Source organism: Rhinopithecus roxellana, chromosome 10 (genome assembly GCF_007565055.1).
Source record: "Rhinopithecus roxellana isolate Shanxi Qingling chromosome 10, ASM756505v1, whole genome shotgun sequence".
Lineage (NCBI taxonomy): Eukaryota > Metazoa > Chordata > Mammalia > Primates > Cercopithecidae > Rhinopithecus > Rhinopithecus roxellana.
The window spans coordinates 58,051,256-58,191,957 of record NC_044558.1 but is presented as its reverse complement, the minus strand read 5'-3'; the positions used below and the strand labels follow the sequence as shown (position 1 = coordinate 58,191,957).

At 48.7% G+C, this 140,702-nt stretch overlaps 4 protein-coding genes and 1 long non-coding RNA gene across 15 annotated transcripts in view; 3 read left to right on the top strand and 2 right to left on the bottom strand.

The window, feature by feature from the left end:
- KRT18 (keratin 18) overlaps window positions 1–2,098 on the top strand; it is a 3,956-nt gene extending 1,858 nt beyond the window's left edge. Inside the window, 5 exon segments of the mRNA XM_010373953.2 lie at window positions 110–266; window positions 840–1,004; window positions 1,092–1,217; window positions 1,476–1,699; window positions 1,914–2,098. Of these exon segments, the coding sequence (XP_010372255.2) occupies window positions 110–266; window positions 840–1,004; window positions 1,092–1,217; window positions 1,476–1,699; window positions 1,914–2,034 (793 nt within the window). The 3' untranslated portion in view covers window positions 2,035–2,098.
- A 52,041-nt stretch (window positions 2,099–54,139) lies between these two features.
- Window positions 54,140–91,519, top strand: EIF4B (eukaryotic translation initiation factor 4B). 4 transcript variants are annotated; one of them, XM_010373952.2, is made up of 15 exons: window positions 54,140–54,478; window positions 65,213–65,350; window positions 67,560–67,768; window positions 68,711–68,827; window positions 70,628–70,682; window positions 71,642–71,776; window positions 78,200–78,337; window positions 78,437–78,610; window positions 82,896–83,124; window positions 84,037–84,134; window positions 86,866–87,079; window positions 87,670–87,725; window positions 88,600–88,705; window positions 88,996–89,068; window positions 89,454–91,519. In XM_010373952.2, the coding sequence occupies exons 1-15, from the start codon at window positions 54,466–54,468 to the stop codon at window positions 89,532–89,534; spliced, it is 1,836 nt and encodes a 611-aa protein (XP_010372254.2). In that variant the 5' UTR covers window positions 54,140–54,465; the 3' UTR covers window positions 89,535–91,519. The 4 variants fall into 4 exon arrangements, with proteins under 4 accessions (XP_010372254.2, XP_030794473.1, XP_010372253.2 ...); XM_030938613.1 differs by having other exon boundaries at window positions 88,597–88,705; XM_010373951.2 differs by having other exon boundaries at window positions 84,037–84,149.
- On the bottom strand, window positions 62,778–96,717 carry LOC104670612. 2 transcript variants are annotated; one of them, XR_004059528.1, is made up of 4 exons: window positions 96,453–96,717; window positions 95,591–95,691; window positions 95,206–95,272; window positions 62,778–62,969 (listed from the first exon to the last, which is right to left on the bottom strand). It is a non-coding gene; the product is annotated as an uncharacterized LOC104670612 (long non-coding RNA). The 2 variants fall into 2 exon arrangements; XR_749161.2 differs by lacking the exon at window positions 62,778–62,969 and having other exon boundaries at window positions 94,845–95,272.
- Window positions 96,718–96,780: 63 nt separating this feature from the next.
- TNS2 (tensin 2) lies at window positions 96,781–113,679 on the top strand. 7 transcript variants are annotated; one of them, XM_030938610.1, is made up of 30 exons: window positions 96,962–96,976; window positions 99,525–99,745; window positions 101,339–101,447; window positions 101,941–101,978; window positions 102,891–102,929; window positions 103,249–103,287; window positions 103,439–103,488; window positions 103,744–103,915; window positions 104,415–104,465; window positions 104,798–104,920; window positions 105,011–105,075; window positions 106,233–106,316; window positions 106,781–106,893; window positions 106,985–107,045; window positions 107,240–107,315; window positions 107,527–107,656; window positions 107,776–107,841; window positions 107,918–108,031; window positions 108,254–109,465; window positions 109,612–109,762; window positions 109,882–110,471; window positions 110,587–110,676; window positions 111,030–111,155; window positions 111,367–111,459; window positions 111,590–111,667; window positions 111,834–111,911; window positions 112,333–112,501; window positions 112,590–112,658; window positions 112,887–112,916; window positions 113,055–113,679. In XM_030938610.1, the coding sequence occupies exons 2-30, from the start codon at window positions 99,671–99,673 to the stop codon at window positions 113,191–113,193; spliced, it is 4,230 nt and encodes a 1,409-aa protein (XP_030794470.1). In that variant the 5' UTR covers window positions 96,962–96,976; window positions 99,525–99,670; the 3' UTR covers window positions 113,194–113,679. The 7 variants fall into 7 exon arrangements, with proteins under 7 accessions (XP_030794466.1, XP_030794468.1, XP_030794470.1 ...); XM_030938611.1 differs by lacking the exon at window positions 96,962–96,976 and adding an exon at window positions 98,722–98,737; XM_030938606.1 differs by lacking the exon at window positions 99,525–99,745 and having other exon boundaries at window positions 96,781–96,976.
- Window positions 113,625–129,459, bottom strand: SPRYD3 (SPRY domain containing 3). The gene is made up of 11 exons (XM_010373949.2): window positions 129,335–129,459; window positions 127,135–127,281; window positions 125,774–125,849; window positions 125,137–125,261; window positions 124,690–124,825; window positions 123,634–123,819; window positions 117,803–117,952; window positions 117,293–117,350; window positions 115,893–116,012; window positions 115,634–115,806; window positions 113,625–115,286 (listed from the first exon to the last, which is right to left on the bottom strand). Exons 1-11 carry the CDS (start codon window positions 129,355–129,357, stop codon window positions 115,152–115,154), a joined length of 1,329 nt encoding a protein of 442 aa, XP_010372251.1. The 5' UTR covers window positions 129,358–129,459; the 3' UTR covers window positions 113,625–115,151.
- Window positions 129,460–140,702: the final 11,243 nt, after the last annotated feature.

Here is a 140,702-nt window from a genome sequence, read left to right as displayed (position 1 = left end):
TCAAGTTGCTGGTTCGCAATGGGCATAGAACTGCTCTTAGTAGGTGGCACGAGTTGAGAAGGTTCTGGATCAGAGATAGGGGCCCCTCTGATCACCTCCACTCCTACAGGTATGAGACAGAGCTGGCCATGCGCCAGTCTGTGGAGAATGACATCCATGGGCTCCGCAAGGTCATTGATGACACCAATGTCACTCGACTGCAGCTGGAGACAGAGATCGAGGCTCTCAAGGAGGAGCTGCTCTTCATGAAGAAGAACCACGAAGAGGCAAGCAGGGGCCACTGGCCAGGCCAGGGATTGAGGGGCCATGACAAGTCTGGGTGGGAGAATAGACAGGACAAGCCACCTGCAAGTAGCCTTGCTAAGAAGTTTAGAAATAGCAGCCTGGGCTCTTCTTAATGAGACCATTCTGATGAAGAGCATTCTTAGGGGGTCAAGTACACCCTGGCTCACCTGAATTACAGGTCAAAATGATGTGGGTTAGAGAATGAGATGAGAACGGAAGTAGAAGCAGCTAACACTAGGAGCTGGGGGTGATAGAGGAATGAGAGCAAGTGGAGTTGGCAGTGCTTCCTAAAAGATGGTGGAAAGAGCAGGTTTGTGAAGGGAAGGGTGGATGAAGGGACAGGATGAAGTTAGGAGAGAAACCGTCAGTGAGTGGGTGGCATTTCTACCCACTGGAGTAGAAAGGCCAGAACTGGCATTGCCCTGAGTGCAAGCCAAGGGGTTCCTCCTGTCTCTTCTCCAACTGTAGGCCTCCTAGAAGAGGCAATCACAGACAAAGGGCCTTGTTGAAGCTCTGACCCTGAACCCTCCTCACTTTTGCCCCGTCACCTTTAGGAAGTAAAAGGCCTACAAGCCCAGATTGCCAGCTCTGGGTTGACCGTGGAGGTAGATGCCCCCAAATCTCAGGACCTCGCCAAGATCATGGCAGACATCCGGGCCCAATATGACGAGCTGGCTCGGAAGAACCGAGAGGAGTTAGACAAGTACTGGTCTCAGCAGGTACGTGAGGGGAAGGGATGGCTGCCAAGGTGTGGGAGGGAGGCAGACAGGGAATGAGGGGCCTGATGGACTGTCCCCACCCTGCAGATTGAGGAGAGCACCACAGTGGTCACCACACAGTCCGCCGAGGTTGGAGCTGCTGAGACGACGCTCACAGAGCTGAGACGTACAGTCCAGTCCTTGGAGATCGACCTGGACTCCATGAGAAATCTGGTGAGTGCCTTCACATCACCCGCTCAGCTCCTCCTTCACTTGGCCTCAGGCTCAACCCTGTCTCAACCCAAATCCTATCCCTCCCATCATGAGTTCCTTTAGCTCAGAGTCAGTTTTCTCTTTGCATTTCCCACCACTTCTATCCCTTGCCCCAGTACTTGGCACATAGCACATGCCCAAAAAAGTTTCCAAAAGTGAAGGGATGAGCAGTCCTGGGACTCTGAGCGCACCCTGCCCCTCCTCCTTGTGCCCCTGCAGAAGGCCAGCTTGGAGAACAGCCTGAAGGAGGTGGAGGCCCGCTACGCCCTACAGATGGAGCAGCTCAATGGGATCCTGCTGCACCTGGAGTCAGAGCTGGCACAGACCCGGGCAGAGGGACAGCGACAGGCCCAGGAGTATGAGGCCCTGCTGAACATCAAGGTCAAGCTGGAAGCTGAGATTGCCACCTACCGCCGCCTGCTGGAAGATGGCGAGGAATTCAAGTGAGTGGGGCTCTCCTACCCACACATGCTGGGATCAAGAGATCATTTCTCTCAGAGCAAATGAAGTTTGGCCTTGGGTTTCCCTTTTCTGGAGGAAGAGGCTGAGTGGGATTTGGAGATAAAGGTAGAGGTCAGGAGGCTTTTTTCCTCTACCTTTCCTTGTCTCTCTTCTCCACGGGACTGTTTATAACTTGGTCTTGGTCTTCTGTTACAGTCTTGGTGATGCCTTGGACAGCAGCAACTCCATGCAAACCATCCAAAAGACCACCACCCGCCGGATAGTGGATGGCAAAGTGGTGTCTGAGACCAACGACACCAAAGTTCTGAGGCATTAAGCCAGCAAAAGCAGGGTACCCTTTGGGGAGCAGGAGGCCAATAAAAAGTTCAGAGTTCATTGGATGTCACTTTTTCTTCTTTTGGCTGTTTTCATTGTGCACAAATGCCCTAACCCAACAGTCCCATCCCTGATCCAGCAGAAACCACCTCTGACCCCTGAGGGTTTCATATAGATTGGGGTGTAGAAGGAAGAGGGCTCTGTATTCTTGGAAACACTTCTCAGAGACAGAGGAGGGAGCAGTAGATGTGATGGGTCACAGGCACTGGGGATCCCTCCAAGGGGATCTTTGCCTTGAAGCAGTCTGGTGTTCATAAGGTCCCTGAGTGATCATCAGCAGAAGTCTGAACCAAAGGAGGAAATTAGGCCAAAGACAGAGGACAGAGAAGACAGACACATCTGGCCCTACCCTACCCTGCTGCTTTGCATCCTTGGCCCACTGCCCAGGGCTTCCCACCCACAGTTTTTTCCTCCAACCCCAGGCCATACTCATTCTCCAAACCTATGGTGCCCTAAACACTGTTCATTCACTCAATGGAGATACGATTTTTAGGGTGCTAGAGGTCTGGCTACAAGTTGAGTAAATGATCATGGAAGTTCCCATCTAGGAAAGAGGTGCCCCTGAGTAAGCACCCATAGGTAAGGATGGGCATCTTAAAGCTAACCGAGGCTGGGCACGGTGGCTCACACCCATAATCCCAGCAGTGCCACCACACTCAGCTAATTTTTGAATTTTTCATAGAGTTGGGATTTCACTGTGTTGCCCAGGCTAGTCTGGAACTCCTGGCCTCAAGTGATCCTCCCACTTGTACCCTTTGGAGTGACTGGATGTCACCTTGTGTCTTCCTTGGCTGCTTTCATATTTGCGTGCAAATGCCCTAACCCAACATGATTACATGTAGATGTTAATTGTAGCAGTTTTGCCGGGCGCGGTGGCTCAAGCCTGTAATCCCAGCACTTTGGGAGGCCGAGGCGGGTGGATCACGAGGTCAGGAGATCGAGACCCTCATGGCTAACACGGTGAAACCCCGTCTCTACTAAAAATACAAAAAACTAGCCGGGCGAGGTGGCGGGCGCCTGTAGTCCCAGCTACTCGGAGGCTGAGGAGGGAGAATGGCCGGAACCCGGGAGGCGGAGCTTGCAGTGAGCCGAGATCGTGCCACTGCACTCCAGCCTGGGCGACACAGTGAAACTTCGTCTCGAAAAAATTAAAAAAAAAAAAATTGTAGCAGTTTTGCCAAAACAAAACTACTAAAGATCAATGCATCCATCACTCAAAGACCTAGGTTAGGTTAATTTTTTTTTTTTTTTTTTTTGAGGCAGAGTCTTGCTCTGTCACCCAGGCTGGAGTGCAGTAGCGCAATCTGGGCTCACTAGAACTGCCTCCTGGGTTCAAGGGATTCTCCTGCCTCAGCATCCCAAGTAGCTGGAATTTCAGGGGCCCGCCACCATGCCTGGCTACTTTTTGTATTTTTAGTAGAGACGGGGTGTCACCATGTTAGCCAGGCTGGTCTTGAACTCCTGACCTTGTGATCCGCCTGCCTCGGCCTCCCAAAATGCTGGATTACAGTCATGAGTCACCGTGCCCAGCCTAGGTTAATTTTTAAAATGTTGGGTTAAGGCAAAAGGAATTTTTTAAATTTAAAAATTAGCCGGGCATGGTGGCATGCACCTGTAGTCCCACTTACTCAGGAGGCTGAGGTGGAAGGATTGCTTGAGTCCAGAAGGTCAAGGTTGCAGTGAGTTGTGATTGTGCCACTGCATTTCAGCCTAGGTAACAGTGTACCACTCTGTTTCCAAAAACAAAAAAAGCTGGCTGAGTATGGTGGCTCACGCCTGTAATCCCAGCACTTTGGGAGGCCGAGGCGGGCAGATCACGAGGACAGGAAATCGAGATCATCCTGGCTAACACAGTGAAACCCCATCTACTAAAAATACAAAAAAATTTAGCCAGGCATGGCGGCGGGCGCCTGTAGTCCCAGCTGCCCCGGAGGCTGAGGCAGGAGAATGGCGTGAACCCGAGAGGCAGAGCTTGCAGTGAGCCGAGATAGGGCCACTGCACTCCAGCCTGGGCGACAGAGGGAGACTCCGTCTCAAAAAAAAAAAAAGCTAACTGAAATGTCATCGTTCTGTGCTTTTAATTGGAATTGTGTCACGTAGCAGTGAAAACAACTGATGTCTAAAACCGGTCATATGCTTTAATTGGGGGGAATAACATATCTTCTTCTTCTTCTTTTTTTTTTTTTTTTGAGACAGAGTCTCACTCTGTTGCCCAGGCTAGAGTGCAGTGGCCGGATCTCAGCTCGCTGCAAGAGCCGCCCCACCGGTTCACACCATTCTCCTGCCACAGCCTCCCGAGTAGCTGGGACTACAGGCGCCTGCCACCACGCCCGGCTAGTTTTTTGTACTTTTAGTAGAGACGGTGTTTCACCGTGTTAACCAGGATGGTCTGGATCTCCTGACCTCGTGGTCCGTCCACCTCAGCCTCCCAAAGTGCTGGGATAACAGGCGTGAGCCACCGCGACCGGCCAACATATCTTCTTTTACAGAAAAAATGTATATGTATGGGCTGGGTGTGGTGGCTCATGCCTGTAATCCCAGCACTTTGGGAGGCCGAGGTGGGTGGATCACTTGAGGTCAGGAGTTTGAGACCAGCCTGACCAACATGGTGAAACCTTGTCTCTACTAAAAATACAAAATAGGCCGGGCGCGGTGGCTCAAGCCTGTAATCCCAGCACTTTGGGAGGCCGAGACGGGCGGATCACAAGGTCAGGAGATCGAGACCATCCTGGCTAATACGGTGAAACCCCGTCTCCACTAAAGAATACAAAAAATTAGCCGGGCGACGAGGTGGGCGCCTGTAGTCCCAGCTACTTGGGAGGCGGAGGCAGGAGAATGGCGTAAACCTGGGAGGCGGAGCTTGCAGTGAGCTGAGATCCGGCCACTGCACTCCAGCCTGGGTGACAGAGCCAGACTCCGTCTCAAAAAAAAAAAAAAAAAAAAAAATTAGCTGGGTGTTGTGGCACATGCCTAAAATCTCAGCTACTTGGGAAACTGAGGCAGGAGAATCGCTTGAACCCAGGAGGTGGAGGTTGCAATAATCTGAGATCGTACCAATGCACTCCAGCCTGGGCAACAAGAGCGAAACTCTGTCTCAAAAATATATATATATAATGTGTATATATATATATATATATATGTGTGTGTTTATATATGTGTGTGTGTATATGTATATATGTGTGTATATATGTGTGTGTATATATATATATATATATATGAAACAAAATTTAAAATCTTGCTGGGCGCGGTGGCTCACGCCTGTAATCCCAGCACTTTGGGAGGCTGAGGCGGGCAGATCACAATGTCAGGAGATTGAGACCATCCTGGGTAACATGGTGAAACCCTGTCTCTACTAGAAATACAAAAAATTAGCCAGGCAGCTGGGCATGGTGACTCACGCCTGTAATCCCAGCACTTTGGGAGGCCGAGGTGGGCAGGTCATGAGGTCAGGAGTTCGAGACCAGCCTGGCCAACATGGAGAAACCCCATCTCTACTAAAAATACAAAATTAGCCAGGCATGGTGGCACATGATTGTAATCCCATCTACTTGGGAGGCTGAAGCAGGAGAACCGCTTGAACCAGGGAGTCGGAGGTTGTAGTGAGCCGAGATTGTGCCACTGCACTCCAGCCTGGCAACAGAGCAAGACTCTGTCTCAAAAAAAAAAAAAAAAAAATTAGCCAGGCGTGGTGGCGCACACCTGTAGTAGTCCCAGTTACTTGGGAGGCTGAGGCAGGAGATTTGCTTGAACCCAGCAGGCAGAGGTTGTAGTGAGTCAAGATCGCGCCACTGTACTCTAGCCTGGGTGACAGAGCAAGACTCCATCTCAGAATAGAATAGAATAGAATAGAATAGAATAGAATAGAATAGAATAGAATAGAATAGAATAGAATAGAATAGAATAGAATAATCTCCCCTCTCCACTCCCTAGAGGTAACCACTGTTAAATACTTTTAAAACTTAGACATATACAAGCATATTTCATTTTGTTTTATATGTGTAAAATTAACCAGCTCTGCATCTTGATTTCTTTTTTTTTTCTTTCTTTCTTTTTTTTTTATTGAGATGGAGTCTCGCTCTGTCACCCAGGCTGGAGTGCAGTGTCGCGATCACGGCTCACTGCAACCTCTGCTTCCCGGGTTCAAGCAATTCTCCTACCTCAGCCTCCTGAGTAGCTGGGATTACAGGCGCCCACCACCACGGCTAGCTAACTTTTGTATTTTTAGTAGAGATAGGGTTTCACCATGTTGATCAGGCTGGTCTCGAACTCCTGACCTTGTGAGGCACCTGTCATGGCCTCCCAAAGTGCTGGGATTACAGGCGTGAGCCACCATGCTTGGCCTTGATTTCTTAAATTCTACTTTCTTCATTTAACAATACGTCTTGGGGCTGGGCATGGTGGCTCACGCCTGTAATCCCAGCACTTTGGGAGGCTGAGGCGGGTGGATCACGAGGTCAAGAGATCGAGACCATCCTGGCTGACACGATGAAACTCTGTCTCTACCAAAAATGCAAAAAATTAGCCGGGCGTGGTGGCGGGTACCTGTAGTCCCAGCTACGCAGGAGGCTGAGGCAGGAGAATGGCGTGAACTCAGGAGGTGGAGCTTGCAGTGAGCTGAGATCACGCCACTGCACTCCAGCCTGAGCGACAGAGCGAGACTCCGTCTCAAAAAAAAAAAAAAAAATAAACGTTATGTCTTGGACACCTTTCTGAGTCAGTATGCATAGACCTGCCCCATTCATTTGAGTAGCTGCTTAGTACTCTACTGCGTGGAGTACAAATTAATTAACCTAACCTAGGTCTTCAAGTGATGGATGTCTTGATCTTTTTTTTTTTTTTTTCCTTTTTGAGACAGAATCTCGCTCTGTCACCCAGGCTGGTGTACAGTGGCACAATCTTGGCTCACTGCAACCTCTCCGTCCCGGGTTCAAGCAATTCTCCTGGCTCAGCCCCCCGAGCAGCTGGGACTACAGGTGCATGCCACCACGCCCAGCTTATTTTTTGTATTTTAGTAGAGACAGGGTTTCACCGTGTCACCCAGGCTGGCCTCAAACTCCTGAGCTCAGGTAATCCATCAGCCTTGGCCTCCCAAAGTGCTGGGATTACAGGCGTGAGCCACCATGCCCAGCCTAAAAGCTTTTTCTTTTCTTCTTCTTCTTTCTTTTTTTTTTTTTGGCGGAGTCTGCATCTTGCCCTGTCCCTCAGGCTGGAGTGTAATGGCACAATTTTGGCTCACTGCAACCTCCGCCTCCCGGATTCAAGTGATTCTCCTGCCTCAGCCTCCCAAGTATCTGGGATTACAGGCACCCGCCACCATGCCCGGCTAATTTTTTGTATCTTTTAGTAGAGATGGGGGTTGCACATGTTGGTTAGGCTGGTCTTGAGCTCCTGACCTCGTGATCCACCCTCCTCGACCTCCCAAAGTGCTGGGATTATAGGTGTGAGCCACCAACCCCGGCCATCTTGATCTTTGGTAGTTTTGTTTTTGCAAAAAACAGACACCAGCCAACGTTATAGGATGCGCAGCTGACTGAAGGTAAAACAGGAAGTCTCTTGGGAGCCCGAGCAGTACTTGCAGCTGATTCAAGCTGATCAGCGTAATCCAAGACGATGCACCTGATACGATTAGCCCTCCCATTCGACAAAGTCTTACAGTTCCCAGGGCGCTTATGCATTTGATCCTTATTACAATCCTGTGAGGTATGCAAGGCAGTGGGTTTTATTGGCTCTGGCTCTGAGAGTTGGACACTGAGGTCCACAGGCATCATGCGACTTGTCTGAGGTCACAGAGCTGGAAGCTTAAAGCAGGAACCGGATCTTCAGGTTCCCAGTCCGCAGGTCTTTCCTCTGTGTGCTATAACTTAACTGCACAGGCTGCACATTAGACTCCCCGGGAAGCTTTACAAACAATACTGAGGCCCGGGTTCCAGCACCAGAGATTCTGATTCAGGTGTTTGGAGGGCAGGACTCAGGGCAAATGTTTGAAAAGCTCCCTAGGTGACTCCAATAAGCAGGCAAGGTTGGGGACCAGACCCAAGCTGTACCTGGGATTTGCAGCACGCCATTCCTTCCTGATTCAGGTCATGGTTGTGTCTGATTTATTTATTTATTTATTTATTTATTTATTTATTTATTTATTTATTTGACAGAGTCTCATTCTGTCACCCAGGCTGGAGTGTAGTGGCGCAATCTTTGCTCACTGCAACCTCCGCCTCCTGGGTTCCAGCGATTCTCCTGCCTCAGCCTCCCGAGTAGCTGGGATTACAGGCGCACGCCACCATGCCTGGCTAATTTTTGTATTTTCAGTAGAAACAGGGTTTCACCATGTTGGTCAGACTGGTCTCGAACTCCTGACCTCATGATCCGCCCGCCTCGGCCTCCCGAAGTGCTGGGATTACAGTGTGAGCCACTGTGCCAGGCTGGCTGTGCATATTTTAAACAGCGCACTGCTGGAAAATCCCGAGGCCTCTGGAACAATCCTACTCATTCCCCAGCATGGGAAGATGACTGAGGGGCAGTCTATTTTGTCCCCCAAGCACCAAAGGAAAAAATTATCAGTCCCAAGGTTATAATATGAAGTCATCTGTTCTTTATTATATCAGTCCTATCTATTAGATAGATCCATTCCCTATTTAAGTGCAACCCAGACCAGATGATAAAATTAATAAATGGTACTGGAAGACACGGAATAGTATATAGTGCCATTTATGGGAAAAAAAACAACTCATATGTATATACCCTTGTACATGCAAAGATCTCTACAAGAAGACATAGGAAATTGGAATTCGTGATTGCCTCTGGGGAGGGAAATTGGTAGGGGGGAGGCAAGGGGGGAAGGGAGACTTACTTTACATTATCCTTTTATACCTTCTGAATTACTTATTACTAATTACAGAGAAAGCAGGGAAGGATTGTTAACTTTTCAATGGTACAGGAATCTACAGACTTCCAGGGAAGGAAATGTTGCTGCTGTCTTTGTTCCATTCTTTTTTCTTTATCTTTTTTTTTTTTTTTGAGACAAGTCTTGCTCTGTCACCCAGGCTAGAGTACGATGACACGATCTCAGCTCACTGCAACCTCTGCCTGCCGATTCTCATGCCTCAGCCTCCCAAGTAGCTGGGATTACAGGTGCATGCTACGCCTGGCTGATTATTTGTATTTTTAGTAGAGGTGTCATGCCTGGCTCCACCATATTCTTTCAGTCACTCAATAAGTATTTCTTGAGCACCTACTGTGTACTAAGAACTGTTCTAAGTCCAGAGAATATAGTGGTGAATAAAACAGACCAAAAAACTCCCTGTTCTTGTTGAGTTTACATTCTAGCAGATAGAGACATAATAAATGATAATGTAGCAAGTAAATTACAGAGTACGTTAGAAAGAGTGTTATGGGAAAAGATAGAGCAAGGTATGAGGACTCAGCAGTTGGTGGGGTGGGGGTGTATTAGTTGCCTATTACTGCTCTAACAAATTACCATAACCTTAGTGACTTAAAACAATATACAGCTGGGCGCGGTGGCTCACACCTGTAATCTCAGCACTTTGGGAGGCCGAGGCTGGCAGATCATGAGGTCAGGAGATCGAGACCATGCTGGCTAACACGGTGAAACCCCGTCTCTACTAAAAAAAGTACAAAAAATTAGCCGGGCTTGGTGGCAAGCACCTGTAGTCTCAGCTACTTGGGAGGCTGAGGCAGGAGAATGGCATGAACCCGGGACGGGGAGCTTGTAGTGAACCGAGATCACGCCACTGCATTCCAGCCTGGGCAATAGAGCGAGACTCCATCTAAAAAAAAAAAATACATGTTATCGGCCAGGTGTGGTGGCACACGCCTGTAATCCCAGCATTTTGGGAGGCTGAGGTGGGAGGATCACAAGGTCAGGAGTTCAAGACCATCCTAACACGGTAAAACCCCATATCTACTAAAAATAAAAAAAAATTAGCCGGGCGTGGCAGCAGACACCTGTAGTCCCAACTGCTCAGGAGACTGAGGCAGGAGAATGGCATGAACCCGGGAGGTGGAGCTTGCAGTGAGTAGAGATTGCACCACTGCACTCCAGCCTGGGCGACAGAGTGAGACTCCGTCTCAAACAAAAGAAAACAACAACAACAAAAACAAAAACAACATACACGTTATCTTACAGTTTGTTATCTTACAGTTTGGTATATCAGAAGCCCTATCAGGTTGTCTGCAGAGCTATTTTCCTTCTAGAGGTTGTAGGTGGCACTGGTTTCCTTGACTTTTCTAGCTTCTAGAGGTCACCTGCAATCCTTGACTTGGTCCCATCTGCCATCTTTAAAGCCAGCAACTTCAAATCTCTCCTCACTTCCCTTTCTCCCGACTTCTGCTTCCATTATCCTCGCATCTCCTTTCTCTGATCCTTCTGCCTCCCTCTTATAAGGATCCTTTGATGACATTAGATTTACCCAGACAATGAGCATAATCTCCCCAACTTAAGATCCTTGATTTACATGGCAAGGTCCCTGTTACTGTGTAAGGAAATATTCACAGGCAAAGAGAGGGGCGGTTAGGATATGGACATCTTGGGATGGGAGGGGACCATTATTCAGCCTACTATAGGAAGGGGGCAGCAGATTGCAAGGTTTTTTGTTTTTGTTTTTCTTTTGAGATGGAGTTTCATTCTTGTTGCCCAGGCTGGAGTGCAATGGCTCGATCTCAGCTCAGGGCAACCTCCACCTCCCGGGTTCAAGCAATTCTCATGCCTCCCCCTCCCGAGTAGCTGGGATTACAGGCATGCGCATACCCGGCTAATTTTGTTTTTCATTTTTTAATTTTTATTTGTTATTATTATTATTATTTTTTTTTGAGATGGAGTCTCGCTCTGTCGCCCAGGCTGGAGTGCAGTGGCACCATCTCGGCTCACTGCAAGCTCCACCTCCTGGGTTCAGCCATTCCCCTGCCTCAGCCTCTCAAGTAGCTGGGACTACAAGCGCCTGCCACCATGCCCAGCTAATTTTTTGTATTTTTAGTAGAGACGGGGTTTCACCGTGTTAGCCAGCATGGTCTCGATCTCGTGACCTAGTCATCTGCCCACCTCGGCCTCCCAAAGTGCTGGGATTACAGGCGTGAGCCACCGCGCCTGGCCAGCAGATTGCAGTTTTAAGTAGGGCAGCCTGGACAGGAAGTGACATTGGTCCAAGACTAAAGGAGGTGAGGGACCTAGCCTGGCAGCAGTGAGGATGGGTCCTGGGTGTATGAGCAGCATCTCTCAGCCCCCCACCTGCCCATTCAGGTTTGCCCTTGTATGTGCCCTTAGGTCTCCTCGGGGCCCACAGGGCATTGGGGAAAGGGTAGACTGCCAACGTACTTTACCCCAAAGCTCCTCCTCATCCCCCCTTCACACTGCCACTAAAGCCCCCCACAGGCCACCAGTCTGAATCCAGCAGCCTCCTCTGTCTCCTCATCTTTTTCAGCTTCTGCAGCACTTGACCCTGACGCCCTTCTGCTCTTGGCCTGCACACCACTGTGCTCCATAGTCCTCTCATCTCTGCTTGCTGTGCTTCGTCCATTTGCCCTTTAAACACAGACTTTGCAGGCTGTCATCAGCTTTTTCTCTTCCTGGGCCATTTTTGTTGTTGTTGTTTTGAGATGGAGTCTCACTCTGTCACCCAGGCTGGAGTGCAGTGGCACAATCTCAGCTCACTGCAACCTCCACCTTTGGGGTTCAAGCGATTCTTCTACCTCAGCCTCCCAAGCAGCTGGCATTACAGGCGCCCACCACCACACCCAGCTAAATTTTTGTATTTTTAGTAGAGATAGGGATTCACCATATTGGCCAGGCTGGTCTTCGACTCTTGACCTCAAGTGATCCACCCACCTCAGCCTCCCAAAGTGCTGGAATTACAAGTGTGAGCCACTGTGCCTGGCCATGGACAATCTTATTTTTATTCCCCGACTCTATTGCTACCTCTGAGCTGGCATCTCAATGTTTATCTCCAAACCTGGCCTCTCTTGAGCTTCAGAACCGTGCCATATTTTCCGGCCGGGCGCAGTGGCTCAAGCCTGTAATCCCAGCACTTTGGGAGGCCGAGACGGGCGGATCACGAGTTCAGGAGATCGAGACCATCCTGGCTAACACGGTGAAACTCCATCTCTACTAAAAAATACAAAAAAACTAGCCGGGCGAGGTGGTGGGCGCCCGTAGTCCCAGCTACTCGGGAGGCTGAGGCAGGAGAATGGCGGGAACCCGGGAGGCGGAGCTTGCAGTGAGCTGAGATCCGGCCACTGCACTCCAGCCTGGGCGACAGAGCGAGACTCCGTCTCAAAAAAAAAAAAAAAAAAAGAACCGTGCCATATTTTCCAACTGCCTTTGTTTCATTTCATCATGTGGCATACTTATGTGGCATACTTAGCTATTTATGTCATCTTTCCCATGAGACTGGAAATGCCTTGAAGACAGGTATCGTATTATTTTATTTGTTTGGTTTGTGTTATTGTTTTTTGTTTGTTTGTTTGTTTTGTTTTGACACAGAGTTTCACTCTTGTTGCCAAAGCTGGAGTGCAATGGCGTGATCTCAGCTCACTGCAACCTCCACCTACCCGGTTCAAGTGATTCTCCTGCCTCAGTCTCCCAAGTAGCTGGACTACAGGCATGCGCCACCACGCCCAACCATTTTTGTATTTTTAGTAGAGATGGGGGTTTCACCATGTTGGCCAGGCTGGTCTCAAACTCCTGACCTCAGGTGGTCCGTCCACCTCGGCCTCTGAATTGGTTGGGATTCAAGGTGTGAGCCACTGCACCCGGCCTACCCTGTTTTATTCATTCTGGTGTCATCCTGGATTGGTCATACAACAATGGCAATTATCATAATAACCAGTATTTTTTTTTTTTTTTTTTTGAGACAGAGTTTCACTCTTGTCACCCAGGCTGGCGTGCAATGGCACGAACTTGGCTCACTGCAACCTCTGCCTCCCAGGTTCAAGCGATTCTCCTGCTTCAGCCTCCCAAGTAGCTGGGATTACAGGAATGCACCACCATGCCTGGCTAATTTTTGTATTTTTAGTAGAAATGGGTTTTCACCATGTTGGCCAAGCTAGTCTCAAACTCCTGACCTCAGATGATCCACCCACCTTGGCCTCCCAAAGTGCTGGGATTACAGGTGTGAGCCACTGCACCCAGCCAGTAACCAGTATTTACTGAGCACTTTCTATGTGTCAGGCGCTATGCTAAGCACATTACATATATTAATTAACTTAATCCTAACAACAACCCTATGAGACGGATAGTATTACAATTCTCATTTTACAGGTGAAGAAACTGAGGCTCAGAAAGGTAAACTACCTTCCTTAAGGTCTCACAGCTAAATAAATGGCAAAGCCAGAATTCAAACCCTGGTAGTCTGGCTGCAAAATCCAAAGTTAGTAGTTGGAATGGATTGGCATTCAGCTCCATTCCAAATTGGTACCTTTCTGCTTCAGAAACCAAGGAGCTAAAAAGTGCATTTCCCAGATGCCCTTGTAGCTAGGAAGTGAATTATGTTGCACTAATTAGATGCAGATTAATACGATTTGGAAAGTAGAGTGAGGTGAAGACCCTCCTCTGCTGCTTTGATTGTTCCTGCTGGCATGTCTGGTCATGAAGCTGTGGGATTTTTCTGGAGCAGTGTACAGAGTCTAGTCATTTGCTTTGTAGGTATTGAGTACTGGGAGGCGGTTGAACCACGAGGAGCAGTAGTAGTTTCCTGATCCATGGATCACAGCTGCAATTGTGTGTTCATGGGGTCAGTCAGCTCCAGGATCCCCACCAGCTAAAGTAGTTTGTTTCCTGCAACTAGAATTCACGATGATACCTTCAAGGAAGGGATCTGAGAGTGGATATCTGAAGTAATGACAAAATGAATAACTTAATTTACCACCTGGGGTCACCAGGAATGACTGACCTGTTGAAGGTAAGGCTTTGGCAGGCTACACACCGTTGAGATTAAATCATTATGGTGGGGAAAGGAAATCAAAGACTCTGGTGTGGTCTGGCTGCTACAGGCATGCGCCACCACGCCCAACCATTTTTGTATTTTTAGTAGAGATGGGGGTTTCACCATGTTGGCCAGGCTGGTCTCAAACTCTGGTGAGCTTAAAGAAGAAGAAAAAAAAGGGCTGAGCACAGTGGCTCACATCTGTAATCCCAGCACTTTGGGAGGCTGAGGTGACCAGATCACCAGGTCAAGAGTTTGAGACCAGCCTGGCCAACCTGCTGAAGCCCCGTCTCTACTAAAAATACAAAAATTAGCTGGGTATGGTGGCGCGTGCTTGTAGTCCCAGCTACTTGGGAAGCTGAGGCAGGAGGATCACTTGAACCCGGGAGGCAGAGGTTTCAGTGAGCTGAGATCGTGCCACTGCACTCCAGCCTGGGCAACAGAGTGAGACTCTGTCTCGAAAAAAAAGAAAAAAAAAAAAAAAAAAAGCTAGGTGCGGTGGCTCACACCTGTAATACCAGCACTTTGAGAGGTGGAGGCAGGCGGATCATGAGATCAGGATATTGAGACCATCCTGGATGACACGGTGAAACCCCGTCTCTACTAAAAATACAAAAAATTAGCTGGGCGTGGTGGTGGACACCTGTAGTCCCAGCTATTCGGGAGGCTGAGACAGGAGAATGATGTGAACCCGGGAGGCAGAGTTTGCAGTGAGCTGAGATCGCCCCACTGCACTCCAGCCTGGGGGACAGAGCGAGACTCCGTCTCAAAAAAATAAAAAAAAAAAAGAAGAAGAAGGAAAAAAAAAAGGCCAGGTCTGGTGGTTCATACCTGTAATCCCAGCACTTTGGGAGACCATGGTGGGCAGATCACGAGGTCAGGAGTTCAAGATCAGCCTGGCCAACATAGTGAGACCCCCCCCCATCTCTACTAAAAATACAAAAATAAATTAGCCAGGTGTGGTGGCGGGGGCCTGTAGTCCCAGCTACTCAGGAGGTTGAGGAAGTAGAATGGCGTGAACCCGGGAGGTGGAGCTTGCAGTGAGCCGAGATCACGCTATTGCACCCCAGCCTGGGCAACAGAGCGAGACTCCATTTCAAAAAAAAAAAAAAAAATTTCATTGGCACATAATAATTGTATAGTTACTGGAACACTATTGTTCCTTCTACTGGGCTGAAATCTGCCTCCTACTAACCTTCTGAACTCAGCTCTGCCCACTAGAGTTACGAAGAATTCCCTCTGCCATTAGATTTCAGGCATAAGTGATTATTCTTCGCCTAACCTGTATAAAAGCAGCCCCAGTCACGGTGTAAGGATTTAGCTGCACTGCTGGCCTCAACCTCACCTGCCTGAATGAGCTGGAAAATAATTATCTACACAGAAACAGCCCAAGGAATTAGAATGACAGTGATGCTCAGATCCGGGGAGGCTGTGTCCCCCGAAGGCCCTGGTCAGATCCTGATGAAGTGGATGGCGCTGCCACAGGAGGGATGTAGGGTAAACTTCTCAGAGACTCAGGGCACTCCAATGATCTGGGCCCAAAGCACATAGTTCCTCTTCCTCTCCCCACAATCCACGCTGGAGCAGCAGGCTTTAGTGGGCCCCTCCCAGGCTGGCAGAACTTTCCCTATCACCCACTCCTCAGAAGCAAAAAAAGTTTAAACAGCACCAGCCTAAGGCTGGGCGCAGTGGCTGATGCCTGTAATCCCAGCATATTGGGATGCTGAGGCAGGCAGATCACAAGGTCAGGAGTTCAAGATGTGCCTGACCAACATGGTAAAACCCCATCTCCACTAAAAATACAAAAATTAGCCAGGCATGGTGGTGCATGCCTGTAATCCCAGCTACTCGGGAGGCTGAGGTAGGGGAATTGCTTGAACCCAAGAGGCAGAGGTTGCAGTGAGCCAAGATCATGCCATTGCACTCCAGCTTGGGCAACAGAGCAAGATTCCATCTTAAAAAAAAAAAAAAATTATTATGCATTTAAAAATAAGTAAAAGAGTATAACTGGATTGTTTGTAACATAAAGGATAAATGCTTGAGGTGATGGATGCCCTGACGAGATTATTATGCATTGTATGCCTGTATCAAAATATCTCATGTACCCTAAAATAGACACACAAACTATGTACCCACAAAAATTTTTTAAAAAATTTTTGAGACGGAGTTTCACTCTTGTTGCCCAGGCTGGAGTGCACTGGCTCGATCTCGGCTCACTGCAACCTCTGCCTCCCAGGTACAAGTGATTCTGCTGCCTCAGCCTTCTGAGTAGTTGGGATTACAGGCGCCCACCACCACACCCGGTTAATTTTTTTTTTTTTTTTTTTTTTTTTTGTATTTTTAGTAGAGACGGGATTTCACTATGTTGGCCAGGCTGGTCTCAAACTCCTAAGCTCAGGTGATCCACCTGCCTCGGCCTCCCAAAGTGCTGGGATTACAGGGGTGAGGCACCAGGCTCAGCCAAAATTAAAACCTTTTAAAAATAAATTAATGGCCGGGCGCGGTGGCTCAAGCCTGTAATCCCAGCACTTTGGGAGGCCGAGACGGGCGGATCACGAGGTCAGGAGATCGAGACCATCCTGGCTAATACGGTGAAACCCCGTCTCTACTAAAAAATACAAAAAACTAGCCGGGCGACGAGGCGGGCGCCTGTAGTCCCAGCTACTCGGGAGGCTGAGACAGGAGAATGGCGTGAACCCGGGAGGCGGAGCTTGCAGTGAGCTGAGAGCCGGCCACTGCACTCCAGCCTGGGCGGCAGAGCAAGACTCCGTCTCAAAAAAATAAATAAATAAATAAATAAAAATAAAAAAAAAATAAATTAATAACCACAGCAGTAGCTAGTAGCTAATGGCTACCACATTGGACAGGACAGTGCAGCACCAGACTAGAAGCTCCCTTTGGGCAGAGACTAGACTATCTTTTTCACTCTTAGGCCCTGATACATAACACAGTTCCAACACATCAACAGCAGGTTGTTATTTTATTTTCTAAAGACAAAAATTTGAAATTGTAATTTTTATTAAATAAAATAAAATAACATTTTATTTAACATTTTATTTTATTTTATAACCTACAGCATTTGCCAATGTCCAAGGTGTAAATACTGCCGCCATGGTTGATTTAAAATGGTTTAATTCTGGCAAGCAAAATTTTCAAATTTAACAATCTTCTCTTACTAACTTTTGAATGAATAAGCAAATGAATGAACAAATAAATGAGCAGATAACCAACCAAGAGAAGTCTCTGTATGCCTCACCCAAGGAAAAGAGGACAAAGGAAAGTAGAAGAATATTTCAAGATGCCAGCAGTCCTCTCACTCCCTTTGCAGGTCCTCTTTGTTCCAGGAAAGAGAACCTAGTGGGAGAACGATTGAACTTCCTCAGCCTTGCTTCATACACACCCCCAGCTTTAAGAAAGCTCAGGGAGAATTTTTTTTTCTTTTTTTTTTTTTGAGACAGTGTCTCAGTGTCTCGCTCTGTCACCCAGGCTGGAGTGCAGTGGCGTGGTCTCGGCTTCTCAGCTCACTGCAACCTCCACCCCCCAGATTCAAGCAATTCTTCTGCCTCAGTCTCTCCAGTAGCTGGGATTACAGGTGTGCACCACCACATCCAGCTAATTTTCATATTTTTAGTAGAGACAAGGATTTCACCACGTTGACCAGGCTGGTCTCAACTACCTGACCTCAAATGATCCACCCGCCTCGGCCTCCCAAAGTTCTGGGATTACAGACATGAGCTACCTCGCCCGGCCTTTTTTTTCTTTTTAAGGAAAAAAAAAAGAAAAAGAAAATCTCATCTTAATCTGCTCCAATTTTTTTTTTTCTTTTTAAAGAAACTTTCCCAAGTCACTTAAACAGTCTTCATAATGGGAAGGCACTCAAACTGTAAATCTCCCTGTCATTTAGGAATGCTCCGTGCAAATGTTTATAGAAGACCCCAGGCACCTCTTTCAACCTCTCCTTTGAAGAAGGGCTTTGTAATCCTCCTCTGGGGTCACTCCTACATTCCAAAAATGTTCAGGAAAGGAGGGGCAGGTGCCCACTAGTGGGACAGCTTAGACCCAGGTCCTGACCCTCAGGTTCAGCCTTAACTGATTCAAAACACAGAGCATTCAAATAACAATTCAAGCAACAAAACATAAAGATACAAGAAAGGTCACAAGGTTAATTCAGAGCCAAGGAATTTCATGGCAGTAAATGCTGCAGGTGTTCACGGGGAGGATGATGGCCACGATTTGTGGCAGCAGTGAAACCTGAGGGATGCTAAGATTTGTGCAGTGGAAGAGGTGAGAAAATAATGGGAACAAAATCCCCAAGGCTTGGCTGCATGCCTGGCAGCTAGTAGGTATTGCATAAATACAAGTTCATTGGCCTTCCTTGAGTTGTCTGGCTGGGGTCCCAGAGACTCCGAACCTTTGCTCTTGGCTGCAGCAGGGGCAAGATCGCAGGGGTGGGTACATGCCAAGCCCCAGGCAGCACATCACCAGGGAGATAACCTTGAGCTGGCAGGAGCAGCCAGGCATGCAGTGGGGCTGAACTGAGCCAAAGCACAAAACAAAAAGGTCTCATCCCTGTAGCTATGATCAGGGATGCCAACCCTCCAGCTGCCCCAAGACCCCAATCCTAGATAAGGAGGTAGCATCCTGCCTGAAGAGTGTGGCTGTGTCCAGCCAGGGTCTCAAAGGCCTACTGCCTACTTTGGTGCTGCCTTGAGCTCTGTCTAGCACCAGACCCAGCCACAAGGAGCTCCTCAGGACTATGGCATCCTTCTGTTGACCGGATGGTCACAGCCCTGGTCAAATCAAAGCCTTCTTGGGGTTCCCTGGAGCTGTTGCTCATCTGCCACCACTTTCAGGCCTCTGTCACCCCAACCCAGCCCTTCAACACAAGTTCTCTGACTTCTTCAAGTGCCTATCAAGTAATACAAAATCACCCTTAAAAGGCTCTGTAGTATTGTCCAATTCCTTATCTAATAATTTCAAACCCCAAAAAGCTCTGAAAACCAAAATTTCTTCATAACTCACTTACATGCAAAACCTAACATTAAGTTATTTATACTTTTTTTTTTTGAGATGAAGTTTCACTCTTGTTGCCCAGGCTGGAACGCAATGGCACAATCTTGGCTCACCGCAACTTCCTCCTCCCAGGTTCAAGCAATTCTCCTGCCTCAGCCTCCCAAGTAGCTGGGATTACAGGCATGCACCAACATGCCTGGCTAATTTTGTATTTTTAATAGAAATAGGGCTTCTCCATCTTGGTCAGGCTGATCTTGAACTCCCAAACTTAGGTGATCCGCCCACCTGGGCCTCCCAAAGTGCTGGGATTACAGGTGTGAGCCACCGCGCTCAGCCTATTTATACTTTTTATATATTCCATTTAGTGTGAATATTCATACGTTTCACTGCAGCAATATTAATATGACTGAGTCTATGATTACAGTTGCCACAGATTCCCCCTCCCCACTGTGGTTTTCTTTAGTATACATTTTATAGGCCGGGTGCGGTGGCTCAAGCCTGTAATCCCAGCACTTTGGGAGGCCGAGACGGGCGGATCACGAGATCAGGAAATCGAGACCATCCTGGCTAACACGGTGAAACCCCGTCTCTACTAAAAAATACAAAAAATTAGCCAGGCAAGGTGGCGGTCGCCTGTAGTCCCAGCTACTCGGGAGGCTGAGGCAGGAGAATGGCGTGAACCCGGGAGGCGGAGCTTGCAGTGAGCTGAGATCCGGCCACAGCACTCCAGCCTGGGCGGCAGAGTGAGACTCCGTCTCAAAAAAAAAAAAAAAAAAAAAAAAAAAAAAAAAAAATACATTTTATGTACCACATTTCCTTTATAAAATCTGAAAGATTCTGAATCCTGAGAGTCATCTGGTCCTACAGGTTAGGTTAAGTGATTGTGGGCCTGCAGCATAAGCCCAAGTATACAGTGAAAGAATTCCAAGCTGAAATGCCTACTCCCCCAAGAGATGCACAGGCCCCTGCCAGGCAGAACAGACAGGGTCTTAGAGCTGATAGTGGGAGGGCTCCCAGAAGGAGAAGACAAGACAGGGTAGGGCAGTGCCTCTTCACCAGCTGGTGCACAAGTGCAGTGTTTCTAGGCTTTCACAACCACGCAGCAGCCCAGGGTGTGCCTGCTGCTCACCAGGGTGACTCCACCTCTTCCATCAGTGAGAACTTGAGCAACAACTTATCTCCCCACCTGGGTTTCTTCATCATTGCAAGGAACCCACCAGGGAGCCCTGGGTGGGGAAAGGAACTGAGGCATGCAGCACACTTAAGGAACTCAGTGGGAGTCGGCTATTTTGATTGTTCCTTTATTCAGTGTTTCGTGACAACCTTGTACTGTGGTAGACCCCTGTGGGCAAGACAATGTATAAATTACCGTGTGAACTCAAGGACAGACAGAAAGCAAAATTGAATGGAGCAGATTAAAGTGAGATTTCAGAAGAGAGTTTGGCCTGGAGAAAAGAAGCTTGGGAGGAAAGAATGCTGCCTGGGGCGTCGGATGCCCTGGGTTAGGTGAGGCTGACTCATTCCATGACTTTCACAAGGTTCTTCTTCTCTGGGCTGTTTTCCTCATCAGCAAAATATAGATTTAGCCTTAGATCTCCTCTAAGATTCCTTTCATTTTCTTTCTTTCTTTTTTCTTTTTTCTTTTTCTTTTTTTTTTTTTTTGAGACAGAGTTTCACTCTTTTTGCCCAGGCTGGAGTGCAGTGGCGCAATCTAGGCTCACCGAAACCTCTGCCTCCTGGATTCAAGTGATTCTCCTGCCTCAGCCTCCCGAGTAGCTGGGATTACAGGTGCATGCCACCATGCCCAGCTAATTTTTGTATTTTTAGTAGAGATGGGATTTCTCCAAGTTGGTTAGGTTAGTCTCAAACTCCTGGCCTCAGGTGATCCGCCCACCTTGGCCTCCCAAAGTGCTGGGATTACAGGCATGAGCCACTGTGCCTGGCATTTTTTTTTTTTTTTTTTTTTGAGACAGAGTCTTGCTTGATCATGGCTCACTGCAACCTTGACCTCCCAGGTTCAAGCAATCTCCTGCTTCAACTTCCCAAGTAGCTGGGACTACAGACACGCACCACCACACCCAGTTAATTTTTTTTTTGTTTTTAGTAGAGACTAGGTCTTACCATGTTGCCCAGGCTGGTCTCAAACTCCTGAGCTCAAGCGATCCTCCTGCCTTGGCCTCTCAAAGTGCTGGGATTACAGGCGTGAGCCACTGAGCCTGGCCTCCCTTCCATAATGCCAAATATTAGAAGGTCTGTCATTTAGAAGATAAATTATACCTACTCTCTGTGATTCCCAGGGGTACAACCAGACAAAAGTGTGGAAGCCAAAGGTGGCAGGCTTGCTGAGATGAAGGACTTTCTGAGGTGCTCTCCTGCACTCAGGAGGCCGCCTCCTCCTCACCCCAGTGCAGCAGCCTAGGGTTTGTAAATTAGGTAGAGAGTCAGAGTAGGGGGCCACACAGTCCCCTCCCTCCACAAGTCCATAAACTTAACCTCAAGAACATTTGCCAATTTGAGTTTACAGAGCATTTGCCAATTTACCAAGCAAGTCTGATTTCATCCTGGCAGCAGATCTAAAGGACAGCAGGGCAGGAACTCAAGGAGTCCTCAAGGAGACATAGGGGATGAGGACCCTGAGAATGGGCAAGGGAATAGCACCTGGATATGATGTGAGTTACACATGAAGGGAGATGTTGGTTCATGCCTGCAATCCCAGCACTTTGGGAGGCCTAGGTAGGCAGATCACCTAAGGTCAGGAGTTCAGCCTGGCCAACATGGTGAAACCCCATCTCTAGGCTGGGCATTGTGGCTCACACCTGTAATCCCAGCACTTCGGGAGGCTGAGGTAGGCGGATCAAGAGGTCAGGAGTTCAAGACCAGTCTGGCCAATATAGTGAAACAATTAAAAATAAAAAAAGTAGCCGGGTGTGCTGGTGTGAGCCTGTAATCCCAGCTACTCAGGAGGCTGAAGCAGGAGAATTCTGTGAACCCAGGAGGTGGAGGTTGCAGTGAGCTGAGATTGCGCCATTGCACTCCAGCCAAGGCGACATTATGAGACTCCGTCTCAGGAAAAAAAAAAAAAAAAAAAGAAAGAAACTCTGTCTCTACTAAAAATAAAAAAAAATTAGGCAGGCATGTTTGCAGTTGCCTGTAGTCTCAGCTACTCAGGAGGCTGAGGCCAGAACCTGGGAGGCAGAGGTTGCAATGAGCCAAGATTCAGCCACTGCACTCCAGCCTGGGCAACAGAGCAAGACTCCATCTCAAAAAAAAAAAAAATTAAATTTTAAAAATTAAAAAGGGAGGGGAAGGCTGGGCCTGGTGGCTCATGCCTGTACTTTGGGAGGCCAAGGTGGGTGGATAACCTGAGGTCAGGAGTTCCAGACCAGCCTGGCCAACCTGGTGAAACCCCACCTCTACTAAAAATACAAAAAAAAAAAAAAAAGAAAGAAAGAAAGAAAAAAGGTTGTGGTGGCAGGTGACTGTAATCCCAGCTACTCGGGAAGCTGAGAATCACTTGAACCTGGGAGGTAGAGGCTGCAGTGAGCCGAGATAGCACCACTGCACTCCAACCTGGGTGACAGAGGAAGACTCTATCTCAAAAACAAAACTGTGGGGGAGGACTTATAGTCATCTATGCATATAATACACAAACTGCAAATTATATACCAAATAGCAGAATATAATCAGTATGGGGTTAGTGGCAACAAGGGCTGGCAGTGGCTGTGGGAGGAGTTTGTGTTCTCACTCTGCCCTCCCCTCTCCATCTGGGTATTTCTGCCCCTGCCCCTGTTTCTCTCTCGCTCGCTCTCTCTCTCTCTCTCTCTCTCTCTCTCTTTCTCTCCCTCCCTCCCTCCCTCCCTCCCTTTCTCTCCCTGTCTCTGTGTGTGTGTGTGTATGTGTGTGTGTCTTTCTCTGTTTCTCTCTCTTCTTCCTCTTTCTCACTCCTTACACTGGCTCCCACCCTCCTCAACCATGGCCAGATGGCACCAAGGAGGAGACACAGCCCCTGTCCTTGAAAGGTGTAAGGTGCGGCTGGGCAAACACCAGGCCGACCCATCCACAGGAAACCCTGCAGGGCCAAGGCCCAGTAGAGTCCTCTGTGTTTTGGCACCAGAGACAAAGGATTGTTCCAAGGATTACAGAGAAGGAGCCAGGCTGGCTGGCTGGGAGGAGAAGGAACAGGGAGAGGGGCTTCCTGGAGAAGTGGGTGTAACACTGATAGACAAGAATGAGTGGACTGTTCCCGAGCTGCAGAGGGGCCAGATGACTCCCCTCAAGACTGAATGGGTTCAGGTAGCACTCCTGCAGCAAGCTCAGAGATGCGACCAGCATCCTCCACCTTTCCAGTCCTGTCCAGGAGAAATGGGGTGGGCGGGGATCCAGGACATGAAGAAAGGCACGTAGCCTGCCTGCGGACAGAGGGGGTGAAGAAAGCTCCATGGGCTGGGATCCTAACACTCCTGCTGACTTTTATCTCCCCTCCTTTAATAGCCGCTCCAATGGCCCTGTCCCAGCTGTACAGAGATATCCCTGGACAGAAGTCAAACAGCCACTGTGGAATAATCCCAGAGAGGTCACTGCCTCCATCCTTCTGTCTGCGTTCTCTGAGACCCCAGGAAGCAGTGCAGGACTGCATTCTGGTGCTTTTATCTTCCCGGGACATGACTTCTGTGTGGGAGAGGGGCCAAGGCAGTGAGGCCTGGGACTGGGGTCACAGGAGAGAAAGAAGACACTCTGGGGAACCTCTGTGGGTGGACTGAACCTCTGGGATGTTCCCTTGGGCCCATAAGCTTCAGACCAGCCCCCTTGCTCTTGAACTTTGACCCACCCGCTTCTCCATTCCCCACACCCACTGTCCCTGGTTGGGCTGAGGTGACAGCATGGAGAAGCCACATGGCACACAGTGTATGGAATCCTTCCCTGGACGGTGCCAGGCCCCCTGTCTGTTCTGTGCTACCTGGGAGGCAGGGAGGGACTGAGGTCCAAGCCCAACTGTGGACAGAGCCCCTGGCCAAGCATAGACACAGAGCCCCAAGAATCCCAGGAGAGGGAGGGTGTCTCATGGCTCCCCCGTCCCACCCATCCTGCATCTTCATCAAGGTACTTCTGGGCCCCTTGGGACAGTGGCAGCAGCTGAAGGTGAGGAGTCGGAGGATAAGAGAGTGTGAGACCTGCACTCTAGGACCTACAGAGTCTCTACCCTGCACCTCTCTAATTTGCTTCCAAAATTATCTTTAAACCCACATTGTTCCCCTATCACGACTCCCCCTGAAATACTTGTGATGGCCTCTCATTGTTGAAAGCATAAAATCTGATCTTCCCACTGCATTTCATCTCCTATATCAACCTTCCTACTCAAGTGCCCCATCTCCCCTTCGCTAAACCTACTGTTCTACCTGAACTGATCTCAAACAACGTTTCTCAAACTGCCTCCTGCCAGGATTTCTTCCCACCTTTCCATATCCTGCATCCCATGCTTTCCCCAAGGCTCAGTGCAAATCACACCTCCTCCCTGAATCCTTCCCCATAACTCGGCCGCCACCCTCCGGCTGCCTGCCAATGCTGTCTCCTCCTCTGACATCTCTTACGAGCACCACTCATCAAGATGGTCCCTTTAAGTACTTGGGGTGCCTGGACCCACATGTTGGCTGTCATTGTTTATTTGAATGAACATTGCCTTGGTACAATGATGGAGACTGCTCTACCCTCCTAGAAGAGACAGGAGAGAGAAGCCAATAGCAAGGGTCAAAAACTCCCAGCCTGAACCCAGGAGATGTCCATATACTGATGAAATGACAGGTTCCCCTCCGGGTTCCGATGCACAGGCCCCGTACCAGATGAGGAAGCCATAAGGGATGCAGAGAGAGACCCAAAGACAGAGACAAGGGCTGAGGGAGGGGGGATGGAAAGAACTGGGGAGCCAAAGACTGCAGCAGAGAAAGAATGCAGTGTCCATCCTAAAAGAAGGAAAATGGAAGTTTCCTGGGGAGGAGGGTGCCTGATCTTATCTGCTGTTTACATTCCAGAGAGCCCCTGGTTCTGCTTCTCATTGTAATTAGAGAATACCTGAGAAGCCCTGCATCGTGCAGGGAGAAAGGAATGCAGGTCCCTACCACCCCTGGCCTGCCCGCCTCACCCCTGTCCTGCTGGCTATGTGGTGGGACTGATGGGAGCCCGGGTTCTGGATTCATTTTCTGTTTTCTGTTTTTTTGTCTACAGTGGACTGATCCATTAAGCTGGATTCCTTGAGAGATTGTGTGAGAGGGTCTGGGAACTGTCAGGGCTCCAGTTCTGCAGGAAAAAAAACAAACAAACGAAACTTAAAAAGTATTAGAAAGAGCCACTAAGAGGAACAGCTGAGATTCTCTCAGTCAGTCTGCCACCCACCCACCCACACAACCATCGCCCTCACCCCACCACCATAATGTCCAGGCAGGGTACTGACACTTCGCCATTCACCACCCACCCCGGCCCGGGCTGTCCTCCAAATGTGTGTCAGACACAGTGCTGGGGGACTCATACTTCTGTCATAGTCTGTCCTCAGTAGTATATGGTAAGAGCCAGGATCCGCTACTAAACATGCTGTGAGTAGGTAGAAAGAAAGTCTTGTCTTGTAGGGTGAGCAGGCAGTGAGGTCAAGAAGGGCATCACAGGCAGAGGAAAAAGCATGGGCAGAGGTCTGGACCCCAGCCCCTCTTCATATTACCAGCTGACCCTTTCCCCTCCCTGCCACATCAGATTTCTCTCCCTCTTTTCTCTCTTCTCTCCCTCAACAATTCCAGGATTGCCTACCTGAAAACAAGCTCCCTGAACCACCATCCCCTGCAGCTCTCCGTTCTTTCTCTCTCTCTCTTTTTTTTTTTTTTTTTTTTTTTTTGAGACAGAGTCTTGCTCTGTCACCCAGGCTGGAGTGTAATGGCGCGATCTCAGCTCACTCACTGCAACCTCTGCCTCCTGGGTTCAAGTGATTCTTCTACCTCAGCCTCACGAGTAGCTGGATTACAGGTGCCCACCACCACGCTCAGCTAATTTTTGTATTTTTAGTAGAGGTGGGGTTTCACCGTGTTGGCCAGCCTGGTCTCGAACTCCTGACCTCAGGTGATCCACCCGCCTCAGCTTTCCAAAGTGCTAGGATTACAGGCGTGAGCCACTGTGCCCGGCCAGCTCTCTGTTTCTTCTCACAGCTAAGCATCTTACATCATTCTCTCTCGTTTTGTTCTTGTTGTTTTGTCGTTGTTGTTTTCGCTGTTGTTGTTGTTGTTGTTGTTGTTTGAGACAGAGTGTCACTCTTGTTGCCCAGGCTGGAGTGCAGTGGCGTGATCTCAACTCACTGCAACCTCCACCTCCTGGGTTCTAGTGATTATCCTGCCTCAGCTTCCCAAGTAGCTGGGATTATAGGCATGTGCCGCCACGCCTGGCTAATTTTGTGCTTTTAGTAAAGACGGGGTTTTATCAGGTTTGTCAGGCTAGTCTCGAACTCCTGACCTCAGGTGATCCACCTGCCTCGGCTTCCCGAAGTGTTAGGATTACAGATATGAGTGGCTGCTTCCGGCCTTACATTATTCTCAAAAGAGGTCTACTCACAGGCTCTCTCCTTCCTCACCCAGTTCACTCTTCAGCCCCTCCAGGCTGGCTCAGCTCCCATGGCTCTTCAGAAGCTGCACTAGCTGAAGTTCCCAGAGACCTCCATGTTGTTGAAATCGATGGACACTTGACGTTCCTTTTGTTCCTTGACCACTTAGCTTCCAGCAGCTGCATGCTCCCTCCTTATTTTATTTATTTATTTATTTATTTATTTATTTATTTATTTATGACAGAGTTTCACTCTTGTTGCCCAAGCTGGAGTCCAATGGCACCATCTTGGCTCACTGCAACATCCACTTCCCAGGTTCAAGCGATTCTCTTGCCTCAGCCTTCTGAGTAGCTGGGATTACAGGCATGTGCCACCATGCCTGGCTAATTTTTTGTATTTTTAGTAGAGAGGGGGCTTCACCATGTTAGCTAGGCTGGTCTCAAACTCCTGACCTCAGGTGATCTGCCTGCCTTGGCCTCCCAAAGTGCTGGGATTACAGGCTTGAGCCACCGCGCCTGGCCCCTCCCTCCTTCTTGAAACACTCTCCTTCCTAGTCTCCCAGACACCTCGTGCCAGGCTTTTCTCTAGTTATAGCTTCTTGGTCCCTTTTCCCCACTCATCCTCCTTGACATGGTCTGTAACTTGATGTTTCTGATCTACAAATTGACCTGATATAAAGTTGATGTTCCTCAGGGCTGGGTCCTGGACCCTCTTCTCTTATCACTAGCGACTATTTTCCTGAGTCATCTCATACCTTATCCTGGTTTTAATTGCAACTTCTATACACCAAAGACTTCCAGATTGTGATGTCCAACCAGACCCTTCTTATGAGCTCCAGAGCAGCCTATGGAACATTCTACTAATGCCTCCTTTTAGACGACTGTTAGGCATCTCAAATTTAACCTGTTCAAAACTGGATTATTGATCTTAGCTCCTACCAGCTGCTTCATAAATCTTGTTCATCTTAGTAAATGACACACCATCCATCCAATTGCTTGTGCCAGAAACCTGGGAATCATATTTGACACCTCCTTCTCTCTTGGTCTACCCTATGGATCTAATAAATTAATAATCCTGCTTCCACAATATGTCCAAATCTATTCCTTTCTCCCCATCCACACCCCGCATCCAGGCTGTAGGCATCTGTCCTCTGTACTATTGCTGCAACATCTTCCTAACAGAAGGTCTTCTCATGGTCACCAGTAACCACTCAGCCTTCCTCCACACACCAGCCAACATGGTCTTTTTTTTTTTTTTTTTTTTTTTGAGGCGGAGTCTCGCTCTGTTGCCCGAACTGGAGTGCAGTGGCCAGATCTCAGCTCACTGCAAGCTCCGCCTCCCGGGTTTACGCCATTCTCCTGCCTCAGCCTCCAGAGTAGCTGGGACTACAGGCGCCCGCCACGTCGCCCGGCTAGTTTTTTGTATTTTTAGTAGAGACAGGGTTTCACCGTGTTAGCCAGGATGGTCTCGATCTCCTGACCTCGTGATCCGCCCGTCTCGGCCTCCCAAAGTGCTGGGATTACAGGCTTGAGCCACCGCGCCTGGCCAACATGGTCTTCTTTAAAAATAAATCTCAGGCCGGGCGCGGTGGCTCAAGCCTGTAATCCCAGCACTTTGGGAGGCCGAGACGGGTGGATCACGAGGTCAGGAGATCGAGACCATCCTGGCTAACACGGTGAAACCCTGTCTCTACTAAAAATACAAAAAACTAGCCGGGCGACGTGGCGGGCGCCTGTAGTCCCAGCTACTCTGGAGGCTGAGGCAGGAGTATGGCGTAAACCCGGGAGGCGGAGCTTGCAGTGAGCTGAGATCTGGCCACTGCACTCCAGCCTGGGTGGCAGAGCGAAACTCCGTCTCAAAATAAATAAATAAATAAATAAATAAATAAATAAATAAATAAATAAAAATAAATAAATCTCAGCAGGGCTTGGTGGCTTACACCTGTAATCCCAGCACTTTGGGAAGCCAAAGTGGGCAATCACCTGAGGTCAGGAGTTTGAAACCAGCCTGGCCAACATGGCAAAACCCCACCTCTACCAAAAATACAAAAACAAAAAAAAAAAATTAGCTGGGCATGATGGCAGGCACCCATAGCCCCAGCTACTCAGGAGGCTGAGGCAGGAGAATCACTTGAACCCAAGAGGTGGAGGGTGCAGTGAACCGAGATGGTGCCACTACACTCCAGGCTGGGCGACAGAGCAAGACTCTGTCTCAAAAAAATAAATAAATAAAATAAAAATGAAAATAAATCTCTGCCAGGCCCGGTGGTCCCAGCTACTTGGGAGGCTGAGGTGGGAGAATAACTTGAGCCCAGAATACTGGGCAACATAGCAAGCCTGGGCAACATAGCAAGACCATCTCTAAAAAATATATAAATAAATAACAAATAAAGAGATAAAACTAGATCTCATAATATTCTTCATTCACTTAAAACCCTTCAGTGACCTAGGAAGCGTCCAGACTCCATGGCTAGTGCCCTGGCTCCCTCCAGCTCCTCCTTTGGCAGTCTCCCCTGCTGACCAGCCTCCAGCCACAACATCCACTCCACACACACACTCCTCCCTTAGCTCCCTCCCACCTCCTCATCACCGATCTGATCTCTCCCTCACCTTCCGAGGCTCTGGCTAAATGCTCTGGTATACAGAAGGAGCTTGATGAGTATGGGGAAGTTACGGGGACAAAGGAAGGGAGGAAAAGCCATGGTGACAGGGTGACGCTTAAAGCAACAAGTTGTATCGTGAGGGGGGCAGGTTAAGGGATGAGGCTGCAGAGCTCCCTTGAACTATCCCTTTAAGCATTTCATAACGAATCCTATCCCTTTAAGCATTTCATAGCAAGATCTGCACCTGTTTGAGTTACTCTGTTTTATTTCTGGCACTGCATCGTTACAGCCATCGGTTTTATTAAATGACGCTGATGGCTTTTTTTCTCGATCTGTCACCCTAGCTGGAGTGCAATGGCTCAATCTCAGCTCACGGCAACCTCCGCTTCCTGGATTGAAGCTATTCTCCCACCTCAGCCCCCTGAGGTACGCACCACCAAGCCCGACTAATTTCTTGTATTTTTAGTAGAAGCAGGCTTTCACCATGTTGGCCAGGCTGGTCTTGAACTCCTGACCTCAAGCTTTGGCCTCCCAAAGTACTGAGATTACAGATGTGAGCCACCGTGTCCGGCACTGATGGCATTTTTGAATGGTGACTGCAGCTGGCCCTGAGAAAAGCAGTCCTGCGGCTGGGCACGGTGGCTCATGCCTGTAATCCCAGCACTTTGGGAGGCCGAGACAGGTGGATCACGAGGTCAGGAAATCAAGACCATCTTGGCAAACACGGTGAAACCCGGTCTCTATTGAAAATACAAAAAAGTAGCTGGGTGTGGTGGTGGCGGGCGCTTGTAGTCCCAGCTACTCGGGAGGCTGAGGCAGGAGAATGGCGTGAACCCAGGAGGCGGAGCTTGTAGTGAGCCCAGATTGTGCCACTGCACTCCAGCCTGGGCGACAGAGCGAGACTCCATCTCAAAAAAAAAAAAAAAAAAAAAAAAAAAGCAGTCTAGGTTCCCTCTGCCCCCTGGTGGCCTTCTAGGTGCAGAGACCATTGTTCCAGTATAACCCTGGCTACCAGACTATACTTTGATTTTCTGGCTTATAGCACCACCATTTGACCAAATTTGCTAATAGGCGGCTGCTCCATCCACATTCACCTCCAATTTCTTTTCAACCTTCTCATGGGCAGAGTTCATGGAATCAGAGCCTCTTGGAGCTTAAACAACCTCAATAGATGTAAGTGCTCTCCAGAGCCTCAAGCAAGCTTGCAGTTCATTCTGGAGGGCCATGCTAGAGGCATAGACAGAATGGCAGTGATCCATGGTGCAGGAGTTGAGGAACTGGCACTGTGAATGTCAGGCATGTGTCCCCCTGAGTTTCCTCATCCTTCCCTATTTGCCCTCGCCCTGACACACCTCTCATCCTCCTTCATGCTGCTTCCTACACAATGCTTCCCCAGATTGGCTCAGTCCTATTTACACAGTCTTTGATCTCTGCCCTTCTGATTTTCACCACACTTTAAAAAATAAATGTTTTCATTTTTCCTTATTTCAAAAGCAGGTCACATTCTTTTTTTTTTTTTTTTTTTTTTTTTTTGAGACGGAGTCTCGCTCTGTCGCCCAGGCTGGAGTGCAGTGGCGCAATCTCCGCTTGCTGCAAGCTCCACTGCCTCCCGGGTTAACGCCATTCTCCTGCTTCAGCCTCCCTAGAAGCTGGGACTACAGGCGCCCACCACCACGCCTGGCTAATTTTTTTTGTATTTTCAGTAGAGACGGGGTTTCACTGTGTTCGCCAGGATGGTCTCGATCTCCTGACCTCGTGATCCGCCCGCCTCGGCCTCCCAAAGTGCTGGGATTACAGGCATGAGCCACCGCGCCTGGCCAGCACATCACATTCATAGTAAAAAATTAGGAAATGGGCTAGGTTCAGTGACTCACACCTGTAATCCCAACACTTTGGGAGGCTGAGGCAGGTGGATCACCTGAAGTCAGGAGTTCGAGACTAGCCTGACCAATATGGTGAAACCCTGTCTCTACTAAAAATACAAAAATTAACTGGGTGTGGTGGCATGTGCCTGTAGTCCCAGCTACTAGGGAGGCTGAGACAGGAGAATTGCTTGAACCTGGGAGGCAGAGTTTGCAGTTAGCCAAGATCGTGCCACTGCACTCCAGCCTGGGCAACAGAGCAAGACTCTATCTTGAAAAAAAAAAATAGAAAACAAAGATGGGGAAAAATAAGAAAATTTTAAAACCATAGGAATACTACCACCTAGGGGAAACTATTGTTAATATCTTGATATGTATCCTTCAATATCTTTTAACATCCTTTTTTTTTTTTTTTTTTGGTTTCACAAAAGTGAATTGACTTGTGCTCACTGTTTTGCAACCTCCTCTTTACATATAACATATATAATGGGAACATCTTTTCCTGTCACTAAATACTCATTATACGACCAGGCGCAGTGGCTCACGCCTGTAATCCCAGCACTTTGGGAGGCCGAGGTGAGCAGATCACCTGAGGTTGGGAGTTCGAAACTGGCCTGACCAACATGGAGAAACCCTGTCTCTACTAAAAATACAAAATTAGCCGGGCGTGGTGGCACATGTCTGTAATCCAAGCTACTCCGGAGGCTGAGGCAGGAGAATCACTTGAACCCGGGAGGCAGAGGTTGTGGTGAGCCAAGATCACCTCTATTGCGCTGCAGCCTGAGCAACAAGAGTGAAACTCCGTCTCGAAAATAAATAAATAAATAAATAAATACTCATCTTACATAGATCATAATAATATTATTTTCAAGGATTGAATAGTGTCCCCTCAATGAATGGATATGGCATAATTTATTTAACCAGTCCCCTAGTTTGGGATATTTACTTTGTTTTTAGTTTTCCGCTATCATAAACTGAACTTCAACAAACATCCCTCTGGTCATTTGAAAAGTAATTTTGCATTGTGAATATTCCCATAAATGGCATGCTTAGCCCGTTAAACTGTGAGGACCTGCTAGGAACTGCCTGGTGCCCCTCTCCCCTCATGCAGAGACACACTTGCAGACTCCAGTCAGTACAGTACTGCCTCTGTATCAGCACAGTGGATGCTTATCTGAATCTCACCCACTTCGGCTCTCAACTTCGCTGGGGCTCCTAAGGTTCTTACTCTTTTCTCTTTTTTAATTTTATGTTTTACTTTTTGAAGAGACAAGGTCTTGCCAACTTCTTTTCTTTTTTTGCAATTTTTTATAGAGACAGGGTCTAGCTATGTTACCCAGACTAGTCTGGAACTTTTGACCTCAGGCAATTGTCCTGCCTGGGCTCACAAAGTACTGGGATTACAGGCTTGAGCCACAGTGCCCAGCCCTTTACTCTCTTCTTACCTAGCACCTAAGTTAGTATCCATCAATGTATTCGTTTAGAAGTGAATGATATTTTTACCCTGTGTTTATGTCTTTTTTTTTTTTTTTTTTTTTTTTTTTTTTTTTTTTTTTTTGAGACGGAGTCTCGCTCTGTCGCCCAGGCTGGAGTGCAGTGGCACAATCTCGGCTCACTGCAAGCTCCGCCTCCCAGGTTCATGTCATTCTCCTGCCTCAGCCACCCGAGTAGCTGGGACTACAGGCGCTCACCACCATGGCCGGCTAATTTTTTGTATTTTCAGTAGAGACGGGGTTTCACCGTGTTAGCCAGGACTGGTCTCGATCTCCTGACCTCGTGATCCACCCGTCTCGGCCTCCCAAAGTGCTGGGATTACAGGCTTGAGCCACCGCGCCCGGCCAGTCTTCTTTTTTTTATTTTTTAAGACTGTTCTTGAACTCCTGACCTTGTGATCTGCCCGTCTCAGCCTCCCAAAGTGCTGGGATTACAGGTGTGAGCCACTGTGCCCAACCTATGTCTTTGTAATAATACCTAATATTTGTATAATGCTTTGAAGTTTATGAACTATTTTATTTTATTTTTTATTTTTATTTTTTTGAGACAGATCCCCACTCTGTCACCCAGGCTGGAGTGCAGTGGCACGATCTTGGCTCACTGCAACCTCCACCTCCCGGATTCAAGTGATTCTCCTGCCTCAGCCTCCCAAGTATCTGGGACTACAGGCACATTCCACCACGCCTGGCTAACTTTTTGTATTTTTGGTAGAGACGGGGTTTCATCATGTTAACCAGGATGGTCTTGATCTCCTGACCTCGTGATCTGCCTGCCTCAGCCTCCCAAAGTGCTGGGATTACAGGCATGAGCCACCACGCCCGGGCTATGAACTATTTTATACAGAACTACCACTCTTTGAGTGCTTACTGTGTGCCAGGTACTGTGCTAAGAATTTGCAATAAATGATCCCTAAGCTTTCCAAGATAGGTAAGTGTAAGTGGTCCTGTGTTATGAAAAAGGAAACTGCCAGGTGTGGTGGTTCATGCCTGTAATCCAGCGCTTTGGGAGGCTGAGGCAGGCGGATCACCTGAGGTCAGGAGTTGGAGACCAGCCTGGCCAACATGGCGAAACCCTTTCTCTACTAAAAAAATACAAAAATTGGCCGGGCGCGGTGGCTCAAGCCTGTAATCCCAGCACTTTGGGAGGCCGAGACGGGTGGATCACGAGGTCAGGAGATCGAGACCATCCTGGCTAACACGGTGAAACCCCGTCTCTACTAAAAAAAAATACTAAAAAAACTAGCCGGGCGAGGTGGCGGGCGCCTGTAGTCCCAGCTACTCTGGAGGCTGAGGCAGGAGAATGGCGTAAACCCGGGAGGTGGAGCTTGCAGTGAGCTGAGATCCGGCCACTTCACTCCAGCCTGGGCGACAGAGCAAGACTCCGTCTCAAAAAATAAAATAAAATAAAATAAAATACAAAAAATACAAAAATACAAAAATTAGCTGGGCGCGGTGGTGGGTGCCTGTAATCCCAGCTTCTCGGGAGGTTGAGGCAGGACAATTGCTTGAACCCGGGAGGTGGAGACTGCAGTGAGCCGAGATTGCGCCACTGCACTCCAGCTTGGGTGATAGAGTGAGACTCCATCTCAAGGGGGGGAAAAAAAAGAGGCTAGGCACGGTGGCCAAGGCCTGTAATCCCAGCACTTTGGGAGGCCGAGGTGGGTGGATCACGAGGTCAGGGGTTCGAGACCAGCCTGGCCAACTTAGTGACACCCCATCTCTACTAAAAATGCAAAAATTTGCCAGGCATAGTGGAGCATGCTTGTAGTCTCAGCTACCCAGGAGACTGAGGCAGGAGAATCGCTTGAACCCAGGAGGCAGAGGTTGCAGTGAGCCGAGATCACGCCACTGCACTCCAGCCTGGGAAACCGAGTGAGACTCTGTCTCAAAAGAAAGAAAAAGGAAACTGGCGACAAGACCAAATGACATAGTAGAAAAAGCTTTGAAGTCAGACCAGACCCAAGTTTGAATTATTTAATTGTTGTGAGTATCACAAAATGTCAGTTCACTCCACGGATAAAAATTGCATGTGAACACCTCTAGCCAGGGCATGCACTCCTCAATCTTCCACAGTCTGCACCACTTCCAGTGACCTAAACCATTTCGCACACTTGCCTGTCTGAACTCTGACAGTATTTGAATTTGAGACCCTTGAAAATATTCCACTTGATCTTTTTTTTTTTTTTTTTTTTTGTTTTGAGATGGAGTCTTCCTCTGTCGCCCAGGCTAGAGTGCAGTGGCACCATCTCGGCTCACTGCAAGCTCCACCTCCTGAGTTCATGCCATTCTCCTGCCTCAGCCTCCCAACTAGCTGGGACTACAGGCGCCTGCCACCATGCCCGGCTAATTTTTTGTATTTTTCGTAGAGATGGGGTTTCATCATGTTAGCCAGGATGGTCTCGATCTCCTGACCTCATGATCCGCCCACCTCGGTCTCCCAAAGTGCTGGGATTACAGGAGTGAGCCACTGCGCCTGGCTCTGTTTGATCTTTAACAAGGGCTTTATAAGGAAGGCAGTAGCATAACAAAGGTAGGAGGGTAGGAGGATTCCATCCTGAGTCAGGCAAGGACGGATGTTTAGTCCATAATGAATTTTATTTTATATTTTATTTATTTTGTTTTATTTTATTTTATTTTATTTTATTTTTTGAGGCAGAGTCTCCCTTTATCACCTAGGCTGGAGTGCAGTGGCGCAATCTCGGCTCACTGCAACCTCCACCTCCTTGGTTCAAGTGATTCTCCTGCCTCAGCCTCCTGAGTAGCTGGGATTACAGGTGTGTGCCACCGTGCCTGGCTTTTTTTTTTTTTTTTTTTTTTTGAGACGGAGTTTCACTCTTGTTGCCCAGGCTGGAGAGCAATGGCACGATCTCGGCTCACCACAACCTCCGCCTCCCAGGTTCAAGCGATTCTCCTGCCTCAGCCTCCGGAGTAGCTGGGATTACAGGCATGTGCCACCATGCCCGGCTAATTTTGTATTTTTAGTAGAGACAGGGTTTCTACATGTTGGTCAGGCTGGTCTTGAACTCCCAACCTCAGGTGATCCACCTGCCTCGGCTCCCAAAGTGCTAGAAATACAGGCATGAACCATTGCACAGGCAATTTTTGTATTTTAATTAGTATTATTAGTGAATTAATAATATCTGCCCTATGATTATAAACTTGAACAGTATAAAGATATACAATGAAAGGAAAGTCTTTCTTCTACCCAGCACCCAACCCCACAAACCCACTACAGAGGCAACCATTATTTACCGTTTTTTAATGTACAGGTAGATATCATCTTAACCTCATTTTACAAATGAGGAAACTGAGGCTTAGAGAGGTTGAGTGGCTGAGCTGAGATCACGCATCTGATGGAGCTAACAGAGATGATATCAGATCTTGTCCTTGACACTGCATTGCCACCCTGACATCATCCTGCTTCCCACGTACATCCTGGGTATGCATCCTGGACTGAGAGTCCTCAGAGGGCAAAGGTTGCCCATGGAACCTGCTGGGGCAGTAGTCAGCACTGGGCCACTGGGTGCTATAGCAGGAGACCTGGAATCTGTGCCATGATTGAGCTGCTGTGTGATGCTGAGCAAATCTCTTGATATCCTCACTTGCCTTTCTTACTCACTGGGCTATATTGAGACTTGAACAAACCAAGTAGAAAGATGATTGGAAAGTAAAGATGTCATACAGATTCAAGGAAGGGTGAAGACAGATATTTAGTATAGGGTTAACTTTGTACTTTCCTTGGAGCACACGTGTCCATGTTCAGATACTTTACAAATACTTTAACTTGAGCACATGTGTCCTTGTTCAGTTCCTTGAAAAGTGTTGCTTGTTCACTGCCTTTCTTCTTTTTTTTTTTTTTTTTTGAGGCGGAGTCTTGCTCTGTCGCCCAGGCTGGAGTGCAGTGGCCGGATCTCAGCTCACTGCAAGCTCCGCCTGCCGGGTTCCCGCCATTCTCCTGCCTCAGCCTCCCAAGTAGCTGGGACTACAGGCGCCCGCCTCGTCACCCGGCTAGTTTTTTGTATTTTTAGTAGAGACGGGGTTTCACTGTGTTCGCCAGGATGGTCTCGATCTCCTGACCTTGTGATCCGCCCGTCTCGGCCTCCCAAAGTGCTGGGATTACAGGCTTGAGCCACCGCGCCCGGCTCTTCTTTTTTTAGACAGGGTCTCGCTCTGTCACCCTGGCTGGGGTGCAGTGGCACAATCATCACTCACTGCACACTTGACATCCCAGGGCCAAGTGATCCTCCCACCTCAGCCTCCTGAGTAGCTGAGACTACAGGCGTGCATCACCACGCCAAACTAATTTTTTATTTGTTGTAGACATGGGGTCTCACCATATTTCCCAAGCTGATCTCAAACTCCTGGGCTCAAGGGATCCTCCCCCTTGGCCTCCCAAAGCACTGGGACCACAGACACATGCCACCGTGCCTACCTAATTTGTTTTTGTTGGTTGGTTGGTTTCTGTAGCAATTGGGATCTCACTATGGCTGGTCTCAAATTCCTGAGTTCAAACCATACTCCTGCCTTGGCCTCCAAAAGCACTGGGACTACAGGCGTGAACCACTGTGCCCGGCCTTCTGCCTCTCTTCTTTTTTTTGTGTGTGAGACAGGGTTTTGCTCTAGTTGCCCAAGCTGGAGGGCAATGGTGTGATCTCGGCTTACTACAACCTTGCCTCCCAGGTTCAAACGATTCCCTGACTCAGTCTCCCAAGTAGCTGGGATTACAGGCATGCACCACTATGCCTGGCTAATTTTGTATTTTTAGTAGAGACAGAGTTTCACCATGTTGGCCAGGCTAGTCTCAAACTCCTGACCTCAGGTGATCCACCCGCCTCGGCCTCCCAAAGTGCTGGGATTACAGGTGTGAACCACCGTGCCTGGCCTTCTGCCTCTCTTTGGAAGAGGGTTGACTTCCATTTCTCTACAAACTTCAAGCCCAGTAAGATAATAAGTCCATCAAATTGGCTACACAGCCATCTAGAAGGTTTGGGGCCAAGCCACATACGCAAATAGTGACACTTCTTTCAGGGAGCAGCACAGGGCTCCCAACCCAGTTGGGATGCAGGACAACTGAGACAGAAAATTCAATCATGGTAGACAGCGTTATCTCTCCAAAGAAACATTTGTCTTCTGCCTCCAGCTGACATTCTGTGACTGCACAGATAGCACTTTGTCAGTTTAGCTATTACTACGTAACAAACCACCCCAAGACTTAGAGGCTTAAAACAATAATTAGCTCACAACTCTGCAATTTCAGCTGGGCTCAGCTGAGCAGTTCTTCTGTTCATCTCACTTTGAGTTGCTTAAGTGGCTGCGACTGCAGCATATGGACCAGAATGGTCTACAATGGACTCACATAACTGGCAGTTAGCTGGGATTGTCAGCCAAAGCACCTCAGTTCTCCTGCATGTGGCTCTCCAGCAGAATAGCCTGGGTTCCTTGCCCGGTATCAACAGGTCCCAAGAGAGTAAAAGTGGAAGTCACAAGATCTTCCAAAGTCTAGGCTCCAGAAGTCACATATTGTCACTTTTCACACATTTGTTACCCAAAGCAAGTCACAAGGCAATGCCAAATTCAAAAGTAGGAAACAGACTACCTTTTGATGAAGGCACTGCAAAATATTTTGGTCATGTTTTTCAATCTATCACACTCTTTCTAATCCATCATTCAATAATTCTCCAATCAACCAGCCTGTACTTATTGCATACCTAGCATAGCTAATACCTAAATATTGTGCTAGATGGCAAAATACAAAAGAACGCTAAGACCAAGTCTTTGCTGGAAAAAATGTAGAAGATGTTAAAATGAGCTAAAGATTACTGGGGGCCGGGCGCGGTGCCTCAAGCCTGTAATCCCAGCACTTTGGGAGGCCGAGACGGACAGATCACGAGGTCAGGAGATCGAGACCATCCTGGCTAATACGGTGAAACCTCATCTCTACTAAAAACTACAAAAAACTAGCCGGGCGACGAGGCAGGCGCCTGTAGTCCCAGCTACTTGGGAGGCTGAGGCAGGAGAATGGCGTAAACCCAGGAGGCGGGGCTTGCAGTGAGCTGAGATCCGGCCACTGCACTCCAGCCTGGGCGGCAAAGCCAGACTCCGTCTCAAAAAAAAAAAAAAAAAAAAAAAAGATTACTGGGTACCTTTTTGATGGAATGCTGGCCTTTGTATAGAGAACTTTCAGTGTTATTTGATTATGTAGTTGTCTGTGTCTTTGTGTTTATTTCTTTTTAATTTTATAAAAATAGTTTATTTCAAAGACTCAATAGTCCTTCTTTTTTTTTTTTCTTTTTGAGATGGAGTTTTACTCTTGTTGCCCAGGCTGCAGTGCAATGGCGTGGTCTAGGCTCACTGCAACCTCCGCCTCCCAAGTTCAAGCAATTCTGCCTCAGTCTCCCAAGTAGCTGGAATTATAGGTGCCCACCACCACGCCTGGCTAATTTTTGTACTTTTAGTAGAGATGGGGTTTCACCATGTTGGCCAGGCTGGTCTCGAACTCCTGATCTCAGGTGATCTGCTCACCTCGCCTCCCAAAGGGCTATGATTACAGGCATCAGCCACTGCATCCAGCCCCTTCAAATTCTTATTTTTGGATATACTATAATGTAGTAGGACAAGCCACAGACAAAACTCCTCAGACACCGGATTAAAAAAGGAAGAGGTTTTTTATTTGGCCGGGAGCATCAGCAGAGTCACGTCTCAAGAGCCGAGCTCTCCAAAGACAGAGTTCCTGGCCCTTTTAAGGGCTTACAACTCTAAATTGTAATCCCAGCCTGTAATCCCAGCTACCCGGGAGGCTGAAGTAGGAGAGCTGCTTGAACCTGGGAGGCAGAGGTTGCAGTGAGCCGAGATCACGCCCCTACACTCCAACCTGGGTGACAGAGTGAGACTCCATCTCAGGAAAAAAAAAAAAAGAAAAGAAAGAGAAGAAAGAGAGGGAGGGAGGGAGGGAGGGAAAGAAATAGAAATGTTTGTAGGTCGGGGGTGGTGGTTCACGCCTGTAATCCTAACACTTTGGGAGGCCGAGATGGGTGGGTCATCTGAAGTCAGGAGTTCGAGACCAGCCTGGCCAACATGGTGAAACCCTGTCTTTACTAAAAATACAAAAATTAGCTGAGCATGGTGGTACACACCTGTAATCCCAGCTACTTGGGAGACTGAGACAGAAGAATTACTTGAACCCAGAAGGCAGAAGTTGCAGTGAGCTGAGATCACACCATTGCACTCCAGCCTGGGTGACAAGAGTGAATCTCTTGTCTCAAAAAAGAAAAAAAAAGAAAAGAAAAGAAAGAAAGAAAAGAAATGTTCGTTGTTGGCCGGGTGCAGTAGCTCACGCCTGTAATCCCAGCACTTTGGGAGGCCAAGGTGGGTGGATCACCTGAGGTCAGGAGTTCAAGACTAGCCTGGCTAACCCGGTGTAACCCCGTCTAAAAATATAAAAATTAGCCAGGTGTGGTGGTGGGTCCCTGTAGTCCCAGCTACTCCAGAGGGCTGAGGCAGGAGAATTGCCTGAACACAGGAAGCGGAGGTTGCAGTGAGTTGAGATTGTGCCAGCCAATCTATAGAGCGAGATTCCATGCCAAAAACAAGACAGAAATGTTTGTTGTTTAAGCCACCCAATCTATAGTAATTCGTTACAGTAGAACTCAGACAGACACAAGATCAAGGTGGGAAAAAGTGTAAGTTGACCCAGCTCTGTGATGAGATTATCCCTAGCTTCTTCCTCTATTACATTTACCTTTCTCTATTAGAGAATGCTCCACTCGCCGGGCATGGTGGCTCAAGCCTGTAATCCCAGCACTTTGGGAGGCCGAGATGTGCGGATCACAAGGTCAGGAGATCGAGACCATCCTGGCTAATACGGTGAAACCCCGTCTCTACTAAAGAATACAAAAAACTAGCCGGGCGACGAGGCAGGCGCCTGTAGTTGGGAGGCGGAGGCAGGAGAATGGCGTAAACCTGGGAGGCAGAGCTTGCAGTGAGCTGAGATCCGGCCACCGCACTCCACCCTGGACGACAGAGCCAGACTCCGTCTCAAAAAAAAAAGAGAGAATGCTCCACTCTTTATATATTCATCACTCATTTATCCAGATATACAATAAAAACATTAATCAGGTGAATTACTTTCTCACCAATACCTGCCAAGAAAACTGACTATAAATTTGTAATAAATTCACAAGGGGCAGAGGTTGGGTTTATTAGTTGCTTCTCAAACACACCCCGGCATTCAAAAGTCTGAAGAAAGTAAGGAAAAGGAGAACTTTAGCACGCTAGTGTCAAACAAGCCTGTTCTAATAAGCAACCCCAAACTCCTCTCCTGTCTGGGTCCAGAATTGGGTTTGGTTTATGAAATACTGTGTCCGGAATTGGTGGGATCTTGGTCTCAATGACTTCAAGAATGAAGCCACAGACCCTCGCGGTGTTACAGTTCTTTTTTTTTTTTTTTGAGACGGAGTCTCGCTCTGTCGCCCAGGCTGGAGTGCAGTGGCCAGATCTCAGCTCACTGCAAGCTCCGCCTCCCGGGTTCACGCCATTCTCCTGCCTCAGCCTCCCGAGTAGCTGGGACTACAGGCGCCGCCACCTCGCCCGGCTAGTTTTTTTTTTTTTTTTGTATTTTTAGTAGAGACGGGGTTTCACCGTGTTAGCCAGGATGGTCTCGATCTCCTGACCTCGTGATCCGCCCGTCTCGGCCTCCCAAAGTGCTGGGATTACAGGCTTGAGCCACCGCGCCCAGCTACAGTTCTTAAAGATAGTGTGTCCGGAATTTGTTCCTTCTGATGTTTGGACATGTCCAGAGTTTTTTCCTTCTGGTGGGTTCGTGGTCTCGCTGACTTCAGGAGTGAAGCTGCAGACCTTTGTAGCGAGTTTCACAGCTCTTAAAGGTGGCACATCCAGAGTTGTTCGTTTTTGGTCTCACTGGCTTCAGGAGTGAACCTGCAGACCTTCACGGTGAGTGTTACAACTCAAAAAGGTAGTGCGAGCCCAGAGTGAGCAACAACAAGATTTATTGTAAAGAGCAAAAGAACAAACCCTCCACAGCATGAAAGGTGACCCAAGCAGGTTACCGCTGCTGGCACAGGTGGACTGCTTTTAGTCCCTTATTTGGCCCCACCCACATCCTGCTGATTGGTCCATTTACAGAGTGCTGATTGGACCATTTTACAGAGTGCTGATTGGTGCATTTACAAACCTTTAGCTAGACACAGAGCACTGATTGGTGCATTTACAATCCTTTAGCTAGACAGAAAAGTTCTCTAAGTACCCTAACCCATTAGCTAGACACAGAGCACTGATTGTTGTGTTTACAAACGTTTAGCTAGACACAGAGTGCTGTTGATTGGTGCATTTACAATCCTTTAGCTAGACAGAAAAGTTCTCCAAGTCCCCACCCTATTAGGAAGACACAGAGCACTGATTGGTGTGTTTACAAACCTTTAGCTAAACACAGAGCGCTGATTGGTGCATTTACAATCCCTTAGCTAGACAGAAAAGTTACTCAAGTCCCCACCAGACCCAGAAGCCCAGTGGCTTCACCTCTCAATACCACATGGCAAATCTCTAGCCAAAGTCCTCACTAGTTCCTCCTTTGACTAACAATATCCAGCCCAGGAAGTGGGAACCTCTTTGGTAGAGGTGGTTGGATTTACTCAAGAAAAGCCCCACGTGAACTCCCCAAGCACAAATCTTCATTAGAAAAAAAAACAAAAAAACAAAAACGGCCAGGCGTGGTGGCTTATGCCTGTAATCCCAGCACTTTGGGAGGCCGAGGCAGATGGATCATGAGGTCAAGAGATCAAGACCATCCTGGCCAACATGGTGAAACCCCATCTCCACTAAAAATACAAAAATTAGCTGGGCGTAGTGGTACACCCTGTAGTTCCAGCTACTCGGGAGGCTGAGGCAGGAGAATCGCTTGAACCTGGGAGGTGGAGGTTACAGTGAGCTGAGATCGTGCCACTGCACTCCAGCCTGGCGACAGAGCGAGACTTCGTCTCAAAAAAAAAAAAGAAAGAAAGAAGGAAAGAAGGAGCCATTAAGCCCCTAACAGTGTGCACTTATGCTGTCGGGAAACAGGTAGGACTGACAGCTTAAAGAACATTCTGAGGCTGGGCATGGTGGCTCATGCCTGTAATCCCAGCACTTTGGGAGGCCAAGGCAGGCAGATCACCTGAGGTCAGGAGTTTGAGACCAGCCTGGTCAACATGGCAAAACCCTGTCTGTCTCTACTAAAAATACAAAAATTAGCCAGGCCTGGTCGTGGGCACCTGTAATGCCAGCTGCCTGGGGGAGGCTGAAGTATGAGAATCACTTGAACCTGGGAGGTGGAGGCTGCAGTGAGCCGAGATCACACCACTGCACTCCAGCCCGGGAGACAGAGCGAGACTCTGTCTCAAAAAAAAAGAAAAAGAACATGCTAGGGCTACACTCCAGCATTTAAGCTAAAGCTAGAAATACAGGGTTGAAAGGTTGAAGGCATCCACCGAGCTCACTAGGAGCTTAACAGGAGCTTTGACACAAAGATAGGGTCTTTGCCCCCATCTGAACAGGAGTGACAACAGAAGCTTTGGGAATTGATGAGTTACTAAGGAAAACAGTGCAGGGCACAAGTTGCAACTCGTGGCCCATGGGCTAAACTGGCCCCAAGTGTACTTTATTTGGGCTACACAGGGTCGTAATTTTTTGAATTATCCACTTTTAAATGTTCGACTATTTCACCAAAAAATCTGTATATCTAGTTTATCTTGAAAAACTGGAAGATCTGGTAACGCTGGGCCCCATTTCACTTGACAATGAGAGTCAGGGTTGAGTTGTGCCTGTCACCTTTAAAGAAAGTACATAGGGTAGGCTAGGCCACAGTAACAAAATATCAGGCACTTAACATAATGAAGATTTGTTTCTTGTTCAAGCAAACTCCAGGGTGAATCAGGCAACTCTCCAGGGTAGCTTTCTTCCTTGTAATGACTCAGGGATACAGGTTAAACACGTCTTATGAATCTGCTATTCCAACTTACACTCTAGATGATCCCATCAGGGAACCGGAGCTGGAGGGCTGCTTTGTGGCGCTTACATGCTTCCAACACAAAGTGAAATGGTACTTGAACTAACTGTCCATTTGCCGAAACTAGTCCCAGGACCCTCATTAGGGGCCTGAGACATGTGGGGCAGCTCATGGATACTGGGTGAGCAGTAAATGTCTCTGCCACATGGAACATGTGCTATGCAGTTTGCCACATGCCTGCCAGGCTGCTTAAATCATTCACATGATCTACCTGGCTCCTGGAGACACTGGCATTTGCAGCCTTTGGTACAAAAAGAGAGGAGTGCTGAGGAGAGAACCTTGTGGAATGCTACCAGGGAGCAGCCATCACAACAGAACCCTACACTTGCCCAGTGTTTCCTGCCAAGGTTCTGTCTGTAAGTGACAGAACCTACCCCTGGGAGGTGACCTGGCTATATCTTTCCTATCTCCTGGTCACAGTGCTGAGGGGGTGCCTGCTGCTTCTCCACAGACGAAGATTCAAAATGTTCTCGCGTTACAACCTTTGCATATTTCAAATTTCTTATAGTCAAAAAGACTCTTCTGAATTCTACCTACTTTCCTTCCCCCTATATTGCATTTCTTCTCTTTACTCGTGTTCTGCATAGCTGCCTAAAGACTGAACTGGAGCAAAAACCTACACACTAGGCTCTGGATAGTACCAGTTCCCACGTAAAATGTTCAGGAAGACCAATTTATGTGTTTTTTCCTGAAAAGTGTTTGTTTTAAATAATTTTATTTGTCCCAGTTTTATTTTTTCACCTGTCTCTCCTTTTCTGCCTTTGTCTGAATTACACATTGTTTAGAATTCCACACTATTTATTGAATTTTTTGCTATACTTTTTTTTTTTTTTGGATACGGAGTGTCGCTCTGTCACCAGGCTGGAGTGCACTGGCATAAACTCGGCTCACTTCAATCTCCGCTTCCTGGGTTCAAGCGATTCCCCTGTCTCAGCCTCCTGAGTAGCTGGGACTACAGGCATGCACCACCATGCCCGGCTAATTTTTGTATTTTTAGTAGAGATGGGGTTTCATCACGTTGGCCAGGATGGTCTTGAACTCCCGACCTCGTGATCTGCCTGCCTTGGCCTCCCAAAGTGCTGGGATTACAGGCGTGAGCCACCACACCCAGTCAGCTATACCTCTTTACATTACTTTTCAAATTCTTGCTCTAGGGCTTAGAAAATATATCCATAAGTTTTCACAGCCTAGGGTTATATTAATATTGTACTTCTTCATGTGAAGTATGAAAATCTTACAACCATTTTAGGTCCATTTACCACCAACACCCACTATTTCCTTTTTTTCTTTTTTTTTTTTTTTTGAGACGGAGTCTAGCTCTTGTCGCCCAGGCTGGAATGCAATGGCACGATCTTGGCTCACTGCAACTGCTAGCTCCCAGGTTCAAGCGATTCTCCTGCCTGAGCCTCTAGAGTAGCTGGGATTACAAGCACGCACTAGCGTGCCTGGGTAATTTTTGTATTTTTAATAGAGACGGGGTTTCACCATGTTGGCCAGGCTGCTCTGAACTCCTGACCTCAGGTGATCCATCTGCCTCGGCCTCCCAAAGTGCTGGGATTACAGGCGTGAGCCACTGTGCCTGGCCCCACTATTTCTTATTTATTTATTTATTTATTTGAGACAGACTCCCGCTCTGTCGCCCAGGCTGGTGTGCAGTGGTGCGATCTTGGCTCACTGCAACCTCCACCTCCTGGGTTTAAGAGATTCTCCTGCCTCAGCCTCCCGAGTAGCCAGGATTACAGGCGAGCATCACCATGCCTGGCTAATTTTTGTATTTTTTAGCAGAGATGGGGTTTCACCATATTGGCCAGGCTGGGTTCGAACACCTGACCTCATGATCCACCCACCTTCGCCTCCCAAAGTGCTGGGATTACAGGCGTGAGCCACTGCACCCGGCCTTCTTTTTAATTTATTTATATTTTAACTTATTTATTTTTTTTGAGATGGAGTCTTACTCTGTCGCCCAGGCTGGAGTGCAGTGGAGGAATCTCAGCTCACTGCAACCTCCACCCCGAGTTCAAGTGATTCTCCTGCCTCAGCCTCCTGAGTAACTGGGATTACAGGTATCTGCCACCACGCCTGGCTAATTTGTGTATTTTTTCAGTAGAGACGGGGTTTCACCATGTTGGTCAGGCTAGTCTCAAAATCCTAATCTTGTGACCCGCTCACCTTGGCCTCCCAAAGTGCTGGGATTACAGGTGTGAGCCACCGCGCCCAGCCTTCTTTTCATTCGTTTATTTTTGAGATAGGGTCTTGCTGTCATCCAGGTTGGAGTGCAGTGCCAATCACAGCTTACTGCAACCTCGACCTCTCGGGCTCAAGTGACCCACCCACTTCAGCTTCCTGAGTAGCTGGGACTACAGGTACATATCACCATGCCCAGCTTTTTTTTTTTTTTTTTTTTTTTTTTTTTTTGCAGAGATGGGGTTTCACCATGTTACCCATGGCTCATCTCCAACTCCTGTGTTCAAGGGATCACCCTCCCTCGGCCTCCCAAAGTGTTGGGATTACAGGCATGAGCCACCACACCTGCCCCAATTCCCACTATGTTTTAGCTGTAGTTGTATATATTACATTTAAATACATTATAATTCCCCAAGACCATGTTTTAATATTTGCTTTTGGCAGTCAAGTGTATTTTAAATAAATTAAGAGGGGCAGGGCATGGTGGTTCATGCCTCTGTAATCCCAACACTTTGGGAGGCCGAGACAAGAGAGCTGCTTGAGGCCACAAGTTCGAGACCAGCCTGGGCAACACAGTGAGACCCTGGTCTCTACCAAAAACATATAAAAAATAAAAATACGCTGAGTGTGGTGGCACACACCTGTAGTCCCAGCTGCTTGGGAGGCTGAAGTAGGAGGATTGCTTGAGCACAGAGATTGAAGTCCACTGTACTCCAGCCTGGGTGACAGAATGAGACCTTGTCTCTTAACAAAAGACACACAGGGCCAAGCGCAGTGACTCACGCCTCTAATCCCAGCACTTTGGGAGGCCGAGGCTTGATCACTCGAGGTCAGGAGTTCCTGACCAGCCTGGCCAACATGGTGAAACGCTATCTCTACTAAAAATAAGCTGGGTGTCGTGATGTGTGCCTGTGATCCCAGCTACCCTGGAGTCTGTGGCAGAAGAATCACTTCAACCTGGGAAGTGGAGGTTGTGGTAGATTGCACCACCGCACTCCAGCCTGGATGACAGAATGAGATTACAACTCAAAAAAAAAAAAAAACCCACAGAAAAGCAAACGTGTATTTCATATATATATATGTATGTGTGTGTATGTATGTGTATATTATATATATACAAATATATATATTTTTTTTTTCTTTTTTTGAGACAGAGTTTCACTCGTTGCCCAGGCTGGAGTGCAATGGTGCGATCTTGGCTCACCGCAACCTCCGCCTCCCAGGTTCAAAGCGATTCTCCTGCCTCAGCTTCCTGAGAAGCTGGGATTACGGGCACCTGCCACTACACCTGGCTAATTTTGTATTTCTAGTAGAGATGGGGTTTCTCCATGTTGGTCAGGCTGATCTTGAACTTCTGACCTTGGGTGATCCACCCACCATGGCCTCCTAAAGTGCTGAGATTACAGGCGTGAGCCACCGTGCCCAGCCTATAGTAGTTTCAATAAATAAATCATAAATAAAAATAATTTTGAAAAAGAAATTAAGATGAAAACATGCCTTTTACACTTACCTGGTAGCCTACTAAATAAATACTCTTTATTCCTTCCTAAATATATGCATTTCTCTCTGGTATAATTGCCCCTCAGTTTGAAGAACTTCCCTTAGTTTGGCTGTAATACAGTTCTTTCTTTTTTTTTAATTTTTTATTTTTTTGAGACAGAGTCTCATTCTGTTGCCCAGGCTTGAGTGCAGTGGCGTGATCTTAGCTCACTGCAACCTCTGCCTCCCAGGTTCCAGTGATTCTCCTGAGTAGCTGGGACTACAGGTGCGCACCACCACACTCAGATAATTTTTTGTATTTTCAGTAGGGAAGGGGTTGCCTATTGCCCAGGCTGGTCTCAAACTCCTGAGCTCAGGCAGTCTGTCCATCTCAGCCTCCCAAAGTGATAGGATTACAGGCACGAGCCACCTTGCCCAGCTGGCTTTAATACAGTCTATTGGCAATGACTTCTTAGTTTTCTTGTATCTGAATATGTGTTTATTTTGCCTTCTTTTTTTAAAAACAGCTTTGAAATACAGTTAACAAACCAAACAATCCACCCATTTAAAGTATACAATTGGCCAGGCGTGGTGGCTCACGCCTGTAATCCCAGCACTTTGGGAGGCTGAGGCAGGCAGATCACCTGAGATCAAGAGTTCAAGACTAGCCTGGCCAACATGGTGAAACCCAGTCTCTACTGAAAATACAAAAATTAGCCAGGTGTGGTGGCATATGCCTGTAATCCCAGCTGCTCGGGAGGCTGTGGCAGAAGAATCGCTTGAACCTAGGAGGCAGAGGTTGCAGTGAGTCAAGATCGTACCATTGCACTCCAGCCTGGGCAACAAGAGTGAAACTCCATCTCAAAAACAAATAAATAAAAATAAAAATAAAATATATAATTAAGTGGTTTTTAGTATGTTCACAGAGTGATGCAGCTATCATTACAATCAATTTTAGAGTATTTTCATTACCCTGAAAAAGAAAACCCATACCCTTTAGCAGTTACCACTCCCCTGCCCCTACTTCTTCCATCCTCACAACCTTAGACAGCCACTTTCTATGTCTAGGAATTTATCCATTTCTTCTAGATTTCCCAAATAATTGGCATACAGTTGCTCACAGTAGCCACTAATGATCATTTGAATTTCTACAGTACCGGTTGTAATGTCTTTTTCATTTCTGATTTATTTAGGTTTTTACTTTTTCTTTTTTTTTTTTTTTTGAGATGGAGTCTTGCTCTGTCGCCCAGGCTGGAGTAGAGTGGCGCAATCTCTGCTCACTGCAAGCTCCGTCCCCCCGGGTTCATGCCATTCTCCTGCCTCAGCCTCCCGAGTAGCTGGGACTACAGGCGCCCGCCACCATGCCTGGCTAATTTTTTTGTATTTTTTAGTAGAGACAGGGTTTTCCCGTGTTAGCCAGGATGGTCTCGATCTCCTGACCTCGTGATCCGCCCACCTCACTGGGATTACAGGTGTGAGCCACCGCACCCAGCCAGGTTTTCACTATTTTTTTTTCTTAGTCTGGCTAAAAGTTTCTCAATCTCGTTCATCTTTTCAAAAAAATTTTTTGTTTTGTTGACCTTTTGTATTGTTTTCTTCATTTAAATTTAATTTATCTCTACTCTGATATTTATTGTTTCTTTTTTTTTTTTTTTTTTTTGAGACTAAGTCTCACTGTCGCCCAGGCTGGAGTGCAGTGGCGCAATCTACACTCACTGCAACCCCTGACTCCTGGGTTCAAGCGATTCTCCTTCCTCAGCTTCCCAAGTTGCTGGGATTACAGGTGCCCACCACCATGCCCAGCTAATTTTTTGTATTTTTAGTAGAGAGAGGGTTTCACCATGTTGGGTTTCATCACGTTGGCCAGGATGGTCTTGAATCCCCGACCTCGTGATCCACCTGCCTCAGCCTCCCAAAGTGCTGGGATTACAGGTGGGAGCCACCGTGCCCGGCCAGCTATACCTAATTACATTACTTTTTAAATTCTTGCTCTAGGCCTTAGAAAACACATCCATAACTTTTCACAGCCTAGGGATGGGTTAATATTCTACTTTTTCATGTAGAATATGAAAACCTTACAACCATTTTAGGCCCGTTTACCACCAACTTTCACTATTTCCTTTTTTTTTGAGACGGAGTCTTGCTTGTTGCCCAGGCTGGAATGGCATGATCTTGGATCACTGCAACCGCTAGCTCCCAGGTCAAAGTGATTCTCCTGCCTCAGCCTCCTGAATAGCTGGGATTACAGGCATGCACCAGCATGCCTGGCTAATTTTTGTATTTTTAGTAGAGACGGGGTTTCACCATGTTGGCCAGGCTGTTCCGAACTCATGACCTCAGGTGATCCGTCCGCCTCGGCCTCCCAAAGTGCTGGGATTACAGGCATGAATCGCTGCACCCAGCCCCACTATTTCTTTTTATTTATGTATCTATGTATTTATTTATTTGAGATGGAGTCTCGCTCTGTTGCCCAGGCTGGAGTGCAGTGACGCGATCTTAGCTCACTGCATCTTCCACCTCCCGGTTTGATTCTCCTGCCTCAGCCTCCCCAGTAGTTGGGATTACAGGTGCGTGCCACCACACCCAGCTAATTTTTGTATTTTTAGTAGAGACGGGGTTTTGCCATGTTGGCCTGGATGGTCTCGAATTCCTGACCTTGTGATGTGCCCGCCTCAGCCTCCCAAAGTTCTGGGATTACAGGTGTGAGCCACTGCACCCAGCCAACTTTGTAGTTCTTTAAGATGCATCGTTAGGTTATTTGAAGTTTTACTTCCTTTTTTGATGTAGATACTTATAGCTATAAACTTTCCTCTTAGTACTGCTTTCACTGTATCCCATAGGTTTTGGTATTCGTGTTTCCATTATTATTTGTTTCAAGAAATTTTTCAAGACATTCTTCTTAACGTCTTCATTTTGCCACTGGTCATTCAGGAGCACGTTGGGTAATTTCTGTGTGTCTGTATAGTTTCCACAGTTCCTCTTGTTATTGACTTCTAGTTTTATTCCATTGTGATCCGAGAAGATGCTTGATATTATTTCAATTTTTTTGAATGTTTTAAGACTTGGCCGGGCGCGGTGGCTCAAGCCTGTAATCCCAGCACTTTGGGAGGCCGAGACGGGTGGATCACGAGGTCAGGAGATCGAGACCATCCTGGCTAACACGGTGAAACCCCGTCTCTACTAAAAAATACAAAAAACTAGCCGGGCGAGGTGGCGGGCGCCTGTAGTCCCAACTACTTGGGAGGCTGAGGCAGGAGAATGGCGTAAACCCGGGAGGCGGAGCTTGCAGTGAGCTGAGATCCAGCCACTGCACTCCAGCCTGGGCGACAGAGCGAGACTCTGTCTCAAAAAAAAAAAAAAAAAAAAAAAGACTTGTTGGCTGGGCACGGTGGCTCGCGCCTGTAATCCCAGCACTTTGGAAGGCCGAGGCAGGTGGATCACGAGGTCGGGGATTCAAGACCATCCTGGCTAACATGGTGAAACCCCATCTCTACTAAAAATACAAAACAAAATTTGCCAGGCATGGTGGCAGCCACCTGTAGTCCCAGCTACCTGGGTGGCTGAGGCGGGAGAATGGCGTGAATCCAGGAGGTGGAGCTTGCAGTGAGCCGAGATCGTGTCACTGCCCTCCAGCCTGGGTGACAGAGTGAGACTCTGTCTCAAAAAACAAACAAACAAACAAAAGACTTGTTTTGTAACATATGGTCTATCCTTGAGAATGATCCATGTGCTGAAGGAAAGAATGTGTATTCTGCAGCCATTTGATGAAATGTTTTGTAAATACCTATTAGGTCCATTTGGTCTATAACACAGATTAAGTCCGATGTTTCTTTGTTGATTTTTCTGTCTGGAAGACCTGTCCAATGCTAAAAGTGGGGTGTTGAAGTCTCCAGCTATTATTGTATTGGGATCTATCTCTTTCTTTATTATAATATTTGCTTTATATATCTGGGTGCTCTAGTGTTGGGTGTATATATAATTACAATTGTTATATTCTCTTGCTGAATTGACCATTATCATTATATCATGACCTTCTTTGTCTCTTTCAGTTTTTGTCTTGAAACCTATTTCGTTGGCTGGGCATGGTGGCTCACGCCTGTAACCCGAGCACTTTGGGAGGCCAGGGTGGGTGGATCTCTGGAGGTCAGGAGTTTGAGACCAGCCTGGCCAACATGGTAAGACCTCATCTCTAGCAAAAATACAACAATTAGCTGGGCATGGTGGCAGCAACCTGGAATCCCAGATACCTGGGAGGCTGAGGTACAGGAATTGCTTGAACCTGGGAGGCAGAGGTTGCAGTGAGCCGAGATCATGCCATTGCACTCCAGCCTGGGAAACAAGAGTGAAACTCCATCTCAAAAAAAAAAAAAATTGGCCAGGCGTGGTGGCTCACACCCATAATCCCACCAATTTGGGTGGCTGGGGCAGGTGGATCACTTGAGCTCAGGAGTTCAAGACCAGCCTGGGCAACATGGGGAAACCCCATCTCTACAAAAAAAAAATACAAAAATTAGCTGGGCATGATGGCACGTGCCTGTGGTCCAAGCTTCTCAGGAGGCTAAGGTAGGAGGACAGCTTTAGGCTGGGAGGTGGAGGTTGCAGTGAGCCATGATCTCGCCACTACACTCCAGGCTGGGTAACAAAGTGAGACCCTGTCTCAAAAAAAAAAGAAAAGAAAGAGGAATAAAAGAATGGCTACTCCATAGGCAGAGAGCAGCAGAACGGGCTGCTTGACTAAGAATACTTATAATTATTTCTTGATTATATGTGAAACAAGGGGTGGATTATTCATGTCTTCCCTGGAAAGAGGAGGGCGATTCCCATACTGAGGGTTCCTCCCCCTTTTAGACCATATAGAGTAACTTCCTCACATTGCCATAGCATTCCTAGTATCTTTTAGCATGCTAACGCATTATATTTAGCATACAACAAGCAGTGAGGAGAGATCACTTTAGTCGCCATCTTGGTTTTGATGGGATTTGGCCGGCTTCTTTACTGCATGCTGTTTTATCAGCAAGGTCTTTGTGACCTATAACTTGTGTTGACCTCCTATCTCATCCTGTGATTAAGAATGCCTAACCTTCTGGGAATGCAGCCCAGTAGGTCTCATTTTACCCAGCCGTATTCAAGGAGTTGCTCTGGTTCAAATGCCTCTGACAACTGCACTCTCCATTCAGTAGCCTGAGTAATCTCTTTTTTTCTAATTAACGCGTGACTTACATAAAGTACACAAATCTTAAGTATATGAATTCTAGATATACACCCATGTAACCACCACTCACATCAGGATACTAAATCCTTTTTAAAATTTTATTTCAAGTCATGACATTTTTCTGCTTTAAATCATTCCATACTTTCCCAATCCCCTTGAGACAAAATCCAAACACCTCCTAAACCTGGTTACACAGTCTCACATGATCCAGCCCCTATCTCTCAGGATTCATCCTGAACCATCCTTCCCTCCCCTGCCCTCACCATATTGCAGCAATCCCATCTGCGCATCCTGTCTTCTAAACCTCTTCAGAAGACATTCCCAGTGCTGGCAGCTTATAATTTAGATCTCCGTCTGAATGTCACTTCCTCAGAGGTCTCCTCTGACAGGCAATCTAAAGTTGCACCCAATCACTTTTCACTACACCACCTTGTTTTAAGTACTCACAGAATACTTGTTATAATATTTTATTTATTAGTTGCTTATATATCTGTCCTTCCCCCACTAGAATATAACCTCTTTTGGGACAGTTCTAGTCCATGTTGTACCCACAAATGTCTGTGCCTGGCACACGGTGGGCAACAAAAATTTTCATTGAATGAATGAAATGGAACATCAGCTAGGGGAAGCATGAATAGCCCTAGTCTCAGAAATCCTGAAGGCCTAAGTTTGACTAAACCTCGTCAGTAAATTGGAGCATTAAATGAGGTAAAAGCCCATGGGAATTAAGTGTTCAGCATTTGTTACCTTCTTATTCCGTCTGAACATGCCTCATTAAAGCCATTCTTACACAAGACGCTCGATTTGTTTTGCCTTTACAAAAAATAATTTGAAAACAAACTCCGGCCGGGAGCAGTGACTCACGCCTGTAATCCCGGCACTGTGGGAGGCCACGGAGGGAGTAATGTTTGAGCCCAGGAGTTCGAGACCAGTCTGGGCGACATAGGGAGATACAGCGCCCCCTCACCCACCCCCCGCCCACGCCCGCCACTCTATCTCCACACAAAAACTGTTTTATAATTAGCTGGTCCTGGAGGCGCTCGCCTGTGGTCCCAGCTGCTCGGGAGGCTGAAGTGGAAGGACCGCTTGAGCCCCGGAGGTTGAGGCTGCAGTGAACCGAGATCGCGCCACTGCACTCCAGCTTGGGCGACAGGGCGAGACCCCGTCTCAAAAAATAAAAATAAATAAAAATAAACTCAGTAATTTCTGATGCGGCTTTTAAAAACTAGGCCGGTCGCGGTGGCTCACGCCTGTAATCCCAGCATTTTGGGAGGCCGAGGCGGTGGACAGCCTGAGGTGAGGAGTTCAAGACCAGCACGGCCAATATGGTGAAATATCGTTTATACTAAAAATACAAAAAACTAGCAGCGAATAGTGGCGGGCGCCTGTAATCCCAGCTACTCCGGAGGCTGAGGCAGGAGAATCGCTTGAACCTGAGAGGCGGGGGTTGCAGTGAGCCGAGGTCGCGCGCGCCATTGCACTCCAGCCTGGGCAACAAGAGCGAACCTCCGTCTCAAAAAAAAAAGTACGTTAAACTCAGACTCTTCCCTTTCCAGAACATCCATTTCGCCACACCCATCACCGGCTATGTGCAGAGTAAGCGGAACCAGCAGCGAAGCCCCACCCTTCCCGTCACTCTTCCGACAGGAAGTCTATGCATCACGAGGCCGGCCAGGGCTCAACCCCAGCCCCGCGCTCGCGTGTAGCCCTACGTAAAGCGTGAGGGGTTTCGCGACAACCCAGGCCCCACCCCTTTGGCCACATGTCGCGCATTTCTTCCCGTCGAAAGCCGTGCCACCTCGCCGCGCAGCTTTACGAACCTACAGCAGCGCCGCCCCGCCTCCTGTCTCCGTCCTCACCTCCCCGCCCCCTCCCAGCTTCGCGTCTCCTAGCCCTACGCGCCCGCTATAATCACGTGATTGCCTCATCCGGGTCCTTTGCGTTCTCTTTCCCTCTCCCAACATGGCGGCCTCAGGTGAGCGAGCAGCCGAGCGCGGCCAAGGACTGGGCTCGGAAACCCCCCTCCGAGCGTGATCCACTGATTTCCTGAAGTCGGGGAACTGCTGGCACCGGTTCCTTTCTGAATTGAGGGCTGCGGCAGGCTGGCGGCGTAGCCATGTTAGGTTACTACCTCGGGATGTTTGGGGGGGAGGGGAAGGTGTCCTTCCCCTCCCCCTCACACTCTTTTCACCCTTTCTGCGCGAGATTGGAATAGGCAGTAATGGTGGACTCTGGCTTGAATTGGAGAAGGAGGCGCAGAAAGGTGTGCGGGTGGTGCGAGGCCTTTTCGTAGACGTGAAGCACCGTGCCCACGTGAAGGCGTGGAGGAAGGAAGGAGGCGGTTGCTGCGCGGACGAGTGCACATTAGGCTACGTCTCCAAGGCGCGAGGCTGTAGCGGACCGGAGTCGGGGGCAGGGGAATAAGTGTGGGGGGAGCAGTTGGAACGCGAGCGCGAGTCGGTGGAGGGGCGGGGGAAGGCAGTGGTGCGCGTGCGCGGTGGGAGACACGCGGGTAGTGGAGACGGGCGCGCCTTCAATCCTTGCGCTAGAACCCAGATGGGAAGCTTTTAGCGCGCCTGTGTTGCGCGCTTTTTATGTCCTTTTAGGTTGTCTCTTCCCTTTCTAGAGTGTGGCCCTGTGCCTGTATTCTTCCAAGGGTATGTGTGTTAGGCTTGGAGGTTGGTGCTATTGGGGGGTGGGGAAGCCAGTGTGGTGCACCCACGTGTTGGAGAAGCACGGGTGTGCACCTAGATTTCCTTCTAGGCTTTTTTCTCATACTCAGTTGGAGGCATTTTTACTCAGCGCAGCTATATGCAAGGATCAGGTTTCTCTTCTGGCGCTTCCATGTTGGTTGAATTTGGATAGCTCCAATGGTAGATTTCCGCTTTTTTTTTTTTTTTAAGGTAACTACAACTACCAGCAGGTATTTTAAGATAGTGCTTACTAGTGGCTGGAGTTGCTTACTTCTTTAGACAACCTTGGAAGTTGCCTTGCAAGTCTACTTATCTATTGGGCCTGTAAGAGCAGTGATGACCCAACATCTTGTAGCATTGATTTTAGTTTGGGGAATATAGTTTGTTTTCTCTGGCATGTCCTTGCATTCTTCAAAACATTATTTGAACTTCTATCTCTGGGTGCTCATTTCTTACCCAGTAATTCATTATCTCTGTTACAAAGAAGCTAAGGGTTATGGTTGGCTTTGGAAAATGTTGAGAAATTTGAGGTGCATTTGAAGATCTTTCGTTGGTGTAACACTTGACAGTTGACCAAGCACTTTTGTGCATTGTCGTCTCCTTCGATCCTGAGGTACTGCAGAGAGCTGGTGGTATTTCCCAGCTGAGGAATATTATTTAAGGCCACACTGCTCTCAGCTGGCAGAGCAAGCTCATAATCTTTGAGACTCCTCAGCAACTTAAAAGTATCAAGGTGTCATCATCAGTTTAGGACGCTGCCCGAAAGCATCTGAAGTTTACAAAAATGTTCAAATTTTTTTCTCCAGTGGGCTAGTACAAGTCCTAAATATATTTTAAACTAATCATTACTTAAAGTACTTACTTGGTCTGGATTTGTCACCTTCACAGTTTAGTAATAGTGAAGAAAATTTGTGTTTTCTTAACTTTTGTGTGTTTTTTAGAGGCGGAAGACATGACAGCAATTCATGTCCTTTGTTTTACCAAGTTGAGGGAAATCCAGACTGATTAAAGGGATTTACTCAGTGACGTCCCATTTTCTTGTTCTTCCATATTTACTCCATCCCCTTGAAAACCCTCATCTCTTTTAATTCACTTCAGTAAATCTTTTTAGCTGGTACTGGTATCCGAGCACAAGTCACGTCTTTCAGTCTGCCCTTGAGAATCTGGGGTTTATCGGATTGTTTCCCCGCTCCTCTTTTCCAGTCACGTTGGCTTTGTGAAGGAACCAGTATTCCCTGATGAGGGAAATGGATGTTATATATTCTGTGTGAAAATACATAAAACAACTTCCTATGCCTCTTTTACTGTTAAATGAGACCAAAAAATTCTTTGCAGCAATACCAGTTTCCAGTGTGATCCATTATTGACCTTCAAGAACTCAGGTAGGTCTCAGAACTAACTATAGAATGAGGATAGTTTGAATTCCTAGAAACTTGATACATTGAGCCAGTACACTTAATTTCTTGCTTTGCTTCTTAGAAAGAATTCTTCAAGGCCGGGCGCGGTGGCTCACGCCTGTAATCCCAGCACTTTGGGAGGCTGAGGCGGGCGGATCACTAGGTCAGGAGTTGGAGACCAACCTGACCAACATGGTGAAACTCTGTCTCTACTAAAAATACAAAAATTAGCTGGGTGTGGTGGCGCGTACCTGTAATCCCAGCTACTCAGGTAGCTGAGGCAGGAGAATCACTTCAACCTGGGAGGTGGAGGTTGCAGTGAATCGAGATTGTGCCACTGCACTCCAGCCTGGGCAAAAGAGCAAGACTCCATCTCAAAAAAAAAAAAAAAATCTTAAAAATATGCAGTTTTTCATTTCTCTTAAATTTTCATTGTGACTACTTTAGTAGACTTGTTACAAGCCAGTTACCTCTTGAATCTCAGTTTCTTTATCTGGAAAGTGGTCATTATTTGTCTGCTCTCCCCTTACCTAGAGGGAATCAAATGTGTTTGATACAGTTTAACATTTAAAATGCTTTCAAATTGGGCAGGGTGCAGTAGCTCATGCCTGTGATCCCAGCACTTTGTGAAGCCGAGGTGGGCAAAATACTTGAGAACCGGAGTTCGAGACCAGCCTGGCCAACATGGTGAAACCCAGTCTCCACTAAAAATACAAAAAAACTAGCCGGGCGAGGTGGCGGGCGCCTGTAGTCCCAGCTACTCGGGAGGCTGAGGCAGGAGAATGGCATGAACCCGGGAGGCGGAGCTTGCAGTGAGCTGAGATCTGGCCACTGCACTCCAGCCTGGGCGACAGAGCGAGACTCCGTCTCAAAAAAAAAAAAAAAAAAAAAAAAAAAAAAAATTAGCGGGGTGTTGGGCTGGGCACGGTGGCTCACGCCTATAATCCAGGAGGCAGAGATTGCAGTAAATTGAGATTGCACTACTGCCCTCCAGCCTGGGTGACAGAGCAAGACTCCGTCTCAAAAAAAAAAAAAAAACTTTAAAATTGGAAATAACATACATAAGCTCATGCACAGGCCTTTCATTTCCATAATGCTTCAAAATGCCATCCTGTGTGACATCTCATTTGATTATTTTTATAGGGAGATGATGCTCTGCAGTGGTTGTTTTCATACACTGCTGACTCTCACGGTGAAATGGTTTTAAGGGTTGCCATTATATATTGCTTACAGATTACCTAGTTTCAAATTCCATCCTCTATCACGTATATGTTTTTCTGGGAGTAAGATAACCAGAAGGCTAAAACTAAAACTCTTTGAAAGTTTAAATACCAATACAGAATACTGAATACTGTCAATTAAGATAAAGCAGTATTTCTAAGTAATGTCATTGAAAAAAGAGGTATGTTTCATCTCAAAACATTCTGGAATTCTCTTTTCATAATGGTAGAGGAAATAACTGATGAATACAGTATTTTAAGTGCATATTTGTAATTAGATTTGCCTTATGTACATTTATGAGCCAGTTTCTTAAATTTGTGATAGATACTGCTATGGTCCCAATGGTAGGAAAGTACTCAAATCAGGAAGTTTAATTTGAATTTGTGTAGCTCCTGTCTCCCATTTTGTGTAATGGTTAGTATGGCATGCATTGGGCACTTACTTTGATTATGTAAATGATCAAATTGAGTATCCCTGGAGGGATAAGGAAAAGGTAGTATGGCATCTTTCTTCTTGTGTCAAAATGAAGTAATTGGGCACAGAGAGGTCATGAAACAACCTGTACGGGAGTCAAGATGGTGGAGCTTATGAATTCTGACTTAGTCTTTATCTCTACTATGCTAAACTTACCCAATCCCCAACTAAATCAAAGGGTGGTTTGCATTGGGATCTTTTCGACTTTACAGTGGGTTTATCTGGATAGTAAATGCTTTTTTTACTTGAGATGGGTTTATCCTGATAGTCTTATCATAAGTCGGGGAGCATCTATATAGTGCAGTAAAGGTGAAGGTGAAATATGATATTGCATTGCATGAAATGTCTTTTCATGGCTGGGCTCTAAACACCAATGTAATTAATTAGTCTAATTCTAAGCACTCTATTTGGATAGATTGATTGTGTTTATACAGTGCTGTTGATTTAGGGAAACATTTGTTAATCATTAATTCATTATTTAAAGTAGCTTTTTTGTTGTTTTGTTTTTGTTTTTGTTTTTGTTTTGAGACAGAGTCTCACTCTATGGCTCAGGCTGGAGTGCAGTGGCATGGTCTCGGCTCACTGCAATCTGCACCTCCTGGGCTCAAGCAGTTCTTGTAGAGATGGAGTTTCACTGTGTTAGCCAGGCTGGTCTCGAGCTCCTGACCTCAGGTGATCCTCCCACCTTGGCCTCCCAAAGTGCTGGGATTACAGGCGTGAGCCACCACGCATGGCCTAAAGTAGCCTTTAATTATGGAGAATTTGGCAGAACTCACTTTTAATAACAGCTTTATTCAATGTAATTTGTATACCATAAAATTTACCCTTTTAAAGTATACAGTTTGGACCGTGTGCAGTAGCTCACACCTGTAATCCCAGCACTTTGGGGTGCCAAGGCAGGAGGATCACTTAGGCCCAGGAATTCAAGACCAGCCTAAGTAACATGGTGAGAACACATCTCTACAAAAATTTTTTTTTTAAATTAGCCAGGGGTGGTGGCATGTACCTGTGGTCCTAGCTACTTGGGAGGCTATGGTGGGAGGATTGCTTAAGCCCTGGAGGTCAAGGCTGTAGTGAGCCATGATCTCACTACTGTACTCCAGCCTGGGTGACACAGCAAGGCCCTATACAATTTGGTGGGGTTTAGTATATTTAAAGATGTACAACCATCATTATTAATTAATTTCAGAACCTTTTTATCACCCCCAAAGAAAAGTCCTTTGTATAGGACTAACATTTCCTTTTCATTTATCTTTTTATTCATTGAAGTGAAACATCACTTAGAACATGGTTCTCAACTAAGGGACAGTCTTTTCATCCCAAACCCCCATCCCACCATAGAGCATTTGGCAGTGTCCAGCGATGCTTTTGGTTGTCACAGTGGAATGGGGTTCAGGGGTTGCTATTGGCATCTAATGAGCAGAGTCAGAGATACTGCTAAAGATCCCCCCATGACAAGAAATTACCTAAGCTAAAATATCAGTAGTGCCGAAATAGAGAAACTCTGAGTTAAGAAGTAGGTTGTATTTATTTTAGTGTCTATTTTAACAAATTCTGTTTATTAAGAAAACCATGAATGTGTTGTCTCTTGTTTAAGGGCTTCTGGACTTAGCAATATTTCCGTTTTTAAGGTCTTTTATTAAACCTGTATGGATATATAAAGAGCTGGTGGTGTCCTTTCCCCACTGTAGACCATGTATAAATAATTGGGACACGTTTTGCGAGCTGATTGATTTGTTACCTTTTTAACCAGTTCACATAAGATTTAGAGAAAATTAAAGAATTGGACCAGTTCATTGTCGAATTGCAAAGGATTGATAAACCTGGAGCATTAAACAGTGCTTTACTTATAAAGCAGAGGGAACACTGTTGAAATCTAAACATGTAATGGGCCTAGGTATTGGGGAAGCAAAGGGCATGGAGGATTTAGATAACATCTTTTCTCAGTTATTGGAATGAAATGGAGTGGAACAAACACGGGCACCTACTTTAGGCTTATTGATTTTGCTTTTCAAGGGCTACTTCCTTTAAACCTGCTGCTTATGTTGTGACTGAGTCAGTGCTGCTCCTGCAGTTAAATAAGTTAAAGATCTTGTACAGAATTTTAGCCTGTTTTTTTTTTTTTTTTGAGACTCATCTAATAGCTGGGGCGCAGTGGCTCACACCTGTAATCCCAGCACTTTGGGAGATGGAGGCGGGCGGATCACCTGGGGTCAGGAGTTGGAGACCAGCCTGACCAACATGGAGAAACCCCGTCTCTATTAAAAATACAAAATTAGGTGTGGTGGCGCATGCCTGTAATCCCAGCTACTCGGGAGGCTGAGGCAGGAGAATCACTTGACCCTGGGAGGTGGAGGTTTTGGTGAGCCAAGATTGCACCATTGCACTCCAGCCTAGGCAACAAGAGCAAAATTCTGTCTCAAAAAAACAAAAAAAGACGCGTCCAACAGTAATTTCTTAAACAGAGGGCCTGGGAGTGGGTGGCAATCAGAGGAGGGGGAGATTTGTGATTTGAAAAGACATTCTAAGATTTAAAAGTGCTTTTAATATTTTTTAGTCATGATATTTAATTTGTTTGGAAATTTCAATTAACATTAAAGAAGAAACTTGTTTCTCAAAGGAGTCAAGGGGTAAGAGTTGAGAAATTGATCTACAAAGTTGATTTAAGCCAAATCGGACTAAAGGGCAGATTAATTCCACATTCTGCTGTTTTGGTAGAAGATACGTATATAGAACAAAGAGGAAAGGGATACCTTATTCAGATTGTTATGTTCTTATGTTGAACTTGACCTCATTGTACTGACCACCAGTTCTATTTGTATCCTCCCAGTGGAAGGATAGGTTAATAATTGGATATTAGCTGATGATACTGGATTAAGCCCCATGAGGGTAAGGATATCTAGCTAGCATCATGTTAATCCCAGACTCTATTTTTGAATTAAATGATATGAAAAAGTCTAAAATAAGCCCACGCACTATAAGTGGTTTGCCTCATGTCTTATTCGTGTTAGCTTATTAAAATCTCCCATAGATCTTTGCATATGAGGCTGGGCGCACAGTGGCTCATTCCTGTAATCCCAGCATTTTGGGAGGTCGAGGTGGGTGGATCCTTTGAGGTCAGGAGTTCGAGACCAGCCTGGCTAACATGGTGAAACCCTGTCTCTGCTAAAAATAACAAAAATTAGCCAGGCTTGGTGGCACGTGCCTGTAATCCCAGCTACTCAGGAGACTAAGGCAGGAGAATCACTTGAACCTGGGAGACAGAGCTTGCAGTGAGTCAAGATGGTGCCACTGCACTCCAACCTGGGCAACAGAGGGAGACTCCGTCTCAAAAAAATAAAAAAACCTTTGCATATGAGCTACAGCAATAAAAGTGCTATGAGACCCAACATCTGCATAACTATTCTTTGAAAGCTATGGAATAAGGCCAAGTGCAGTGACTCACATCTAATCCCAGCACTTGGGAAGGCTGAGACGGGTGGACCACTTGAGGCCAGGAGTTGAAGACCAATCTGGGCAGCGTAGCAAGACCCCCGCCTCTACAAAAAATTTTAAAATTAACTGGGCGTGGTGGTGCATGCCTATAGTCCCAGCTACTCAAGAGGCTACAGTGGGAGGACTGCTTGAGCCCAAAAGGTCAAAGCCGCAGTGAGCCATGATTGCACCACTGCAAAAAAAAAAAAAGAGAGAGCAGACCGGGCATGTTGGCTCACATCTGTAATCCCAGCACTTTGGGAGGCCGATCACAACAAGGTCAGGAGATCGAGACCATCATGGCTAATACTGTGAAACCCTGTTTCTACTGAAACAAAAAAAAAAAATTAGCCTGGCGTGGTGGCACGCGCCTGTAGTCCCAGCTACTTGGGAGGCTGAGGCAGGAGAAATCACTTGAACACGGGAGGTGGAGGTTGCAGTGAGCTGAGATCACGCCACTGTACTCCAGCCTGTATGACAAAGCGAGACTCCATCTCAAAAAAAAAAAAAACGTAGGGTGGATTCAAAATGTGATCTGGTTGATGATAAACGATACTTTCGGAGCTGGATTAATGTTAAGTCACTTGAGAGATATGGAAAATACCATGTTCGTGGTCAACTTTGATTATTTTAGCCAGGTTCATCTGGTTTACATGTTGAGACCATAATACTTCAGGTTCTGATTGTGTCCAGAAGGCTGTGTGTTAACATTCATAGCAAACTGGTTATCTTTATTTCCTGAAAGTTGAATTTTGAAAGAAAGGCAGATACCAACTGAGAAAGCAACCTTCAGTTAAACAAAGGGATACATCAAGTTTGGTATTCTTGGATTAAAAATCAGGTGACGCCGGGCGCGGTGGCTCAAGCCTGTAATCCCAGCACTTTGGGAGGCTGAGACGGGCGGATCACGAGGTCAGGAGATCGAGACCATCCTGGCTAACATGGTGAAACCCCGTCTCTACTAAAAAATACAAAAAACTAGCCGGGCGAGGTGGCGGGTGCCTGTAGTCCCAGCTACTCGGGAGGCTAAGGCAGGAGAATGGCGTAAAGCCGGGAGGCGGAGCTTGCAGTGAGCTGAGATCTGGCCAAAGCTGCTTGCTTTTTTCTTAATCATGTAGTGTCTGCTATCAGGCCAGTTCTGGAACTTTACTGAGTCCCTTCTGCTCTTCTGAATTAGTTCTTGATTGGTGGTGACTTCTCAGAAGTTCTGAGGACCAAAAAGAAAGAGCAGTGTCAGTTCACTAAGCTGAACCATTTGGAGATTACTAAGTATTCCTTAATGGTGGGAAACACTTAAATGTGTTGGTTATTATGGTTTTCTTGTGTTTTCCTTTTAGCATTACATCCTCATATGCAGTATTGTTATAGTAGAGAAGGACATTTTTTTCTAGAGGGCAGAGAGATCTAGGGAATATGACTTTTACCATTTGAACACTACAAATAGCAGTACGTTTTACCATGGTTTTGATAATCTGACATAGAATAAGCTGCTGAGAGGCAAGGATACCTTGGTGTATAGAAAGAACCTTGGACTTCGTATGAAAAAACTTGGGTTTTATCTTCAGCCTAGCCATCTAATGTCTCTGTAACTTTACAGACATCTAGTGTTTCACTTAACCTCTCTGAGACTTAGTATCCTTTTCTGTAAATTGATAGTTGTGGCCAGGCACCATGACTCATACCTGTAATCCCAGCATTTTGGGAGGCTGAGGCAGGAGGATCACTTGAGCCTAGGATCCTCCAGGATACTTGAGACCAGCCTTGGCAACATAGGGAATAAAAAAAAAAAATTAAAAATCAGCTGGACATGGTGGTGTACCTCTGTGGTCCCAGCTTTTGAGGAAGCTGAGGTGGGAGGATCGCATGAGCCTGGGAGGGTTGAGGCTGCAGATAGTCGTGGCCACACCACTGCACTACAGCCTGGACAACAGAGCAAGACCCTGTCTCAAAAAAGAAAAAAAAAATGGGGCCGGGTGTGGTGGTTCACACCTGTAATCCCAGCACTTTGGGAGGCTGAGGCAGGTAGATCACCTGAGGTTAGGAGTTTGAGACCAGCCTGGCCAACGTGGTGAAACCCCGTCTCTACTAAAAACACAAAAAAGTTAGCTGGGCATGGTGGCGGACGCCTGTAATCCCAGCTACTCAGGAGGCTGAGGCAGGAGAATTGCTTCAACCCAGGAGGCAGAGGTTGCAGTGAACCGAGATGGCACCATTGCACTCCAGCCTGGGCTACAAGATAAAGACTGTGTCTCAAAAAAAAGAAAAAGGATAGTTGTGATTCCTTCCTCATATGGTTTGTTTACAAGTGTCAAACAATCTTCAAAAGTGCCATACAGAATATGTTATGTGAGATACGATTATTTTTTTTTTTTTTTTTTTTTTTTTTTTTTTTTTTGAGACGGAGTCTCGCTCTGTCGCCCAGGCTGGAGTGCAGTGGCCAGATCTCAGCTCACTGCAAGCTCCGCCTCCCGGGTTTACGCCATTCTCCTGCCTCAGCCTCCCGAGTAGCTGGGACTACAAGCGCCTGCCACCTCGCCCGGCTAGTTTTTTGTTTTTGTTTTTGTTTTTGTTTTGTTTTTTTTGGAGACGGAGTCTTGCTCTGTAACCCAGGCTGGAGTACAGTGGCCGGATCTCAGCTCACTGCAAGCTCCGCCTCCCGCGTTTACGCCATTCTCCTGCCTCAGCCTCCGGAGTAGCTGGGACTACAGGCGCCCGCCACCTCGCCCGGCTAGTTTTTTTTTTGTATTTTTTTAGTAGAGACGGGGTTTCACCGTGTTAGCCAGGATGGTCTCGATCTCCTGACCTCGTGATCCGCCCATCTCGGCCTCCCAAAGTGCTGGGATTACAGGCTTGAGCCACCGCGCCCGGCCGTTTTTTTTTTTTTTTTAGTAGAGATGGGGTTTCACCGTGTTAGCCAGGATGGTCTCGATCTCCTGACCTCATGATCCGCCCGTCTCGGCCTCCCAAAGTGCTGGGATTACAGGCTTGAGCCACCGCACCCGGCCAGCGAGATACAAAGTTTTATTCATCTTTTTTATCCAAGGAGCAGTGAAAGTAGTAACTGAATAGAAGTACTTACAAAATTAAAGATCTCAAATGATAAGTGAATATAGTAGAAAATAAAAGGTTGCCCCCACACTCCAAACATACTCTCCAGGGGGTATCTCAAACACCCAGACCCTTTTCCATACGTAAACATGTGTTTACACATAATAGATATTCTGCAACTTTTAAATTTCTTATTGTTTTGTTCTTCTTTTTGTGCCATTGTATTGTGCTTTCTCCTTATTTATGTCTGTATAGTACCCCTTCATGGAAATGCCATAATTTAACCATCTGAGGAGTATCCATGTTACTTTCTTTGAAAATAATGTTTTACAATATTGCATTGTACAGCTCTGTAAATATCTGAGTGTTGATGAATAATCTTTCTCTTGCCTTTTAAAACAGCAAAAAAGAAGAATAAGAAGGGGAAGACTATCTCCCTAACAGACTTTCTGGCTGAGGATGGGGGTACTGGTGGAGGAAGCACCTATGTTTCCAAACCAGTCAGCTGGGCTGATGAAACGGATGACCTGGAAGGAGATGGTAATTTTTCTTTTGTCATCATGTTTGGAATGTTTTATTATTTTCTAGAGAAAACCTATTACGTAATAATTCACATCATTTGTAATCTGAAAAGAACTTACTCATATTTTAGCACCTGAAATCTTACATATTTTATAGAATCTAAGGTTTATTCTGAGGTTTGGGCTATCAGACTTTGCAGTGAAGACTGAAGTGGTCATTTAAGAGAGCTTTGCTAGTTCTTGTTCTTGCATTAACAGACTTCTTAAGTTACTATTCTTTTGGGCCTCATTTTCTTCATTTTAAAAGTAAGCAGTTCTATGGGGTCCTCATAAAGTGATGTTTCAGGCTGCTCGCGATGGCTCACACCTGTAATCCCAGCACTTTGCGAGGCCGAGGTGGACAGATCACGTGAGATCAGAAGTTCAAGACCAACCTGGCCAACATGGTGAAAACCTGTCTCTACTAAAAATACAAAAATTAGCTGGACGTGGTGGCATGTGCCTGTAATTTCAGCTACTCGGGAGGCTGGGGCAGGAGAATTGCTTGAACCCGGAAGGCGGAGGTTGCAATGAGCCGAGATCATGCCACTGTACTTCAGCGTGGGTGACAAAGCGAGACTCCATCTCAAAAAAATTAAAAACAAAAAGTGATGTTTCAGTGTAATCTGTTAGCTATGTTTACTCAGAGCCAAGGAATAATTAGTTCTAGGAGTTAGTAGTATAAAATCAGTGTCCTTGGGTAAACGAAAATGGTCTGAGGAAAAGGAATGAGAACACTAATTATGGTGGGAAAATAAAGAAGAGTCATTGAGTGTCATTTGGACAAGTTCTGTACCTTCAGGGAGTCACCAGAAATAATCAGGAGCCATTTTTTATAATTACCAGGTATGACATAAATCTCATTACCATTGTTTTTTTCCTGAAAATCTTTTATTGCATGCTGAAAGAATAATTTTTCTTGTGACCTGTTCTCATAATTCCTAAAAACGAGAATTTTTTTTTTTTTTTTTTTTTTTTTTTTTTTTCGATACAGAGTCTCACTCTTATCGCCCAGGCTGGAGTGTAGTGGCGTGCTCTCGGCTCAACACAACCTCTGCTCCTGGGGTTCAAGTGATTCTCCTACCTCAGCCACCTGGGTAGCTGGGATTACAGGTGCCTGCCACCGCGCCAGCTAATTTTTGTATTTTTAGTAGAGTTGGGGTTTTACCATTTTGGCCAGGCTGGTCTCGAACTCCTGACCTCATGATCCACCTGCCTCAGCCTCTCAGAGTGCTGGGATTACAGGCATGAGCCACTGCACCCAGCCAAAATAGGAAATTTTATATAGGTCGTACTTCCCATAAGTGTTGGTGTCTGAAGTACAAATTCATGGACAGTGCTGTAGGGAAAGGTTGTTGTTGTTGTATTTTTTGTTTGTTTTCAGATGGAGTCTCTGTCACCCACGCTGTAGTGCAGTGGCGCAGTCTCTTGGCTCACCGCAGCCTCCACCTCCCGGTTCAAGAGATTCTCTTGTCTCAGCCTCCCAAGTAGCTGGGATTACTGGCACGCACCACCACGCCTGGCTAATTTTTGTATTTTTAGTAGAGACAGGGTTTCACCATATTGGTCAGGCTGATCTCGAACTCCTGACGTCAAATCCACCCACCTTGGCCTCCCAAAGTGCTGGGATTACAGGCATGAGCCACCGAGCTGGACCTGTTGTTGTTTTTGAGGGCGGATAGACCATGCAGAAAAATACTCACTTCAGCCTCGCCACTAGGAATACGAGAGTTGTCAGTAGTCGTTAAATACACCTGGAGTAAGAGGGACCCAGGTTTGAATCCTAGCTTTACCATCTGTGACCTTGGGCAAATTACTGTGTGAAATCTGAGTTTGCTTTTCTGTAGAATGGGGGACAACCTCACAGGACTGTTAAAAAGATAAGATGGGATATAATTAATATAAAGTAGCAGGCACACAGTAATATTCCGTGAACAGTTGTATTTATGGAATAATTCCATACATTTATGGAATAGTATTTCTTTGCTACATAAGGATTGAGGTGTTATAATTAATCTCAGAAGCGTCTTCTTTTTGTAAAGTGCCCTTATTACTGAACCTCCACTTTTTTTTTTGTCTGTTTCCTTGTGTAGCATGTTTAATATTTGGCAGTTAACATGGGTCCTCTTGTTCTATGACAGTAGTGAGAGACGTTTCTTCTAATTCTTGTATTCATTCCTCTATCCTAGTTTCAACAACGTGGCACAGTAATGACGACGACGTGTACAGGGCGCCTCCAATTGACCGTTCCATCCTTCCCACTGCTCCACGGGCTGCTCGGGAACCCAATATCGACCGGAGCCGTCTTCCCAAATCGCCACCCTACACTGCTTTTCTAGGGAACCTACCCTATGATGTGACAGAAGAGTCAATTAAGGAATTCTTTAGAGGATTAAATGTAAGTGTAAAAGTTGTAATAATTAACTAGATATTGAGGATAGTGTCTAAAAAAGACTAATTGTGGAATGGGCAGTTGCTCTTAAACAACTAGAAATACAATTTAAGGCTGGGCATGGTGGCTCACACCTGTAATCCCTGCATTTTGGGAGTCAGAGGCAGGTGGATCATTTGAGGTCAGGAGTTCGAGTCCAGCCTGGCTAATGTTGTATTCTTCTACTAAGAATACAGAAATTAGCTGGGCATGGTGGCACACGTCTGTAATCCCAGCTACTCGGGAGGCTGAGGTAGGAGAATTGCTTGAACCTGAGAGGGAGAGGTTGCAGTGAGCTGACATTGCGCCACTGTACTCCAGCCTGGGTGACGAAATGAGACTCTGTCTCAAAAAAAAAAAAAGAAAGAAATATAATTTAGATTTTTTTTTTTTTTTTGGAGATGGAGTTTTGCTTTTGTTGCCCAGGCTGGAGTGCAACGGTGCAATCTCAGCTCACTACAACCTCCGTCTTCCAGGTTCAAGCAATTCTGCCTCAGCCTCCCAAGTAGCTGGGATAACAGGCATGTGCCACCATGCCCAGCTAATTTTTTATATTTAGTAGAGATGTGGTTTCACCATGTTGGTCAGGCTGGTCTTGAACTCCTGACCTCAGATGATCCACCTGCTTCAGCCTCCCACAGTGCTGGGACTACAGGCATAAACCTCTGTACTGGCCTGAATTCATATTTCTTTTAAGGGTTAAATTCATGTAGTTCAAAATTCAGAAGGTATAATAGGGCATTTAGTAAAGTTTCTACTATCCCTCTGCATCAGTTTTCCTCCTGAGACAACCATGTTCTTGTGTATTCATAAAAATTCATGCACATACAGTAATGCTTTCGTACTCCTCTCAAAAAATGGCAAATGAAGAACGTTGGGAAACTTTGTTGTTGTTTCTTATTCCTTCAGATCAGTGCAGTGCGTTTACCCCGTGAACCCAGCAATCCAGAGAGGTTGAAAGGTTTTGGTTATGCTGAATTTGAGGACCTGGATTCCCTGCTCAGTGCCCTGAGTCTCAATGAAGAGGTAAAGAAAATAAGAGTGGGGATATGAGGGGTGTAAGTTCACACATCTCATGTTTATTGATCAAACTGATACTTTTTAGGTTGAGTGAGTGGCTCACTTCAAAGATTCCCATATCTACAAATAAAGGCCTGCATTATTTAACAGTATATCACTTAACATTCAACATTTAGCAAGTCACACTTCAGCAAATTCAGTAGGCCCTAATAATTTAGAGAGGTACTTAGGTGGAAAATAGTGGAAGAAACCCGCCATACACCATGTCTCTAATTAAGTCTCACATTGGTTTACCCATAGTGTTGCCTCAACTCCTATGGCTTTGCTTTTTCAGAGTAATCTGACCTGATAAAGGCAAATAGAAAAATCAAGTTTGTTTAGTATTGAAAGGCATATCTCATTTTCAGGGAAGCGTTGTAATGGTATTTTTTGTTCATTTAAGAGGATTTGAAAACATTTCCTACAAAGGAATATATTATAGGAGACAGACAAATATCCAATCCTTCTGCTTATCAACACTGCCTACAAAATATTTTCCTGTCCCAGAACTTGAGAGGCTTATGTCTCAGAAGAAAAAAGACTTTTTTCCTCCTTTAACTCCAAAAACACCTTATTGTTTATTGATAAGGCAATTTCTAGTGCCATTTGTGCCATAATTCGTGCCATAAGTCCTAATTTGCCATATGACATGATTGAAATCAACACCTCTTAGAAATAGTTTTGCTGCCTCATAATTGATTACCATCATGATAATCTGTCATCAGTGTGAAATAAGAGATAAATATTAATGTACTTAGTTAAATTTAAATGCATGTGAAGGTCTAATGTTGTTCCAGAGTTACTCTTATTGGATTATTTTTAGATTTTATTTAGTGGTCTCTAACCTTACTCAGTCTGGATAAGAAAAAGAATACCATGCAATTGTTAACTATTTGATGCTTACTAGATGAACTATTACTTAATATATTGTTGTGGTGCATATTTAAGAGTTACTTTGTTACTAAAGATTTCATTATAGTGGTGTTTAATATAGTTTTGGGTATTTTTAACTAAAAATCACTGTTATCCTTCTTCAACTGTAGATTCTACTATGAAATGAGGAAAAATCAGCAATAGAATTAATTGGGTTCAAAGTATGTAAATAATGATGTGGGAAAGGGAAGTCAGAGGGTATCTCTGGAAGAACTGATTTATCCAAAGGTAATACTGAGTGAGAGAACCTAAGATTGTAGACAAAGCATGCTTTATGCAATTTTGCTGGTGTATAGTACTAGTAGGGGCTCTATAAACGTGTTGGGTGTTTTTATTTTTAAGAGACAGGGTCTCGCTATATTGCCCAGGCTGGACTTGAACTCCTGGGCTTAAGTGATCCTCCTGCTTCAGCCTCCCAAATAGCTGAAACTGTAGGTACATGCCGCTGCACCTGGCTTCTATAAATTTTGATAAATAATTGCTGTGGCACCAAATATGCCTTTTATTCAGCTAGTTATGTGAGGATTATTTTTAATTTACTACACTTGACAAATTACCTTGGATTGTTAAAAAGTTAATTCTGTTCTGTGAAATTAAGCTTTGTAAAAATAGTGTGATAATTGACCTAATATTCAAACCCAGCTTAAATTTGTTGAATTTTTAAGTCTTTATAAAGGACTCTTTAGCCCACAGATTGGAGTGTTAGCTAGATTACAGTGTTGTCCTTTATCTTCCTTCCCCTAGTGCTTCTGCTATGCCCAGACGTTCAAGGTCACTCAAGGGATTTGTGCATAATGGGGCAAAAGGTTGGTTAATATGGTCCTATGCTCTCAGTCTCTAGGTAACAGGAGAATTCGAGTGGACGTTGCTGATCAAGCACAGGATAAAGGTAAGGAAACTGGTAGAGATTTCTGACTGTTAATGGTCCTAGGATGACAACAAACCATCCTTTCCCAGAAAATTTTAATAGGGGTAGTGGTGGGCCTGCCTGAATCTACAGTAACAGTTTTCAATCAGTTTTGCCCCACAGGGGATTTCTGGCAATGTTTTTTTTTTTTTTTTTTTTTTTTTTTTTTTTTTTTGAGACGGAGTCTCGCTCTGTCGCCCAAGCTGGAGTGCAGTGGCCGGATCTCAGCTCACTGCAAGCTCCGCCTCCCGGGTTCACGCCATTCTCCTGCCTCAGCTTCCCGAGTAGCTGGGACTACAGGCGCCCGCCAACTCGCCCGGCTAGTTTTTTTGTATTTTTAGTAGAGACGGGGTCTCACCGTGTTAGCCAGGATGGTCTCGATCTCCTGACCTCGTGATCCACCCGCCTCGGCCTCCCAAAGTGCTGGGATTACAGGCTTGAGCCACCGCGCCCGGCTCTGGCAATGTTTTAAGACAATGTAGGTTGTCACAATTGGAGGGAGTGCTGCTGACATAAGTAGAATCCAGGGGTTAATTCTGTAGGGGATAGGACAGTCCCCATCAACAAAGAATTATGCAGCCCAAAATGCATGTCAAGATTGAGAAGCCTGATCTAAATGAACATTAAATAGATGATAAATAATCTGCCTAACAGCACATTGGTCACAAAGGGGACCTAATTTGTATATGTTTCAGGGACTCCTGGCCTATGCAGAATTTGAGATAGCTAAGCATTAAATCAATAGGAAAAAAATGGGAGGAAAAGAACCACCCGGGTTGCATTGGAGCATGTACTTACTTATGGGGCCTGAGGTAACTGGGATGATAGTGTGATGTGAAAGTGAAAAATAGGGTAAAGTGGGGTTTTTCTATGTGTGAGAAATATCGGGCAAAGTTTTTTTTGTGAGCTAACTTACGGTTTTTGTTTTAATGTATCTGTAGACAGGGATGATCGTTCTTTTGGCCGTGATAGAAATCGGGATTCTGACAAAACAGATACAGACTGGAGGGCTCGTCCTGCTACAGACAGCTTTGATGACTACCCACCTAGAAGAGGTGATGATAGCTTTGGAGACAGTAAGTGTTTTTATGAAGTTAGTTTCTTCTGTGCTTTGGGAGGCTATTTAGTAATAGGCCAAATGTGTTACAGATAATCACATTAACAGATAGAGGGGGGGAAAGCAGATTAAGAAAAATTTTGGATAATATCTGAAAGAATTGATAGATACAGAAAACAAATTTGACAAATTAATAATTTTTTTTAGAAACTTAACCAAACAAAGAAAGGGACAGACATTTCTCTTTTTTTGGAGACAATTGTTTTTAAAGAAACCCAACCTGGGCATGGTGTCTCACACCTATAATCCCAACACTTTGGGAGGTCAAGGCAGGTGGATTGCTTGAGGCCAGGAGTTTGAGAGCAGCCTGGGTGACAAAACAAAACCCTATCTACCAAAAAAAAAAAAAAAAAAACAGCTGACGTGGTAGTACGCACCTGCAGTCCTAGCTATTCAGCAAGCTGAGGCAAGAGGACTTCTTGAGCCCAGGAGGTCTAGACTGGGTGACAGAGCAAGACCCTGTCTCCAAAAGAAAAAAAGAAAAAAAAAACCTATCACATTCTACAAAGTGAGCTATTTGAAATCAGAAAGAGACAGAGTCTCGCTCTGTCGCCCAGGCTGGAGTGCAGTGGCACAACCTCGGCTCACTACAACCTCCACCTCCTGGGTTCAAGCAATTCTCCTGCCTCAGCCTCCCAAGTAGCTGGAACCACAGGCATGCACCACCACACCCAGCTAATTTTTGTATTTTTAGTAGAGATGGGGGTTTCACGATGTTGACCAGGATGGTCTCGATCTCTTGACCTCATAATCCGCCTGCCTTGGCCTCCCAAAGTGCTGGCATTACAGACGTGAGCCACTGCGCCCAGCCGATCAGTTGCATTACTATATGCTTGTAGCAAACAATTAAAATACATTTTTTTTTTTTTTTTTTTTTTTTGAGACGGAGTCTGGCTCTGTGGCCCGGGCTGGAGTACAGTGGCCGGATCTCAGCTCACTTCAAGCTCTGCCTCCCGGGTTCACGCCATTCTCCTGCCTCAGCCTCCCGAGTAGCTGGGACTACAGGCGCCCGCCACCTCGCCCGGCTAGTTTTTTGTATTTTTAGTAGAGACGAGGTTTCACTGTGTTAGCCAGGATGGTCTCGATCTCCTGACCTCGTGATCCGCCCGTCTCGGCCTCCCAAAGTGCTGGGATTACAGGCTTGAGCCACCGCGCCCGGCCCATTTTTTTTTTTTTTTAACCCGAAACTGAGTTTCGCTCTTGTTGCACAGGCTGGAGTGCAATGGCATGATCTCAGGTCACCACAACCTCCGCCTTCTAGATTCAAGTGATTCTTCTGCCTCAGCCTCTCGAGTAGCTGGGATTACAGGCATGTGCCGCCATGCCTGGCTAAATTTGTATTTTTAGTAAAGATGGGGTTTCTCCATGTTGGTCAGGCTGGTCTTGGACTCCTGACCTCAGGTGATCCTCCTGCCTCAGCCTCCCAAAGTGCTAGGATTACAGGCATGAGCCACCACGCCTGGCCTAAAATGTAAGTTGTTTTTTTTTTTTTTTGAGACGGAGTTTCACTCTGTCGCCCAGACTGGAGTGCAGTGGCCGGATCTCAGCTCACTGCAAGCTCCGCCTCCCGGGTTTACGCCATTCTTCTGCCTCAGCCTCCCGAGTAGCTGGGACTACAGGCGCCCGCCACCTCGCCTGGCTAGTTTTTTGTATTTTTTAGTAGAGACGGGGTTTCACCGTGTTAGCCAGGATGGTCTCGATCTCCTGACCTCGTGATCCGCCCATCTCGGCCTCCCAAAGTGCTGGGATTACAGGCTTGAGCCACCGCGCCCGGCCAAATGTAAGTTTTTAAAATAAAAATAATTGATTCACTTTAAAAATACTCAAGATATAGCAGTGAACAAGGATATAGCAGTGTAATTTTTTTCTAATAAAAATTGATTCACTTAAATGCTCAAGATACAGCAGTGAACAAAAACAAGAAAATCCTGTCTTTATTGGGCATACGTTATTATAGTGGAGGGACGAGAGTGTGTGAATAATTAAATAGTTGGGGTGCGGAAGGATAGGGGAGTGAGAAATATCATGGGGTAGGAGTAGAGATTAATTATATACATCACTAACAAAAACCTTTATCGGGAAAACTATGCAACTTTATTAAAATACACAAAAATAGACAACACTAATTATTTTTAAGAAGCTATTAGCTAGCAAAAATAAATTAGTGTTTTGTCTGTAATCAAATACTTAATAGCATAACAACAGGGATAAAATTCAAAACCTGTTACATTAAGGGGAAAAAAATTGTGTATAAATTTGAAAACAATACCATGTAGTATTAATGCATAAGTTGTAAAAAATATAAAGCTGTGCATGGTAATTTTAACCACCCTTGTGATTGTTGGTGGGGGTAGGGAAAATTCTGTTGTTACATCTGTAACATATTTCTTTTAAACAAAAAACTGAAATAAACATGGCAAAATATGACATTCACTAAACCTAAGTAATAGGTTCATAAGTTTGTTATAATGGCTTCTGTACTTTTCTGTATGTTTGAAATAGTTTAAGTAAAAACAGAACAACTTAAATTTACAAGCTCTTTGTTTTATTTTTTTGAGACAGAGTCTCGCTCTGTTGCCCGGACTGGAGTGCAGTGGCAATCCTGGCTAACTGCAACTTCTGCCTGCCAGGTTCAGGGTGTTCCTTGTGCCTCAGCCTCCTGAGTAGCTGGGATTACAGATGCGCGCCACCACACCTGGCTAATTTTTGTATTTTTAAGTAGAGATGGGGTTTCACCATGTTGACCAGGCTGATCTCTAACTCCTTAGATCAGATGATCTGCCCACCTTGACCTCCCAAAATGCTGGGATTACAGGTGTGAGCTAGCGCTCCCAGCCACAGGCATTTTAATTTTGGAAACTTTAAATGTTTCCAAAACATTTAAAGGTACCAAAACTTTGGTACCTTTTGAGCTTTTTACTAAATATAATTGAGGAAGCAGTAAGGGATATAATTCCTATTAGAGGAGAGTCCTTAACCTTTTAAGATGTAGAAGGAAGAAGAATGGGTCATAGGTCTGAAAGAAGGGTAAATCAGCAAGTTTATATCTGACTTCTTACATGACTTTGACACAACAAAGCCTTGGGGAGAACTACCTGAGGTGATTACTTCAGCATTTATGCAAGAGATTCTATTGTTAACAGGAAGAAATGGCTCTTGAAAGAAAAAGCAGACAGTCAGACCAAGGGTCCTGTTTTGAGTCCAGGGGCATGACTTTTCTCACCTGAAACCTTGAATTTAGAGCAAGCAGGATGGATAACAGTGAGTGTGCTGTTGTTATCCAAAGCTGCCCCAAAGTCAACTTAGTTAACCTGAATTAAAGATTCAGAGACTCCTATCCCAAGCATTAGGCCAAAAACAGAACCCTGAGGGGTGTTGGGGGGTATTACACTAAGTATTCCTATGAAATGTCAGTAATAGCATGTGCTGCTTTTCTCCAATGTGGATCTATGCTTTCTCAATAAATGCAAGCTTATCATAATTTCAATATTATCCAATAAAATCAAGTGTAAATCGCATCTCCAGAAATTAAACCACATTTCAAAATAAACACAGGGCTGATTTTCTTGTGTCCTATTTTAGATCATTTCTATAATCATTTTACTAACATTAACATGTTCTTTAATATATAAAGTTTATAATACTGGGAAATGTTATGTCTGGTCAGTAAAAAGTATGTGGTTTCCAAAATGAAATCATTATTTATATTTAAAAGACAGTAGCCACAAGAAAAAGATCCCTGGCCTGGCATGGTGGCTCACGCCTATAATCCCAGCACTTTGGGAGGCTGAGGCGGGCGGATCATGAGGTCAGGAGATCGGGACCATCTTGGCTAACATGGTGAAACCCCAGTCTCTACTAAAAAATACAAAAAACTAGCCAGGCGAGGTGGCGGGCGCCTGTCTCTACTAAAAATACACACACACAAAAATTAGCCAGGCGTGGTGCCGGGTGTCTGTAACCCCAGCTACTCGGGAGGCTGAGGCAGGAGAATCGCTTGGACCTGGGAGGCAGAGGTTGCAGTGAGCCTGCGATTGTGCTACTGCACTCCAGCCTGGGCAACAGAGGGAGACTCCGTCTCAAAGAAAAGAAAAAAGAAAAACATCCCTGTTTGGCCCCCGTATGTAAATTAATCAGCCTTATAAAATATTTGTAGGTTTTTTTAGTTAGTTAATTTATATTTAGAAATTCAGATTTTTTTTTTTAACATAAAAATCTGGGCTGCCAGCTTCTCTCAGAAAATTGGAAGATCCTAGCAACAGTCAACTGGAACTAAACAGCAGCTATCCTTTTTACAGACAACTTAATGCTACCCAGTTTGCTGTCTGAGTTACTACATTTCTTTATACAGATTTCTAGTATTTAGGTTCCTCTGATACTGAAATGCACATGTGTGTGTAAAATATAGTTTATAACATAAACATTGCAACAAATGTCTTTGTACGTGTATCTTTATCACACATCCAGTTACTTCCTTAGGATGAATTTCAAGAAATTAAATTGTTGGCCAAGAAGGGTATATACATTACTTCAAAGCTTTTCACGCATAGTTCTAATACAACTTTCAGTATTTTTTACTTTTTTTTTTTTTTTTGAGACGGAGTCTCACTCTGTCATCCAGGCTGGAGTGCAGTGGCCAGATCTCAGCTCACTGCAAGCTCCGCCTCCCGGGTTCACGCCATTCTCCTGCCTCAGCCTCCCGAGTAGCTGGGACTACAGGCGCCGCCACCTCGCCCGGCTAGTTTTTTGTATTTTTAGTAGAGACGGGGTTTCACCGTGTTAGCCAGGATGGTCTCGATCTCCTGACCTCGTGATCCGCCCGTCTCGGCCTCCCAAAGTGCTGGGATTATAGGCTTGAGCCACCGCGCCCGGCCAACTTTCAGTATTTATACTAATTTATTGATTTACTTATTTATTTTGAGAAGACGTCTCACTCTGTTGCCCAGGCTGGAGTGCCTTGGCACAATCTTGGATCAATGCAATCTCTGCCTCCCTGGCTCAAGTGATCCTTCCACCTCGTCCTCCCAAGTAGCTGGGACCACAGGCCTGCACCACCATGCCCGGCTACTTTTTTGTATTTTTGATAGAGTTGTGGTTTCGCCATGTTGCCCAGGCTGGTCTCAAACCCCTGAGCTCAGACGATCCACCACCCTCAGCCTCCCAAAGTGTATTTGTACTGTTTAAAATTATGATCAGCAGTGCAGAAATTGATTAAAGCTCCTAGACTTCAATAGAAAATTATGTCCTAGCCGGGCGCAGTGGCTCAAGCCTGTAATCCCAGCACTTTGGGAGGCCGAGACGGGCGGATCACGAGGTCAGGAGATCGAGACCATCCTGGCTAACCCGGTGAAACCCCGTCTCTACTAAAAATACAAAAATTAGCCGGGCAAGATGGCGGGCGCCTATAGTCCCAGCTACTCGGGAGGCTGAGGCAGGAGAATGGTGGGAACCCGGGAGGCAGAGCTTGCAGTGAGCTGAGATCCGGCCACTGCACCCCAGCCTGGGCAACAGAGCGAGACTCTGTCTCAAAAAAAAAAAAAAAAAAAAAATTATGTCCTGTTAATCATATGTTGCATATATTGTTTCTCATTTTGTTTGTCTCTTAAATAAAGTAGTCTTTGTGGCTGGTTGTTATGGCTCAGGCCTGTAATCCCAACACTTTGGGAGGCCAAGGCTGGAGGACTGCTTAAGCCCAGCAGCCCAAGACCAGCCTGGGCAGCATAGAGAGACTCTGAGTGAGACATAGTCTCACTCTGTCGCCAGGCTGGAGTGCAGTGGTGTGATCTCAGCGCAGCCTCCGCCTCCCGTGTTCACACATTCTCCTGTCTCCGCCTCCCAAGTAGCTGGGACTACAGGTGTGCATCATCATGCCCAGCTAATTTTTGTATTTTTAGTAGAGACAGGGTTTCACCATGTTGGCCAGGATAGTCTCAATCTCTTGACCTCGTGATCCGCCCACCTTAGCCTCCCAAAGTGCTGGGATTACAGGCGTGAGCCACCACGCCTGGCTAAAAAAATTTTTTTAATTAAAAAACAGGTGGTCTTTGGGATCACACATGGAAGATTCCAACTGTATTGTTTTAGTGTCTGGTGCTTACTTTGTTTTTTTGTTTGTTTGTTTTGTTTTGTTTTTTGTTTTTGCATATAAACCTTTTCTCCTGGAAATTCATTATGGAATATTTAGGGATTTTTTTTTATTTCCAACCCACCCTTCCCAAATTATTAGCTGAGCAACATTTATTTCACCTGAGAAACTTTTTGAAGAAATCAGATAGAAAATTTAAATAAACACAAATTCTTCCAAACTGGTGTGATAGCTTACTGTGTTTCTATTAATGGTGTCAGAGAAAAGGGGATGGTGTTACTTGTCTCTTTTCTCTAGAGTATCGAGATCGTTATGATTCAGACCGGTATCGGGATGGGTATCGGGATGGGTATCGGGATGGCCCACGCCGGGATATGGATCGATATGGTGGCCGGGAACGCTATGATGACCGAGGCAGCAGAGACTATGATAGAGGTAATTGTAAAACGTTTGTGTTGAATTGTTCTTTCAGTAACTTTTTTGCTTTTTTTTCTCTCTCTGCTGTGATGATTATAATTTGGGATATGTTTACAGGCTATGATTCCCGGATAGGCAGTGGCAGAAGAACATTTGGCAGTGGGTATCGCAGGGATGATGACTACAGAGGAGGCGGGGACCGCTATGAAGACCGATACGACAGACGAGATGATCGGTCGTGGAGCTCCAGAGATGATTACTCTCGGGATGATTATAGGCGCGATGATAGAGGTAATAGTTTTCTTTTTACTTACTTCATGGAACAGAAACTGGGAAAACTACGGAAAATTTGTGATTGTGTTACAAACCACTGAGTTGGGCACAGATACAATGTGCGCATGGTACAGGAAGTAGCAAAGCATAGCAGAAAGAGCATTGGCTGGCCAGGCACAGTGGCTCACGCCTGTAATCCCAGCAGTTTGGGAGGCGGACGCGGGCGCATCACAAGGTCAGGAGATAGAGACCATCCTGGCTAATGGTGAAACCCCGTCTCTACTAAAAATAGAAAAAGTTAGCCGGGCGTGGTGGCGGGCGCCTGTAGTCCCAGCTACTCGGGAGGCTGAGGCAGGAGAATGGTGTGAACCCGGGAGGCGGAGCTTGCAGTGAGCTGAGATCTGGCCACTGCACTCCAGCCCGGGCAACAGAGCGAGACTCCGTCTCAAAAAAAAAAAAAAAACACACACACAGATGACAAAATTATTCAGAACCATATGGCAATTCTATTGCGGTGAAGTCTTTCCTCCTCCCTCAAAAAATGGTGAAGTCTTTACTCCTTCCTCAGTAATAATAATAATAATAATTCAATGTTTGTTTGTTTAAAAAAAAAAAAAAAACTTAGGCCAGGGTTGTGCTTACATTTGTGATTCCAGCACTTTGGGAGGCCAAGGCAGGAGGATCACTTGAGCCCAGGAGTTCAAGACAAGCCCTGGCAATATAGTGAGACCCCATCTCTGCAAAAAATACAAAAGTTAGCTGAGTGTGGTAGCATGTGCCTGTAGTCCCAGTGTCTTAGGAGGCTGAGGTGGGAGGGTTGCTTGAGCCTGGGATGTCAAGGCTGCAGTGAGGCAAGGTCTCATTTCAGCTTGGGCAACATAGTGAGACCCTATGTAATAAATAATAAAAAAAGGTTTTAAAAAACTACTTTTTTTTTTTTTTTTTGAGACGGAGCCTCTCTCTTGCCGAGGCTAGAGTGCAGTGGCGCAATCTCGGCTCACTGCAACCTCTGCCTCCCAGGTTCAAGTGATTCTCATGCCTCAGCTTCCCGAGTAGCTGGGCATGCCACCATGCCCGGCTAATTTTTGTATTTTTAGTAGAGATGGGGTTTCACCGTGTTGGCCAGGATGGTCTCGATCTCTTGACCCCGTGATCCGCCTGCCTTGGCCTCCCCAAAGTGCTGGGATTACAGGTGTGCGCCACCGCGCCTGGCCAGAAAACTGCATTCTTAAAAGCTATTTCCTCAAGCAAGAAGCCTACAAAGAATAACTAACATTTATTAACTGTTTACTCTGTTCCGTCTGTGAGCCGAGTGCTTGTACATGTATTGTTTAATTCTAAGACTTCTATGTGGTATAGGTAAAATTACAAGTTAGAAAAGTGGAGGCTCAGATGTGGGCTTCATGTTCTCCTTGACTTCTGACCTTTTCCTCTCTCACACTGTCCCTTACCTCCCCACCAAAAGCTGCATACCTGATTTTTTTTTTCTCTTACCCCCAATTCCCTCTAAGATCTGCCCTCTTATCTCTAGTCGTTGCTGCCAGCTTTGTTGGAGCCTCATTGCTGCACCCACATAACTGGCCATTGCCTCCTAACAGAGTTCCCTTCCTTGCTCCATTCTTCACATTGGCCCCAGTTGTCAGTTGTCTTTCTGGCATAAGATCTAATTACCTTATTCTCCTCTGTTTAGACCTTTCTAGTTTCCCTGGGACCTGGAAGATAGCCCTTTCTCTATACCTCTGACATACACGGGCCTTCACTGTTTGCCCACCATTTACTTTTTTTTTTCCTTCTTGAGACAGGATCTCACTCTGTTGCCTAGGCTAGAAGTGCAGTAACATAATCATGGCTAACTGTAGCCTCAGCCTTCTGAGCTCAAGTGATCCTCCTACCTCATCCTCCCCAGTAGCTGGGACTATAGGTGCATGCCATATGCCTGGCTAATTTTGATGTTTTTTATAGAGATGGGGTTTCTCCATGTTGCCCAGGCTGGTTTTAAACTTCCAAGTTCAAGTGATCCACTTGCCCTCGGCCTCCCAAAGTGCTGGGGTTACAGGCGTGAGCCACTGTGCCCGGCTGTATTCTTTTATTAATATCTTAAATGTCTGAAGTGAGCTACTTTTTCTGAGCCCCCGTTTTATCTTATAAAAGTGACAGGGCTATAATACAGATTTAAAATATGCCTAGGAACATATATAAACTGTCGACTTGAAGCCCTCATAGAAAATTTAGATCTTGTTAAACAGTACCCTCTATCTACAGGTACTGTGTGCATACGTAGTAAAAGTATAAAGTCAAGTGTGGACATAAAGTCACCATTTGTGGTTATTTAGAGGACACAGTGCAGCTGGTCATGTCATCAGGAGGTTTTACCTCTTTGTTAAGGTTACATTACTTAAGTCAGGTGATTGTATACATAGGCTTTCTTTATATTCTCTGTATCTTTTGTATATCCAAAATATTTAGGACAATGATTTTTAGAAATTTAACTTCCTTGAAACACTTAGGTTTCTCTTGAAAGTATTCTGACAACTTGAATCAAGGAAGAAATCAGGCTGCCTTAAGAGTTTATTTGTTCAGTGTTACATGCTTTGCCCCATGAACCACCTGCCAAATTTATATTATACACAGAGACAAGGGTATAAGATTTAGAGTCTTCCTGGCTGGGCGTGGTGGCTCACACCTGTAACAGCACTTTGGGAAGCCGAGGCAAGCAGGTCACTTGAGGTCAGGAGTTCAAGACCAGCCTGGCTAACTTGGTGAAACCCCATCTCTACTAAACGTACAAAATTTAGCTGGGCATGGTGCCACGTGCCTGTACTCCCAGCTACTCTGGTGGCTGACGCAGGGAAATCAGGGAGGCAGAGGTTGCAGTGAGTTGAGATCACACCTCAGCGCTCCAGCCTGGGTGACAGAGCAAGACTATGTCAAAAAAAAAATAAAAAAAGAACTAGAGTCTTCCGTATCATTGTATTCGTTCTTAACACACAGATTTCGAAGCAAGATACTTTCATCCAGTAGTTTAATGATGGTCAAAAATTTTTTCACATATAAAAGAAATCTTAATAGATTATTAATTTATCACTTTAATGTTTACCATTTTTAGTCTTTCCTATGGTCTTGAACTACATCATGGATGTGGTACAAGAGTAATTGAAGTTGATTGGTTTTTGTTTGTTTGTTTGTTTTGTTTTTTGAGATGGAGTTTGGCTTTTGTCGCCCAGTCTAGAGTGCAGTGGCACCGATCTCGGCTCACTGCAACCTCCGCTTCCTGGGTTCAGGTGATTCTCTTGCCTCAGCTTCCCGAGTAGCTGGGATTCCAGGCATGTGCCACCACTCCCAGCTAATTTTCTATTCTTAGTAGAGACTGGGTTTCTCCATATTGGTCAGGCTGGTTTTGAACTCCCAACCTCAGGTGATCTGCCCGCCTCGGCCTCCCAAAGTGCTGGGTTTACAGGCGTGAGCCATCGCGCCCGGCCAGAACTTGGTTATTTATGTCACCTATTTATTTATTTATTTATTTATTTTAGGAGGAGTTTTGCTTTTGTTGCCCAGCCTGGAGGGCTGGAGTGCAGTGGTGCGATCTCAGTTCACTGCAACCTCTGCCTCCCAGGTTCAAGTGATTCTCCTGCCTCAGCCTCCTGAGTAGCTGGGATTACAGGCACGCGCCACCATGCCAGGCTAATTTTTTATTTTTAGTAGAGATGAGGTTTCTCCATGTTGGTCAGGTTGGTCTCGAACTCCCGACCCCAGGTGATCTGCCCGCCTCGGCCTCCCAAAGTGTTGGGATTACAGGTGTGAGCCACCACACCTGGCCTAAGCTACCTTTTTTTTTTTTTTTTTTTTTTTTTTTTTGAGACAGAGTCTCTCTCTATTGCCCAGGCTGGAGTGCAGTGGCGCAACCTCAGCTCACTGCAAACTCTGCCTCTCGGGTTCACGCCATTCTCCTGCCTCAGCCTCCTGAGTAGCTGGGACTACAGGTGCCCGCCACCGCGCCCGGCTAATTTTTTGTATTTTTAGTAGAGACGGGGTTTCACCTTGTTAGCCAGGATGGTCTTGATCTCCTGACCTCGTGATCCACCCGCCTTGGCCTCCCAAAGTGCTGGGATTACAGCGTGAGCCACCGCGCCCGGCCTAAGCTACCTATTTTCTAATGATGTCCTATTTGCTTTCTGCGGATTGGTTAGGCCACTAACTTGAATCTCATATAGCATTTCATAGGAGTTATATCTGGGAATCTGGCTTTCAGCCATCAGCTCCTGACAATTTGGAAAACTATTACTTAAAGTTTCATTTAACTTAGGTCCCCCTCAAAGACCCAAACTGAATCTAAAGCCTCGGAGTACTCCTAAGGAAGATGATTCCTCTGCTAGTACCTCCCAGTCCAGTCGAGCTGCTTCTATCTTTGGAGGGGCAAAGCCCGTTGACACAGCTGCTAGAGAAAGAGAAGTAGAAGAACGGCTACAGAAGGAACAAGAGAAGTTGCAGCGTCAGCTGGATGAGCCAAAACTAGAACGACGGCCTCGGGAGAGGTAGGTTGTCTCCTTGATAGATATCCCATCTGGGAATCCAGTGGTTATTAATGGGGGCATTACATTCCCAGGGGCATTTGGGAAATTTGTGTTGTTATCATATCACTGGTTGTCACTGATGAGCATTTAGTGGGCTGTGGCTGGGGGTGTTAGTATGCAGTGTTAGGGACAGTTTTACACAATGAAGAGTTGTTTCCTGTCCATCACAAAAGTGTTTACTGTTAAAAGCTGGTATTGCATCTAAAAGGCTAGAGACCTCCTATAATAAGTAATTGCCCTGAAAAACTAGGCTTGGTAGTGAGTGGCTTGTAACTGTGTTAATAGTAAAGAAGGGCAGTATTGCAGATTATGTAGGATAGCGTTCTTTTTTTTTTTTTTTTTTTTTTTTTTGAGGCGGAGTCTCGCTCTGTCGCCCAGACTGGAGTGCAGTGGCCGGATCTCAGCTCACTGCAAGCTCCGCCTCCCGGGTTTACGCCATTCTCCTGCCTCAGCCTCCCGAGTAGCTGGGACTACAGGCGCCCTCCATCTTGCCCGGCTAGTTTTTTTGTATTTTTAGTAGAGACGGGGTTTCACCGTGTTAGCCAGGATGGTCTCGATCTCCTGACCTCGTGATCTGCCCGTCTCGGCCTCCCAAAGTGCTGGGATTACAGGCTTGAGCCACCGCGCCCGGCCGATAGCGTTCTTAACTGTCTTAGTTGATTCTTGCTGAAGTAATTAGGGCCAAAGTGTGTCTTAATGTCTGTAGCTTTCAAATAGTTTGAGGGAAAGATAAATTTATATGCACATACACCTATAGATGAAGCAAGTGTGGTAGAGTATTAATAAATGATGGTTCTTGAGGGGTCAGCATGGGTCTAAGGTGGCCTTCATTGAGCCAGGCATAATGTGTATTTTGTGAAATCTCTCGTACAGACACCCAAGCTGGCGAAGTGAAGAAACTCAGGAACGGGAAAGGTCGAGGACAGGAAGTGAGTCATCACAGACTGGGACCTCCGCCACATCTGGCAGAAGTAAGTCAGACCAGGGTGGGTATTGTGTTATTGCCGTTTTCCATAAACTATCCATAACCAAATTATGCAGAGACTTTGCAGTATTTAAATTCAGTCATGAACTCTTTATATGAGTTGCATGGGCCAATTGGAGTTTCATGTCTTCTGCTTCAAAGAATTTGAGGAATGGGTACCAGAGTAGACCTAGACGATCTGCTTAATAATCTACCACTGAACTGGGTACTTGGCTGTTAGGCTTGTCCCTTCATTTTATGTCTTTTTTTTTTTTTGGTGTATTTTCATTTTATGTCTTGACATCTTAGAATGTTGTTTATTCAGAACAGTCAAAGGCTTGGAGTTTCATATGGGCTGTCCCAAGACCAACCTTTTTTGATGTTATCATCACCAGAGCAGTGTTCTCAAGCAGTGTTATTACTGGTTGATCAAGCACTTTTAGTGTTTTAGAAACCTAAATGGTTGAATTGTAATACCTCCCTTCCCTTACCATGATGTGGTTTTTTTTGTTTTGTTTTGAGATAGGGTCTTACTCTGTCACACAGGCTGGAGTGCAGTGGCATTATGATGGCTCACTGCAGCCTCACCTCCTGGACTCAAGTGATCCTCCCACCTCAGCCTCCCTAGTAGCTGGGACTGTAGGCATGCACCACTACACCAAGCTAAATTTTATTTATTTATTTATTTTTGAGATGGAGTCTCGCTCTGTCTCTCAGGCTGGAGTGCAGTGGCACGATCTCGGCTCACTGCAAGCTCTGCCTCCTGGATTCATGCCATTCTCCTGCCTCAGCCTCCCAAGTAGCTGGGACTACAGGCGCCTGCCACCACGTACAGCTAATTTTTTGTGTTTTTAGTAGAGACGGAGTTTCACCGTGTTAGCCAGGATGGTCTAAATCTCCTGACCTCATGATCTGCCCGCCTCGGCCTCCCAAAGTGCTGGGATTACAGGTGTGAGTCACTGTGCCCGGCCTATACCCAGTTAAATTTTTGTAGAGATGGTTTCCCCATGTTGCCCAGGCTGCTCTCAGCCTTGTAAAGTGCCAGCCACTGTGATGTTTTTTAAGGTCTTTCCTCCCACCTCTAAATTGATTTGTACTTGCATTTCTTTTATTTATTTATTTGTTTGTTTATTGAGACGGAGTTTTGCTCTGTCACCAGGCTGGAGTGCAGTGGCACAATTTTGGCTTACTGCAACCTCCGGCTCCCTGGTTCAAGCAGTTCTGCCTCAGTCTCCTGAGTAGCTAGGATTACAGGTGAGCACTGCCATGCCCAGCTAATTTTTTGTATTTTTAGTAAAGATGGGGTTTCGCCATGTTGGCCAGGATTGTCTCCATTTCTTGGCCTCATGCTCTGCCCTCCCTGGCCTCCTAAAGTGCTGGGATTATGGGCATGAGCCACTGCTCCCGGCCTAGTTTTTTATTTTTATTTTTTATTTTTTTTTATTTTTTTTTTATTTTTGAGACGGAGTCTCGCTCTGTCGCCCGGGCTGGAGTGCAGTGGCCGGATCTCAGCTCACTGCAAGCTCCGCCTCCCGGGTTTACGCCATTCTCCTGCCTCAGCCTCCCGAGTAGCTGGGACTACAGGCGCCCGCCACCTCGCCCGGCTAGATTTTTGTATTTTTTTAGTAGAGACGGGGTTTCACCGTGTTAGCCAGGATGGTCTCGATCTCCTGACCTCGTGATCCGCCCGCCTCGGCCTCCCAAAGTGCTGGGATTACAGGCTTGAGCCACCGCGCCCGGCCCTAGTTTTTTATTTTTAAGACAGGGTCTCATTCTCACCCAGGCTGGAGTGCAGTGGTGCGATCATAGCTCACTGCAGCCTCCAACTCCTGGCCTCAAGCAATCCTCTTGCCCCGATATCCCAAGTAGCTGTTAGGACGGGTGCATGCAACCATATCTGGCTAAATTTAAAAAAATTTTTTTTTAGAGATGGCGTCTCACTACACTCCCCAGGCTGGTCTCAAACTCCTGGCTTCAAGCAATCCTGCCTCAGCCTCCCGAAGGAGGCTCATTGTTTTGAGAAGACACGTATTACCTTTTTAAAAAAACACACATGTGTAGGTTGTTGTTTTGTTTTTTGAGATGGGGTCTCACTGTCAGCCAGGCTGGAGTGCAGCGATACGATCACAGCTCACCTCATCATCCCTAGTAGCTGGGACTACAGGCACATGCCACACTCAGCTAATTTTTCTATTTTTTGTAGAGCTAGGGTTTCACCATGTTGTCCAGGCTGGTCTGAAACTCCTAGGCTGAAACGATTCCCCCCACCCCCACAGCCTCCCAGTGTCCTAAGATTACAGGCGTGAGCCACTGCACCCAGCCAGTAGGCTGTTTTTCATAAATGTGATTGCATCATAGTCCATGTGTGTTGAGTTTGAAGTTGAGCAGTGGTTACTCGAGTTTGGGGTTTCATCATAGGTCCTCTTCACATATGTACATTCTCCAGGTCAAGACACTTTAACATTGAGAATACAGAAAGGCTGTCAAGGATATTCATTCCTAAAAAGGTCAGATGGCTGGGTGTCCCTTAAGTTGTATATATGGTCATTATTTTTCCTGTTTCTCTGTGCATCAGTAAGACATTGTTCTGGAAATACTTGTAAACCACTGGTTTAGGGATAAATCCATCTTTGGGAGCCAAAACTTGGATGTGAACCATTTTTCACACTATTGAGATCCTAGTAGATGCATGAGCATCTGCAGCCTGATAATTTGATCTTTTCACTCTGGCTTCACAGATGCACGAAGGAGAGAGAGTGAGAAGTCTCTAGAAAATGAAACACTCAATAAGGAGGAAGATAGTCACTCTCCAACTTCTAAACCTCCCAAACCTGATCAGCCCCTAAAGGTAATGCCAGCCCCTCCACCAAAGGAGAATGCTTGGGTGAAGCGAAGTTCTAACCCTCCAGCTCGATCTCAGAGCTCAGACACAGAGCAGCAATCCCCTACAAGGTGAGTCAGCTTGGAAACAGTAGTTGGTTAGCTGTGCAGATTCTAAAATACTGTGATGTAATGACAGAAGATGCCCTACAGGATGCCAGCATTGTATAGCGCCTTATAAGTTATGCTGGCTTTAGTCTCTTAGTGTGCTGGAATTGGCTCATAAGACCTAGTTGTTCCATTTTCTGGAGTTTTGATAGACAGTTGACATCACTTTGGTAGCTTGAAATCAGCTATGATGGGAGTACTAGTGCCGCACAAATCTGCAAATATAAGTCAGAGGCTTGAGCCCAGGAGGTGGAGGTTGCAGTGAGCCAAGATGTGCCATTGCACTCCAGCTTGGGCGACAGAGTTAAGACTCCAAAAGAAAAGAAAATAGCAATACTAATCCTGCATGATGTGATAATTAGAAAGCATATGGCATTTAGTGTTCAAATTACTGCTTTCATTGCTTTCTTTCCCATATTTTAATGTTCCATAAAGTTGAGTATGATTTTGTTTTCTGTAAAGCTTACCTACTGCATTTGGAGGATGATTATAAGTTTCTTGGCTGTTTTCTTCCTGAAACAACTGATGAATGTGATTACCTGTTTTCCTTCTAGTGGTGGGGGAAAAGTAGCTCCAGCTCAGCCATCTGAGGAAGGACCAGCAAGGAAAGGTGAGCTCATAGTATGGGAAATAGGTTTTTCACCTAGAAGCCTAAATAAAAAGGTCTCCAAAATTAGATTTTGAAGAGCAGTGTGTCTTGCACCTGATACTGTGTTAAGAGTTCTTGGGTTGGCCAGGCACGGTGGCTCACACCTGTAATCCCAGCACTCTGGGAGGCCGAGGCGAGCAGATCACAGGTCAGGAGTTCGAGACCAGCCTGGCCAACATGGCAAAACCCCGTCTCTACTAAAAATACAAAAAAATTAGCCGGGTGTGGTGGCACATGCCTGTAATCCCAGCTACTGGGGAGAGGCTGAGGCAGGGGAATTGCCTGAACCCGGGAGACGGAGGTTGCAGTGAGCTGAGATGGCCCCACTGCACTCCAGCCTGGGCAACAGAGCAAGACTCCGTCTCAAAAAAAAAAAAAAAAAGAATTATTGGGTTATCTACCTTTTCTTGCCAGTAGAGGGGAGGAATGGGCTCTTTGGAGAAAATATGAAACTCTGCCCTTTCCTGGTAGAACATTTCTTTGACAGGAGGAGAAAAAAATCGGAAGGAAATTAACACTTTCAGTCCAGATTAGAAATGTCACCATCAGCAAGGCCAAGGTCACTACAGAGCGTCATAGTCTTTATTTCCAGCTTGCTTTTCATGATGGCACATCCCTACATGGAACTTTTTAGTGGATTTTGTTTGGTTTTTGTATTTTTGTGTGCTATAGAGGATGTGGAAAGAAGGGCTTCAGGAAGGAAGTCTGGGTTGGGGTGAGGTTAGTTTCCCTCAGTACATGTGGGCACAGTTTTCTTCAGCTTAAGGGAAATCTTAGGAGAGGGACATTGATAATTTTACTTGCCTTTAATTTGTTTACATTACTGCTCAAGCAGATGAAAATAAAGTAGATGGGATGAATGTCCCAAAAGGCCAAACTGGGAACTCTAGCCGTGGACCAGGAGACGGAGGGAACAAAGACCACTGGAAGGAGTCAGATAGGTATGCTTGTTCTCTTTCTCATTATCATCTTTCCTCTGATCCACATGTTTGTGTAATTAAGAAACTAAGTTCTTGGTTCTCAAAGCACTGTCAGATCTCATTGTGAGCAAACTAAAGTCAGCCAACGTAGACAGTTAAGATTCTGAAAATCTAGAAGTAATACATCATCCAGACAATAAGGACTGTTGACTAGAGATGCCTGTTCAGTGCCTTGAAACTGCATGCATGCACCTATTTGTATTAGGCGAGTCCTTTCCTAAAGATGTGGTTTTATGCTTACGTCTCTGCAGGAAAGATGGCAAAAAGGATCAAGACTCCAGATCTGCACCTGAGCCAAAGAAACCTGAGGAAAATCCAGCTTCGGTAAGTGTTGAAGGCTGCTCCCAATTTTTCTTAGAATACTTTTTGCCGTTGGACTCCTTTCCATTTGGAATACAACGAAGTGTTTGGAAATAAGACATTGGTCTTTATCTGAAATAGCACAAGAAGTTTAGCTTTTTCCTGGTTTCTGCCTGCCTTTGTTCTCATCCCTTTTGCAAGGTGTAGAGGTGGTATGGGACTACAGTAAGATCACATGTGCCTCTGACACTCTTCCCTAGTTCCTCTCCAGTGGACAATGCTGATGACCAAGCAAGTGGGTGTCATCTGACTGTCATCCCCCATTGCCAAAGGATCAGTATTCTGTGTCTTGGGTTTTGATGTGATAATTCAAGGCCTTCATTATCCTGTCACTCTCGTTGTGTTACAGAAGTTCAGTTCTGCAAGCAAGTATGCTGCTCTCTCTGTTGATGGTGAAGATGAAAACGAGGGAGAAGATTATGCCGAATAGACCTCTACATCCTGTGCTTTCTCCTAGTTTCTCTCCACCCTGGAACATTCGAGAGCAAATCAAAACCTCTATCCAGACAAGACAAAATAAAACTCACCATCTCCTGAAGACCTTTCTTACCTTTTTTTAAAAACAAAAAATGAAATTATTTTGCATGCTGCTGCAGCCTTTAAAGTATTGAAGTAACTGGAGAATTGCCAATATAGCCAGAGAAAAAGGGACTACAGCTTTTTAGAGGAAGAGTTGTGGTGCGTTATGTCACCACACAGTTGCCAGTGTGATTAGTGCCTAGGGGGCCTCCATTTAGCAGAAATGGTAATGACAGTGATATAACGTCTGGAACCTGGTTGGGCAGTAGGGGAGGGAGGTAGAAGGAAAATTGTGAGATTTCTACCTTTTAGTTTTTATCCTATTGTGGCATATATGAATTCTCAAAACATTATCTGAATAAATTTTCCACTCTTGGAAAGGTAGATTTAGCCTCAAGTTGTTTTAGTCTCCAGGAGGCTGCCAGCCCCTCCTCTTATTTAATTCTGAGTTTTGGGGGCCAGCCTAGGGGGAATTTTTTTTTTTAATCCCCCAGGGGGGTAGTTGGGAATGAGACTATAGGCCATGAAGAATAGGACTGCATTGGACCAAAATAAATGGGAAAATCGTGGTTTGAAAAGAAGCTTTTGGGAAGCGATGAGTCATTTTGCACCAGGTAATAGGGGAAAACTGTGTGACCTCCATCAAACACATGAATGGTTATTTCCTGGAGCCGGAAGCACTTGGGGGTCGTGGTAATTCCCAGTGTTTTCTGTGTCCTAGTTTTACCCTTTCTAAACACTGTCCTTTTTGAAAGTTTGAATATATCCACATTTTGTTGAAACCTTGAAACAAAAAACTTAGACTCTTGTCGTCATCTTAAGTTCTTCGTGCTACTCTTAACCTCCCAAAAAGCAGTCTCTAAGTCACATAGATGATGTCTTGGGCATTTTCTCTCTCAGCCATGGACAGTTGTGAAAGGAAGAATCGCTGCTTTTCTCAAGCAAATCGGTTTCTTGATGTCTTTTGGTTCTCACTCCTTGCCTGCTCCTGATGCTTTGACCCCTTTTATAGATCAGAGTGCTCTAGAATAATGGATGGTCTTGGATGGTGGATAAATAGGGACAGGGACAGGTAAATTGGGAGCCTTTTTCACAACCTTGATGGGTTTTTTCCCCCCAAGTTTCCTTCTCCACTGAAATGCTACACCAATGCTTATTGGATTCATGAGGTAGCCAGACCAATGTGTTGTTTTTCTTTATTATTATTTTTTTTAAAGCTTCCCTTGAGAGAATAAATGGTAATGGAGAGAACTATTTAACAAGGTCCTGGTTTCTCTTGCAACACAGTAGCTAAACTTGCCTGCTTGTATGTGCATTTTTGTAGGGATCGGCTTGGTAGACAGTATTAGCAGAGAAACGACACCTTGATCTTGGTTTGCAAGCCCTTCTCCCATCAGTCCTAGATTAGGCCCTGTTCAGCCATGCAGGGGTGTTCGTTTATGCGTGCTGCAGCAGTGGGCATAATATAATTTACCCAGTTGACAAAGGTGTGTACCAAGTGAATTTAAATAATTGGTGTGGATTGGCCAGTAGCTAAGAAGTGGGCTTTTAAATAGTGTTGAACATTGAAAGGTTTTTTTTTTCTTTTTTAAAGGAAAAACCATTGATTGTAGATAATGAAAAGCTAGGGTTTGCCCTCTTCATGTCTACTCTCTTTCCAAATAGTTATATCCAAAACTGTTTTTCCTTCTCCCCTGCCTTGTCCCCCCTATTAAAATAGAAATGGGGATTAATGTCCCGCTCCTGAATACATGTAAAATTTGTACAAAAATATCTTCTATGAAAATGATTTGTAATCTGTAGACTTATTACCTGGGAGATGTCTTGATGTAAAATCCCATCCTTTGGGTTGTGGGTTTTTTGTTTTCTCCAAATAAATCTGATCTTTAAAGTTCATTGTAATGCTGAAATTCTTTGACATATACTCTGCATTCCCAGTGGTTTTTACTGGAGTTGTTGACCACCTGTTCCTCCTTCCCCCACCATCTCTGAAGTTTTCATTTAGCATTGGATACCATATTGTCCAAGGTCAGAGGGTGGGGTTACAAGGGAATCCATTTCAATGTTTATTGAGGCCCAGTAATACAGTTTGCATCCTAGCTCCCCTCTTGCTTTTTTTTTTTTAGCCTAGTGTTAATTATTTAATCACCTGGATGTGCTTGCAGTCTATTTCCTGTACTGTTCATTTTAATCAAGATGTGGGAACTCTTTAAGAATGAATCCTTGTGTCCCTGGGGCAGTTCCCTCATAATCTCCCTCCCTTACTTCAGCAATCTGGAGAGGTGCTGCTCCCTTGAGCCAACACCGCACTGGTGGACCAGAGATACTGGTGACAACCTGGTCAAGGTTACCAGAACAGAGGCTTACAGACTCAGTGGGAATTTTCCAAACAGCTAGGGACAGACTGGTCATTGTTGCAAGGCATGAAAGGGGTTAGGACAGTGGCAGAGAATCCCTAAGGTCACAAGGAGGTGGAGCATAAAAAGGAGCCCGGGAAAACCTCAGTCAACAATTTTGGGGATTTAAGAGCCAAGAGGGGGAGCCAGTTAACACAAACGGCATTTCCCAGCCAATTGGAGCAGCTGCTCTTCTAGTTTCTGGCCAGTGCATTTTTCTCTGTTTTCCAAAATTGGCAAACTTGAGGGATATGAGACTCAGCTGTGATGATGTGAAGGCTTTTCAGTGTGGCTTTAGGTGCCCCTATTGTCCAGGCTGCCTGGGGAACCTACAAGGTAATGCTTGTTCACTGCCTCTCTATCACTGGAATCAGTTTCAGTCACATTCTCCAAGCTTTTGTTTCAAGCCACTCTCTTAGCTGTGCAATACTGAGGTCTAGGTAAATGATGGAAAGAAGGATCAAAAATAGGAAAGGCTTGTTGAAAGAGGTTTATGATGGCTGTGTACAGAAAGGGTATAGAGGAAGGCCCTGTGTATGGCCACATCCTCATTTAAAAAGTGTGTGGCCAGGTGCGGTGACTCACGGCTGTAATCCCAGCACTCTGGGAGGCCAAGGAGGGCAGATCACGTGGTCAGGAGTTCTAGAGCAGCCTGGCCAATATGGTGAAACCCTGTCTCTACTAAAAATATGAAAATTAGCCAGGTGTGGTGGCGCACACCTGTAGTCCCAGCTACTCAGGAGGCTGAGGCAGAAGAATCACTTGAACCCGGGAAGTGGAAGCTGCAATGGACCGGGATCGTACCACTGCACTCCAACCTGGGTGACAGAGCAAGACTGTCTCAAAAAAAAAAAAAAAGATGTGCGTTAGCGGTGCATGGTTGCTCACACCTGTAATCCCAGCACTTTGGGAGGATGAGGCAGGAGGATCGCTTGAGCCTAGGAGTTTGAGACCAGTCAGGGCGACATGGCAAGACCCTTCTCTTTTTTTTTTTTTTTTTTGAGACGGAGTCTCGCTGTGTCGCCCAGGCTGGAGTGCAGTGGCCGGATCTCAGCTCACTGCAAGCTCCGCCTCCCGGGTTTATGCCATTCTCCTGCCTCAGCCTCCCGTGTAGCTGGGACTACAGGCACCCGCCACCTCGCCCGGCTAGTTTTTTGTATTTTTTAGTAGAGATGGGGTTTCACCGTGTTAGCCAGGATGGTCTCGATCTCCTGACCTCGTGATCCGCCCGTCTCGGCCTCCCAAAGTGCTGGGATTACAGGCTTGAGCCACCGTGCCCGGCCGGCAAGACCCTTCTCTACAAAAAATAGAAAAATTATCCAGGTATGGTGATGTATGCCCATAGTCGCAGCTACTCGGGAGGAAGGATCACTTGAACCCAGGAGGTCAAGGCTGCAGTGAGCTGTGATCACACCACTACACTCCAGCCTGGGCAACAGAGCAAGACCCTGTCTCAAAAAAAAAAAAAAAAAAAAAAAAAAAAAACAGTGTGGGTCCACCCAGAAGCCTCCCAGCTGCAGAAGTGGACCCAGGACTGGTCAGCCCTCATTGCCAACCTCTTGTAAATCTTGAACTACTGGACAAGCAGGGGGAAAGTGCAGGTGCAGTATCCTACTTCACAAGGGCTAACTTGAGGCTGGTTAGATCCCACGTGTATCCCAGTCCACATTAGCCTAGTTTCTTCTCAACAGAATCAAACACTATACTCTGGATCCCAAGGCACTAGGGTCCCAGTTCGTGCTGAGGGCGTCGCCTCAAGTGCTAAGCGAGCTCACAGCATCTGGTTTCTCAGTGAGAGAGCTGCACATCTGCTCCTGGGAAGCATTATTTGTCAAATAAGCCTTGTTTCTCAGCAACCATTGTAGTCCCCAGGGCCACAAGTAAAGAGGGACTTGCCTTCCCTTACCCTCCCCCAAAAGAAATTTGGAAAAGACGAGCTGAGCTGCTCCCCGCCCAGCTGCAGCAACCTCCTGCTTGGACAATACACCCTCTGTCCTCAGCCAGGAGATCCGCCTCTGGAGTTGGCTCTGCCCCTTCCCCCACTCTTCCTGGTTCCCAGCACCCAAACCCTCTACTGGAGTTCTCCTGACCCAGTGGTCTCCAGCCAGAACAGTCCCACACCTTCAAATCCTCCCCCTACAGTCCCTGCACCCCAAGGATCTGAGCATATTCAGTAACAGGCATGGGGTCACCCCAGACCATGGAAGAGGGGATTCCACCTTCAGTGCCAAGATGGACCACCCTCTGCATAGTCAAGGTAAGAAAACCTGTGTGGACGGAGGCCAGAGGTGTTCCTGAAGTTATTTGGCCTTTATTAATATCAACCTGGCTTTCTCCTCCTCTCCTCCCTCCCCTCTGAAGCTCCTGCTGCTGTGAGCTGGAAATCAGGATGCCTGGCTGGCCCATGAACCTCTCATTTTTGTTTCACTCCCACCAAGCTACCTCCTGCATAACTTCTTATTCTCAGCCTTTCTCATGAGCTTCCTTCCTGCAGCTCCCTTCCCCACTATCCCCAGTTTGAGAGTAGGAATCAAGCCAGAGCTGGGAGTTGGGCCACCCATCTTGTGACCCTTTTCCAATTCCTGGGAACCTTAAAGTTCCTCTCATGGGCCTGCCAGGCAGCAGCAAAACCAGCATGTGTGAGGTTCTAGCCCTTACCCCTCACCTCTCTGGGGTCCAATCAAGTTCCTCTTTGAGTCCCAGTCTCTCCATTGGTAACTTTAGAGCTTAGGTAAAGGTACTGCCACAGCATCCATCCCAGGGCCCAGCCAAAGACCCTAAGGAATGCTGGGAAGAGCAAGATGTTAAAAGAGCTGGTTGAAGGCTCCAAAGACATGAACACATTTAATTATCTCGTGTATCTCGATTACATAATCAAATCTGGCCAAAATACACGGGACAACCTTCAGCCCTGCCCTTTCTCCAGGAGCCTCCAATCCCTGCCACTCTCCTCGGTATTCCCCTAACTCTTGCCTCTCCCTTCCTCCCAGTGCCTCCCTACTCGTTCCTGCCTGGCTCCCCCAACCCACTCCTCTCCTGTCCCCAGTGCCCAGTGACTCCCACTGCTCTAACCTCTGAAACTGTCTATTGAACACCAACTCAACCAAGAGCAGTAAGATCAAGGCTTCCCAGTCCCAACCATATCCACCCCTCCCAAATGCCAGTTTCTGGGTGGGGAGGACACACCGTCATCACGCACTTCTTTACAGACTCTTCTTCCCTGCTGCAAGACTGGAATCAGGTGCTCCGCCCCCTGGAAATGAGAACCAGTCTTCTCAGCCTTTGCCAAAGACAAGATGAGCACAGAAGGGACTCAGCTGAGATGAGACAGGGAGGGAAAGAAGGCCTTAGAGCCAGTGGTACTGGCTGCTTTGGGCAGGCACTGGGCATTGAGCCCTGGGCACTGGGTTCTCAGAATCCCAACCTCCCTTCCCCTGCCCCTTTTCATCATGGAAAATCCAGCAGGGAGGGTGAAGAAGGGAGAAAGTTTCAGGAAGTGCTCACTGCTAAAGGACGCTCGGGAATGTAGGAATGGCAATAGGTTCAGAACTTCTAGGAAGATATCCCCTACCTTATCCCTACCCTCCACCTTCCCCTCCAGGGTGGCACGACTCGAACCTGCCCTAGGGCCCATTAGCTCCATTCCATGAAGTTCCTATCCAGTACCAGGCACTGCAAAAGAAGAGAATGAAGTCAGACCATAGAAAGAACTTCCATCTCCATTTGGAAAGGCTGGACTCACATTAAATGTAAGGAAGACCTTCTCAGAGGTCTCCTGCAGGGTGGGAATGACGGTCCAGCTCTTTCAAAACAGGGCAATGGGCCAGGCATGGTGGCTCACCGAAGAGGGAATCGCTTGGGCTCAAGAATTGGAGACCAGCCTGGGCAACAAAGCGAAACCCCATCTTTATAAAAAATTAGCTGGGCGTGGTGGCGCCCGTCTGTAGTCCGAGCTACTAGGGAGGCTGAGGTGGGAGGATCGCTTGAGCCTGGGAGGCAGAGGTTGCAGTGAGCCGAGATCGCGCCACTGCACTCCAGCCTGGGCGACAGAGACTCCGTCTCAATGAATAAATAAAGCAGGGCACTAGATGGGATGGCTGGAGCTGCTTGCGGGTGGAGATGGGGGCTTGAGCCTGATGGAGAGGTCCTCAGCTGTGAATCCTTTCAGAATACTAGCCCAGGAGGTCTCCTGTGAGGCAGAGGACCAGGGAAGGGTGTCCAGCGACTTGGGCCAAAAGTAACACCAGGTGTCTTCACCTGATTCAGGCGCCCGCCTGGGGTAGGGGACGCTAGCACCACCAGGGTAGGCCACGGGTGGTCCTCTCAAGCCAGGCCCAAGCCAGGCACACTCCCGTGGGGAGGGTGAGAGGCTGAGGCTGCGCGGCAGTTCCCTGTCCCCTTGTTCCTAGTTCCTTCTCTGGACCTACGCCCACCGTTTCTTCTGCGTCTCTCTGGCTCGCGTGTTTCTTTTTGCCTGTGTCCCGCCGGGTCAGGCTCTCCCCGTCTCTGAGACTTTCCCGTCCCCGTGTCCTCCGCGGCCGTCTCTCTCCAACTCTCTCTCCCCCTCTCAGCCACTTCCTGTCTCCAGTATGTGCCTGGCGCGGCCTGGCTGCCCGTCTGCGCACCCTCTTTCCCCTCGGCTCTTTGTGAGTGTGGGTTCGCGGGAGAAGGTGGGGAGGAGAGGAGGCCGAGGGGCGGGGAGCGGGCGGAACGTGGGGATTGGAGCTGGGAGGGAGGAGGAGGAGGAGCGGGCGGCCACGGGCGCGGGCGCGGGACGCGGGGCGCGGCGGGGGCGGGAGGGAGCCCAGCCGAGCGCGGCCGCCCGCTCCCGCCGCCACCGCCGCCGCCTCCGCATCCGCTCAGCGCGGGCACGTGCGGGATGGGCTGGCCCGGGGGCTCCCCCTGCTGCTGCTGCCCCGCCCCGCCGCGCCCCCGCCCCGCCGGGCGCCCCCCGCAGGTGAGTGGCCGCGCGGCGCTGCGCGGGTGGCGGCCTCTGCGTCACGGCCGCGCGGGCAGTGCCAGGGGCGGGCGCCAGGGGGCGCGGGGCGCGGCCCAGGACTGGGGCTGGGGACTCTGGCTGGCCGCGGGGAGCTGGGAGCAGCTGGAGGCCGGGACAGTGACTAGGGGGCGGGGCGCGGCCGCGGTCCTACTCGATCAGGCCACCACACCTTCCAGCACCCGGGGCGCACGGGGCCGCGAGCCGTGCCACACACGCAGGCCCGGGACCCGGCCTGGTTTTCCTTTCCTGCTTCACATGTGGGACACTGAGTCCCAAGCGGGCACAGATGAGGCTACTTCGACTCGCCAGCCCCGCTCTGCGACCCCCTTCCTTCTCTGCCTCCATCCTCCAGACCCTTCTGGGCACACCCTGGGCCTTACCCCTCCTCCGCGGCGGCCGGGCTCCCAGCCTCCCTTCCAACCACAGCTATTTCCAGGAAGGGGGGTGTGGGTGGAGGGGGTTCTCCAAACAAACCCAAGACTTCGGAGAAAGAGGGGGCCCGGCTAGGGGAGGAGTTGACAGGCTCTGGAATGTTACAGGCGGGAGGAGGGTGAGGGTCCAAGTGGGTCTAGTGATGCCTTCCCAGCCCTCCTCAAGTGAGCTACTTTTCCCCTCGGGACTGGCTCATAGGGATTCCATCCCTGCCTCCCTTCCGAGGTGCGAGTGCCACAGGATGGGAGGGACTCACAGCCACAGTGGATCCTGACCACCCCACCCCTCACCGGACTCACTGCTTGGGCATCTCCTTGCTGGATCTGGGTGGGGAGTGTGAGACCAGTGAAGGTGACAGGATGTCTGGGGACCTGTTCCAGGTGAGGGGACTTTCAGCCCCTATGGAGGCAGCAGGAGAGCGAATCCTGTAGAGGAATCCTGGTCAGGGCCATGTGCCATAGAAGGTGGGACTGGACAGAAAAAAGCCACCCCCACCGCCCACCTTGTCACACTGCCCCATCTCCCCCAAGCAGGGCTGGGGGGTGGACAAGGCCAGGCCCGGTTGCCCACACTGGCCAGGGGCCTGGAATGTGCTGGGACACAGCCAGCCTGGCAGGATGGGGGTGGGTCGCAGAGCCCGTGCTCCTCTCCAGTTACAGGCCGGGGGCCCAGGCCTGCCACACAGATGCCACCTTCTGGCCAGGATATCCTGGGGACACACTTCTTGGCCTGGAAAATTGGAGCTTCAAGGGAGAGGTCTCAGGCTAGGCCCAGCCCAGTCAGGTCCTCACAAGGGTCTCAAGTGGGCACCCACAGCAGGCCTCACCCCAGAGAATGCAGGATTCTCCATCCCAGAGAACCCATCCTGACGGGTATGAAGGAGTAGGAGGCAAGTAGAAGGGATCCCGTGGGAGAAGCCAGGGCTGTGGGAGTTGCCTGAGTACTGGGACATTCAATAAATACCATGCAAATGAGAGGGGCACATTTGCACATTCTTGCAAGTGACAGCTACAGCCGGTCCCAGGGGCTGCTGTCCACAGCTTGGGGCTGAAGACTCCCAGGCCATTAACCCCTTAGCTCTTAGGGAGATTACTCCCCCTTTTCCAAGGCCCCATCCACCTCCCTCCCTTGACTCCCAGGACGGGAAGTTGGCCATGTTCCCAGGAGGGAGGCGGGAGGCCCATGGATGGGGGTGGAGTATGTGTTGGGAGGGGGGACCTCCTGTCCAGTCCTCAGGCCCCGGGACAGCTGCTGAGGAAGGAGAGCAGACCCAGGAGAGCCATGAAGGTAGTACTCAGGCTTCGGGGTTGCGGCTGGGGGGAGGGTGCAGCCCTTGGGTGGAGAGCCCAAGTTGCAGAGCTGGAAAGAGGGCTAGGGATCTGTGAGATCATGTCTGAAACAAAGCCAGGGAATGGGTGAGTGGGGGGCACTGTGTCAGAAGCAGAAACCTGGGGGCTTTCAGGAGAAGGGCCTCATATGTCTTAGGCTGTGGCAGGAAAATGGATTACTCCCCAAACCTGAGCAAAGCAGTCTTGTGGCTGGAACTTGGCCTTGCAAGGTGTTATTGAGGGTAAAGGTGGGCAGTGCATGCTTTCCTTTTCCTACTTCATACAGAGTGAAACCGAGACAGGAAGGGGGCACCCAGTCCCATTTTTACCTGACTCTCAGGACACACTTGGGATCCTGGGCCTGCCTGCTGGTAGTAGTTCCCAGCTCCACTCCCTCCCCAGCGGAAGTCCCTCAAGAGCTTGAGAGTTCTGGCTGGAGCCTGGCTGGGACACACTGTTCCCCACTTGCCCTTTAGCCCTGCCCTGAGACCAGAATTCTCACCCAGCCCCACTGGGGGCAGGATCTCAAGACCATGGATCCCTGCAGATCCCTGGAGAGTGTGGTGTCCCAGGTGTGGGACAACTCCAGAGCTGGGGGAATGGGGGGAGCAAAAGATCACAGGCTGATACTCCCAGCAGGGTAGATCCTGGGAATCTGATCTCCTGGCCTCCCCCACATCCTCCCCCCTCCACTTCCTGGAGCAGCGACCTGCCCCCTTCCCGCCTGCACTTCCCTCCACTTCCAGGGCCGGGCTTCTCCTCACACCAGCCAGACAGCCTACCCTCCGCCCAGGGGAAGCGGCTGCCTCCGCCAGGCCGCTTCCAGGAAGCCCCGGGCCAGGCCCCAGCATTGTTCAGGCCCTGGGGCCAGCACCCCAGCCAGCAGAACACCATGAAGTCCAGCGGCCCTGTGGAGAGGCTGCTCAGAGCCCTGGGGAGGAGGGACAGCAGCCGGGCCACAAGCAGGGTAGGAGTGCCCACCAGCTGGGCAAAAGGGGGCAGGGGTGGAGGTGCGGGCAGCGGGGGAGGGGACCTGGAATCAGGCCAGGCCCTTTTCCCAATTTCAGCTTCCTCAGCCTTCTCTCCTGGCCCAGCATCCCCTCTGGAGTGGCCAGGGCTGTAGTGTGAGGGGATGTTTGGGTTAGAGTGGGTACCACTGTCTGTTTTGGCTCCTCTCACCTTCCCTGCTCTAGCCTGGGCCAACCCTGGGGGTCCTGGCCCCCCAAACCTAAGCCCCAGGTACCTCACTGTAGGACTTTGCCACGCACTATCCAGGTATCCTAGAGCAGACTCAGAGATCATCAGGCCCCTTCCCTGGCCCGGGGAAGTTTGAGGGAAATGGGGTGGCAGGGCAGAAAAGGAGAGAGGAGAGGGAGTCAGAAGTGCTTTGGAACTGGAGGCTTGCTTTCCACTGACAACATCCATATCTGCTGCTAATGCCTGCATGCTCCCAAGTGTCCTAGTGGGTCCAACAAACTTGGTCCAGCCCAGAAGTGTTGCAGGGACAGTCAAGAAACCAGAGATGCTGCCCACATCCCTATCACTCCCTTTCCCAACTTCCCAGCCTTGCCCCAAAAGCAGCAGCTCAGGACAACCTGAGATACTACTGTGATGGGTCCCCAGGAGGTGGACAGCAGGAGTCTGAACTCCAGAGGAGGGGGAATATGGGTAAAACAGAGAGGTGGCAAGGAGACAAGCTGTCCCCAGACAGAGGATAGGAAGAGTGAACCCACAGTTTGGAGGGGAAGGGACTGAGATAGGCCTGGGCCATAAGGGGGCATCCCAGGCTCCTGCTTCACTGCACCTCTGGATCAGGAGGGGCTGAACAGGGAATCTGGTCCACTCCTTCCTCATTCAGCGTGTGAATGAATCCCAAGTGCCAGGGGGCAGGGGGGCAGGGGAGAGCTCACAGCATCCAAAACCAGCTAAACATCTCTCCCCAGTGACAGGCCTCTGTTTCCCTCCAGCATGACCACCTCCCTTATATAATTGCTGTCTGCTGCCTCAATGCACAATGAGTAAACATGTTGTTCTGACCGTGGGGGAGGAGGGCATGTCAGCTGCCTGGAGCGTGGGGACAGCAGGAGCTAAAGGAGCAGGACTGGCTGAGGCCACTCCTGCTGGCTCAGTCTGGTGCTGCAGGACTGACATACAACACGTATGTCTGGAACCTCCCTGCTCACTCTGCACACAGGTCTCCATGCGGGGAGGACAAGATGGGAAGAGTCAGGGAGTACCCCTACTGCACCAGGGGGAAAGCCTGAGCATGTGGGCTTTCCACAAGGGCATCACATACCAGGGCCACGTGAGGGGCCCAAGTGATCCCCTGGGGAGGAGCTGACCCAGCAAAGGTGACGCAAGGGGTCAGATTCCATACACAGTTGAGGACAGACCAAATGACCGCCCTGAAGCAGCTGTGGCCAAGTGCGTCCTACAAGTTTGAGGGCTTGATCTGGATGGAGGAAACCAGTGCAGTGCTAAGGCAAGGCTCCTGCCCAGTCCCAGAGATGAAGATGGGCCCACTGGGAACTCACACCTCTGTTTGTCCTTCCACCCTCAGCCTAGGAAAGCTGAGCCTCATAGCTTCCGGGAGAAGGTTTTCCGGAAGAAACCTCCAGTCTGTGCAGTATGTAAGGTGACCATCGATGGGACAGGCGTTTCGTGCAGAGGTGAGGCGCTCTGTCCTGTGACTCTGAGACCCTCTACCCAGTACCACTGTGTTGCACAACTCCAGCAGGCCAACTCACACAATCTCAAATGTAATATGCTGCTCCTGGATTAGGCACAATGGCACCTAAGAGGCAGCTGCCTCCCCCTTCAGATGGCCCTGGCTCCCCATGACAGACACTCCCCACAACCCAGGAGACCCAGTATTCTCCACCATCTTCCCATCCTGACTTGTGACTGTAGTCTTCCTTCCCTCCCTTCGAATCCTCACCTCCACCCACCCTGGAACGTTACCCCTGGCCTGGGCAGTAGTACCCCACTGCCACACTCTTCCCTCAAAACCTAGCCCTGCTCCTCCGCCCTAGCCAGCCCAGTCCAGCTGGGATCCTGGAAGTCCCAGGATCTGGTTCCAGGGTCTGGGAGATGAGGGAAGGCCATTCCTTCCACTGTCCCACAGGCCCCTGCTAACCCCTCTCCTCCCCCTACCTCCCCTAGTCTGCAAGGTGGCGACGCACAGAAAATGTGAAGCAAAGGTGGGTATCTGATTCTACCTGATAGGGGGAGAGGGTCTGGAGTCCCTTCCTCCTCCCAAACAGGCTTCTCCAACCACACTGGCATCAACCCTCCACCTCCACCCCTCTCACTATTGGGGAACCCCTCCTGGGTGGGAGGGGTGCTGACTGGGCCCTTTAAGAACCACCCTACTCCGCCTTCTGGAGGGCTGGCCGGCCCAGGCGGGTGGACAGCGAGACAGCGTTTGTCTTGGTGCTGTGCCCAGGCTGCAGCTGGCGAGAGGATGGGGGTGGGGAAGAGGAGGAGAATGAGGAGGAGGAAGGGTGGGGTGGGTGGGGGGTGGGGGGGCAGGATTTCAGAGACTGGGCAGCCGGATGGGCTGTGCCTTCCCTCTGGGGAAGGGTCCTCAAAATGCCTGGGCAGGCCTTGTCCTGGGCCGTGGAAAAACTGGGCCTTTCCAGAAATAAGCTGTAAATAGCACCCACTGTCCACTGGGCACCCAAGACAGCCCTATCTCTGAGGAGGTTCCCTGGTCTTCCTGCAGGGCAGGGAAGGAGGGTCCCAAGGCCCTGGAGCTGGCTTGGGGGAGCTGTGTGCCCAGGGGCGGGGTCTCCCGGTGAAAGAGGCCAGTGTCCGTCCCTGGCCATGGCCTGCCTGCGTGCTCTATATATAACTCCTGCCCTGCAGCTGGATGAATGGGGGTCTGTGTGGGCTGGGGGCTGAGCGCCAAGAGCAACAAGTGGGGGGCCTGGGGGGTGGGGGACCAAGAGGCCAGAGGGGAGGTGCCCTTAAATAGCACAACCTCAGCTGGAGCCTGTGCCCATCCGCTGAAGGCCCCTCCACCTTCCTCCTGAAGCTGAGGGGCTACCCCATCCTCAAGCCCAGGAGAGCCCTTCACCAGGAGCTCAGTTCCTTACTCGGTCCCCTTCCAGGTGACTTCAGCCTGTCAGGCCTTGCCTCCCGCGGAGTTGGTGAGTGTGCTCTGGGAAGAGGTGGGGAGGGCAAGGAACCTGGCCATGGTGTCCAGAGGTCTGGTGGCTCCAGAGAGGGCCCCCAGGAGATGACCTTGAATGGAGTGCTGTGGGTATTGCTCATCCTACAAGGAAAGAAAAAACTGTCTAAGTCCTCTGCTGATCTTGTGCCCTTGGGCCTGCTGGGGGTAGGACTCCTCTCCCCTTGTTCAGTACAGCCTTCATCAGGACACTGACATTCCCTTCCACTGTCCCCAGGCCCACACTCGTCCTTGCCCCTGCTGTAACCACTCCCTTTTCCTCCCCCATCTCCCTCTAGCGGCGAAACACGGCCCCAGTCAGGCGCATAGAGCACCTGGTAAGGTGATGCTGGAGGAGGAGGGGGAAGCAGGTAGCTTTGGGAGTAAGGATCTAGATTTCCTGAAGACAAAAGTGCATGGCTCTGGAGTGGGCAGTCTAGAGTAGGGGGCACCCAAAGAGATGTCCAGACACTGTCTGTTATCCACCAGGGATCCACCAAATCTCTGAACCACTCAAAGCAGCGCAGCACTCTGCCCAGGTAAGTAAGGGTGCTGGGGTGGTCCCACGTGACCCCCTTTCCGCCGGCCCCACAGCTCAGCCCAGGGCACTGCCCCTCAACAAAGCTCCCCGGGACAGCCCCCCACCCCCAAAGCGGTATTCTCCCTCCGGACCGACCCACCCACCCTCAGGACCCACCAGGCTTCACCTGCTGCCCAACAGACAGCCTTCCCATCACACTAGCCACCTCCGGGTGCCCCGCCCCTGCGTTCATGCGTAGGCTCCCCCTCCCCAGGAGCTTCAGCCTGGATCCGCTCATGGAGCGGCGCTGGGACTTAGACCTCACCTACGTGACGGAGCGCATCTTGGCTGCCGCCTTCCCCGCCCGGCCCGATGAACAGCGGCACCGGGGCCACCTGCGCGAGCTGGCCCACGTGCTGCAATCCAAGCACCGGGACAAGTACCTGGTGAGGGGCGGGGCCATCAGGAGTCAGCCAATGAGAGGGGCGTGGGGTCCAGATGGGCGAGGCTGATCACTGACGTCACCCCCGGAGGCGAGGCCGCCAGTGGGCGGGACCAGAGTGGTGGGGGCGGGGGCGGGGGCGGGGGCGGGGGCGGGGGCGGGGGCGGGGGCGGGGGCGGGGGCGGGGCCCGCAGTGGCGCCTGGAACGGAGCAGCGAATCCAGGAACGTGGGCGACTTGGCTGTGACTAGCTAGGCCGGGCCTTAGCTACCTTCTTATTTTCTTTATTTATTTACTTTTTTTTTTTTGAGATGGGGTCTCACTTTGTTGCCCAGCAGGTGATCCGCCCGCCTCGGTCTCCCAAAGTGCTGGGGTTACAGGCGTGAGCCACTGCGCCAGGCCTGCACTTTGTTTTAGAGGAAGATTCTTACTTAGGATCTACCTCCACCTCGTGCCTCATTGCTGGAGGTCACTTCTGTCTAAAGCCCTCCCCCTTTATTTCAGCTCTTCAACCTTTCAGAGAAAAGGCATGACCTGACCCGCTTAAACCCCAAGGTATGAAGGAAATAGCCTGCCCAGTCATTAAACCAAGCCACCCCTACCCCAGAAGCCCCCAGCTTCCTCGTTATTAATAGTAGTAATTGGCATCTACTTCACTCTTAAGCACTTCCCCCCCTCTCGCATGACATATTACTGGAGACACCCCAAAACGTGATGCATCAGGTATCAGCCCATTGTATAGATAAGGAAAGTGCTGAGGTTATCATGGACAACCAGCAGATCCCCAACCTTGCCCCCAGACCCCTATGCCCTGTCCCCTTTCCACCCCGCCTGTCTCTCTCTGTTGGTGGACCCCAGCCCCAGTTGCACTCCTGCACTCTTCCCAGGTTCAAGACTTCGGCTGGCCTGAGCTGCATGCTCCACCCCTGGACAAGCTGTGCTCCATCTGCAAAGCCATGGAGACATGGCTCAGTGCTGACCCACAGCACGTGGTCGTACTGTACTGCAAGGTGGGCCAGGACCTCGGGTTCCCTGGTGCCTGGAGGCTCCAGGTCAGCCTGGAGCCCCCAGACCCTCATCCCTGTCTCTCTGTCTCTCAGGGAAGCAAGGGCAAGCTCGGGGTCATCGTTTCTGCCTACATGCACTACAGCAAGATCTCTGCAGGGTGAGGCTTCCAGCATCCGAGTAGCCCCTTCCCCAGTGGCCCTTTCTCCAGCTGGCCCTTTAGGAACCCATCTCCCCTGGAGTCCACCTCTTCATTGAGAGTCCTTTGCTGGCAAGTTAGCATTTCCACCTCCCTTTTATCACTAGTACTGCAACACAGTTTGCAGTAGATGGTCTGTAAAGTTTCCTGGGGCAGCCACAGACAGGGTGGTGTAAAACAGTGGAAATGGGCCAGGTGCCGTGGCTCACACCTGTAATCCCAGCACTTTGGAAGGCCGAGGTGGGCGGATCACCTGAGGTCAGGAGTTTGAGACCAGCTTGGCCAACATGATGAAACCCTGTCTCTACTAAAAATATAAAAATTAGCCGGGCGTGGTGGTGGTGAGTGCCTGTAATCCCAGCTACGCAGGAGGCTGAGGCAGGAGAATCGTTTGAACTCGGGAGGCAGAGGTTGCAGTGAGACCACATGGTGCCACTGCACTCCAACCTGGGCAACACAGCGAGACTCCATCTCAAAAAAAACGAAAAACAAAAAACGGTAGAAATATACTGTCTCACAGTTCTGGAGGCCAGAAGCCCCAAATCAAGCTGTCAGCAGGCCCTTGCTTCCTCTGAGACTCGAGATGGAATCCTTCCTTGTCTCATTCTACCTTCTGGTGGTGGCCGGCAAGCCTTGGCGTTCCTCGGTTTGCAGACACATCACTGTAATCTCTGCCTCTGTCATCACATGGTGTTCTCCCCGTGCATCTCTGTCTGTGTCTCTTCCTCTCTTCTTATAAGGACACCAATCATATTGGATTCAGGGTCCACCCTCCTTCAGTATGAGCTCATCTTAACTAATTATGTCTGCAATGGCCCTATTTCCAAATAAGGTCACATTCTGAGGGACATGTCTTTCGGGGGGATATAATTCAACTCGTGAGATGGTTTTGTTGCCCCATTTTACAGATGAAAAAACTAAAGTTCAGGGAATAATTGCCTGGGGCCCAAAAACTAGTAAAGTGACTGTACATGGTGCTTCTCATTCTCATTACCACCACTCTGGGCTTCCTCTAGACTCAGGGGATCATATCTCTCCTCCCTCCCCTGGGGCTCAGGGATGGGAGGCCAGGATGAAGACTAGTCCCTAATCCCCAACACTGGCCTTGCTGTCCCCAGGGCCGACCAGGCACTGGCTACTCTTACCATGAGGAAATTCTGCGAGGACAAGGTGGCCACAGAACTGCAGCCCTCCCAGCGTCGGTGAGCAGCCTGGGTGGGGATGGGCCAGAGGAGCAGCTCCCTTCATGGCTCCCAAGGCCAAGACTCTCGTATTCATGCAGCACACCTTCACTGAGTGTGCCAGGTGCTGTGCCAGGTGCTGAGAATTCAAAGTGGACAAAGCCCCTGCTCTCATGGAGCTTTCATGCTAGTAGGATGGAAGGCAGTAGACCTGGGAATAAATAGACGAGGAGGTCCATCATAAAGAGAACCTGAAGGACAGTCGGGGCCTGCCACTATAAAGTGAAGCAGAGCTCTGGGGAGCAGAGGCAGAGGGGAGCAAGAGGGATTGAGATTAGATGCAAGGAAGAACTTTCTGGTGACCTGGTAGACGGGAAGGAAGTGCTGAGGAGAAGGGCCAGCTTTCTAAGGGTGGATGGTTGAAATGATACAAGGTGACTTCCAGAAGAAAAGGCTTATGTTCTCCTCGACACGCCCTCTGCCAGATACATTAGCTACTTCAGTGGGCTGCTGTCCGGCTCCATCAGAATGAACAGCAGCCCTCTCTTCCTGCACTATGTGCTCGTCCCCACGCTGCCAGCTTTTGAACCCGGCACAGGTGAGTCTGCCTGAGATGTGCTCCCTAGGGAGGGCCACCTTCAGGCTCCTCCACTCAGCACCCCTCCGCACCTTCCCCTCTGCCCCTCCAGGCTTCCAGCCCTTCCTTAAAATCTACCAGTCCATGCAGCTCGTCTACACGTCTGGAGTCTAGTGAGTGCTCTATTCCCAGGCCCCTGACACTTCATGGCCAGGGCCCCGCTTGCTCCCTGCATTCTTGCTTCTCCAGCCTCCCCAGACACCTGGGCAGGGATCAGACTCTGGTCTCCTGGCTCCCCCTGACTGCATAGCCGCCTCTGCACGCAGGAGCCTCTGTTTCATCTCTGCCTTCTCCTCTCTCCCCACAGTCACATTGCAGGCCCTGGTCCCCAGCAGCTTTGCATCAGCCTGGAGCCAGCCCTCCTCCTCAAAGGCGATGTCATGGTGAGGGGGTCCTGGCAACAAGGAGAATCCCGGAGATGGGGCAGGGGTTGGTGGGTAGCCACACAGTCACCAATTTAAGACAGATTGGAGGGCGAGTAGAGAGATCGCCTTGAGATCGAGGCAGGGCAGAAGCTGTGACTAGGCAGTCCCCAGGGTGGAAGCACAGAAGAGGACATGAGGCCTGATTCCCAGCCTCCTGCCTTTCCCCCAGGTAACATGCTATCACAAGGTTGGCCGGGGCACAGACCGGACCCTGGTGTTCCGAGTCCAGTTTCACACCTGCACCATCCATGGACCACAGCTCACTTTCCCCAAGGACCAGCTGGACGAGGCCTGGACTGGTGAGTCTGAGACAAGTGGCCTGGGGCTGGAGCCCAGGTGGCAAGCAAGCAGGTGGCAGGCAGGCAGGAGAGTGTGGTATGGGCCAGGGGCCTGGCTCTTCACTGTCCACTCTCCGTAGATGAGAGGTTCCCCTTTCAAGCCTCCGTGGAGTTTGTCTTCTCCTCCAGCCCTGAGAAGATCAAAGGTAAGAGCAGGGACATGGGCTGGGGACTGAGGGCTGCCTCTCCTCTGCTCCCCAACACCCGAGTGGCCTTCCACAGGTAGCACTCCACGGAATGACCCCTCGGTCTCTGTCGACTACAACACCACTGAGCCGGCTGTGCGCTGGGACTCCTATGAGAACTTCAACCAGCACCACGAGGACAGTGTGGATGGTGCGCAGGGCAGCTTGCAGGGTGGGAGGTACAGGGTTGTGGCAGGGCCCTGGAGGGGTGGTGGCCAGGGAGAAGAACACTCCCTCCTCCCCAGGCAGAGCCCATTCTCAAGAGACACCCCCGGCCCAATGGCTATCTCCAGTGCCATCCCCTCTCATGAACTCTCTCTCTCCCTCCCTATTCCCTGCTTGCCCTCCCTCCCTGATCCTCTTCCCCACTCAGGCTCCCTGACCCACACCCGGGGTCCCCTGGATGGCAGTCCTTATGCCCAGGTGCAGCGGCCCCCCCGGCAGACCCCCCCGGCACCCTCTCCAGAGCCTCCACCACCCCCCATGCTCTCTGTCAGCAGCGACTCGGGCCATTCCTCCACGCTGACCACAGAGCCAGCTGCTGAGTCCCCTGGCCGGCCACCCCCTACGGCTGCTGAACGGCAGGAGTTGGATCGCCTCCTAGGAGGCTGCGGAATAGCCAGTGGGGGCCGGGGGGCTGGGCGAGAGACGGCCATCCTAGATGACGAAGAGCAGCCCACTGTGGGCGGAGGCCCCCACCTCGGAGTGTATCCAGGCCACAGGCCTGGCCTCAGCCGCCACTGCTCCTGCCGCCAGGGCTACCGGGAGTCCTGCGGGGTCCCCAATGGGGGCTACTACCGGCCAGAGGGAACGCTGGAGAGGAGGCGACTGGCCTATGGGGGCTATGAGGGATCCCCCCAGGGCTACGCTGAGGCCTCGATGGAGAAGAGGCGCCTCTGCCGATCGCTGTCAGAGGGGCCGTACCCCTGCCCACCTGAGATGGGGAAACCAGCCACTGGGGACTTTGGCTATCGCGCCCCAGCCTACCGGGAGGTGGTCATCCTGGAGGATCCCGGGCTGCCTGCCCTATACCCATGCCCAGCCTGCGAGGAAAAGCTGGCGCTGCCTACAGCAGCCTTGTATGGACTGCGGTTGGAGAGGGAAGCTGGAGAAGGGTGGGCAAGTGAGGCTGGCAAGCCTCTCCTGCACCCAGTGCGGCCTGGGCACCCGCTGCCTCTGCTCTTGCCTGCCTGTGGGCATCACCATGCCCCGATGCCTGACTACAGCTGCCTGAAGTCACCCAAGGCAGGCGAGGAAGGGCACGAAGGCTGCTCCTACACTATGTGCCCCGAAGGCAGGTATGGGCATCCAGGGTACCCTGCCCTGGTGACATACAGCTATGGAGGAGCAGTTCCCAGTTACTGCCCAGCGTATGGCCGCGTGCCTCATAGCTGTGGCTCTCCAGGAGAGGGCAGAGGGTATCCCAGCCCTGGTGCCCACTCCCCACGGGCTGGCTCCATTTCCCCGGGCAGCCCGCCCTATCCACAATCTAGGAAGCTGAGCTACGAGATCCCTACAGAAGAGGGAGGGAACAGGTACCCATTGCCTGGGCACCTGGCCTCAGCAGGACCCTTGGCATCTGCAGGTGAGGGGCACCAGAGTGCGGAATGCCCAGGGCAGAGGAGGTTCTGGAAGATGGTGGGAAAGTCAAGGGGGAACAGGGTGAGAAACAACTAAGCCAGACAGAAGAGCCCCATCCTGCTCACAGCCCACCTCTCCCCTTCACTGCAGAGTCGCTGGAGCCGGTGTCCTGGAGGGAGGGCCCCAGTGGGCACAGCACACTGCCTCGGTCTCCCCGAGATGCCCCAGGCAGTGCTTCGTCAGAGTTGTCTGGTCCCTCCACGCCCCTGCATACCAGCAGCCCAGTCCAGGGCAAGGAAAGGTATGCAGAGGGGCCGGGGACACTCGAGTGCTTTCTTATCCAAGCAGTTGATGAAGGCAGGTGGGGTGGGAGCAGCCACAATGGGGGCTCTGCTGACCATCTGCCCTTCCACCCTACAGCACTCGGCGACAGGACACCAGGTCCCCCACCTCAGCGCCCACTCAGAGACTGAGTTCTGGCGAGGCCTTGCCCCCTGTTTCCCAGGCAGGCACCGGAAAGGCCCCTGAGCTGCCGTCGGGAAGTGGGCCTGAGCCTCCGGCCCCTAGCCCCGTCTCTCCGACCTTTCCTCCCAGCTCGCCGAGTGACTGGCCTCAGGAAAGGAGTCCAGGGGGCCTCTCAGATGGCACCAGTCCTCGGAGCCCTGTGCCTACCACACTTCCTGGCCTCCGCCACGCCCCCTGGCAAGGGCCTCGAGGCCCCCCAGACAGCCCAGATGGGTCTCCCCTCACTCCTGTGCCTTCCCAGATGCCCTGGCTTGTGGCCAGCCCAGAGCCACCTCAGAGCTCACCCACACCTGCTTTCCCCCTGGCTGCCTCCTATGACACCAACGGCCTTACCCAGCCCCCACTTCCTGAGAAACGCCACCTGCCCGGGCCGGGGCAACAGCCAGGACCCTGGGGCCCAGAGCAGGCATCATCACCAGCCAGAGGCATCAGTCACCATGTCACCTTCGCACCTCTGCTCTCGGATAATGTCCCCCAACCCCCAGGTATAAAGGCCTTGAGGGGGTTGGGGTCACCTTGAGAGAACCCTTTTTCCTGGGATATAGCATGGATGGGGACCCGGGTACCCTGGGGTCTGAACCTACTCCCTCCCTGTCCTAGAGCCTCCTACCCAAGACAGCCAAAGCAATGTCAAGTTTGTCCAGGATACATCCAAGTTCTGGTACAAGCCACACCTGTCCCGTGACCAAGGTAAGAAGCCAGCCTGCCCCCACCCACCTCCATCCCACCCTCCCGGGTGTCTGTCTTGGTTTTAAGTCCCATCCTGTTGAAGCTCTTGGCTCTTCCTGTCTCAGCTGTGTTTACTCTTGGCCGAGCGTTTACCAGCAGGTGATTCTGGGCTTTGGGCCAAGGCGGTGAGATCCAACATGGTCAAAGCCCCTGTGAATCCTAGAGCCCTGTCCTCAGACTCCTACCCACCACCACAGCTGCCAGGGCAAAAGAGACCCATGGAGCTTGTCGGCGGAGGAGGGGGGCTGCATGGTGCTCAGTCCACCCCTGTGAAAACTTCTCCTCCCCACTGCCTGCTACCCTTCACCCTGCAGCCATTGCCCTGCTGAAGGACAAGGACCCTGGGGCCTTCCTGATCAGGGACAGTCATTCATTCCAAGGAGCTTATGGGCTGGCCCTCAAGGTGGCCACACCGCCACCCAGTGCCCAGCCCTGGAAAGGTACAGAACGCCCAAACCTGATTGGGGTGGGGACGAAGTTGGGGGGTGGTGTCAGAGGCAAGGTAACAGGGCGGGTGGGGGTGATGTGCGGGCCATGCCACTGTGGAGGGGAAAGGCAGGAAAAGACCTCAGCTACTTGGGAAAGAATCCCATTAGGGAAGAAGCTGGAACCTGGAATCCTAAAGCCACAATCTTCCCCTCTTCCTCTCAGGGGACCCCTTGGAACAGCTGGTCCGCCATTTCCTCATCGAGACTGGGCCCAAAGGGGTGAAGATCAAGGGCTGCCCCAGTGAGCCCTACTTTGGTGAGAAGCAGGAGCTGGGGGAAGGCTACGTTGGGTCGGTTTAGGGAGACGCCAAGGGATCTCAGGAGGGTGGAAGGGAAAGGCGGGGCACCCTGGGCACCTCAGGACTTTCCCACCTCCTCGCCCACAGGCAGCCTGTCCGCCTTGGTCTCCCAGCACTCCATCTCCCCCATCTCCCTGCCCTGCTGTCTGCACATTCCCAGCAAAGGTGGGTGTCTGGTCATCTGTCCTCCCCACCTCTCCCCACCCCCTGCAGCCAAAGCAGGATCCAGAGGTCTTGGCTCCCCGCCTTCCCTTGGGGAGGCAGAGGGAGTGCTCCAGCTTGGGGAACGCTCTGCCTTCTGAGCTTCTCTGTCGGTTCTCATTGCCCTCAGATCCTCTGGAAGAGACCCCAGAGGCTCCAGTGCCCACCAACATGAGCACAGCAGCAGACCTCCTGCGTCAGGGTGCTGGTAGAGCCTTCCCCTCTGCTCCCCTCCCTCTCCCTGGGCACCAAGGGGGCATTGTCGATACAGGGCATGGGGCACTGAAAGGCCTTGGGGTGGGTGAGCCCTGGTCAACCCATGAGGGCAGGGGAGCCCCATCCCGTTGGGGATGAGGAATTGGGTCCTCAGCCTAGGGTCTCAAAGTCTCATGAACAAGAAAGAGGATCATGGGGTGGTAGCAGGGAGAAACTTGTTAGAATGTAGATTCTCAGGCTTTTCTGCCTCGCTTCTGACTGTAGTTCCGGTAAAGTCGTGGAATCTGCCTTTTTAACAAGTCACCTATGTGATTGTAAAGCATGTGACAGCAGTAGCTGGGGAATGTGCAAGAGCTGGTGGGGGTGGCTAGAGGATGGGCACTCCCTCTGTGACCCACTCCCTGCCCCCATAGCCTGCAGCGTGCTCTACTTGACCTCAGTGGAGACAGAGTCACTGACAGGCCCCCAAGCCGTGGCCCGGGCCAGCTCTGCAGCTCTGAGCTGCAGCCCCCGCCCAACACCAGCAGTTGTCCACTTCAAGGTGTCCACCCAGGGCATTACACTGACGGACAACCAAAGGAAGTATGTGTACTCAGCCTTGTGAAACCCCATGCTTAAGGCCCCTAGGGGTCCCCATTTTTTAGTGTGACCTTCCCCACCCTCCTTGCAGGCTATTCTTTCGCCGCCATTATCCAGTGAACAGCATCACCTTCTCCAGCACTGACCCTCAAGACCGGAGGTAACCCTCCCTCCAAACCCTTTGCCTCAAACCCCCATGGTCCCACCAGGTCCCAGCCCCAGCCCCAGCTCCCAGCCCCAGCCCCAGCTCCCACCCGAGCCCCAGCCCCAGCCCCAGCTCCCAGCTCCAGCCCCAGCCCCAGCTCCCAGCCCCAGCACCAGCCCCCAGTCCCCCTTCAGCAGCTGTCCCCTGGAAGTGTGCATCTTCACACTTCTTCTCCTTCTGCAGATGGACCAACCCAGACGGGACCACCTCCAAGTAAGCCCCGCGAACTCAGCCTCTTCCCTCCAAGGGGCCAGGGCGCCGTCCTCTGGCATTTGATTCATCTCACCAAGGCCAGCTACATTTCCTTGTGGAAGGAATGTTAAGCCCCCTCCCCACCCTTTGTCCCCCTAGGATCTTTGGTTTCGTGGCCAAGAAGCCGGGAAGCCCCTGGGAGAATGTGTGTCACCTCTTTGCAGAGCTTGACCCAGATCAGCCTGCTGGCGCCATTGTTACCTTCATCACCAAAGTTCTACTGGGCCAGAGAAAATGAAGGAAGGCCACAAGCTCAGAGCCCACATCAACACTGCACCCCTCCCAGCACCCCACAGCCCTCACTTCCCCTGGCCTGGACCCAGGAGACCCAGGAGAAAGCACCCTCCCTTAGGAATGAGGAGTGGGCATCAGGCCTGGGACACTGCTCTCCTTCCCCGCCCCCAGCTGGCTAAGTGGATGGGCCCACGAGATGACCTTGCATGTGAGCAGATGGCAGAGATGGGTGTGTGAGGGGTGAGGAGGCATCAGCAGTTGAGCCCCAAAGGAGATCAGGCAGCCCCACCTGCAGGAGAATGTCAGCCTTCCAGGGGATCAGCCCCTGCCAGTTCCACCCAGCTGCAGGTCCCAGCACGGCAGGGATGGGAGAGGGGTGGGGAGCAAGTCACTGCCTCCTCTGAGCAGAGATTCAGAGTAGGATCACATGAATAGGGGAAAAAAAGAGAGTCTATTTTTGTCTAATAAAGAATTTCTATAAACTTTAGCCAAAATTGGAGTCAACCCTTATTCACAGGAAGGTCAAAGCCTCATCTCCCAGGGGACGTATCTGTGCTTCCTGGGGGCATCCCAGGGCCCAGGCCTACAGCCAGGCCCATAGAACATATGATTCCCATCCCTGGCCCAACATTGGTCCACATCACCCCACGAGCAAGCTGCCCTCGGCTGCCCCCGTCCGGCAGTCCTGTTCCTAGCCCTGTGGACTGGAAAGGCTCCTGGTTCCGGCCATACTGATAAATACGGAAACTCCATCTTTATTGGCTGTATAAACATCTCTGGTCTGTACATACATTTCATACATCATAGGGCGGGAAGCGAGGGCCAAAGGGAGGCCCAGCAGCACAACAGCTCACCCGCTTTCCCCACAGCCCTACCCGCTCTGTGCAAACCAAGGCCAACAGCTCCTGCTCCCTCTTCCTCCATGGAGAAGTCACTGTTATGGGGAGGGGGTCAGGGGTTGAGGGATTAGGAGATAGAGGGCTCAGTGGGGACGACACATGTAAGTGCTAGAATCAAACACTGAAGCGAAACAGGCAACTGGCACAAGCAGCAAGCTGAGGCATGGGACGGGGCAGGAAAAGGGGAGGGAGGGGCCATGCTGCCCCTCTGGGCTTCCTCGGCTAAGGCTCTGGGGTGTTGCCCTCACGGTGACAGGGAGACAGGCCCCAGAGCCTCAGCCCCAGTACCTGGGAGTTAGGGACATGGGTGGCACTGGTAAAGAAAGGATGGAAGGGGAAAAGGAGCGAAGGCCCTAGTGCCCTGTCACCTCACAGCCCCTCTCTCTTAAACATGCAACAGGCACCCACCCATCTGGGTCCAGGTATGGGGAGCCAGAGATGCAGATTCTCTGTGGTGCCTGAGCAGGCTGGGGTGGGGAGCCAGCTCTCAAGGGAAAGAATGGAGAGCCTAGAGGAGTCTTCCTGGGGCAGCAGCTAGTGAAAGGACAGAGATGACCAAAAAGAGGTCCCCTGGCCCTGCCAGGGGTATGACAGCAGCAACTGGTTCACACAACCAGGAAAGAAAACAAGAAAGAGGAATTCAAGGAGAAATACCATGGTGAGTAGGGGAGGGGGCTGTCTACTCCACCCTCTACAAAGCATCATGCCTAAATAGCAGCTGAGATAGGGTGCTCAGGCCTCTCCACCCACACAGGGCCAGTGAGGGAAAGGGGGATCCAGAAGACCACTGACCGAAGCGAGTGGGACCACCCACATACCAACACCATTCTTTGGGTCCATTCCTGTCCAACCAGGGACTCAGGCCCAGGGACTGACAACAGTGGCAGCACCAGGTCAGAAACATGGGCACAGAGAAGCGTGACGGGCCTGAGCCAGTGAGGGCAGAGTGACCACACTCCTCCAGGGGCCTGCTGGGTAAATGAATCCTCTGGGAAGTCAGGAACTGGGTGCCTGGCCCAGCAGAGGGTGAGCAGGGAAAAGAAGCAGGTCTGGAGGGGAGGCCCTAGCCACTCAAGGGGTGCAGATCTACTTTGACTTTCTCCCCGCAGCTCAGCATTCCAATGGTGGGGAAGAAGCCTCCAGAAGGAACAACAGCATCCTTTTTCCCAATGATCTTGCCATTCCGAGTGAAGAAAACCTGGGGAGGAGGTGGGGAGAGGAATGGAGCAAGCAGGCTGTGGCTTCTTCCCTGAGGATGCTGGAGCTCCACAGGCCTGAACCCCAATCACCCCAACTTGCAGCGGGGCTGGAGAGGGGCAGTTAAGGTGATATGGAAAGTGACCACCAGAGGGCATGCTGAGGCTGGAAAGCAGCCTCCCAAGACTGTCTCCCCATCTCAGCAGCCCCTGGAGCTTGGAACATCCCTTGGGCAGCGCCAGAGCTTCCCGTCTTTCCCACCCTGGTTGTGAGATCTACTCTCCACTAATACCCACCCTTAGCCCAGACCCAAGAACCCTGGTCCCACCCCAAACTCTCCCTACTCACCACCACCTTCCTGCCCTCATGCTCCGGCTCTATCTCTTCCCCATCCTCTTCCTCTTCCTCTTCCTCCTCTTCCTCTTCCCCTTCCTGATGCAGGTACATGACATTCCGCACGTTCCGGACAGCCCGGGCAGTCGGAGACAGGATCACTGTGTCACAGCTGTCATCACTGTCCCCTAGGAGACCAGGAAACCTGAGCTCCTGTGGTGCCTTTCCACCCTCTGCCCCAAGCAGCCTGGTTGGCCACCCCCACCCCACTTACCCTCACTGTCCAAAATGTAGTCCCGGGGGAACATGATTCCACAGCCCATGATGTCCCCTTTGTAACAGCGTGGCCCAAAGGGGTCCCCCACACCGCTGCCGTGGAAGATCTTCCCATCGTCTGTTGGAGGGAGGGGAGAGGACACACACTTGAGGAAAGAGAGCTGACAACACACCCCCAGAGCGGCCCCATGAAGCTGAACACTTCCCATCCCTCAGAAGAAGGGAAGGGTCAGGGCGGAAACAAAGATGGAGAGAAAGGCCGGGTGCGGTGGCTCACACCTGGAATCCCAGGACTTTGGGAGGCCAAGGTGGGTGGATCACCTGAAGTCGGGAGTTTGAGACCAGTATGGCCAGCATGGCGAAACATCTCTACTAAAAATACAAAAATTAGCCGGGCGTGGTGGCACCCGTCTGTAGTCCCACCTACTTGGGAGGCTGAGGTGGGAGGATCACTTGAGCCTGGGAGGCAGAGGTTGCAGTGAGCCAAGATCATGCCACTGCACTCCAGTCTAGGCAACAGAGTGAGACTCCGTCTCAAAAAAAAAAAAAAAAAAAAAAAAGACGGAGAGAGAGATGTAGGAAGGGGGCACCAAAAAAATAAAGAGATGTAGTATCAGCCAGGCACGGTGGCTCACGCCTGTAATCCCAGCATTTTGGGAGGCCAAGGCAGGGTGGATTACAAGGTCAGGAGATCGAGACCATCCTGGCTAAAACAGTGAAACTCCGTCTCTACTAAAAATACGAAAAATTAGCCGGGCGAGGTGGCGGGCACCTGTAGTCCCAGCTACTCAGGAGGCTGAGGCAGGAGAATGGCGTGAACCCAGGAGGCAGAGCTTGTAGTGAGCCAAGATCGCGCCACTGCACTCCAGCCTGGCGAGAGTGCAAGACTCTATCTCAAAAAAAAAAAAAAAAAGAGACGTAGTATCCATCTGCTCAAGAGGGTAAGGGGGAAACCCTTAGGAAAGGAGTCAGAGGACGGGGCCCTAGGGAAGGAATGAACATCCAGGGAGGGCAGGCAAGGGGAGGTGAGTCGGAGAACTCTGGGCTCAGTTTTCTTCTAAAGAAAGTCCTAAAGTCTTAAAGGAAACCAAGCAGCAAAAAATAAAAATAAATCAAGAAAATGAGGATCTGCAGGAAGGGCACAGAGGGGACCAGCTCAGAGGCCTGGAATGTCCCATCTGGGCCCAGATCTCCCTCTCCTGTCCTGCTCCCCCGGTTTCCAGAGCTGGGAGGAAAACACAGATGGGAGGAAGCACTAGCGATTTGGGAAGGGGAGGTCAGCCAGCAGCAGGGCAAAGAGCGAGGCCATTTGCGAGGGGCCATGAGAGCGAAAACTGGATAGCCCTATGCCTCCACATCTCCCACCATCCCACCTTTCCCAGGCAGCCCACTATTCACCTGCATGATAAGCCACAGACCCTCTGCTCCAGCCAGGGTGCCTGTTCTTGGGATAGTCCTGCATCCAGAAGAAAAAGAAGATCTATGGTCCCACGCATAAACAAGAAGACAGGAGAGAGTGGCGAGTGGCATCTGAACCTCTGGAACAGGCCACGACCCAGACAGTGCCAACCCCGCACACTCTCATACCCTGCAGGCACTGGGGCTTCAGGGGAACCAGGGAGGGTGAGGAAAGTATTAGTTAAGCTTTTAAGGCCAGAGCCATGGCATGTCCCACCCCTACCTCCCAGGCCTTAGTGTGTGGTGCAGTCATAGCCTGTCTCAGGTCCTTGGTCACATGGGGTGTGTACTCTTACACAGCTGACACATACAGCTGTGTTCCATCTCAGCTAACACCCTCCCTCCAAAGTCTGGGCTCCCCTGGTTTCTTCTAAGAGCTTCCTGGCACTGCCCCAACAGCCCCAGACCTGAGCAGCTCCATGGGCAAAAAAGCTCAGCCCTTGTGCCCACCTTCCGTGCCAGCCCCAGGGCAATGTAGCATTTCTCTCCAGGGTCCACGATCTCCACCTCGAAGTAGTGGCTGCGGGTGCTGAGTGGGTGCCGGGCCTGGGCCAGCCCCACATCCACGATGCTTTTGCCCTTCCCTAAGTACTCCAGCAGCTGTTGGGGAAGAGCCAGACGGAGGTCAGGGGACAGGCTGACATCTACCCTGGAAACCTGGACCCAAGACATTCTGGGTCCCACTTTCCCAGGTTTGACAAAAACTCCTAGCTAAAAGGGAAAGAATCCTAGAGATACAATGTGGCTCCAAAGTTCTAGGCCAGCATGGAAGAACAGGATGGGGTGGGAGGCAAAGGGGAGAGCATGAGCAGGGGGAGCCCCTTGCTGAATGCCCACCTCCCCGCGACGCTTTCTGGGAGGCCGGGGAAAGTGGCACAGCTAGGGGAGTGGCACACCAGGGGGCTCTAGATAACATCCTCATCCCGGTGAAGAACCCTGCAGCCTTTCCTGCTGGAAAAGGTCCACTCAGGGTCCCGAGCACAGGGGAAAGGAGAAGCAAGACTAGGCTGAGAGGAAACTTGATGACTTTCTCAGGGGGCCTAATGAGGACAGGGAGGATGCAGAAGTTAGGTGCCAACCCCAGATATTCAGAGGAAGGGGGTGAGTGCAGAAGCCAATTCTGTCTGGGATGGGCCTGACATAATTTCTCAAGGTCCTTGTTTTACTTGGCTGTGAACACAGCTGTTCTTAGCTGGATCAGGGAGGTGCTGAGGGGAGCCCAGGGACCCAGAACGCCCAGCTCTACTCCCTCATTTCATGTGAGGGAGGGGAGAGGTCAAAATGAAGACAGAGGCAGGCTTAGCTGTTCCCAGCCCCTCATTGCTCATTCAAGCTGGAGTAGGGGCAAGGAGGTAGGAGAGGGAGATGACTGATGGGTTCTTGGGGCTCTTCAGTCCCACAATGGTCCTGCCTGGGCACGATGGGGCGGCAACCCCCAATCTGGGAGGATTTATTTGTCAGTTGTCATGGTAATAGTGGGGCGATGACTCAACCCCATCCCCTCTTCCCCCCACCCTCAGCCTCACCTGGGATTCCTTAATCTCCTTTTAATTAGCCCAACTGCCCCTCAAGACTTTCTTCTACCCTCCTGCCCCTGCAGCCCTGAAGGAAACATGCTGCCTGGGGACCTCCTCCATGTCTCCCTGGCAAGCTTTGGGACGCTGGCCTCTCACCTCTCACAGATTCCTGCCTGAACAGGAAAGGAATTATGCCCACCTGCACCAGCACAGAAGCCTGTGTGTGTCTCCAGCAGAGGCTTATCCTGCATCCCCACTCCCAGCCTCAGATGGCCGGCTGCTTAGCTCAGGTGCTTAAAGTGGGGTGCTACTAACCCCTTCTGAGAGTAGGACTAGAGGGGCTTGGTGCCCTTCTCAGCCCTGGATCCCCAAAGCCCCACCACCTCAAGTCCATCCTTCCCTCCTCTCCAAAGATAACTGGGGATCATGAGGGGGAAAGCAGCATGCATAGGAGACCACCTAAGCCCATCCCCAAGGCCACACTGTTTGAATTCTGTTCATGGTGTATTTTCTGCTCAGCCTGGGTTCCTCCTTTGCCTCTCTCCCCAGCAAGCCAGGAGGGGTGTGGCTTGATCCACATTAACTAGTTTAGACTCCACCCAGGCAGAGCAGCCCCCAGCCTACCCTCTCCACCCAGCATTGCAGAACTGGGTGGGGGACCCCACAGCTGCCTTTGACCCATTCTATCCAATTGGCCTCGGTGTAGGAAACACAGTGTTCTCCATTTCCAGAGCCAAAAGACAGCCGATCCAGATCCTGATCCTTGGGAAATACCCGCCCAGCCCTTCCCTTTGCCTCAGCTCAGAAGAGGGTAACTGCTGCATTTCTGTCTCCGGATAGGGTGGAGGTGCTTTCTCACACTAAAAGCCAGGACGGACTACCCCAACATCAGTCTCTAAAACCCACTCTCCACCTGCCAACCACAGAGCACTTCAGACAGAATGCTGATGTCCTGGACAACTAGGTACCTGTGCAGTGTACAGGAGAGCCTTGTACAGTGTGCCCTCTTCAGAGAGGACAGCCCAGCCCTCACAGTGAAAGCCATCAGAAACCTCCTGATCCACTCTCCTGCTCCTGGACAAAGTTCCCCCGACCCCTCCTGAGCCTTCCCAGAGAACTCAGAGGGGTGGAAGTTGGGGGAATATTTGGCCTCCCTGACAGATTCTTTCTTGAATACATTCCTCTGCCTCCTTCGTCTACAGCTGTTAGGAACCTAGAGGAGGAGTTAAGGTTAACCCTTAGAGTCTGAACTGTTAGGATCTTGATGCTAGTGCCTCAATCTGTGCCTCAGAATCCAACACACCTGGGTTCAAATCCTAACTCCTATTACTTAACAGCTGCTAACCTCAGGCAAATGACATTCACCTCCTTAAGCCTTGGTTTCTTCAACAGTAAAATCAGGACAAAATTACCTGGATTTCCAAAAACAGGGGAAGACTTAATGAATGACCAGTACACATTGCTGCCTCTCCCTAAATCAGGAAATGGGGTTACACTGGAACTGCCAATCACAAACAAGGAAATGATCTTTCATCTTAGCCATTACTTTCAACTACAATGGTCCCTTAGGCCAACCAGGATGATGACCACTCCCCAGACAACTCTACCCTAAGTGTCCTCCTCTCAAACAATGTCCAATCAACAGAAATGTTTCTCTGCATTTTTGGTGGGGGAAGAGGAAGCCCTTTCTTTGGGTGTCCCCCCAATACATACACACCACCAAAGCCCCAAGAAGCCAAAGAGGTGACTCAGTGCCACAGAGTGGAGGCTGCAGACCAGATTGTGGACAGTCTCGTGCACTCCACACCCTCCCTCTACCAGTAGCACCTTCCCAGCCTCTTCTCCCCTGCTGGTATCCGCCCGCCTCCCTTTGCCAGCAGAGACCCTAATCCCTCTTGACAGGAGCAACAAAGGGCTCAGTGCCCTGAGGGCCCAGAAGCAACTGAAACAGGAACCAAGTACACACTCTCCACTGGCCAGCTCAGGCCCCAACACGGCCGCCCTCTGGGCTGGGTCTGGGGAGGACCCCTGGAAGGGTGGGGCCTTATTCACCACCCTGTGTGTACCAAAGCTGTTGCCCCTGTCACTAAGGTGTTGTCAGAGGAGCTGTGAACAGGACACAAACACAGAATGAGTCTAATCCCCTAGCTGTTACCTACCGCCCCCAGCTCCCCTCCACCACATTACCTCACTTTGTGAGGCCTAGGGGCAGGGATGAGGCAAGAGGCAACACTCCCACCCCTGAGCAAGTGCCCCAGCAACTCCTCAACCCCCTCAAAGCTCTGGGGAGGTGGACTCTTTAGGAGGGAAAACAGGCCACAAGAGGCAGGGGAAGAATTCCGCTCAAGAAAGACCCAGGTCGGGCCGGGCGCGGTGGCTCACGCCTGTAATCCCAGCACTTTGGGAGGCCGAGACGGGCGGATCACGAGGTCAGGAGATCGAGACCATCCTGGCTAACACGGTGAAACCCCGTCTCTACTAAAAAATACAAAAAACTAGCCGGGCGACGTGGCGGACGCCTGTAGTCCCAGCTACTCGGGAGGCTGAGGCAGGAGAATGGCGTAAACCCAGGAGGCGGGGCTTGCAGTGAGCTGAGATCCGGCCATTGCACTCCAGCCTGGGCGGCAGAGCGAGACTCCTGTCTCAAAAAAAAAAAAAAAAAAAAAAAGAAAGAGCCAAGTCTGTCTATATCCAAAGACTCAAATCTAACAAATGTTGAGGCCCAGTGCAGTGGCTTATGCCTCGAATCCCAGCAATTTGGGAGGTCAAGGTGGGAGGATCCCTTGAGCCTGGGAGGTGGAGGCTGAAGTGAGCCAGCACTCCAGTCTGGGTGACAGAGTGAGAGCCTGTCTTAAAAAAAAAAAAAAAAAAAAAAAAGGAAAGTTGGCATGACTGGAAGAAGGCACATGTCCCTCAGGAGGTTCATGCCCAAGTCAGCCCCAGAGGAACGGGTGCCCCAGGAGTAGTGCTCCCACCCTGCCACCTGGCCCAAGCTGGGGTGAGGGTCCGAGAGAAGGGCCCAATTCAACAGCTTATGTCTAAAAAAGAAAAAAAACTCCTAAATAAGTGGCCTGAGGGTGTTGGGGGGAGGGTGGGGAGGAAGGAAGGCTATTTATAAATGTCTACAGGATTCTGCATCAATTAGAAAAGATTGCCTGGGAGGAGCTGAGAGCAGAGTGGGGACAGGTCCAGGCAGAGAAAGGATGCCAGGAAAAAACTCTTGAGGAGAGGTCAGAGATGAGAGCTGGAACATCGCCCTGGCTCAGCCCCAAGTTTAACCCTAGATACTGTCAGAACGATGGTAGACTGAGGGAAAAAAGGAGACGTGAGAGTCACGGAGTGGGCATCTGAGGCCTCTTAGTTCTCGGTTGCTGCAGCCTGAGACCCTGATGCCAGAAGGGGGTGCAGAGTGTCAGAAGCAGCAGGAGGGCACACTTGCTGTCATTTTTTTCCTGAGTTCCACTCTACCAGGGGGAGGCCTGGCTCCTAATCCACTCCCACCCCCCACTGCTTCTGTTTTGTTATAAAAGACTGAGTTGAAAACAGCCTGAGTTGGGGTGGAAAGGCCAGAGGGTGGAGAAAAAGGCCAGGCCAGGAGCAAGGGGGTAGCAGAAGGACAATTCAAAGTGGGAGGGCTGAGCAGCCCACTAGAGGTCAGGGCCAGATCCTGGACTTGGCGTCCCTTCACTCCCAATGCAGCACAGTGTATTGAGGCCAATAGGAAGAATTTCCCTTTCTCAAGGTTCATGAATTCTCCAACAAAACTTAAAATCCAGGGAGGAAGAATTTCCCTTTCTCAAGCTCCACATGCTTCCCAACAAAGCTTAAAATCAATACTAAAGCAGGTATGAGGAAAAGATAAATGAAGCAAGCTTTGGAGGTGCAAGGATGCTCACTGAATCTTTATTGCCTCCATTCTAATCCTCTATCAAATGCAGGGATAAGACAACAGAGACTGACACTGATGCTTCCGCAAAAAAGATGGCTAAGAACCTTCTACCACATGTGTGGGACTTCTGACCACACCTGCCCCACAACACTTTGAATGAAAAGCCTGGGCCAGCTGAGCTGGGATCAAGCCAAGAGGGTGATCCAGGCATTTTGCCTCCAGATCAGCCCCCAGCCCCTCAAAGGCAGGTGTGCAGGGCTGTAGAAGACACCAGAAGCTGAAGGAACCAAAAAAGGCAAAGCAGAACTACTTGTTCCCAGGGTCAAACTACAAATCTGAGTTCCCCAAAGAGGAGGAAGTGAAGAAAAGGGAATACGTGCTAAAGAAAACACAGATCTGGCCAGGCGCAGTGGCTCAAGCCTGTAATTCCAGGACTTTGGGAGGCCGAGACGGGCGGATCATGAGGTCAGGAGATCGAGACCATCCTGGCTAATACGGTGAAACCCCGTCTCTACTAAAAAATACAAAAAACTAGCCGGGCGACGAGGCGGGCACCTGTAGTCCCAGCAACTTGGGAGGCTGAGGCAGGAGAATGGCGTAAAACTGGGAGGCGGACCTTGCAGTGAGCTGAGATCCGGCCACTGCACTCCAGCCTGTCGACAGAGCGAGACTCCGTCTCAAAAAAAAAAAAAAAAAAAAAAAAAAAACCACAGATCTGGACTCAAGATGTCAAGAGCCCAGGCTATCCTGCCGAACCCCACACAGACACTGTCCTGCTCCCCATTCCCAGCAATTCAGACATGACCATGTGCCCACAGGTGTTCTGCCCAGCCTCCTCCAACCCAGCCCCTCCCACCCTCCCACCCACTACTTACAGTCCCACAGACTCTGACATCATGTAGCCGGCCCCATTCGTCCTCGTAACTGTCCACCATCATGACGCTGTCGTCCTCACGGCCCAGCTCAGCGTTGAGGTGCAGCCGCACCTCCTCACCCAGGGAGTGCATGCCCACTGCTGGGAACAGTCCATCTGGGGACATGGGCATGATGGTAGAGCCCACCTGCAGCGGGGGGAAAGAGGGAGCTGCCGCCTGGCCTGCTTTTCCATAGCTCACCTAATTCTAACAAAGGTACTTTTAAGATGATGCAACCAATAATTATCGCACACACTGACAAATTAAAAAAAAAAAAAAGCAACCCAGAGGTGCAGAAAAGTTTACAAATGTGCTAAGTACTCCTGGCTAAGCAAGGTATCTACAGAGCTAGAAGACAAACACAAGTCTCCTGACTTGCTGCCAAATACTTTCAGTACGTGTTCTGGACAGGAGAGTGCCGAGGTGCAGATGCTAAGGCAGCAGGACCCCTTGGCCAAGGCCTGAGAAACCAATTTCCCAATGTGGGAGATGGAATTGGATAGAAGGGAGACAGCTGAGTGTCTCTCTCTTCTATTGGCTCCTATCCCATCTCCTCACCACGCATAGTCTGTCTATGAAGGGGATAGTGAAAGAGATGTGAAACAAGGAAAACAGGACACAGAAAGGATATATCCCCAAAAGCACTCAAGTCAAAACCCAAAGAGGACCTCCAGCTTACATGGCCAGGCCATAATCTTCCCCTCTTTTTTATCTGCTCAAAACCTTCCCCCAAATCACCTAATTCTGTTCCCCACAATTCCTGCTCATCCTCTGCTCCACTAACTTGCCTCTCTCTGCCTGCCATCTGGGCAATGTCCCAGCTTCCTCTGGCCATGGGAAGTATCTTCTCTTACACACAGGAGACTTCAGGAGAATCTGAGGCTGGACTGGAGGAGATGGGAACTCAGTGCAAGGGTCCCTGGGCAAGCCCCAGCCAGCAGACTCTTCCTAATCACTCCCCACAAATCCTTTGGCAGATTTCAGCCACATAAATCCCACCCACGATTTCCCACTCACCCGCTTCCCATTTTTGGTGAAGAAGATCTGGGCAGTCTGCACATCAAAAGACACAGGCTCAATGCCACAGCCAATCCGGTCCCCGGAGTTGCACTTTGACCCAAACTGGCGGCCCTTGGCTCGGCCATTGTACAGCCTGCAGACAGAGTAGTACAGACACAGGACCCGAGCCTGGCTTCCCAACTTCTCCCCAGCACTGACACCAGAGGCTTCATCCTCATCTTGCTGCTCCTGGTCACTCCATGATGGTACCCACTTATGTCCTGGCATGAGCATCACCCTCCTCTAGTCTGTAAGCCTTCAAGGGTAGCTGCCAGGCCACTTCCCTGTCCTGCCCAGAAAAGTCTATGAAACACCGAATGGGAAAAGCCAGGCCAACATAGTTCTTCAGATCTAAGATTCCCAAATTCATAGGAAAAGGGCCAGGTTGCACAAGAGGCAACTCACTTGCCATCATCAGCATGGTAGGCTACAGAGTCAGGCAACCAGCCAGGCTGGTGATCCAAGCTGTAGTACTGAGGGACCAGCCCCACAGCAATGGTGCCCCGGACTCCACTGTCCACAATAGACACCTGCAGAGAAGAGAGCAGGGCATAGTCAGCAGGGCTGGGAAATGGGATGAATTGCTGGGGGTGGGGGAAGGGGACTTAGAGATTAAAGGGGGCTGAGGCTCAAAGAGAAAAAGGACATGGGAATCAGGAAAAAAGATACTCAGATGCGGGAACTGGTGAGAGTGGGTGCCTATTGCACTTAGAAAATTACTCCCAAGCTTTGGAGAAAGATAGGACTCACGTCCCTGTATGGTGGGTTTGGGTTAGGGGACATGAGTCAAGGTCTGGGATATGGGTCACAGTCTACCTAGGTAAGGGGCAGGAGAGCAGAAGGGACAGGGTGACAGGTCTCCAGGGCACCTATCTCTCAAATGAGGGGCCATGCTATCCTGCACCTATTTCCCAGCCAACAGGACAGCCCTGATGGAAAATTAAAAGGCCCAGGTCATACATCTAGTAAAGGAGCTCCTTGGGGCTTAATGATCTCACCCCCGAGCTCATCCCCTGCTCTGCCCACCCACTGCCTTGATCACCTCAAAATAATTGCTGTCCTTGGTCAGGGGTCGAGAAGCCACGTAGCAGCCAACTTCACCAGAGTTTCCATGGTAACTGAAGGAGGAATGAGGGGGGAATTCCATTAACAGCCTAGCCCAAGAGTAGCGGGAGGGCCTCAGCATCTCCCACCCTTACCCTGCAAGGGCCAGCACACAGGAGAATCCATCAGGCCGCACTTCAGTACATCGGCAGACATCATAACCAGATACTTAAGGTCACCTCACCCTACTTCTCTCGCAGCCTCCAGCTGGAATCCAACCCATACCAGACCAGTGCAAGCCTGGTTTCTTCATTTCCAGGAGGAAAAGAACGTAGAGCCTCCTTTACTTGCCTAAGAGAGATCTCACAACCCTGTCTAACCTCAATCTCTCATGCTGCAGCTTCGGCCCTTTTCCTCTGGCTCTGTCCTCAGTGGAGCTGGAGAATGGCTGGTCTCTATCCTCTTTACCAAAGCCCTTCATCGATTGGAAGACAGTGATTCAGTTCCCATTCCTCAGCTTTCTTGCCTCTAGTTAAACAGTACTACTTTCTTCCCTCTTCAGTGGAACTTTGTGAGAGCATGGGCTCAGAAGGAGTCAGGGAAGGGGATCAAGCCAGAAAAGAGGGAGGAAACACACACACAAGCCAAGGGGCTGGAAATACAGGAGTTGGTGGACAGGGTACACTATAGAATGGCCCTTCCCCAAATAGGAAATCAACTGCCTTTGAAACAGCCAGTCTTTGCTAGACCCAATCCCTGAGACAGAAGCAGGAGACTCAGGTACCCCACTGGAGTCTTAACAAAGCACCTGCGAAGCTCCTGAGACCCCAGCAGCCTCCTGTGTCTGACCTGATCCCTTCCCCTACCCAGCTGGATCCCCTCCTTGCTGGATGAGGACAGAGCCACCCAGTGACAGAGGCAGAAGTGAGTGCAGGGTGAGGCAGCACACACTGCTTCACTCAGAAAGGCCTCTGGGCGGGTGGATCACTTGAGGTCAGGAGTTCGAGACTTGCCTGGTCAACATGGTGAAATCTTGTCTCTACAAAAATTACAAAAAATTAGCCATATGTGGTGGTGCACGCCTGTAATCCCAGCTACTTGGGAGGCTGAGGCAGGAGAATTGCTTGAACCCATGAGGCAGAGGTTGCAGTGAGCCAAGATCACGCCACTGCACTGCAGCCTGGGTGACAGAGTGAGACTCTGTCTTAAAAAAAAAAAAAAAAGAAAAGCCTCTGGAGTCAAGGGCATCCCCCTTTCCCCATGCACAGTCCCCTTCTCTGGAAAAAAAAAAAAAAAATCCCTTTCCTCTCTAAGATCTGGAACAGAGAAGAAAATGTGGAAGCATTCCCCTAAACTCACCTTAAAGTATCTCCATCTACAAGGATATGTTTGAACCTCTCCTGATATCGGAAAGCTCGGACCTCTCGAATCTCCCGGATCCGCCGGCGCCAATTCAGAAACCGGTAGTGCAGGTTGAGGTCATCCATCTTGTTCATGAGAACAAATCTGCCAAGGGGAGAAGGTGATTGAGGAGAAGGCAGGGCCCTGAGTAAAGCACCTCAGCCTGTGTGACCCAGAATGTAGAGAAGGCACTGGCCTTGAGGCTAGCTGCCCAGATTGACCTCAACAACACCCATCTTCTTCCTTCCATTCAACAAACATTTACCAAGCTCCTACTATGTGCGCTCTTCTCTGTGCTAGTGATGGAGCTGTAAACAAGATGGACAGGATTCCCATTCTCACAGGCTGGGAGATGGACATGACAGACAATAAACAGACATAATTGCAGGCAGCTGAGAAAAGAACAGGGTGATATGATAAAGAATCTGGAGGCAGTGGACAGAATGGACAGAGGCGGTCTCTCTGAGGAGGTGACATTTGAGTTTAAAAGGAGCTAGGCAAATGACAAGCCAGGCATATTCCAGGCAGGAAGAGCAGCCACAGGTCCTTGGGTGGAAGACAGCTGCCATGGTAGAAAAACAGAAAGAAGGCATGGACAGCTGGTGTGTAGGGAATATGAGGGAGAATGTACAAGATGAGAATAAGGCAGGAGTCAGATCAAGGCCTTACAGACAATAGTAAGGAGTTTGGATTTTATTTCAAGATGGAAACCTCTAGAGGGTTGTAAGCAAGGAAATGCCATGATTGGCCGGGTATGATGGCTCATGCCTGCAATCCCAGCACCTTGGGAGGCTGAGGCAGGAGGATCGCTTGAGGCCAGGACTTCCAGACCAGCCGGGGCAACATAGTGAGACCTCATCTCTACCAAAAATTAAAACAATGAGCCAGGTGTGGCGGTGTGCACTTGTAGAGTCCCAGCTACTAAGGAGACTGAGGATGGCTTGAGTCCGGTAGGTCAAGGCTGCAGTGAGTTCTGATTGTGCCACTACACTCCAGCATGGCTGACAGAGCAAGACCCTGTCTCAAAAAAGAAAAGAAAAAAAAACAAAAAACGCAATGATCCTGGGCCCAGTGGCTCAAGCCTGTGATCCCAGCACTTTGGGAGGCTGAGGTGGGTGGATCACGAGGTCAGGAGTTGAAGACCAGCCTGACCAGCATGGTGAAACCCCGTCTGTACTAAAAATACAAAAAAATTAGCCAGGCGTGGTGGTGCACGCCTGTAATCCCAGCTACTCAGAAGGCTGAGGTAAGAGAATCGCTTGAACCTGGGAGGTGGAGGTTGCAGTAAGCCGAGATCGTCCTACTGCACTGCAACCTCGGAGACAGGGTGAAACTCCATCTCAAAAAAAAAAAAGCCACGATCTTAATCAATTCCTAAAGATCATTCCAGCTGCTGGTTGGAGAACTGATCACAAGAGGATCAAGAACAGATGTGGGCAAACAATTCAGAGGTTGTTGCAGCAGTTCAGATGAGAAATGACATCCACTGAGTTGGTAGCAGCGCTGATGGATGGGAGTGGGATGATCCAGGTATTTAAACAACCTTCTACATATAAATGAATGAATGATTTTTCCTGGGAGTCAAAAGTGAGAAAGAGGTGAAGTACTCTTCTCTTCCCATTCCCCAAACCCTGGGACAGGGGTTTTCTTAAGGCCTGGCATTGCCTTGCACACGGTAGATGCTTAGTAAGCCTTAGCTGGGCTGAATTTGATCCCAATGCGCAAATTACGACTCTTATGCAGTAGCTACAACCCACCACGTGGCCCAGAAGAGTAGGCACCTGTGGGACAGACAGCCCTAAGATTCCACTCCCAGGCACTCAGCCAGGGCTCGACCCCAGGTAGATGCTGGTTGCCCAGACCGCATAGCCTTGGCACCGGCGAGTGGCGGCCCTACTGGGCCCCGTCTCCTCCCCGGGCACAGCTTGATCACTGAGATGAGACCCGGGAGCAGCGGGGCCCCAGCCTATCCGTGTGCCTACGCCCCGTGTCCCCAGGCCCTGCACTGGGCCGAGGGTGCGCCGACAGAGGAAGCCCAGTGACCACAGCGCAGGGCCCCGCCCCTGGCCCCGTAGCCCCCGCCCAGGACCCCCGCCTTCCGCTTCATGCTCCGGGGAGATACGAGGCCTACGGGACCCCGCCCCCGATCCCCGCCTACCGGGGCCGCCGCGTCCTCCTCATCCATAGGCCTCTCAGCTCCGCACACAAGCTCTTCGGCCGCCGCCGCCACACACATCCGGGTCCCCGCCTTTCCTTCACTCCTCGAGGCCCGCCCGGTCCCCCACCTAAGCCAATCAGTAACGGTCTCTAACGACGGGCATCTGCAGGAGCCAATCGGAGGGCGCAGGCAGGGTGTGGGGCGCGGCCCGGTGCCCTGGGTACCCAGCTCAGGGCCGGGTCTAGTCAACTCGGCTGTCGCTGGGGTGAGCGAAGGCGACGTGGCAGCGCGGACGCTGCTGGGTGCCTGGGCGCCGCTGAGGCGGACAGGGGGCGGCTCTTGAGCGGCACCGGGCGGGACGGGACGGGCAGAGAAGGTGGCCAAGCTCGCATAAACCTTGCGAGTATTACGAGTGTTATTTGAGCCCTCGTTCCGCGCCGGACTAAAAGCTTTACCGGAATGTCCATTTAATCCACGGTGCAGACTTATGAAATAAATCTTATTATCTCCTTTTTACGGATGGGCCAGAGGCTGGCCTCGATAGCCTGTGCGCTTAACTGTTACTGTATGCTGTATATCCTCCCGAGCTCCGTTTCATGGCACTGCTCGCTCATTATTGGCAAGAACATTCCATTCCAGGAGGAGAGAACTTGGGATGCAGAAGGCACAGTGGCACAAAGCGGCGTTCTGTGGAGGAACACAGGGATTTGGTAGGCTGAAGGAAAGTTAGACTGGGGTCAGAATGTGAAGGGAGGAAGACACGAATATTTATTGAACACCTAGTAAGGAGTGTCTACCTGCCATTCTGGGGGATTGGACTCCTAGATGAGGACTTCCTTGCTCCCTTCCCATCACCGTATCTCTCTTTTCTGGACGGAAAGATTCCCCTCCTCTGTAGCACCTCATTTATAACACCTTTTTTTTTTTTTTTTTTTTTTTGAGACGGAGTCTCACTCTGTCACCTAGGCTGGAGTGCAAGTGGCACGATCTCGGCTCACTGCAAGCTCCGCCTCCCAGGTTCACACCGTTCTCCTGCCTCACCCTCCCGAATAGCTGGGACTACAGGCCCACGCCACCACGCCCGGCTGATTTTTTTTATTTTTAGTAGAGACGGGGTTTCACCATGTTAGCCAGGATGGTCTCGATCTCCTGACCTCGTGAGCCGCCTGCCTCGGCCTCCCAAAGTGCTGGGATTACAGGCGTGAACCACCGCGCCCGGCCATTTATAACACTTATTACCGTCTTGCTTTCGTTATTGGAGTCACTTGTGTGTGTAGACCTGTCTCTATTAGACTGTGAGCTCCTTCAGACCCTGGACTATCCTATTCTCATTGCACTAGGTACTCTAACGTGTTGAGTGCAAGGAAAGCCATCAACTCGCATATCGTAAATAGTGCCCACTCGGCATAACGGAAATGGGTGATGGGAACAGATGAGATGGGAAACCGGGAAACCTGGATTAGAGCCCCAATTCTGTGTGACTAAAAGGTCAAGGTCTTGGTGTTCTCATCCCTAAACAAGAATTATTGAAGTGTGTGTTCTCTTAGCTCCCTTCCAGCCCCTGGATGACTCAGTTCTGAATAGCTACCCTTCCAACTCATCTCCACCTCCTTCTGATTCCCCCATTGCTTCTCCTCCGCTCCTCTTCTTGTGTTATGAAAATACCTCGACACTGAGCTCAGCTCTTCCCAGAGGCAGCAAGAGAGGAACAATCTTAGGAGGCTGCCAGAGTCATGTTCATCCCAGACCATGGCTCGTTCCAGAAACTAACTAGCTAGCTGGCTAGGGTCAGACATGGAGAGAAACGGCAGAAGGCGTTTCCAAACTTACTGATGGTTGGTGATTCCACTCGGGATTTCCTCACCTTCAAGTTCCAGGTGTGGTGCTGGCCTTTTTGGTGAATTATCCATCCACTGGCATGCTCAGGACCCAGTTGGTAATTTGTGCTTGGTGTCTACACGTATTTGAATAAACAACTTTATTGCCGTATAACCAACATACAATACACCATATATATTTAAGGTGTACAATTTATTCCTTTCCTTTTTTTGTTTTTTAATTAGAGCAAAGTCTCACTGTGTTGCCCAGGTTAGTCTCAAACTCCTGAGCTCAAACAACCATCCCACCTCAGCCTCCCAAAGTGCGAGGATTACAGGTACGAGCCACTGCACCTGGCCAAGGTATACAATTTGATAAGCTATGTATACACCTACGAAAATGAAAATCTTACCACACCCAAGATAGTGACCATATCATCATCATCCCTAAACATTTCCTCATGCTCCTTTATAATCCCTCTCTCTCACTCTTTCATCCCTACGAACCACTACTCTGCTTTTTGAAACTTTTTTTTTTTTTTTTTTTTTTTTTTTGAGACAGAGTCTCACTCTGTCGCCCAGACTGGAGAGCACTGGGGCAATCTCGGCTCACTACAAGCTCCACCTCCCAGATTGAGGGGATTCTCCTGCCTCAGCTTCCCAAGTAGCTGGGATTGTAGACGCCCACCACCACGCTTGGCTAATTTTTGTATTTTTAGTAGAGACGGGGTTTCACCATGTTGGCCAGGCTGGTCTCGAACTTCTGCCTCAGTCTCCCAAAGTGCTGGGATTACAGGCATGAGCCACCACGCCCAGCCCACTAACCTGCCTTTTGTCACTAGCTTAGTTAGCATTGCCTAGAATTTTATGCAAGTGGAATCATACAGTAAATGCTCTTTGAGGTGGGGTGTGTCTGGCTTCTTTTGTTCAGCGTAATTACCTTGAGAGATTCATCCATGTTGTTGTTTGTATTAATAGTTTTTATTTATTTATTTATTTGGGGCAGGGTCTTGCTCAGTTGCCCAGACTGGAGAGCAGTGGCATGATCAAGGCTTACTGCAACCTCAAACTCCTGGCCTCAAGCGATCCTCCCACTTTGGCCTCTCGATTGTTCCTTTTTATTGCTGAATAGTATGCTATTGTTTGAATATATTACAATTTATTTGTCCATTTGTTGATGGACGTTTGGATTTTTTCAGTTTTTGGCTATTACACATAAAGCTATGATGAATATTCATGTACAAGTCTTTGTATGGACATATTTCATCATCTTTTTTTTTTTTTTTATTGAGATGGAGTCTTGTCCTGTCACCCAGGCTGGAGTGCAGTAGCATGATCTTGGCTCACTGCAACCTCCACCACCCAGGTTCAAGCAATTCTCATGCCTCAGCCTCTCAAGTAGCTGGGACTACAGGCGTGTGCCACCACGCCTGGCTAATTTTTTTTTTGTTGTTTGTTTTTGTATTTTTTTTTTTTTTTTTTTTTTTTTTTTTTGAGACGGAGTCTCGCTCTCGCCCGGGCTGGAGTGCAGTGGCCGGATCTCAGCTCACTGCAAGCTCTGCCTCCCGGGTTTACGCCATTCTCCTGCCTCAGCCTCCTGAGTAGCTGGGACTACAGGCGTCCACCACCTCGCCCGGCTAGTTTTTTGCATTTTTTAGTAGAGACAGGGTTTCACCGTGTTAGCCAGGATGGTCTCGATCTCCTGACCTCGTGATCCTCCCGTCTCGGCCTGGGATTACAGGCTTGAGCCACCACACCCGGCCTGTTTTTGTATTTTTAGTAGAGACGGGGTTTCACTATATTGGCCAGGCTGGTCCAGAACTCCTGACCTCAGGTGATCTGCCCACCTCAGCCTCCCAAAGTGTGATTTTCTCTTAAGTAAATATCTAGGAGTGAATGACTCAGTCACATGGTAGATGTATGGTTCTTAATTTGTTAAAAAGCACCACACTGTTTTCAGAAGTGGTTGTATCATTTTACATTCCTATCAGCAGTGTGTGTGTTCTAGTTGTTCCACATCCTTGCCATCACTTGGTATGGTTATTCTTTTTACTTTTAGCCTTCCTAATAGGTATGTATCACAGTGTATAAGGGTTCCAATTTGTCTACATACTCACCAACACTTGTTATTATCTCTCTTTGATTATAGCCACTTAGTGTGAAGTGGTATCTCACTTCACTTTTGATTTGCATTTCCCTAATGACTAAGGAGGTTGAGCATCTTTTCACATGCTTATTTGTCATCCATGTATCTTCTCTGGTGAAGTGTCTGATTAAATCACTTGCTCATTTCAAAAAATTGTTTCTTATTACATTTTGAAAGTCTTTATATATTCTGGATTCAAATTCTTTATCAGTATGTGCTTTACAAATATTTTCTTCTAGTCTGCAGCTTGTCTTCTCATTTTTTTTTTAACAGAGTCACCCAGGCTGGGCATGGTGGCTCACACCTGTAATTCCAGTGCTTTGGGAGGCCAACACGGGGAGAGCTGCTCGAGCCTAGGAGTTCAAGACCAGCCCTGGCAACATAGTGAGACCCGGTCTCTACAGAAAATTTAAAAATTAGCCAGTGTGGTGGCACACACTTGTAATCCCAGCTTCTTGGGAGGCTAAGATGGCAAGAATACTTGAGCCCAGGAGGCAGAGGTTGCAATGAGCCATGGTTGTGCTGCCACTGCACTCCAGCCTGGGCAACAGAGTGAGACCCTGCCTCAAAAAAATTAAAAAATAAAAAAAGTTCTGCCGGGTGCAGTGGCTCACACCTGTAATCCCCGCACTTTGGGAGGCCAAGGTGGGCAGATCACCTGAGGTCGGGAGTTGGACACCAGCCTGACCAACATGGAGAAACCCCATCTCTACTAAAAATACAAAATTAGCCAGGCATGGTGGTGTATGCCTATAATCCCAGCTACTCGGGAGGCTGAGGCAGGAGAATCGCTTGAACCGGGCAGGCTGAGGTTGCGGTGAGCCGAGATTGCGCCATTGCACTCCAGCCTGGATAACAAGAGCGAAATTCCCTCTAAAAAAAAAAAAAAAAAAAAAAAAAAAGGGCCAGGCACTGTGGCTCATACCTGGAGGCCGAGGTGGGTGGATTGCTTGAGCTCAGGAGTTTGAGACCAGCCTGGGCAACATGGTGAAACCCCGTCTCTACTGAAATACAAAAAATTAGCCGGGCATGATGGCACACGCCTGCAATCTCAGCTTCTAGGGAGGTTGAGACAGGAGAATTGCTTGAACCTGGGAGGCAGAGGTTGCAGTGAGCCAAGATCGTGCCATTGCACTCCAGCCTGGGTGACAGAGGGAGACTCCGTCTCAAAAAACAAAACAAAACAAACAAAAAAAACAAGTTTTTGTTTGCATTTAAGTCTATAATTATATAATGTAGGGTCTCATTCTATTGCCCAGACTGGAGTGCAGTGTTGCAATCTCAGCTCACTGCAACCTCCACCTCCTGGGCTCAAGCAGTCCTCCCACCTCAGCCTCCTGAGTAGCTGGGACTACAGGCGGACACCACCACAGCTGGCTAATTTTTATATTTTTGGCAGAGACAGGGTTTCACCATGTTGTTCAGACCTGATCTTAAACTCCTGGGCTCAGTGATCCACTTGCCCCCACAACTGTTGGGATTATTGGTGTGAACCATAGTGCCTGGCTCCTCTATCTGTATGTTTTTGGTACTATAGCTTTATAATAAGTCTTGAAATCAGGTAATATAAGTCCTCCAACGTTGTATTTTGCATTTCCATATGTGATAATCAGCTTGCCAACTTCTATTGAAAAAGCCCCTGGCAGCCTGGCATGGTGGCTAACACCTGTAATCCCAGCACTTTGGGAGGCTGAGGCGGGCGGATCACCTGAGATTGGGAGTTCGAGAGCAGCCTGACCAACGTGGAGAAACCCCACCTCTACTAAAAATACTAAATTAGCCAGGCATGTTGGTGCATCAAGCCTGTAATCTCAGCTACTCGGGAGGCTGAGGCAGGAGAATCACTTGAACCTGGGAGGTGGAGGTTGCAGTGAGCCAAGATCATGCCATTGACCTCCAGCCTGGGCAACAAGAGGTAAACTTCCTCTCAAAAAAAAGAAGGCCCTGGGGATTTTAATTGGTATTACATTGAATCTATTGATCAATTTTGGAAGAATAGGCATTTTAACAATATATCTTTAACAGTATATCTTCTGATCCATTAACATGGTATATCTCTCCATTTATTTACATCTTTTTAAATTTTTCTCAGCAATATTTCATGGTTTTTAGAGTGCAGTTATTTGTCAGGTTTATCCTTAACTATTTCATATTTTTTACAATTTTGTTAATGTTATTTTGAAATTTCAATTTCCAGGCCAGGCGCGGTGGTTCAAGCCAGTGTAATCCCAGCACTTTGGGAGGCCGAGACGGGTGGATCACGAGGTCAGGAGATCGAGACCATCCTGGCTAACCTGGTGAAATCCCGTCTCTACTAAAAAATACAAAAAACTAGCCGGGCGAGGTGGCAGGCACCTGGGTCCCAGCTACTCGGGAGGCTGAGGCAGGAGAATGGCCTACACCCGGGAGGCGGAGCTTGCAGTGAGCTGAGATCCGGCCACTGCACTCCAGCCTGGGCGACAGAGCGAGATCTGTCTCAAAAAAAAAAAAAAAAAAAAAAAATTTCAGTTTCCAGTATATAAAAATTACTGCTAGTATAAAAAAGTACAATTGATTTCTGTATATTGACTTTCCATATACTCGATTTTGATGTGTGAAATTTAATTGCTATCTTCCTAAATGTACTCTGGCTGTTTAATATTCAATTATAGGCCCTCAGTTCAAAATTTTAGGAAAGGAAAAAAGTATTTACTGTACTTGATATTTTGTTCAGAGCCCAAGATACTTCTTCAACAGCTGTGCCAGAGATAGGCTCTAGGAGTGCATAGCTGGCCTGCCCAAAAGGATAAGACCCAGTCCTCAAACAGCCCCAGGTTGTTTTTGGAAAGAACCCAGACTTAGACTGGGGATATTCTCATAGCTCAGGAAGAGGAAAGAGAGGAAATATCTAGTCTTTTCATGACTTGCCAGAAATCTTTTATCTATTATTTTATTAACTTGTTTCTAACTTTTTTCTTTTTCAGTTTGTGCTGTTTATTATAAAAATATATTTCTTGTTTTTATTCCCTACCCCATCCCCAGCATAAGGCAATCATTCTTTTTATTTGCCTTAAAGCAATCTTTCTCTTGCCCTAGAAATTGCACACAGATTGAGTATTTAGAGAATTTAGCAAACAAGTCTGTATGTAACTTATCTACACCCTTGATGTTTTTCTACATTATGAAATTTTTTGTGGGGTTTGGGGGAGGGAAAGCATCAGGAAAAATAGTTAATGGATGCTGGGCATAATACCTAGATGATGGGATGCTCTGTGCCGCAAACCACCATGGCACACTTGTTTACCTATGTAACGAACCTGCACATCTTGCACATGCACCCCTGAACTTAAAAGTTGAAGAAAAAAGAAAAAGGAAAGTTTTTGTGTTTCAGTGAAAAGAGTTTTGAACTTGGAATCTAGTGGATTCTGTCATCTAGCTGTGTGGCCTTTGGCAAGATATTTAACTTCTTTGGATATGTCTTCTTATCTACAAAGTGGATATGGTAATGGAACATCATGAGAATTGTACAAAAAATAAATAAGCAGCCAGGCACAGTGGCTCACACCTGTAATCCCAGCACTTTGGGAGGCCAAAGTGGGCGGATGAGGAGTTCGAGACCAGCCTGACCAACATGGTGAAACCCCGTCTCTACTAAAAATACAAAAATTAGCCAGGTGTGGTGATGTGTACCTGTAATCCCAGCTACTCGGGAGGCTAAGGCAGGAAAATCTCTTGAATCCAGGAAGTAGAGGTTGCAGTGAGCCAAGATCATGCCACTGCACTCCAGCCTGGGCAACAGAGTGAGACTCTGTCTCAAAATAAATAAATAAATAAATAAATAAGCATTTAGTGAATTTGAGTTGAATCTGACTATATCTGCCTCCTCTTCAGATTGAAGAGCCCTCATCTGTTTGGTTAGCTCTGACAGGCTAGTTTCCCATCCTGCTGAAACACTGCCTTTCTCTGGATCTTTTCCAGTCCAGTGAGATCTTCCAAGGCACAGATTTCCAACTGTAAACAAAACAGCTTTGAAACAGGGTACCATCATTCATTCAACAAATACTGACTACCTTAGTATGAGCCAGAAACTGAGCTAGACACTTCATTCATTTATTATAGAAAAAATCATTGAGTGTCTGTATATGTATGTTATATGAATTATTGCTAACACTCCTAACAATCCTGTGTAAATACTGCTACCCCCATTTAACAGAGGGTAGATAGAGGATATGGCCCCTGTCCTAAAGGAGTTCATAAGCCAGCTAAAAGCTGCTGGAAATACAAGACAAACTACAAGAGATGTTAAGAAGGGACACACGATTGTTAGAGACATGTGTGCCCCCTCTGCCTGGAAGCCTTTCCCTTAATTCCTTCCCTCACAAATTCCTATTCCTCCAAGAGTCAACCAAAGCATTATCTCCTCTGTGAAGCCTTCTGTGTTTCTTCCAGGCAAGCTTAAGTCTCTCTCCTCTTGATCCCTCTTATCCTTATATAGTGTCTTTGTTGATTTACCTGTCTGTTTTCCTGATAGACTATGAGCTCCTTGGGATTAGGATAAACAGACTTACTCAATTTCACCCAGACCTTGATAATAAAAATCAAAGAACACATGGTTAGAGAAGAAGCAAAAGGTTAGAGGTGTGATCATGAGTAAAAGTTTCCAGGTGTGAATTCAAAGAGTATATTTGGTCAAGATGGAATCATTCTTGTAAGGTAATAATAGGATTACATAATTAGTGACTTTAAACCCAAGAATTTGGACTTGACACTGGAGTAAATAGGGAGCCATTGAAGTTTTCTGAGCAGAAGAGTTGTTTGCTGTATTTTCATTTCAGAAAGAATAGTTTGTGTTTAGAGCAGATAGTGTCTGAAAACTGGGTAGTCCATAGGAAATGATTGCCATGGCCCAGGTGAAAGACAATGAGAACCAAACCATCATGATGGTCTTAGAAATGAAAAAAACTGACTGGGCACAGGTGGCTTATGGCTGTAATCCCAGCACTTTGGGAGGCCAAGGCGGGCAGATTACCTGAAGTCAGGAGTTTGAGTCCAGCCTGGCCAACATAGCGGAACCCCGTTTCTACTAAAAATACAAAAATTAGCTAGGCATGGTGGCAGGCACCTGTGATCCCAGCTACTCGGGTGGCTGAGGCATGAGAATCGCTTAAACTCAGGAGGCAGATGTTGCAATGAGCTGAGATTGTGCCACTGCACTCTGGCCTGAGTGACAGAGCGAGACTCCATCTCAGGAAAAAAAAAAAAAAAAAAAAAAAAAAAAAAAAAAAGCTATTTATTTTAGAAGAATTTTAGATTCACAGCAAAGTTGTGAAGATGGCATGGAGAGTCCCCAAATGTCCCTCACTCAGTTTCTCACATTGATAACCTTCTATATGACAACAGTACATTGGTCAAAACTAAGAAAGCAACATTAGTTCATCACTATTAACTAAACTTCAGACTTTGTTTGCATTTGGTCATGTTTCTATTGATGTCCTCTTTCCGTTCTGGGGTCTAATCCAGGGTGCACGCTGCTTTAGTTGTCATCTCTCCCCAGTCTCCGCTAGTCTGAAATACTTTTGCAGTCTTTCTTGTTGTTGTTGTTTTATTCTTTCCAATTGTATTTTAGGTTCTAGGAGTACATGTGCTGGGTTGTTACATGGGCAAATTGTGTGTCACAGGGGTATAGATAACTTTGTCATCCAGGTCACGAGCATACTACTCAATAGGTCATTTTTCAATCTTCACCCTCCTTTCACCTCCACCCTCAAGTAGGCCTTGGTATCTATTATTCCTTTCTTTGTGTCCACATGCACTCAATGTTTAGCTATCACTTATAAGTGAGAAAATGCAGTATTTGATTTGATTTGATTTCCTTTTTGTTTTTTTTGTTTTTTTGAGATGGAGTCTTGCTCTGTTGCCCAGGCTGGAGTGCAGTGGCATGATCTGAGCTCATTGCAACCTTCGCCTTCTAGGTTCAAGCGATTCTTGTGCCTTAGCCTCCCGAGTAGCTGGGATTACAGGCAAGCACCACCATACCTGGCTAATTTTTGTATTCTTAGTAGAGACAGGGTTTCACCATGTTGGACAGGCTGGTCTCGAACTCCTGACCTCAGGTGATCCACCCGCCTTGCTCTCCCAAAGTGCTAGGATTACAGGGGTGAGTCACTGTGCCTGGCTGGTATTTGGTTTTCTGTTCCTGTGTTAATTCACTTAGGATTCCTTTGTTTTTGGTAACTTTGACAGTTGTGAGGATTACTGGCCAGGTATCCAGTAAAACATCCTCCAATCTGGATTTGCCTCATGTTTTTCTCACTATTAGATTAGAGTTATGGATTTTTGGAAAGAAATCTATAGAGGTAAAGTACTTCTCATCTCATCATATCAGGGGTACATGATATCAGCATGACATCACTGGTGAGGTTAACCCTGATCACTTGGTTAAGGTGGTGTTTGCCAGTTTTCTCTACTACAGAGTTAGCATTTTTTCTTTTCTGATCTCTATACATTGGAAGCAAGTCATTAAGGTCTAGCCCACTTGTTTTTTGTTTTTGTTTGTTTTTTCAGATGAAGTCTTGCTCTGTCACACAGGTTGGAGTGCAGTGGGGTGATCTTGGCTCACTGCAACATTCACCTCCTGGGTTCAAGCAATTCTCCTGCCTCAGCCTCCCCAGTAGCTGGGATTACAGGCGCACGCCACCATGCCCAGCTAATTTTTGTATTTTTTAGTAGAGATGGGGTTTCACCATGTTGACCAGGATGGTCTCAATCTCTTGACCTCATGAGCCACCCGCCTCAGCCTCCTAAAGTGCTAGGATTACAGGTGTGAGCCACCGCACCTGGCCTGTCTAGCCCACTTTCAAGGCAGGAGGGGGGTTAAGTTCCACATTCTGGAAGGCAGAGTATCTACATAAATTATTTGGAAATCTTCTAGAAGAAAGTTGTCTCTTCTCAATTTATTTATTTATTGACTCAAATATTTATTTATATCAGTGTTATAGATTGAGTTGTATCCTCCAAAAGAAGATATGTTGAGGTCCTAAACCCCCTATACCTCAGAATGTGACCTTATTTGGAAATAGGGTCTTTGTAGATTTAACCAAATTAGGATAAGGTCATGAGGGTGGACTCTAATTCAATATAACTTGTGTCCTTATAAAAAGGGGAAATTTGGGCCGGGCACGGTGGCTCACGCCTGTAATCGCAGCACGTTGGGAGGCCAAGGCGGGCGGATCGAGAGGTCAGGAGATGGGAGACCATCCTGGCTAACATGGTAAAACTCCATCTCTACTAAAAACACAAAAAATAAGCTGGGTATGGTGGCACGCGCCTGTAGTCCCAGCTACTCAGGAAGCTGAAGCAGGAGAATCGCTTGAACCTGGGAGGCGGAGGTTGCAGTAAGCCGAGGTCGTGCCACTGCACTCCAGCC

Bases quoted from the DNA above. Each gene is read 5' to 3' on its own strand.
- EIF4B (XM_030938612.1), top strand. The intron at 83,125-84,036 runs GTAGGTTGTCTC...TCTCTCGTACAG, and splicing joins GAACGACGGCCTCGGGAGAG to ACACCCAAGCTGGCGAAGTG. The intron at 87,726-88,596 runs GTGAGCTCATAG...TTACTGCTCAAG, and splicing joins GGAAGGACCAGCAAGGAAAG to CAGATGAAAATAAAGTAGAT.
- TNS2 (XM_030938605.1), top strand. From the start codon at position 98,633: ATGGATGGGGGTGGAGTATGTGTTGGGAGGGGGGACCTCCTGTCCAGT. The intron at 107,657-107,775 runs GTGAGTCTGAGA...CACTCTCCGTAG, and splicing joins GCTGGACGAGGCCTGGACTG to ATGAGAGGTTCCCCTTTCAA. The intron at 110,472-110,586 runs GTATAAAGGCCT...TCCCTGTCCTAG, and splicing joins TAATGTCCCCCAACCCCCAG to AGCCTCCTACCCAAGACAGC.
- SPRYD3 (XM_010373949.2), bottom strand. From the start codon at position 129,357: ATGAGGAGGACGCGGCGGCCCCG. The intron at 125,262-125,773 runs GTGATCAAGGCA...TCTTCTCTGCAG, and splicing joins AGGACAGCAATTATTTTGAG to GTGTCTATTGTGGACAGTGG. The intron at 124,826-125,136 runs GTGAGTTGCCTC...CTCTGTCTGCAG, and splicing joins TACCATGCTGATGATGGCAA to GCTGTACAATGGCCGAGCCA.